Raw genomic sequence first — 144,179 nt, 5'->3', positions numbered from 1 at the left:
TTCATTCCAAACTAATTTTGGCAACTATGTTCAAAATTTTGTCCACGACAGATCTTTCATCTTATGCCCATTTCTTCTTTGTCTCTCTGTCTCTGTATCTGTCTCTCTCTCTCTGTGTGTGTGTGTGTCATAAATGAGTCTCAGAGTTAATATTTTAACCAATGGGTATGCAATGTGTATTAGCCAAATTAATGGGAGATGTTATTCTGTATATGTTTCTCATACTGATTAATGAATAAAGCACTGTTGGCCAATAGGAAAGGAGATAGGAGGGACTAAGAGACAAGGAGGAAAGAGGAAGTAGTAAGGAGGAGTCAGGATGGAGAGCCTGGAGAGAACAGAACTGCCATTCCTCCGCTCTCGGTAAGACCACGTGGAAATACATAGAAATGGGTTAATAATTAACACAGAGCTAGCCGATAAGAAACAAGTAACCGGGCCAACAGATTATATCAAATACAGAGTCTCAGTATGTAGGCATGGCAGCGGGACAAGACCAGGCGGCGGGTGGCAAAACCGTATGCATTACACCAAATAATGGCATACTTGTTGATTTCACCCATAGAACTTCTACCCTTCTGAAGAGTAGAAGTGAAGAAATTATTCATGAAGATAAGCAAAACGCAGGACCAATAAATTACTGTATTTCTCATGTTTTCTGAGATAGGATCTTTCTTTTTAGTCCATATTTGTTTGTCTGAAATGCACAGTACTCTTGCTTCAGCCTCTCAAGTGTTGCAGATGTAGGCAAGTCAGTTCTTCTGAAAGAAAGCCCTTTTCAAGGAATATCCTGGGCATAGGGATAGAGCAGCAGGAGGGTCAGGTATTCTCTAATACTGTAGATTTCTGAAACTTTTGGAGATCCAGTCTGTGTGGAGTCATGATGGAACACTTTTAGCTCCCTAAGTAAGAGAGTTATGAAGACAATTGCAGACATGGAGAGACTCCCAGATGGCTTTATTAAGAATTATTTTCTGGTTTTCATTTTTTTGATTTGTTTCTTTTCATCTCTGTATTTGTCTGCTTTCCAACCAACATGGCTATTTTGGTTGTCAAATTGACTACATCTGGAGTTAATGAAAACCCAAAAATTACTGGCCATATCTGCAAGGCAATTTTTGTTAATTAAGTCACTTGAAGTGGGAAGATCCAATTCTACTCTGGATCTTTAGAGGTAGGAAGGCACAACTCTTGTGAGGTGGGATGAGCAACCTGTAGTCTGGGTCACACATTCTTACAGAAGCCTATATAAAGGTCATAGAAGGAGGGAGCCTCTCTTTGCCTGCTACCTCTTGTCCTTGCTAGCACATGTATTCCTTTACTTGAAAATTGAACCTACTTCTATTAAAATTCCAGCATATACTGAAGATCAAGTAAGATATTCAACCTCTTAAATATGAAACAAGTTGGATTTGGCCTTCATAGGCAGCTATTATTGAATTAACTAGACCACAGCCTGAAAGTATGTCTAACAAATCCTCTTGCTATATAGAGAGATTCATTCTACAAGTTCTGTTAATGTAGACAATCCTGACTAATGCAATTTCTCATGTTTCTTTTAAAGAATAAAAGTCAAAGGACAACACCAAGCTCAGGATATGAAAGAGTCCAAGAGGATATTCCACCCACAGTAGATTGACCGTGTAAGCATTATCTGAGAAAGCCAAGATTCTGTGGGGACTCTCTTCTTCCCATGCTGCTTTAACCAGAATGATATCACAAATGTAAACATCTGTTTATCAAGATTTCAATGCAGAATAGAATTCTCACTTAGAGAACTGAGAAAGAGGAATCATGGAGGCCAGCAGGAGCTACAAAGAGAGATACTGCCCTAATAAATGGAAGGAGTGGAGAGGGGAGGGGGAGAGAAGAGGGGATAAGAAAGAAGGGGAAGGGAAGAAGGGTGAAAATTGGTGCCACAGAAAGGTTTGTTGTTTTTGTTTTGTTTTCATGTAGCTCGATATTTTTTAAATCCCTATCCCTATAAATTTTGGGAGATTGGGAAAGTAAATACAATTACACTTTGTTGTCTTCTTTGAGTATTAGGTAATATGAAGGGAGCATGCCACATAACCTATGCTTCTGTTCAACATGAACTTAATTCCATGATTACTCAATCAGCAAGTGTTTTGTTTGTGTGTGTGTTTGACCTGGGGAAGGTATGTAGTGTAATGCAAGGGTATGCTTAGAGAACTTAAATTGATTTGAGAAGAAAAGGGTGTGTATTAATAAACACTGTTAATAGTACTGACATCAAATTTCCCATCTTCATCAGTGTTCTCACCATGGCATTTCTTTTCATCATCTCTCTGCATACTAGCTCAGGGAAGAACCATCTTGTGAACTCCTGGTGAAACCTTAATGACTTCTTACAGTGTAAGCACATGGAGCTGCCTTCCCCCTACAAAAGAGCTCTCAAGTAAGGCACTGTGCTTTAAATAGTCTCACATCTCTCACAACACCTACAACAGCACCCTGACAGCTGCTGTCCAAAAAAGGATTTGATGACTAATTTTGTCTGGGCATGGAGTGCTGTAATGCCCATCTTTGTACAACTGAGATTTGAACTGAATTCTACTGACAGGTAAAGGAAGGTGTGGCCAATCTCAGGGTTAGGTATCTTAATCCCTTACAAAGGAGATCAACTCAGGTATAAGTGGCTCTGACACTTGAGGTTTAGTTAATTTTTTCTTTAAATGCTATGTAAAGATGTTGGTTCACCCATATGTGTGTGTTGTCTGAAACCAGAGAACCAAGCCATCTGTTGTGTTAATACCCTTTCTGACCACAAGGCTGCGATCGCTTTTATTGGTGAAAAGTGTGTTTGTTCACAGACTAGCTGGGCATGAACAAAAAATACTACATGTATAAGACTTTAAAAGTGGGGGGGGGGAGAGGGGGGAGGAGGAGAAGAAAAGAAAGCCTTGCTTCAAGCTGAATGCAGATTCAAACACTATGCTGACTCAAATCCTTTGAACGTTTTGTTTTATTTGTTCTTTCTGAAGACCTGAAACATAAAATAGACATAAAACATTCACTTCACAGAATCAGATCAAAGCCATCCTTCTCTAATTTGTTTACAAAAAAAAAATAATGCCAGGGGGTGAATGGGAGACTTCCTTGGAATCAGAATGACTGAAAACCTGTCTCATACTAAGATAATTATTGACTTTGGGAGCCATCTAACACATGAGGCATCCACACAAAGGGACAAATAAATTTGTACCCAGAGGAGTCCCAGTAAAGGTAAATGGAGTGGCCATGTGACAATCTTCCTTTCTCTCCCTTCTTGCTTTTAGGAGCTTTCTGTGAGTGGGATTCAGGCAGTGACATATTTTCTTTCCTTCTCTTGTAAAAGGCACTTTAAGGCACTCACCATTGAAGCTTGTGACTCCCTTGCTAGCAATACCTCTCCTAGGGACAAGGGCATTCCACTCTGTTCAGTTTAGGAAACAAAACTACAAACACAAATCTCAGCCAGCTTTCTGTCTCGTTCTTCTCCATTTTCCTTTGGATTCTATTTTTCTGATTTTCTTTTCTCATGCTCTACTGACTTCCTAGATTTAAACGTTGCTGCTTTTTATTTTGTTGCCTTCTCCAGTGTACACTGGAGGAATGATTGAGCACATTGTTCCAATCCTGAGTTTCTCAATCTTTAATTCCAGTGAGGTGCTGTATTGTAGGCAGACATTAGGAGCACAATAAAATCTTGCACAATATAATGCACCATTTGTCCACACACTTTTGTTTGTTTAATATTTTATCCTAGACACAGCTTCCCTCCTCTTCTCCTAGTCCCTTTCTCTCATTCGTCTATTCCCATTCCCAGTCTCCCATCCTCTCTCCCTCTCTCTCTGTTCAGGAAAGTGCCAATTTTCCATGGTTATCAACAACACATGGTGTATCAAGTTGCAGGAAGACTAAGCACCTAGTATGAGGAGTAGGATTCCAAAAGCCAGTAAAAGAGTCAGAGACAGCTTCTGTTCTCACGGTTGCATATATGCAGAGTGTCTAGGTCAGTTCCATACAGGCTCCTTGGTTATCGGTTCAGTCTCTTTGAGATCCTATGAATCCAGGTTAGATGATTCTGTGAATTTATTTTGTGGTGTCCTTGACCCCTCTGGCTACTACAATTCTTTCTTCTCCTATTTTGCAGAATTCTGTAAGGTATGGCTGCGGGTCTGCATCTGTTTCCATCCATTGGTTTTTTTTTTTTTTTTTTTTTTTTTGCCCAAGACATAAATGCAAGCAAGTGGCTTCACTTCTTTGCCTTCTTTCTTCATCTGGAAGAAACATGGTAGTAGGAAAAACATGTAAAAAAAAAAAAAGCGCTATGCAAGTAATTATATTTCTTGGGAACAGTCATGAAGACAGAGAACTTTGAGATGTTGCAATTAGGGACTTGGGGATCTAAAAAATACTTCCCTTTGGAAAGATAGAAACAGGGAAAAGCTCTAGCTATTACACTGAATAGCCATGCTAGCATACCTATACTAGTCAACATAATGAAAGTTTCCACTTCCATGATAATTTAAAATCTCATCATCTTAAGCTCTTTTCCCAAGTTACCTGTTGTCTACCCCTTCCTAGATCCAATTCCTCCTTCACTGCTACCATGAAAAGGAAACATTTGAATCTGGGTTGCCTTACATGCTGAGAATAATGCCATCAAAACTCATATAATTAAATCTAATGCCAACATAACAGATACTGGATTTGGATTTGGAAGTGGGGTCTTTAGAGGTGTATTAAATTAAAGTCCAATCCAAATACCTCTTGTTTTCATTAAAAATACTAAGAGAATAAAGAATGTAAACACAATAGGTCATGTGTGTGAAGTCACAGAAAGCAGTCATCTACAAGACAAGAAAGATGTGTTGGAAGAAACTGTCCCCCCCCCCAAAAAAAAAAAACAAGAAACTATCCTGATGACTCCTTGACCTTGGACTATATTCCCAGGAAAGATAAGAAAAAAATATTGTTTGAGGTTTCCAGTCTGTAGACAGCACTTTGGAATGCAGCCCTAACATGGGTGTGACTTGGCATGTTCAAGAATCCTTTTTGATTTGTGCTCACAAATGCAGTACTTTTTTTTATTAGCATGAGTGTTTTGCCTGCTTGTATGTAGGCAAATGCCTGGGACCCTTGAAGATTAGGCTGCACTGGATAACCTGAAAGTGGAGTTATAGATGATTATAAGCCACCATGTGGGTGCTGGGAAAACAACCTAGATCTTCTGAAATACCAGCAAATTCTCTTCACTGCTGAGCCATCTCTCCAGTTAGATATACCAAACCTTTAAATAGGCTCCATAATGAACCAAAATAGTGATATTGTCTTTATTGGAATAAGCAAGCAAACATGTTACTGGATCTAAACCAGCAGTTCTCAAACTGTAGGTTATGACCCCTTTGGCAAACCTCTATCTCCAAAAATTTTTACATTATGACACATAACAGTAGCAAAGTTGCAGTTATGAAGTAGCAACAAAAATATTTTTATGGCATGAGGAACTGTATTACAGGGTCCCAGCATTAGGAAGATTGAGAACCACCGTCTAAGCAGAAGTACTAAGCATTTAGTTTCTAAATAAGAAAGTAATAATTCCAATACCATAGGATTACTACAGGGCTAGGGCTCCTTTTTGAAATAGGTTCTCATATAGATTTAGCTGGCCTTGAACATTGTGTGTAGTCAAGCATGACTAGATGTTGTGGTCCCACCTCCTCCTCCAGGTAGACTGCTACAGATGGTTTCTGCCTGGTGATATTGGAGGTGGAACTCAGAGTTCCATGCTGGGCGAACACTCTAACAAGTTATTATCTCCAGCTCTATTGGGAAGGCTAAATTAGATAATACGCACATACAAGGCACAGCATTTTTCACACCCACTACACATTTAGTACATACTGTTGTGTTGCTTGAAATAGGGCAGACCCAGGTGATAGAGTGGATGTGTCTTGAATTGATGTTTAACAGATTGTTTTCTAAGAAACATTGTGAAAGAAAAAAAAGGTGGATGTATTAATATCCCCTTATTTAAATTTCAAGTTATCATAGAAAGAGCACTTCCTGAAGAAGGATTTTAGAGTGGCACTTCTGACATAAATCCATAGCATTTTCCTGGAATTTTTTTTTTCAGAAAAATGTAACCAATAAGCTTCTTGATTTAAATAAGTACTTCGGACTGTGCCGAGTAGGTTCTCATTAGGATCAAAATTTTCTGTTTTCTTTTCTTCCTTCCTTCCTTCCTTCCTTCCTTCCTTCCTTCCTTCCTTCCTTCCTTCCTTCCTTTTTTACATGTCGATCCCAGTTCCCCCTCCCTCCCTTCCCCTTTCACATATATCCTGACCACCCTCCCCTACCATCCCCCCCCCACTCCACATGTAAAGTGATGCCATCCAGGAGGGGTCATCTAAATCTGTCAAGTCTTTGAAGTAGGGACTAGGCCTTCTCTCTTGTCTCTAGGTTAAGGGAGTATCCCTCTATGGGGGATGTGCCCTCAAGGTCCTTTTGTGCATCCTGGTTCCACTATCTGAGGCCCCTTAGCCTGCTCAGGCCTTCTAGCTAAGACCCATGTTCAGGGGGGTCTGAGTCAGTCCCATGCTGGATTCCCAGCTATCAGTCTGGGGGCCTCTTTGTTCAGGTCACTTGTCTCTATGTGTTTCTGCAGCGTGGTCTTGTCCTCTCTCTCTGCATCTGTATTCTAGTTTGGCTCAGTGTTTAGTTGCAGGTGTTTGCTTCTGTTTGCAACAGGTACTAGATGAGGGCTCCATGATGGTGGATGAGTTAGTCGTTGATCTCCTTATCAGGGAAGGGCATTATGGTTGTTCAAATTGTTAGTTGGAGTCAGTCTTGTAGGTATCTGGACATTTCTTTAGGTTCAGTTTTCTCTTCAATCCTATAATGGCACCCTCTTTTGTGTTCTCTCTCTCTCTCTCTCTCTCTCTCTCTCTCTCTCTCTCTCTCTCTTATCTTCTATTCCTCCCCTGACTCAATCTTCCTAGTCCCATGTGGTTTCCCCTCCTCCCCTTGTCTCTCCTAGTTCCCTCTCCCTCATGTGCTCAGGAGATCTTTTCCCTTTCCTTTTCTGTGAAGGACCTTATATGAATCTCTTAGAATTCTCCTTGTATCCTAGTTTCTCTGGCAGTGTGAATTATAGGCTGGTGAGGATCAAAATTTTCTACAAGTGGCAATAGGCAGAAAAATATTGAAGTTTGCTAAAATGATGCTGCTACTTAAATGATTTAGCATCCTACGAAATTCCATGCAAATAGAACCAATTACACTGCTGAAAATAAGTTGCCATTGTCGGTATCTGGCTACCAAATACACTGAATAAAGTTATTGCGTTCACAGACTTGCAAATATTTTACGGTGATAGAAGTGCTTTTCGTCTGCTCCAGTTTCCTGTTTACTAAATGAGATGCTAGAAAGATGAGACATTGCCCTTTGCCAAAGTAAAGAACCCACATCTCTGCATTTGTAGTTCAGGACCCTTAATTTCTTGTCCATTACCAACCTCAATGGCAACACCCCATTTCAGAGGTCAAGGAGCACATTCACTGACTAAACTGAAAACAGCTTCACAACTAAGCATCCTAATTTTCACCAATACCTCTATGCCTGCTGTACTGTTCCTTCCTTAGGCTTCAATGCTTGCCTCCACTTGTGCTTTGTCTGGCTAAGGGGACTTACTCATTTTTCCAGACTGACCTCCAGCATCCCCTCCAGGCCAGGTCCCATTTTCCTAGGCTGAATATCTTCAGAAGTCCACCAGGCTGGCTACAGTTTTCAGGCTCAATTCGCAATTCAGGCAAGCTGTGTTAGGCACCCAAACCTGATGTGGAACTATGCCCAATTTGCTTCAGTCACATGTCCCAGCTGCAACATTTCATGCCTCATCCCATGAGGCCCCCACATTCTCTATCCTCCCCAGCCTGTGTCACTATTTAGTCTGTCCCCTGATCTTTAACCTCCATCACCATGTACAGTGACCCCACATGTATGTCATCCCCAAACTATATAGCCCGTTCAGATTCTATCTTCTTGCCTCTTCTTAAACATTTATTTTTATTTCATATTCGTTGCTGTTTTGCCTGCATATTTGTCTGTGTGAGGAGTCAGAACTTACAACTGCAGTTGCAGACAGGTGTGAGCTGCCATGTGGGTGCTAGGAAATGGATCCAAGTCCTCTGGAGTAACAGCCCATGTTCTTAACCACCAAGTCATCTCTCCAGTTCCTTCTCTTATCTCTTATCTTCCCTGATTCACTACCCAGTCGGCAGCTATCTGGCCTAATTTCCTCACAGATTTGTGTCCCTCATCAATAGAGTATATCTTCCAACCTATGTTCCCTAGGCTTAGGAAAAACAGAACTCTAACATGTCTCTGTTGTAACACAAAAATAAAAATCCAGAGACAGATATTGGGACTCAAGCTTCAAGCTGAAGATCAGAGAAGCAAAGCAACCAAGCCACTAGCTCTTACCTCTATCTCAGGCTGAAATGGCTGATCCTGTCTCCAGGAGCTCTTGCCAAGCCTCTCCTTAACTTCGCTGGAGAATCAATGCCTTCTTATCTTCAATGTGACTGGAGAATGAATGCCAGCTCTGAGACCCTGTTCTGTCTTATACCTCTCATGAGTTCTGGGATAAAGGTGTGAGCTTCTTTACTCTCTTAGACTGATTTAATCTCGTGTAGCCCTGGGTGGCCTTGAACTCAAAGAGATCCATTGGCCTTTGTCTCCTGAGTCCTGGGATTAAAGGTGTGTGCCACTGCTGCCTGGCTTCTATGGATAACTAGTATAGCTGCTTTGCTAATTTGATCTCCAGTTGCTTTAATAAATCATAAACAATATATCACCACACTCTGTAGATGCTGACTGAGAGGTATATATTTCCACTTAGTCACTCAAACACTGATCGAGGTGTGAATACTTTGAAGATGTAATCAAAATCCCAAATATGTCGCCTCTATGATATGGAATTTTTCCGGTTACTAGGCCTAACCTCATGAAGGGGGAGCCTAAGGATCTGAATTTCTAATGCAGAAGCAGACAAGTGGGAGAAATCAATTCCTGAAGGGAAGGAGAAAGAGGATATAAGGACCTATGGGTGCCTTGTTGCTCACTGACCCTGGCCAACAGCTAGCCAGAATGTGGGGATTTCCTTACTAGAAAAATGGGAACTCAATTCTTCTAGAAATACTGTGAGTTTTCAAGAAGATTCTAAGCCCCCAAAAGGGCCACCATCCTGCTTGACTGGATTTTAATTCTGTGGTCCAACCACACACAATAAATTAACACAGCAGAGTTGTTTATAAGCCACTAAATAAATTCATGGCCATTTATATTATAACATTGGAAAACTACACACTGTCAACGGCTTATGGCTTCATAGTCTATATCTTCCTGAGTTCCACAGCCTGAATTCCACCAAGATATGCTGCACTAGCTTGAATCATTTCCCAGCTCTTGTCACACCTTCCACAAGAACAGAGTCACTGTGCTGAATTACATCACCAGCCTGAATGCCCCCACATATACACAGCTTGTCCCATAATCCCACGTCAATCTCCTCCCTCTTGACCCTTACATGCCACTAAGTCTATCCACCACCACATAGCACAGCACCCTGAAGGACTGTCCATCCAGGAGCACACCAAAGCCACTTTTTTGCAGGGCCAGACAGAAGCATTGCATCCTTTCCAGAACTGCTAAGCTAGATTTACCAAATCTGCTATGTTGAGCCTTGGTCTACCACAGCAACTAGCTCACTTTCTGCCTACATCCTGAGTAGCTCCAAACTGGTTCCACAGCACCTTAGACTTAGAGACCACCTCATCTCAGGCAATATGCCCAGAAGGCACCCTTTTATAATATGCTGGTGATCCTTTGCTCTATGTGTAAAATCCATATATGAGTGAATAAATACCATGTCCCTCTTTTTGTGACTGGGTTCTGGGTTACCTCACTCAGGATGATTTCTTCACATTCCATTCATTTGCCTGAGAATTTCAAGATTCCATTGTTTTTGTTTTGTTTTTCCACACAGTAATATTCCATTGTATAAATGTGCCACATCTTCTTTATCCATTCTTCAGTTGAGGGGCAAGTAAGTGGTTTCCAGGTTCTTGCTATCACAAATAATGCAGCTATGAACATAATTGAATAAATGTCCTTGTTTCATGGATGTGGATCATTTGGGTATATGACTAAGAGCAGGATTCCTGGGTCTTCATTTTCCTGAGGAACTGCCATACTGATCTCCAAAATATCTGTACAAGTCTGAACTCCCACCAGCAGTGGAGGAGTGTTCCCCTTTCTTCACATCCTCTCCAGCATAAACTGTCTTTGGAGTTTCTAATTTTAGCCATTCTGATAGGAGTAAGATGATATCTCAGAGTTGTTTTCATTTGCATTTCCCTGATGACTAAGAATGTTGAATATTTTCTTAAGTGTCTTTCAGCCATTTTGGATTCCTCAGAATTCTCTCTTCAGTTCTGTACCCCCCTTTCTAATAAGGTTATTTGGTGTTTTGTTGACTAGTTTCTTGAGTTCTTTGTATACTTTGGAGATCAGCCCTCTGTCAGATGTGGGGCTGGTGAAGATCTTTTCTCACTCTGTGGGCTGCCATTTGTTCTTGTCTATTGTGTCCTTTGCCTTACAGAACATGCTCAGTTTGAGGAGGTAGCATTTATTAATTGCTGATCTCAGTGTCTGTGCTACTGGTGTTATCTTCAGGAAGCAGTCTCCTGTACCAATTTGTTCAAGGGTACCTCCCACTTTCTCTTCTAAGAGATTTATGTTTAGGTCTTTGATCCATTTGGACTTGAGTTTTATGCATGGTAATAGATGTGGGTCTATCTGCAATCTTCTACACACCATCATCCAGTTGTGCCAGCACCATTTGTTGAAAATGCTTTCCTCCTTTCATCGTATACTTTTAGCTGTTTTGTCAAAAATCAGAAGTTCATAGGTGTGGGGGCTAATATCAGAATTTTCTATTTGATTCTATTGGTCTACCTGTCTATTTTTGTGCCAATACCATGTTCTTTTCAGGACTTTAGCTCTCTAGTAGAGCTTGAAGTCAGAGATGGTGATGTCTCTTGTAGTTCCTTTATGCTACAGGGTTTTGTCTATCCTGGGTCTTTTGTTTTTCCGTATGAAATTGAGTAATAGCCTTTCAAGGTAAATGAAGAATTGTGCTGTGATTATGATGGAGATTGCATTTGGCAAGATTGCCAAATGTTTATCCTACCTATCCAAGAGATCATTTCATTTCTGGTATCTTCTTTAATTTCTTTCTTTAAAGTAAAGACACAAAGTTCTTGCTATATAGGTCTTTTACTTGTTTAGTAAATGCTACCCAAAATTACTTTATGTTGTTTGTGGCTAATGTAAAGGGTGATGTTTCTCTGATTTCTTTCTCAGCCCCTTGGTTGTCTTTATATAGTAGGGCTACTGAGTTTTTTTGTTTTGTTTTGTTTGAGTTTGTCTTGTAATCTGCTAATTTGCTGAAGGTGTTTGTCAGCTGTAGGAGTACCCTGGTAGAGTTTTTTGGGAGACTTATGTAAACTATCATATCATCTGCAAATAGAGACAGTTTGACTCTTTCCTTTCCAATTTGTATCCCCTTGATCTCCTTTTGTTGTCTTAGTGCTTTAACTAGAACTTCAAGTACAATATTGAAGTGATAGGGAGAGAGAGAGCGCACAGCCTTGGTTCCTGATTTTAGAGGAATCGCCTTAAGCTTCTCTCCATTCAGTTTGATGTTGGCTGCTAGTTTAATGTATATTTCTTTTATTATTTTTAGGTATGTTCCTGTTATCCCTGATCTCTCCAAGACCTTTATTATGAAAGGGTATTGAATTTTGTCAAAGGCTTTTTCAGCATCTAGTGAAATGATTATATGGTTTTTCTTTTTCATTTTTTCTTGTATATGGTGGATCACATTGATAGATTTTCCTATTTTGAACCATCTCTTCATCCCTGAGATGAAGCCTACTTGGTCATGGTGGATGATTTCTCTGTGTGTTATTGGATTTGATTTGCCAGTATTTTATTGAGGATTTTTGCATAATGTTCATGAGGGATATTGGTCTATAGTTCTCTTTCTTAGTTTTGCCTTTGTGTGGCTTGGGTACCAAGGTAATTGTGGCCTAGTAAAAGGAGTTTGGTAATGAATCTTCTGCTTCTATTGTGTGGAACAATTTGAGGAGTATTGGTATTAGTTCTTCTTTGAATTTCTGGTAGAATTCTGCACTGAAGCCATCTGGCCCTGGGCTTTTTTTAGTTGTGAGGCTTTTGATGACTGATTCTATTTCATTAGGGGTTTTAGGTCTATTTAAGCCCTTATCTGTTCTTGATTTAATTTTGGTAAGTGATAGCTATGCAGAAATTTGTCCATTTCCTTTGAATTTTCGAATTTGTTTAGTATATGTTTTCAAAGTATAACCTGAAAATTGTCTGGATTTCCTCAGTGTCCATTGTTATTCCCCCCTTTTCATTTCTGATTTTGTTGATTTGCTTGCTCTATGTCTGCATTTTGGTTAGTTTGGATAAAGTTTTGTCAATCTTATTGATTTTCTGGAAAAACAAACTCTTTGCTACTTTGATTCTTTGTATTGTTTTCCTAGTTTCTACTTTATTGATTTCAGCCCTTAAATTGATTGTTTCCTGGCTTCTACTCCTCCACAGTGAGTTTGGTTCTTTTTGTTCTAAGGCTTTCAGTTGTTCTGTTAATTCTCTAATGTAACTATTCTCTGTTTTCTTCATATGGGCCCTTAGTGCAATGAACTTTCCTTGTAGCACTGCTTTCAAAGTATCCCATAAGTTCAGGTATGTTGTGTCTTCATTCTTGTTGAAATCTAGGAAATCTTTAATTTCCTTCTTTATTTCTTCCTTAACCCAGGAATGGTGCAATTGTGCATTGTTCAGTTTCCATGAGTTTGTAGTGTTTCTGGGATTTGTGTTGTTGTTGAATTCCAACTTTAAAACATGGTGGTCTGATAAGATACAGGGGACTATTCCAATTTTTTTTTGTATCTGTTGAGGTTTGCCATGTTGCCTAGTATGTGGTCAATTTTAGAGAAGGTTCATGTGTAAGTGAGAAGAAAATATATTCTTTTGTGTTTGGGTGGAATGTTCTATAGATATCTGTTCAAACCAATTAGGACATAACTTCAGTTAGTTCTTTTATTCCTTTTTTAAGTTTCTGTGTGGTGGTCCTGTCTAGTTGTGAGAGTAGGGTGTTGAAGTCTCCCACTATAAGTGTGTCAAGTTTTATGTGAGCTTTGAGTTTTAGTAGCATTTCTTTTATGAATGTGAGTGCCTTTGTATTTGTGGCATAGATGTTTAGAATTTAAATTTTGTACTGACAGAGTTTTCCTGTGATGAATATGAAATGACCTTCTATATCACTTTTGGTTGATTTTGGTTTGAGTCTAACTTGTTAGATATTAGGATAGCTACAGGTGATTGTTTCGTGGGTCCATTTGACTGGAATACATATCCACAAATCCAGCCTTACAGAAAGTTCTGGAAGGAAAACTCCAACCCATTGAATATCTTGTTTCTCTGTCTATAGTGATTGAGAGTTCTGCTGGGTATAGTAGCCTGGGCTGGCATTCATGGACTCTTTGTACATGTAGAACGTCTATCCAGAACTTTCTGGCCTTGAGATTTTCCATGGAGAAGTTGGGTGTAATTTTGATAGGTCTGCCTTTATATTTTACCTGGCCTTTTTCCTTTGCTGCTCTTAGTATTCTTTCCTTATTCTGTATTTTAGGTGTTTTGATTATTATGTTTTGAGAGGCCTTTTTTCTTTGGTCCAGGCTATTTTGTGTTTAATATGCTTCTTGTACTTTCACAGGCATGTCCTTTTTTAGATTGGGAAATTTTCTTCAATGATTTTGTTGAATATGTGTTCTGCATCTTTGAGCTGGGCTTCTTCACCTTCTTCTATACCTATTATTCTTAGATTTTCCCTTTTCATGGTGTCCCATATTTCCTGGATGTTTTGTGTTAAGGATTTGTTGGATTTAAGCTTTTTCTTTGGTTGATGAATCTATTTCCTCTTTTTTATCTTCAGTGCCTGAGAGTCTCTCTTTTATCTCTATATTCTGCTTGTTATTCTTTCATCTATAGTTCCTGATCATTTGCCCAGTTTTCTATTTTCAGCATTCCCTCAGTTTGTGTTTTCTTTATTGTCTCTATTTCAGTTTTCAAGTCTTGAACTGTTTGAATTGTTTCCTTCATCTCTTTGATTGTTTTTCATTGACTTTCCTTAGTTTCTTTAAGAGATTTGTTCATTTCTTCCATTTTTTGCTTGGTCTTTTCCTCTATTTCTTCCAATTGTTTGTTTTTTCTTCCATTTCTTTAAGGGATTTTCTCATATCATCTTTGAGGGCCTCTATCATTTTTATGACGTTATTTTTCAAGTTGTTCTCTTCTTCTTTGCCTGCTTTGGTGTGTTCAGGTCTAGTTGGTGTAGAGTCCCTAGATTCTGGTGGTGTCATCCTTGTCTTTCTATTGTTAGGTGTTTTCTTGTATTGCTGTCTTCCCATCACTTCTTCCAGTGAGTTTGGGTGGAGTCTATTACTCTCTCTACTCTACTTTCTGGGTGGGTTTATGTGGGTCAGGTTTTCGATGTCTCTGTCAGAGGCCTGGCAATGGGGTCCAAAGGTCAGGTAGGTGGGACCTTAGGGTGGTCCCGAGTGGATAGGCTGGTCCAGTGTGCTCAGAGAAGACCCTGAAATTCCATGGAATTGGAGTGTTTGTTGGACCCACACTCTGGCCCCAATGCTTAACCAGAGTGGAGCAGTGGGCACAGTAGGACACGAGGTGGGTGGAGCCAGTCTGGTTTTTTTGTTTGTTTGTTTGTTTTTGTTTTTTTGTTTTTTTATGCAGCCTAATGATGGACCTCCAACAATAGTCATTAATCAAGAAAATGCTTCATTTCTCGTTGGGGATCCCTCTTCCTAGATGGTCCTTCTTGGTGGGGATCTCTCTTCCTGGATGGCCCTTGTTTGGGTCAAGATGACAAAAGAAAGGGAAAAGAAAAGAAAATATCTAACTACCACAGAGAAATTAAACATCCAAGTTATATAGCAGTGTCTCTGCTCTCTCCCAAGACGTATGTTTCAAACTTTTATTAGACCTTATAACCACAGAGGACTGTTTCCATCATAACTACAGAACTAGAATCAATGTTTTTTTTTGTTTATTTTTTAATAAGAGGTAGAGTCTTGCTGTATTTTCCAATTATCTTAAACTCCTAGGTTCAAGTGATCCTTTTCCTTTAGCCTTCCAAATAGCTAATGCTGTGCTTTCAATAATTTTAGAACTTACCCACTAATTGGCTGAGGCACATTTATCAAGTGCATTCCATTATAGGAAACACTGAAATATCTTCACATGACAAAAAAAAAAAAAACCCAAAAAAACAAAAAAACAAAAACAAAAACAAACAAACAAACAAAAACAAAAACAAAAACAAAACACCAGTGTAAGTTGTAAATCATTCATTGACCATTCCCTTAGTTTAGCCATACAAAGCAAGTAGTGGAGAGATGGTTTAGAGGTAAAGTGCTTTTACAAACATGAAGACCTGAGTTCAGATTTCTCACACCTAATGAGGGTGAGGGCAGAGTCTGCAATGCCTGCCAGTAGGCCCCACATCAGAAGGCAGAGAAAACTGGATCTGGTTGCCTTACTGGCTGACTAGTCTAACTAGTTAGTGCATTCTATGTTCAGTGACAAAACCTGCCTCAAAAAATAAAGTAATGGAGAAAGGCATTCAACATTGACCTTAGGCCAACACACATGTATGCTCATGAAAACATGCATCTAGATGAATAAATAATAAAAAAAAAATAACTGAGAGATTCAGTTCTCAATATTTTTTCCTGCATGTGAAAATGTTTCTTATGGGAGGGGGATGCTTTGTCTTGGTTGGATTTAGTTTGGTTGTTTGAAACAGGGTCTTATGCAGCTCAACCTTGCCTTGAACTTGCCATGCTGAGGAGAGATTTGAATTCCTGACACTCCTGCCTCCACTCTCCAGCACCGTGATTGCTGGAGAGTACCACTGTACTCTGACTTATGTTTCTTTTGATGATGAGATCAAAGCAAGTTTGATTTGTGGAAAGAATAGGAATCATTGTTGGCCTGTGGCTATGCATCATAGCTCTTCACTTCCTACTTTCTAGTCTACCAGAGATTACATTGTATTTTTCTTTGCTTATTCTTGCTTGTGTTCTGATACAAGGTCTCACCATACAGACCTGGCTGGACTGAAACTCACCATGTAGAACAGGTTAGCCTTGAACTCCCAGAGTTCCATGTGCCTCTGTCTCTCAAGTGATGAGATTAACTGTATACCAGGTTTTTTTTTTTAAGTATTGATAAGAGTTTATTTGCTATGAATATGCAACCTAAAATACCCATTTTTACCTTTGTCCTCTATGGAGGGAATTTCTAATAGGTAAAAATACAAAATGAATAGAGCTGGGCATAGTAGAATATGCCTGTAATCCCAACACTTGGAAGGAAAGAACATCAAAAGATGTTCAAGGACAGCTTGGACTGCAGAATGTGAGACTGGATAAATAAAGGAAGGAAGGAAAGAAGGAAGGAAGGAAAAAGGAAAGAAGGGAGGGAAGAAGGAAGGAAGGGAAGAGAGGGAGAAAGGAAGAAGAAAAAAGGAAGGGAGGGAGGGAAAAGAGGGAGAAAGGAAGGAAGGAAGACAGAAAGAAAGAGGGGGGAGGGAGGAAAACAATGTGATTTACACCAATACTGATACATAATGGGAACGCTTGGTCTCCTCTGCTGCCTGGCGCAGCAGACTGGATGGAAGGAGGCTGGGCAGGAAAGGAAGATTGAAACCTGTTTGTTGGGATTGTTTAGACCTGCATGACAAAACTGAATAGCAGAAAATTTGGAGCCAATTTGTTCTAAACCAGTTCTTGCCATCTACTGGCTGCATTTACCCTGGGCAATTCATCTTACCTCTCAGAATCATAGTATCAAAAAAGTAATAATAATAATAAAAATAATCTCCTCTATCAAGTGCTGTCTATAATACACGACATAACTCCAGATCACCACAGAGACTTGAAACTGTTGTCACCTTTCCCCTTCTCCTCCTTAGGCTTAGCAAAATGTAAGAGGTATTCTAGCATTCTTTCAGACATCAGGACAAAGCCTAAGACCAGGGAATACTAGAGAAAGAAAGTGGAGGGGTTCAAGCCTGAGCCAGGTTCCTGTACAGCTGGCTGCAGGTTCTGGGGGAACATGTGGAGTGAAATGCTCATGGGAGAGGAGAGAAGTCAGGAGTGTGGTCTGTAAGGAAGGTGCCAAACCCTGAGATCAAGTAGATACAAAAAGGTATTTACATATTACTGCTATATTGTGGACAGGCACACTAAGCTATACCTTTCCCCCAAGAAAGGGGATTTAATAGTAGGTACATGAATATTGGCAGAAAGCCTGTGTATGGGGCAGGGCTGGGGAGAAGAATAAGGCTCACAGAGTCCTGTGAGTGAGTATTGTCAAAGTCATTGAATAAGAATCAGAGATATCTTAGTCCTAAGACCAAGATTTAAGGCCACACTCCCTAAGTAGCCTGACAAGGGCATGATGGGAGTTTGGTGACAAAAACCCAGTTATAGAAACTGGATAGATACAAGAACAAGGTCAGGTCTGAGAGAGCAGCTGGCTCCTGGAGCTGAGTCATCGTGACTGATGCTGAGTCAGCCTAAGACAGGCTCTCTGATTGTTTCCAGGCCTGGAGCAGGGCTAAATGTACAAAAGGAATCCACAGGGACACATAGCACCATTATTTGACCTTGTGCAGAGAAGGACAAAGAAATTCTATGTAATCTCAGTCAGGAGCTTTCCAGTCAATGGCAGAAGACAAATTCTGAACATTGTTTCCAGGGTCTGATAACAGAGACCAACAATACTTCTTTGCTATTGTTTCTTACCAACATAGGGAACTTTCCCCAAAGTTTTCTATCATACCTTGGACCTAAATGAGTTAGAGTCTATGAGTGGGATAAATCAGCTGTACCAGGGGAACACAGGGCTCACTGAAATTAGATATGCAGAGTCCAGATTAGAGAAGCTCTTCTCCACAGACTTGTAGTATTTGGGACCTGCCATAACCAGCAAATGTTAGCTCCTCTTACTTGCCTTAGGAAATAGCTAGCTGTTAATAACCATGACTTTGAGGCAGAATTAGATAAAGAGGAGAGAGAGGAAGAGGAAGGGAGACAAGGAAGAGAAAAAGAACATACAACTCAAAATATGAGATTTTAACCTTTATTAAGTGTGAAAGTGTGTAGCATTAACTATGTTGTAGGACCTCTATACCCACAGGCAATATATTTGTGAATTCAACCACATGGCAGATAGAAAACAGAAACTGTGCCTGTAGTGAACATGTACACTTTTTTTCTGTTATTATTATCTCTGAGAAGCATTTTTCCCCCAGAAATTAAGAAGTAAAAACTCTTAGCTAATTGTTCTCTCAGCCCAATTTGTAAAGCAAAAGAAGAAAATTTAAGCAAAAGGCCCATAACCTCACCATAAGTACTGCATACTCTTCACCAAACCTGAAGGTGGTTTGAGTGGGGCTAATTTCTGTGGGCTGACATTTAAAAAAAGAGAAGAGGAAGAATAAAAGAAAGAAAAAAAAACTATTATACCCTTTTCTAGTTTCCCTAGGACACTAGCCTGATAGAATGAAATTAAGCACTCATTAAAATCAAGCCCTTTACAAAGTAAGAGAGATGTGGGGGATGAAATGAAAAATACAGTAATGACATCAATCATCCAGGACTGAATGAGGTTCACCTAAACCAGAAACAGAAGGTCATCAGCACATGATCAGCATAGAGTTCCCCTGGCTAAAACCAGAAGTGGCAAGAGGGAACAGCTAATTTCATTCTGGAATTAAAGACTCCGAAAGTAAGGATTGGACCAAAGTGCTCCATCATTCCTTTTTGAAACAAGGGACAAGGTATATACTGGAGACATCATGAAAATTAAAAAAGCAGCAACATTTAAATCTAGGAAGTCAGTAGAGCATGAGAAAAGAAAATTAGAGAAATAGAATCCAAAGGAAAATGGAGAAGAACAAGACAGAAAGCTGGCTGAGATTTGTGTTTGTAGTTTTGTTTCCTAAACTGAACACAGTGGAATGCCCTGGTCCCTAGGAGAGGGATTGCTAGCAAGGGAGTCACAAGCTTCAATGGTGAGTGCCTTAAAGTGCCTTTTACAAGAGAAGGAAAGAAAATATGTCACTGCCTGAATCCCACTCACAGAAAGCTCCTAAAAGCAAGAAGGGAGAGAAAGGAAGATTGTCACATGGCCACTCCATTTACCTTTACTGGGACTCCTCTGGGTACAAATTTATTTGTCCCTTTGTGTGGATGCCTCATGTGTTAGATGGCTCCCAAAGTCAATAATTATCTTAGTATGAGACAGGTTTTCAGTCATCCTGATTCCAAGGAAGTCTCCCATTCACCCCCTGGCATTATTATTTTTTTTTTGTAAACAAATTAGAGAAGGATGGCTTTGTTCTGATTCTGTGAAGTGAATGTTTTATGTCTATTTTATGTTTCAGGTCCTCAGAAAGAACAAATAAAACAAAACGTTCAAAGGATTTGAGCCAGCATAGTGTTTGAATCTGCATTCAGCTTGAAGCAAGGCTTTCTTTTCTCTCCCCCCCCCCCCCGCTTTTAAAGTCTTATACATGTAGTATTTTTTGTTCATGCCCAGCTAGTCTGTGAACAAACACACTTTTCACCAATAAAAGCGATCGCAGCCTTGTGGTCAGAAAGGGTATTAACACAACAGATGGCTTGGTTCTCTGGTTTCAGACAACACACACATATGGGTGAACCAACATCTTTACATAGCATTTAAAGAAAAAATTAACTAAACCTCAAGTGTCAGAGCCACTTATACCTGAGTTGATCTCCTTTGTAAGGGATTAAGATACCTAACCCTGAGATTGGCCACACCTTCCTTTACCTGTCAGTAGAATTCAGTTCAACTCTCAGTTGTACAAAGATGTGCATTACAGCACTCCATGCCTGGACAAAATTAGTCATCAAATCCTTTTTTGGACAGCAGCTGTCAGGGTGCTGTTGTAGGTGTTGTGAGAGATGTGAGACTATTTAAAGCACAGTGCCTTACTTGAGAGCTCTTTTGTAGGGGGAAGGCAGCTCCATGTGCTTACACTGTAAGAAGTCATTAAGGTTCCACCAGGAGTTCACTAGATGGTTCTTCGTATTCAGAGATGATGATGAAGAGAGAACGCTGATGAAGAAGATGGGAAATTTGATGTCACGTAATATTAATAATGTTTATTAATAGATTGACTGACCATGGAGCTAAGTTCAATGTTGAAAAGAAGCATAAGTCATGTGGCATGACCCATGCATATTACCTAATACTTAAAGAAGACAATAAAGTTTAATAATATTTACTTCCACAATCTCCTACAATTTATAGGGTTAGGAATTGAAAGAATTTTGAGCTACAGGAGAAAAAACAAAAGACAAACAAACAAACAGAAAAACAACAAACCTTTCTGTGGCACCAATTTTCACCCTTCTTCCCTTTCCCTTCTTTCTTATCCCCTCTTCTCTCCCCCTCCCCTCTCCACTCCTTCCATTTATTAGGGCAGTATCTCTCTTTGTAGCTCCTGCTGGCCTCCATGATTCCTCTTTCTCAGTTCTCTAAGTGAGAATTCTATTCTGCATTGAAATCTTGATAAACAGATGTTTATATTTGTGATATCATTCTGGTTAAAGCAGCATGGGAAGAAGAGAGTCCCCACAGAATCTTGGCTTTCTCAGACAATGCTTACACAGTCAATGTACTGTGGGTGGAATGTCCTCTTGGACTCTTTCATATCCTGCGCTTGGTGTTTTCATTTAACTTTCATTAGTCAGTATTTTCTAGATTGACAAAACTTATAGAGTGAATCTCTGTGTATATATAGAAAGGGGATTTATTAGAATTACTTTCTGGATGTGGTGTAATTAATCCAATGATGGCTGCCTATGAATACAAGATACAAGAAACAAATAGTTTTATGTCAACAACTCTGAATGTCTCCACTGGTATTCAGTATATTCTAGAATTCTGAAGAAGTAGGCTCTAATTATAGTAAAGGAATGGATGTGCTAGCAATGGCAAGAGCAAGCAGGCAAAGAGAGTCTCCCTTCTTCCATGACCATTATATAGGCTTCTGAAAGAATGTGGCCCAGATTGCAGGTTGTCTGTCCCACCTCACAAGACCTGGATTAAAGCTGTGTCCTCCCACCTCAAAAGATCCAGAGTAGAAGTGGATCTTCCCACTTCAAGTTATTTAATTAACAAAAGTCCCACACAGATGTGGCCTGCAATTTTTCATTTAGTTAATTCCAGATGTAGTCAATTTGACAACCAAAATAGCCCTGTTTGTTGCAACATAGATAATAAAAAAGAGAACAGTTTTAGTAAATCTATTTGGGAGTCTCTCCATGTCTATAACAATCCTCAAAATCTCTCACTTATGAAGATAATGGTGTTTCGTCACCACTCTGCAACTCTTTTACAGACTCAAATTCATAGTGTTACTGAAATCTAAAGTAATAGAGAAGAAATGACTCTCTCCTCTATGCCACTGTTCTAGACTATTCCCTGAAAAGAGCTTCCTTTGAGCAGGGGCTGGTAGCCTACATCTGTAATGCCAATACTTGAGAGACTGAAGCAAGAGTGTGCATTTCAGACAAACAGATCTGGGCTACAAAGGAAGACCATATCTCAGAAAACATGAGAAATGCAGTAATTTACTATTGTGGGTTTTGTTTATCTTGGTAAACAATTCCTTCACTTCTACTCTTCAGAAGGGTAGAAGTTCTATGGGTGAAAAGCAACAAGTATGCCCTTTTTCGGCTAATAAACATTGCATACCTATTGGTTAAAATATTAATGCTGAGATTCATTGACTTGAGAGAGAGAGAGAGAGAGAGAGAGAGAGAGAGAGAGAGAGAGAGAGAGAGAGAGAGATGAAATGGGCATAAGATGAAAGATCTGTCATGGACACCATTTTGAAAGTAGTTTCCAAAATTAGTTTGGAATGAAAGAATCTATTCCCCTAAAGACATGAGGCTTTGATAATCAAGACTTCTAAAAGGAAGCTTTTTGAACCCACCTCACAAGGACATGACTGTAAAATAAAGAAGAAGATCTGTTGCAAAAATGTTTCAGTTGCAAACTTTATCTTCAGAGGGTTCCTTTTAAAGGATGGCACTGGTTTATTTCACTCAACATCTGCCTCAGTCCTCTACACTCTTGTCTTCTCAAGGCAAAGTCAAAATTCCATTTATTGCAGTTGAATTAGGGAGTTCAGGCCCTAAAGTCAGCAAAAGGTGAACAACAGGAGAAGCAGCACAAGTTTCAAAGAGATGCTGGAGGCCGTGCAATATTTTGCTGCTTCACTCATAAAGAGTTTGGGGTGGGATGGGATAGAGAAGCCAGAGAATTCATTTGTGTTATTCCAAAATAAGTACTAAATAATCTAGATACATAAATAGAGCAAACCCCTGCATTTCAAAGTTAAAAGCAAATGCTGTATAAAAATTTATCACCCCAAAGACTTAACATGTCATTTTCAAGTGCTGGACTGGTCAAGATAGTTTCAAAGTGAGCCAGGATTTGCTTTTGGAAAATATAAAGATCCACAGGGCACTTGTAACTAATTGTGAGGATGAAAAGATCCTCACTGTGTTTGCAAACTGGCCACAGAGACAAGAATAAACTGATGAGAGCAAGCACAGCTAGTTCTTCTGTGATGGTATATAACACTCAGTGTGCCAAAAGCAAATGGGCATCAATACATGTCATTTTTTATACCTTGTTGGACACACAGCTAAGAAGTAAATGATGACATTAAATACAGCTATCTGTTATTGTTTCTATTGTAGACACATCCTACCTTCCAAGCTACATGGAGTATCTCTTTGGATACTAAGGTTAATTATTTCCTACTCTGTGATATTCCAAAGACAAAAACCATAAATCACCAAACCAAATAGGAGGACAGTTTTGTGCCTCCTTCAATAAGAGTCACAGGGAACAAAATCTCTGTATATTTTTGCTTTTTTTTTTTTTTTTTTTTTTTTTTTAATGTTCCTAGACTTTCCTTTTTAAATTCTCCTGTCAAAAAGACCAAGAACCTCAAAAAGATATTCTGGCTACTATTGCCAACACCTGAGGGTCCTATTAAAGAGTTGATATTTTTAAATTATTTATACTCCTTTCAAATAAATTTTTAATTAGTTTTTTTTTTTTTTTTAAATGTGTAAAGATGTTTTGCCTGCATGGACTGTATACTTCATGCATGCATTACCCAACAAGGCCAGTAGAGGGCAGTGGAATCTGACATACCTGAGTTATAGATGATTATGAGCTGTCTTTTTTTTTTGTTGTTGGGAATCAAGAACAGGTCCACTGGAAGAGCAGCCAGTGTTCCTTTTATGCTCATTTTAATGACAGTTTCACTCTACTACCAAGTTTTTATTGTTAAACCTTCTCCTGTGATGGGCATTTGTATGATCAATGTTTGTTTTACTTTTGAAGTTGAGTATTCTAATTCCCTTCTAACTGGAAAGACTTGTAGCCAGCTAGAACCAAGTAATGGTCCAGTACTGATAGATCTAATAAATGAAATGCAAGATTCCCCCCATAAGATTTGACTTTCTTTTAAACCCCATGTAATTTCAGCATAGGTATGGCCTAAATTCTGAATAGGATGCTATCATTATCAATACTAATTTCTCAACAACATTTTCATTTCACATGTATGGATGTTTTGTATGGGTAATCTAAGTCTGTGCACAAGCTGCATTCCTGCAGCTCCCATAGGCCACAAGGAGGAGCTGGATTCCTGCAACTGGACTCAAGTTGGGTTGTGAGGTGTTTGAGGTTGCTGGGAATTGAACCGTGGCTCTCCAGTAGAATGCCAAGTGATTGTAGCCTCTGGACCTTCTTTCCAGACCTAATATTAATTTTGTAATTAGGTAGTTTCCATTAAATGACCAGTGCATGGCATTTTTACAAGTTAGAGATAGTTTAAAGTTAGAGATAGTTTATTTGAAATTCAAAATATCTAAATAAAGGATTGCTGAATCTATCAACCTCACAAATTCTCTCTTGAACTTGCTGCTTTAATTGGTAAAGCTGTTGGTGTGTGTGTGCCTGCACAAACACATTCATATTTACAGACACACACACATCACTGTGACTAAATCGGCCATCTTGAAGAAGGAAGTTAATAAGACTCAGAATTGAAGGAAAGTGCTATATGACCTGTTCTAAAACCCAGATTACAGACACTTCTCTGCCTTCATACATAGGAGAATGAAAAACAGAAACCACGTGCCTAAGATGCTCAAGGATGACAGGCACGGGCATCCCTGCCTTAAGTCATTGCAGCAACTTCACTCCTGAATCTCTGACCTCAAGGGATCATAGCACTTTTCTGAGCTCTCCTGCAGGCTGCTCAGTAATTTATGTGGTACCTTGCTTTGTGTGAGAAGAAGCATTGTCAGTACCCTGTACTCATCAACTCTTATTTTCTCCTTGAGTGACAGGAAAGGAACATTTCTTTCAGAGTTCCTTTGAGACTCTCCTTAGGGGTTCCACTAAGCTGCCCTCTGTCCCCACAGCCACCACCACTCTGCAACAGGGGACTGAAAGTCCCTTGTTTACCAGGCACCAGAGAAATTCCTGCTGGGGTTGGAACAGTGCTCTGGTGTCCTCTTGAAAGTAGGGAAGAGAGCTGCCTCAGAAGTCCAGGATGTAAAGAGGGGCAGCTGAGGGCAGAGTCTCCAGGTGTGTCCCAGGCGCTGGGTCCGATCCTCATCCAGCTGCGTGCCCAAGTGGAAGCTGTAGGGGCGTGGTGTGAAGGCTTTGCCTGTCATCGCCCCGGGGCGGGCATACCTACCCGCTGCCCAATCCCCAGCCTTAGCCTAGCCTTATGAATAAACAATAAAGCCAAGCGCCCTCCCTCTGGCATCCCAGACAGCCAAGGGAGTGTGGGCGGCCTCTACATTGGTCGAGGTAGGGATGCCTAGCACAGGAGCTGCCACTGTCCTCCGTGTTCAGCTGTACTGAATGCTCGCAGGTGAGGACAAACCTGCTTCTGCAGACCTGGTGAGAGGTCGTGGTGCAGCGGGCTTCCAGAGCGGTACGGATCCGTTCTGTGAGTGGGGCAGCCGCGGGAGGCGGTGGAGTACCCTGCACCCTCACCGGAACGCGGTACCCAATCGCTGACTGAGCAGGGTCAGCTCTCTGAACACTGGGCGACTCTTGCAGGCCTGGAAAGATTTCAGTCACTACTTGCAGGTTAGTACCTGGGAGTGGCCTTTGTGCAGACAGAGAGTCCGGGCTGGCTGTTTTTGTGTGGGCTTTGCTCCACTTTTGGCCCCCCGCCCCTTGCATTTCAACCTTGTGGAAAAGAAGTTCCTCAAGACTGCCAGTCACTCCTTCCAAAGAATGGATCACAGTGTCCCTGTGACACTTCATGCAAAGCAAGGGAGGAAAGATGGGGGGGGTGCAGTGACCTCCAAAATGAGTCCTTATCCTTTACTGAAAACAAACATTTGAATGTTTAATGCGGGGATGTCTAGGAGCATTCTTGTTCTTCCTGGGTCCCCCCAAAACAGATGAAGGACAGTCCTTGGAAAGGTCACCTAATTAGAAAGAAGGCCTAAGGGTCAGGCTGGGGAAAAGCATTGATGCACTTGATAATCCAGCGTGGCTCATAGGCACTGTCCTGAGGTGCAGAGATATTGTCTGTGCATCCTGTTCAGGGACAGAGTCCAGCAAATGTAAATGATAATCGTGTAGAAGATAAAACTCTGGCTAACCAGGGGAGCAACCAAAATAGGACTGTGGGAATATGGAGCTGAGGCATCTTTTCTTTCCTTAGAAAGTAAATTTGGGTATCAAATTAAAATGCAGATCTCTTGTGAAAGATTGCAAAGAAGGCTGCTTCAAGTGCTTTCAATGTCTTCCCTTTGGAAGTTTTCCTTTGAAACTTAAGGAGAGTTAAGGAAAGTTCCACAAACCACCCACACAGTTCTGAAAGAGCTCTTCACCGAGGACCAATACTCGCGGTCAGAAATCGCATGCCTCCTCGTTCTTTTTGTGTGTTTCCTTGATCACCAGTGGTCTGTTGAGCTCCTGGGAGTCTCCCTCTGCTAATCATCTTCTGTTGCTGGCAGCTTCAGCACCAAAGCCAGCAAATCCTTACAGAATCATTCAGAAAGACTCAGAGTCTGAGGAGGGAGGCTCCACAGCGACAGAACACTGTTTCTATTGTTCAGAGTAGAGATTAAAGCCGGTCTGATTTGCTCTTATGGATAAAGTTGAATTTGTTACATCAACTGTAATAATGAGCCACATGTTTAGGACCAGCATAAATATTGATTGCAAATCCCCCAAGGCTCCCTATGTCTAAGGTAGCTACAGCAACAGAGCCAATTAGGGAAATGTTTTCATGTAAAGCTTATGACTATATATTGTGGATGTTTCTTTCTGGTCCTTCACACTATGATAATTTGTCCCTATAGAATATTTTATGCTAAATGTATGAACAGAATAAAATGAAGAATCTTGAGTTCATCTGCTATGATAAAATTCATTTGTTAATTCCAGACGTGCTTCACCATGTTGAGGAGCTTTAACTTTACCTTTCAAGTTGTATATGGCTTTTCTTTTTCTTCTTTCTCTTGCTTTTTCTCTTTGAGATAGAGTCTCACTATGTTGCTGCAGCAGGCCTAGGGCTAGGGCTAGGTGTAAAGATGAGGCTTTCCTGGAACTCAGACAGGTTTACCTGCCTCTGCCTCTGCCTCTCCAGTGCTCTGACTAAAGAGGTGGCCAGCATGCATGGTCCATTTCATTGCATTGTTGTTTATTGAATATTAATTATTCTAACATAGGTAAAGAATCCCTTCAATGGTAGTCTGGGTTTGTTCTCTAAGTTGAAAACTCATTTGTCAGTTAATAAATGTGTGGCCAGTCTTATTTTCCATTTTGTGAAAACTCTGTGAAACTTCTTTTGGCTTCCCTTTAAAGTCCAGCTCGTGCTTAGAGGTCTTGCCAAGTGAATGAGGTTCATGAACCACAAAGGACAGAAATAAAGTGTCAAATTGGGTCATTGAAAAGAAGTGTCTGATGTGGAAGCAACTGCTTGCTGAGGGAAACTGCTCAAGACAGGATTCTGCACTGAAGACCTGCAAAAGGATGTTAGGTGAAGAACAAACTGTCCACATTTGACTGGTGCTGTGAATACTTCAAACTCTCCCATCTCTGCAGTTTGAGGGACTTGTACATTGCAGTTGTATTAGCATGTCTTAATATTGCATGATATCTAAGTTTCTTCAAACTGCTTTCATGTCCACTGTTATTTTTTGGGTTTGTCTTCCTCCGTTGGAAGAAAATTGAATGCTTGTAATGATTCTGGTGGCGGTGATGACGATGGCTTAGTGTGTGTGTCTCCTCATCTCCATTCTTCCACTTGGTAACTTTGTTGTAGTGATTTGCCCAGTGTACAGCTGGAACTTGAACATTATGTTTTAATCTCCAAGGCCAGATTCTCTTTCCAAAGATAGGCTGGTATTCTGAGAGTGAGAAGCCTGGATATTTTGTCTGTTTGCATCATTAAACAGAGTGAAGCATAGAAAGGGATCAATATTCTGGACTCATTGGTGATCTGTGTGCGGGAGAGGGTGCTTTGTGTGTAGTTGATGTGCCACTCACCCTCTTCTCAGTAGCACTGGCCTGGGCTGCTGTACCTCATGGGGAACAGACTTATCTGTAGCTGTTTTGTTTCTCTCTTTTTTCCCCCGTGAAGGAACAGGCTGCTGAAAGGATCATTTGCCATCCTAACTCTTCCATTTGCAGGAAAGGATGGATCCAGCCCACATCTTAGGACCAATATAAGGGACCCATGAGAGTTGCCAATAACACACTGAATCTGTAATGTGGTGCCTTAATGGCAAGAGCCATAGCTAGATTAATAGGGCCAGAGTAGACAAATGAAATAGTATTGACAAGGAGAACCTTGATGTTTAGAACAGGACAAGATAATACAATGACAAAAGGATCAATGGGGATCAAGTAAAACACAGACTGAAGAGCATAGTAAGAGACCTACAAAGAAGGATTTTTTTCCTTCATCAAACCAAGGAATTACTAATTGGAATTCTAAATGGTGAGAAGGAAACTGACTTGATAATCTGAAGCTTGTTAGCTGTAATTGTCTCTGTCTGTCTGTCTGTCTATCTGTCGGTGTCTCTCTCTTTCTGTCTCTCTCTCTGTGCATATGTGTGTATTAGTGTGTGTATGTTTGGGTTCTGTGTGTGGGAGAGACAGACAGACACTATAAAAAGTTACAACATATTGTTAAGTAATAACCCAATTTATTGGTACTGTTAAAGTGTTAAATTGAATAATCAGCCCAAAGTTGCCAAGTGGTGAACTCAGCAAACTATTAGGTAAGGCTAGACTGAGTGCTGTCAACTCTTCTGGTGCAAAATAAACACTGAATTTTCACTTCCTTGTCCTTAAGTGATTATTTACATTTACTCCCTGCCACCGGCTATTTATTGTCTACCTCCTCCATCTAGTTGGCATTATTGGAAACTGTAGACAACAAAGGCCAGTGTAGAAAAGATGCAGTCTTGTTCTGAGTGAGAAGACTTACAGGGCTGACAATTAGTGGCAAAGAAGCTAAGGAAAACATAGGAAGACTATGGGCCAGGTGATTTTGGCAGCAGTTATCTGTCAGAAACATGGCTAAGGGGTACAGAAAAGAGCAAGTCTGAGGCTGGTATGGTGGAAGCAGAATCCCCAGGGAAGTCAGGAGGAAACCACTTAAGACGGAGCTGTGCCTGACTGACAATGAAGGTTTACTTGATCCTGTTCTGGGGCTTGGATAGGAGGTGTGCGTCTGTGTAGTTGTACATGTGGGGACATTACATTCTGGAAAGGCAGAGAAACCAAATGGCAAAAGCCAGAGCCTTGAAGTCTGAAAGACTCCTAAAGATCAAACAAAACTATTACTAAAACAAGTTAATTATTCTCTGCAAACATGTGGTTTTCTCATCTAAAAGATAATCAGGATCTTGATAACACCTGCCTCACTAGGAGGGATTAAGTAAGGGACATTTGCATCATGCACCTAACAAGAGTTGACACAAAGCATTACCCAAGCAGCAGCCACTCTTGATTGATCACTGTCATTTTATTCTCAAGAACAAGTGATCTGGGCGGTCTATGGCCAATTACATAGGAGAGAGTCTAGACAGAGTCCCAATTAGAATGTAATTAAAATAATGATCTAGCCAGGAAATGAAAATTTCAAGAGGGACTGGGGGATTAAAAAAAAATTGATGATGATACTGAAAGTTGGGGGAAAAAAAGTTGTGTTTGAGATAGACCTGAAATAGACCTGAATAGCTATTGAACTTTTTAAGACAGGAAAGACCCCATCAGGAACTTGAAGGCTATTTGTCAGTTTGAGTTGCAAATGGATTTTTGACAAGCAGTCACTTGGGATCTGTCCTTTCTTTAAAGTTCAAGCATCTGTTTGGACAGAAAGGAGAAAGCACAGACCTCCAAAAGGCTACTGCTTCCCCACCACCCCATCATCCCAGCAGACAAAGGAAATCGAGAGTAGGGATTTTTCCTCTCCATTCCGCCTCAGTTTTTTGCAATATTTCTGTAAATATCAGCCAGTTATCACAACTTAACTGTGGCTTCAGGACTCTTAGGACAGTGTGCATAGGCCTTTTATGATAGACATGAAATTCAATTTATCCTTTGAGTTGTTGTAGAAATATTTAACATGCCGGTTTCTCTGCCATGTCTTTGTTTTGGCAACACACCCCACAACAACACTCTTCATCTCAGCTGGAAAACACAGATCAAGCAAATGTGAACAAAACCTAATGTAAGTCTCAGGCTACAGTTTTTTTTTGTTTGCTTTTTAACATCACTTTTCATTGTCATTGAAGCTTGACTACACCCAGACTTCACAAAGAAGAGCCTGGACTGTGTCTGTTTAAGATGGTGAAAGATAATGCTTGACAGAACCGCTTATCTGCCCACCCACCAGTGGCAGAAATGCAGCAAATTGCTCAGAGAACAGCCAAGCCATTAGGCAAACATGATTACCAGTGACAGACAAGGTGATACTGATTAGCTCTCTGAGAAATGCTTTCTAAGCTAGGTAGAGCTAAGACCTAATACTTGTTAGGAACTTGGTTTGTTTGTCAGAACTAAAGGACACTGAGAGATACAGCAAGAACAGCACCCAAGGTGCAGGATGAACAGTAGAGACGCATTCCTTCCTTTGTTCCTTGTGTATTCTGATGACCAAGATAATTTAATTCGATACACAGATGCTCATAAGCAGTGAAATATTCCCTTTACTCTTCTCCCAGCAGAGTACCCTAAGGACACAAATGACTTTTCAGGCAATATTTGCTCCGCATTTCCTCTCTCCTGGGCACTTAGCCATAAAGAGGATAGAGTGCAGAGGAAAGAAAGAAGGGCCAGAGACCACAAAATATGCCTGCGTGGTTTACATGGGGTTAAGGATATTGTCATCAACCTGACTGTGGTCACTCCTTTTCTTCATATTTTCTAATGTCATGCAGTTCCGCTTGTCTGATGCTAACTCCTAGGCGAGGTAACAGGACCTGCACTAGTCCTGGAAGATGAAGGGATGGATTTGAAGTCATCTATTAATATGAGTGGCAGACTGCTTGCTGCTGCCATTCCCACAGGCCATCATTTCCCTTTCTCCTAAAGTTCAGATGTTGCATGCAATAGTGGAGAGAGGGAGCATATGGCCTCAACACACAGACACACAAAAGGCTTGTGGCTCAACCCCGACTTCTGCTGTAAGTGGATTTACAAAGCAGGTGGCCTGCACTTACACGGAAGGAACATCCTTTAGAGCAGGCAGATTGCCCTGCACATGGACATTTAAAACTCTAGATGTAGATGGAAATAAGACCCTGAAGGAGAATTCTGTCTTGGAAAGGTGGTTTTGGCTAGTTAAACATTTACATTTTTCTCCTTTACACTAAATCTAATTTGTCCATAAAATTCTCCTCTCAGCCCACGAGACCACAAACCATAAAATGTACAGTACGTGTTCACATGTGTGTTACCTCCCCCTGCTGGAGGAAACATGCTGAGACTGCAGAAACACTCTGAGTAACAGGACATGAACACACACTCATAGAGGAACAGGATTCTCAAAGTGTGTTTTGTTACTGCCCCGCTTTATAAAAGGGGGAGCTGAAGCTATTTATTCATCTTTTAACAAGAAAAATAGATTCAGAAGTCATTTCCTAATGCTAGTCCATGCCCCTCTAAACTCTTTTACAATTCTTGATATTTTGGGCTACTATGGATTTTATCAAGAACCATAGCATCATGCAGACTAAGCTTGAGGCCTTATTTTTTTTTTTTTTAAACTCAGGGCCTTTGCATGCTAAGGTGGCATTCTTTCACTGAGTTTGAGGCCCCACCCCAGGGCATGCCTTCCATCCTCTCCTATGTTTAGTAAGATTTCATCAAATGGAAGGAGATTGGAGAGATTCCTCAGTGGATCAGAGACAAATCAGAAACTTCTGTGGTTATTAGCCATGTTTTGGCTTCTTACTTTATTAATCTAGTTTCGTAGATCAATTTGTCTACACAGAAACCCGAAGGTGTGGACTCACTGCCCATAGTCACTTTTGATTCCCTGTTTTCATTTGTTCTTCTTTCAAGGAATCAGGGAAAACCTTCCATAGGCACATGCCACCTGTCTATGGAATAAGATATTCTGGTACATCAAACCTAGAGTGACATCTCAAATGTTGACAAGCATGGGCATGTGTTATTTTACACATATTTTTGTTTATTGATGGGAATCATGATTTTGGAAATTTACAGTATTTAAAATCAAAGGGCCACACCAAGCACAATGGAGAAAGTGTGCTGTATATCTTTGAATTAGGAAGAAAATGAGCTGGGATTTTGTGTGTGTGTGTGTGTGTGTGTGTGTGTGTGTGTGTGTGTGTATGTGTGTGTGTGTATTTGTTTGTTTTTAACTCTTTAATACTTACTGGATTTCTTTTATTCCCATGAAAATGTTCAGGTTCTAATTTTCTTATAATAATATTTTTTATTTAAATTTGAAACAAGCTTGTTTTACATGTCAATCCCAGTTCCCTCTCCATCTCCTCTTCCCCTGTCCACCCCAACCCCATCCCATCCCCTTTCAGCTCCCCAGGGAGAGTAAGGCCTTCCATGATGCATCATCAATGTCTGGATCAGTCTTATGCTGCTTTCCCAGCTATCAGTCTGGGGTGCATGAACTCCCCCTTGTTAAGGTCAGCTGATTCTGTGGGTTTCTCCAGCCTTGTCTTGACCCATCTGCTCACCTCTGCTATTGGATTTCAGGAGGTCAGCTCAATGTTTAGCTGTAGGTGTCTGCTTCTGCTTCCATCAGCTACTGGATGAAGGCTCTCGGGTGGCATATAAGGTAGTCATCAAGCTAGTTATTAAGGAAGGACCTTTAAGGTAGCCTCTCCATTATTGCTTAGATTCTTACTTGGAGTCATCATTGTAGATATGTGAACATTTCCCTAGTGCCAGATTTCTCTTTAAACCTATAATGGCTCCCTCTATTATGGCATCTTTTTTTTTCTCTCTCTCCTCTGTTCTTCCCCTGACTCAATCTTCCTGCTCCCTCATGTCCTCCTCTCCCCTCCTCTTCTCCCCTTCTCTTTCTCCTAATTCCTCTCCCCTCCCCCAATGTTCCCAATTTGCTCAGGAGAACTTTTCCCTTTCCCCTTCTCCAGAGGACCATGTTTGTCTCTCTTAGTGTCCTCCTTGTTTCCTAGCTTGTCTGGTGGTGTGGATTGCAGGCTGGTGATCCTTTGCTCTATGTCTAAAATCCATACATGAATGGGTACATACCATATTTGTCTTTTCGTGACTGGGTTACCTCACTCAGGACGGTTTCTTCCAGTTCCATCCATTTGCTGGTGAATTTCAAGATTCCATTGCTTTTTCTGCTGAGTTGTACTCCATTGTGTAAATGTACCACATTTTTTCCATCTATTTTTCAGTTGAGGGGCATGTAGGTTGCTTCCAGATTCTAGCTATTACAAATAATACTATGAGCATAGTTGAACAGATGTCCTTAATATTAGGGGTTTTAATTCTATTCCATTGGGCTACTTTTGTGCCAATACCAAGCTGTCTTCAGGACTATGGCCATATAGTATAGTTTGAAGTCAGGGATGGTGATGGCCCAGGAAGTTCCTTTATTGTACAGTGCTGTTTTGGCTATCCTGGATCTTTTGTTTTTCCATATAGTATTGAGGATTGTTCTTTCAAGGTCTGAGATTTTGATGGAGATTGCATTGAATCTACAGATTGCTTTCGGTAAGATTGCCATTTTTACAATGTTGATGCTACCTAGCAAAGAGAATGGGAGATTTTTCTGTTTTCTGGTATCTTCTTTAATTTCTTTCTTTAAAGACTCACAGTTCTTATTATATAAGTTTTTTCCTTGTTTGGTTAGCTGTTTCTATTTTGTGCCCTTGCAAATAATTTGAACATTTTAAAGATATATTTTGGCTGAAAATCTTCCACTTGCATTTTTAACTCATGAAATAACTTATTTTAAATATGTTTTCATATTTATTAAGTTTAAAACATACTTTCTACTTTGATCATTGCAGCAAGATACCGTAACTGGAGTGGGGTTTTTATACAACTCTAGTTATGTATAAGAACAGCAAACCCCCTCAAATTCATCTCTTCTAATTCTGGACCTTTGAAGTCCGAGCTAAACACAATAGCAGATGTGGTATTTGGTTGGGGTCTGGTTCTTAGGACACACGTATTTATGTGCCCTTACATAATAGACAAGAGGGGAAGGATATGTTTGAGGGCTCTTTCACAGGGACCCTGGTCTCATTCATCAGTGATCTATGTTCATCACAGAATTTTCTAAAAGCTTCTTCTCTCAACACCATCTTTATGATTAGATCTCCTATAATTTTAGGGACACAAATACACAGATTACAGAAAACCAAAAGTTTCTGAAATGTATTTGTAACATTTACTTTCCATCTCCTAGACATATTGCTATTTCTACAGTCATTTTGTGTACTGCTTTTAGGGAGCTGTAAGTTAAATCAGCTGCAGAATGGATTCAAAAGGGAAAAGTTATCTGGGTTATCTATGTCTCAAGGGGACAAAGAAATAGAACAACCATCTCCTACCTCCCTTCTCAAGGAGATCATTGTTCTTCTGGTTTAAGTTAAAGGAGGTTGTTTATAAAATATATCCACATGACAGTGTACTATGCTTTACTTTTCTACAGGACTCAATTACAGGAACTGTCAACTCCTTGTATTTCTCTTCCACTATGAACAGACCAACTCTGCTGCACAGCTCTATGACTTTCTGTAGCATTCTCTTCCTCATCTTAGCCACACAATGTCTAGCTTTCCCAAAAGTGGAAAAGAGGGAGATAGCACCTGCTTATGCGGATACACAGCAGTCCCAGAAGATTAGCACAGGTGACACAGAAAACACCTTCTTTGCTCCAAAGCACATGTCCCAGCCGATGTCCTCTGACGCTCCTATGGTACTGTCTGCAGGATCATCAGTGATGCAATTAAATAAAGTATTCTCTGTCAATAAAGAACACCATCATTCAGGAGCTGGGTTTCTGAATCCTAACTTCCCTGATGTTCACTCTTCCAGTGAGCCATTGGTCTCAGCCAGTGAAGAAGGGCATGGTCCCAGTCAGCTTGAAAGGATGTCTCCTGAACACAGACTTTCCAAGGCCATGGCAATCACTGCTGCCTCATCATCTACTTCTCTTAATCCTCACCAGGAGGGACCACATAGCAGTTCTAGCATCCAGCCCATTATAGAAGGAATCACAGATGTAACAGGTGACTTCCTGAAGTATGTGGATAATCAGTTGTTTGCTACTGAAAGTCAGGAAGCAGTTAGCTTGGGAAATATGCCTTCGTCCTATATAAATACTAAAGAAATGCTACCTGACAATCCAAGAACTGAGAAAGAGGAAACATATGCATCCAAGGGGATGACTGCCATTCCTGGTGTTGATTCCACAACAGACACAGAGCCTGATGGGAAGACTCCCACAGAGAGCCCACATGGCATATCCCAGACCACTGCCGCCACACACACCCTTGAAGATATCTTGAATATTGAGCCAACAGCTGACAGTCTTCTGGGGAACCTCAAGGTCACAGTGAGTGTCAGCACAGCTGTTCCAATTTCTTCTGTCTCAAATGATGAGTGGGGTGACACCAAATTTGAAAGTGTAAGTCAGACAAGGACCACAGATTCGGCAGACAAGGCAGAGACTCAAGTGAGTACGGAGCCCCCACATAAAACACATGAGAGCTTTGAAGGTACTGAGGATACCCTTACTTCTACAGACATTAACAAGGTGGCTTCAGGGCTGCCTGAAGGAGAAACACCCTTGGGGACAGCCCTGATAATTGCACTGAAGGAAGTGAGATCACCAGCTTTTACCCACCAAGTTCCCTTTACTTCCACGAGTCTGACAGAAGACCCTGAAGTTTCCACTATGAACCTGTTCCGAAGTGCTGGAGGCTTCACCACATCCTCTTTGGAGGATAGGAGCATGCTTTTCTCAAAAACCATGGTTTCTACCTCTCAATATGAGTCCGACACACATCCAGCAGTAGGAAATAAGTTAAAAGGTAAGAGGGAAAAGTAAAGAATTAATACAGCCACAAAACACCCCCAAACATTGTTTGATTTGGAAACTTTCAAATTGGATTCATATTTTTAGTTTTGAAATTTTTTGAGATAGGATCTTAAAAGAATTCTGTAAGTTCACTATTTTCCTAATTTTGTCCCTGACTGCCAGGACTGTAGATGTGTGTTATCATGCCTGGCTGGTTTTATTTGTTTGTCTGTTTACTTTGGTTTTAGCCTTAAATTTACCATGTAAGTCAGTTGACCTCAAACATAAGACTGTTCTAGTGCCTCCTCCATGAGTAGTGAGATTATAGATGTGTGCTGCTAATATAGGCTTTGGTTTTACTTTTTCATGGTGACTTAGAAACGGTTAATCAAAATACTCAAGTACATCATAGATATTCAATAAAAGAAATCATACCCTCCATATGTCAAGTTCTTTAACTAAGGGCAGTTCCCTGCACACCCTACCCCTCCTTGAGATACTAGACAATGTTTGGAGATGTTTCGAGTTGTTTTGGCTGAGGGTTACTTCTGACATCTCCTGATTAGGGGGCAGGGATGCTTTAGAACATTCTCCATCTGCAGGAGTCGTTCTAGAAACAGATGTCAGTTGTCTCAGCCAACAGCATTGCAACCAGTGTAGAAATACATATAAAATATGAAGGAAGCAGGTATATGTTTTAGTTTTGCAATAATGTGTGAGCTATTTATAGCTCATTTCAAAATATATGTACATCTCTGATATTTCTCACTAAAAATAATTAGGTGAAATTTAACTAGTAGTATTAACTACCTGGGTTCTCTTACCTTATCTACTCAAAAACAAATTGTTCAGAAATAACATGGAGGGAAAATATCAATCATCTACTGGCTTCATTCTGAATTTTCTACTTTTTCTTAGTTTCTACATCTTTGAATATTAGAAGATGAAACTCTAATATTGGTTACGATGGATTATGTTTTATTATGTGTTTGGTCACATAATAGCTTCTGGAAGGAAAAACTTTGTGTAAGTGCATATATTCATTTGAAATTGTTTTAGAATATGTAATATTTTTACCTGGGCCAAGTAACCTATTAATGAAAAAACAAAACAAAAAACAAATAACAACAACAACAAAAAACCCAGATTTGTATTTTGGCTCATAAAGTTTTCTTGAGATATAATTAAAATAGTAAAAGTGATCATTTGATAAATAAAAAAAGTAAGACTGAATAGTTTACATGCCTATTTGAGTTTTTAGGTTTTTGCTTGTTTGCTTGTTTGTTTTGAGACAGTATTTCAAGTTGCTCAGATTCACACTTGCTAAATAACCAAAGCTGGTCTTTAATGCTCGATCTCTTACCTTAGCCTACATTACATGAACACGTCTATATTGTTGAATTTTGGAGTTCTACAGCCATAAGCTAAAAAGTAAAATGGATTTGATAATATTCAGGCTATTTTGGTGATCCAATATGATCTCAGTAATAATGGCCTCACTTGCCTACTGTTTTGTGAACAGGCTCTATGGTTAAAAGCCCATACTGCTCCTGCAGAGGACCTGAGCTTAGCTCCCAGCGTCCACATCATGTGACTCACCTGGAACTCCAGGTCCAGGGAATCCTGCATCCTCTTCTGGCCTCCATGGGCAGCTACACTAATGTGCACAGACACATGCACAAACACATACATAAAAGTAAAACAATTGAGAAAAAGATGTCTACTGAAAAACTACTTTGTGCAAGGTACTTTGCTTCATGTTTGGAATATAAAGACTGCCTGTTTCAAAAAATAAATAAATAAAAGGAAGGAAGGAAGAAAAACAGTAGGTAAATATTGTTTTTGATTTAATAGTGAAGGAAACTGAAGGTTAAAATTGTTCAGCAATTGGCTTAGGATCACAAAGCTAGAGAGTAGTTGAATCAAAATTCAGACCCAAGTAAGTTGACTCTTGACTGCACTCTTGGATATTGTAAGATAGGTTTCCATGGGTGGTATTACTATCCTTCTCATTTAACACATGTGACAGGGTAAACTAGGAGTGAACACCACATCATGCCTGCCCTTCCTGTCCATCACAGAAACTAGGTAAGCACTGGTTGGTGTAATTATTATTTTTTTTATTTTAAACTGCCAATTTTCTTTCCTCTTTTTATATATGCAGATGTGAACAGTAATATGGAAAAATACTTCTGAGGGATTTTATTGTGAATTAGTTCTGTTTCTTAACAGGCTGATTCAACCAACATTCAAGCATGTCTGAGAAGCTCAGCTACCAATCTTCCTATTTTGCTTCAGTTGTATTCTAGGTTTTTGTTTATTTAGTTGGTTTTACATTTCCTTCTTTACTTATGCCTTATATTGTCCCACAACACCCCCAAGCAGTTTCAGTAACATTTGTTTACTGGCCTTTGATTCCCAAGTTGTCTTTGTTTTGGTCTCTGAAACAGCTATCTACACTTTTCAATTAATTGACCTCATAGTGACTTTAATGTTTTCGAATTTGGCCTATTTAAAAATGTTTCCCTCCTTTTCAGACATCACTCAAGAATTGGCAATGGCCACAGGAGAACCAGACCCGACATTACCCTTGCTGACACAAGACCGTATTGAGGGTCCCAGAGGCAGTGGGGAGCCTGAAGAAGGCATGCCATCCCCATCTCCCATGTCTGCTGATGTGGATGCCACTGAGCCGTCCAGACAATGGGAGTCTCTGGCCACTCCAGCCTCCACCACTGTTGTCCCTTTGCCTCTCGGAGTTACCTCTTCTATGGGAGGTCAGTAGGAATGTGTGGGGCCAGTGTTTGAAGGAGTGTGGATCTTTACTGTGGGTTACTGGATGAGTGAGGCATCTAGCCTTTCACTGTCCTTAGAAAGATGGCCAGCTCTCTTTGCTTGTAGAAACGTGTTAAGATCTCCAAGGATGAGATGACTCTTCTGGTCCCCAAGTCCAAGCATGCTGATGTGGGGAAATGTAAAAATAGCAAGGATCTGTTTTGGAGCCACCTTTGGCCCTTTCTAAGACTGTGGCCTTAGGAGAGCTAATGAACTTCTATAAGTCTCTATTCATTTCCAGTAATGTCTACTTAGGTTATTGTAAAGAATATGTGAAAAGGGCTTTCTATAACATAGACCCTCAGGTGTCCTGCTCTCTCAAGGGCAATGAAACTTTAACATCTGGCTGATCATCAGAATCATATATATATTTGTGTGTATTGAGAGAGAGAATGTGTATATACTTAAGAAAATGCATATATAGTTCTTCATTTCTCTGTTTCATCATTGTCCAAGTAAAGATAAGATATTTAGTGAGATGTTTTAAAAACTGTAATAAATACTTTCTAATCCTACCTCCTAACCCTTCTTCCAAAACAAAGCAGCACAAAACTCAACTCTAGAGTCTTGACAATAACCTTCATTACCCTAGCACCAGGTTTTGCCGTAAGCCCATAGTGGCTCTCTCTATTAAGATATCTCTTTCATTGCTCTTCCACTGCATCCCTCCCTGTCTCAGCCATCTCATTACCTCCTGTTCTCATCCCTAACCCCTAAATGTCTCTCTTCTGACTGGGAACCAGAATTATTAATTTTGTTTTCATAATCTTCACTCCACACCACCTCCAGGTTTTGTGTATCTATAATTAGTACTACAAGTACACATTTTCTTTTTTGTTGTTGTTGTTTTTAACTTTATAAGAAAAATTATAACACAAAAAGTAAAAGACTCAGAGACTGATATTAGGGTTAATGCTGAGGGTCAGATAAGCAAAGCTGCCAAGCCACTAGCCTACCTCTACCTGAGGCTGAAAGGGCTGATCCTGTCTCGACAAGCTCTCCACCAAGCCTCAGACTACTGCCTCTCCTCATGTGGCTGGAGAATGAATGCCTTCCTATCCTAAATGTGGCTGGAGAATGAATACTTCCAGCTCTGAGACCCTGTTCATGTCTTAAATACCTCTCATGAGTTCTGGGATTCAAGGCGTGAACTCTGTTACTCTTTTAGACTGATTCAATATCATGTAGCCATTGGTGGCCTTGAACTCAATGAGATCCATTGGCCTCTGTCTTCTGAGTCCTGGGATTAAAGGTGTGTGCCACCACTGTTTAGTTTCTATGGTTAACTAGTGCAGCTGCTTTGCTGTTTTGATCTCCAATGGCTTTAATAAATCATAAACAATATATCCCCACAAAAATACTTTACTAAAGGTATTTTTTTTGAACTTTGCATTTTAACTTACTGTTCTGATTGCCAGACACCCTGTAGTTTGTTGTTGTTCTGACCATCATATCATACTCAGTTATGGAACACATCTCATTATTCTCTTGGTCTTTATCTGTGCTCCTGCTGTTTGCTTTTGGGCTGTTCCCAGGTATAGCTGTTGTGACTACAGCTGTTATGATCACTCTTCTGCATGTTCTGCATTGGACCTGTGAAGGACTATCTCATACATAGTGGAGCTGCTGGCCATAGGATATATGGGTATTTGACAATATGGGCCAATGTCTCCTTTTCATAGTGGTTGCTGTACAAATTTATATCCCCATAAGAAATATAAAAGGACTCTGTGACTCAGAATCATGGGAATTTTATATGTATGTATGAATGTATGTATGTATATGTATATTTCCTCTGGCTCATGGGTAGGAAGTTGGGAATGTGTCAATTCTGTCTGGGTAGATTCTGTTGATTCAAGCAATGATTGTTGTAGTTTCTATAGATGTGGGACACTTGGGGATTCATGTGGATGCTTTGAAATAGAGTCTTCTTTAGTCACAGTTCTAGGTTCAGACACTTCCACATGATTTTATGAAGCATAATTGTTCTTTCCAAAGTAATTCTTGGCATTTAGTACATCTTTTTGTCACATTTTCTGCCTTTGGTACCCTATACAAAATTCTGTGCCATCCATTATACTGTCAATAGAATATGTGGGAGATTAAATATTAAAAGCCAAATTATGGTTTGAGACTGTGTCTCTTTCCATGTGATGAAGTGTTTTCTGTGTGTAGCTGCATTGATGTGAGAAGGGGAGCTGAACTAAGTCCTGAATTTACTGTGTTTAAGACTCTGATTCCTTGTCGTTCAAAGCATATGTTAACATATTCTATAATGATTATCTTGTGTGTCAGATCTTGACTCTTGTGCTTTGCAGACCTGATGGATACAATCACTGGGCCAAATGAGGACTTCATACCCATTTTGAGCTCTCCAATGACACCCCCTGCAATGACTATGGAAGCTCCTACCATTTCTCCAGTATTTCCATCTGAGGGAAGAACTATTCTGTCTACCAACCACCCAAATACAGCTGCATCCTATGGCCTGGAACAACTTGAATCTGAAGGTACCCTTGTCTCTGACTACATATTTGAAAAACAAATAAGTATGTGTAAGTTTATGTCGCTTGGGTTAACTGTCCTGTCACCAAAGGCATTTTTAATAAAACCCTCTGCCTGTGGTTTCTCCCTGTGGTTCCAATTGCATTTACATGGGCAGGATGTGGCATTAACATATAAAATGAGTGTCTTAGTTGGTTCCATTATGCAAACTGGAAGAGAATAGTAAGTTTAAATGGAGGAACTGTGGTTTTTTCCCCATCTGATTATGTTTATAGGTTTCCTGCCTTTTCCTAACATCACTCTATCAGCACTGGGATGTTCTGTTAGCAACATCTTAGAGTTACTGTCTAGAGATAAAGTTTCTTTATTAATTAATGCTGAGAAATTCATGACAATTTGTACTGTTTAAGACATTGGCTTGTGCCATGAAAAATGTAATGGAGGCATAGCTTCACATCAACAGTGAGAATTGAGATAGGTTGCATGGTCGCATGACTGAGTGAGTACCCTGAAAAGTAACAGAGTATCAGGTTGGGGATGCAAATGTTTGGAGTTACAGGGATGCTAACTCAGAATATTGGGACACCCTTTCTAGGCCTTCAGCCATATCCTAGGTGAACAAGAACAGAAGTACTGGGATTTTATGTTTCCTCAGCTGCAAAGAAGAGGTTCAGCTGGGTGTGCAAGAGATGCTCCCTCCTATAGAGATGCATTTCACCTTCTTTTTAAAATCGTGAAGCTATGTGTGTGTCTGTATGTGTGAATCCCATGTGTGCGTTGGTGGCCTTAGAGGCCAGAGGCATCAGATCTGTTGGGATTAGAACCACAGGAACTTTCCATGGGTGTTGAGAATTGAACATGGATCCTCTGCAGAAACAATACACAACCTTAACCACTGAGTCATCTCTCCAGGCCAAGTCTCATAGCTTTCCAGGTGACCCTTGCAGTCTGCTCACTGAGAAACATGGAATTTTAAGAGTAGCTTGGAGAATTTCACAGAGGAGGTCCAGTCCCAGAGGCTAACATCCCTCTCAAATCACATGAAGACAGATACCTCATGGCTTTGGGCTCAGTGCCTCATGTTTTCAGTTCCCTTGAATACCATCTATAAAAAGGAAACAAAACCAGATTTCCTTAAATTAACTTGAGATATAGCTGGCAAGGCTCATTAAATCAAAGAAAAAATATATTTGTGAATAGTCTATCCTTGTAAAACTGTAGTAATTTTCTATATTTAGTAGGTGATGGCAGTTGTGTTGGAATATGTGAGAATTTTTCTGACATGCCTAAAGATATCCTGGGATTTGAGATCTTTTCTTGTACACAATTCTGTTTCAGCTTTCTTTTCGAGAATATGTTTTGTCAGGTTTTGACCCTTAATTATGATTCTTGCCAAGGATTCTGAAAGACATTTCTGGTTAAACAATATTATTTCTGTTACATTGTTGGGCTTAAGCTAAGATCTAGAGTTAGATAAGCACATAATTTTTCCTAAAGGCCAAGGTTCATACTATATGCTAAATCATTGTGTAATACAACATAAGAATTTTAAGCTGGTGTTTATTTCTCGGAAAGCTGAAAAGGCCTTCCAAGACTCCTGGATTAATAGGCCCTCCAATTTTAGCATGTGTTTTCTGCCTTTACTAGGAATGTTTTGACATATTCACTAGGGAAGCATTTTAATTTCACCATAGAATTAAAACCAGAAGAGAATTTACTCTTAACAAAATAATGTATTAGTTATGTCACATTTTCTTTAACTGCCTTTCAAGGTGGCTTTGTTTTTGAGACTGGGTATTAGAATTATTCACTGATTTGGACTTAGATATAGAATGAGTTTGAGGCCAATCTAGGACACATCAGACTCTGTCAAAACCAGAAAGAAAATGTATAATTTTTTGTTTTATTTTTAATGTCTTCCTTTCTATAAAAAGACAGAGTCATTCCTCCAGATAATTGAGGGCATTTTGCCTCCATGGGATATGTAAAAAAAGAATGCCCATATTGGATAACAGACACCCAAAGAGACAGAGCTTAGGAACTGTGCAAATTCAGAATCCACTGATCTATTTATCATGTGAGATAACGAAAAGCTCCAAACAGACTAAAGATGCCATTTTTTTATTGCATCATCATTTATATTTCTCACATATGGTGACTAAGAATGTGTGCTAGTTTCTTGAAGCGTCCATAAAATTTCCACAAGCTCACAATTGCTTTAAATAATAGCACCCTATTCATGTGCCATTCTGGAGCCCCAAACACCAAGCAGTGGTGTAAATGAGCCACAGTCCCACCAAAGCCTGTAGGCCAAGAACTGCCTTATCCCCCATCAGTTTCTGTTAGTCCAAGAACTCACCCCGACCCCCAGTTCATGGCAGCATAACTCCCGTGGCCTCATATGACTGTCTTTTCATGACTCTGCCCCAGTTTCCTTCTTTTACTGGGTCACAAATCAGTGGATCAGAAGCTACCCTAATAATTTAATCGTAATTTGGTGGTATCTGGCCAGACTCTGCTTATGAATAAATAAAGCCATGTTCACAATTACCACTTATTAAACTGAGGGCACAATTCCACACGTAACAGGGGTCTTCTCCCAGATGGCTTGGCAGCTGGCTCTGAGAGCACATAAGCATCTCTGATCATCTGCCCAAGTGACATGAATTGGTGGAGTAGGAAAAGTGTAGGTGAGTTTTGCTTTCTTGTTCCCTGAGGAAAGCCTCCTTTTGTAACTGTAAGCCACCTTCTGCTTATTTAGTAAGTCTTCTACTACATCAACAAAATGCAGTTTTATTTCCAAAGGGATAATAGTTTATTTTTCACCTTAACAGATATATTTACTTTCATGTACATTTTTTTTTAAAAAAAAGAAAGAGTATTTTCAGTATGAATTTTTTAAAAAAGCACTCCATTTAGTAAAGATATAACTCTACTAGTATGTCAGCATTTCTTAAATGCAAGCTTGTCAAATGTTAATTCATAAAGATATGATAATGGGAAGTTAATATATGCACCTAGTTGTTTGTACATATGTTAATTTTTAGATGTTAATGTTTGTGTGCACTAAAGTACTAATTTAAATTTTCAATGCTGATATTAAATGGAATAAGATTCAATAATATTTTAAGGCTTCTACTTTCTGTATGTTAAAAACGAATATCTATTTGCTTTATGTAATTTAAAATCATTTTGTGTTTTGTTTATTTCCAAGGAGATAGAAGTTAATCTATGTTGCAAAATTACAACACTGATTCTTCAGGAAGTAAGACATTGCTTGAAAATCCAGCATTTAGAAACACCGATAGGGTGCTTGCCTAGCACATGTAAGTCCCTGAGTTCAATCCCTAGTACTGCGAAAAGGAAAAGAACAGAATTCAGTATTTAGAAGAATTTTCAGCGGCTTTTGTTTCTGTCAGATACAAAGTTTATGTGAGAGCTATGAAATTAAACACTGAGATATCTCAGGTCTTGTGATTATCCTCCTTCTGTTCTCTCATCTCCTTTGTTAAATGTCTGGATATGAGAGACCAGTGCATCAGTCAGAGACAGGAAGATGTGGAGATCAGGCTCTCCTTGGATGCTGCAAGAGATGAAGAAATGCCGGGATGCTTTATCTGGAGAACCTGAGTTCAATGTTAGGGTTGGTCCTGTTTAATGAATGTATAAGCCCAAGTTGCGACCATGTTTTATCCCAGACAATTCCCATTTTTTTAAATGTGATAAATGAACAATAATCTTACAATAAATACAGTGATAATGAAACAGTAGTTGACTTGCTGCTGGGGGATTACTTTTTGTATATTTTCTTTAATAATTATAAATTGATTCATATACAGTATATAATCATGATAAAATATACATTTCTCTCTAGAGATGACATAAGGATTTCAGGAGAAAGTAATGTTTTTTGTTTTGCTTTCCTTTTTGAGGCAGGATTTCATTTTGTGTCCCTGTCTAGCCTGAAACTGTCTTTATAGAGCAGGCTGGCTCTGAACTCACAGCGATCTATCAGCTTCTGACTCACAAAAGCTGGAACAGAAAGTTGTGTTTGGAAAGGATGACTTTATTCAGGCAACTGAGATGATCCTTTTGGCAATGTGATGGGCTTCTTGCAGTTTGACTAAAGTCAAAAGGCTTTGTCTTTTCTTGTTGGTTAATTAGAATGCAATTTGGAAGTTCCCTAAGAGGCAGTATAAACAGTTTTTCAGATACTTTCCTTGGAAGCTCACTGAGGACAGTGAATGGCTCCTTTAACTTAAAATAATATCTAATTTGGATGGGTGTTTTGCCTACATGTATGTATGGGTACCACATGGATGCCTGGTGCCCACAGAGGCCAGAAGAGAGGTGAATACCCTAAAACTGAGATATACATGGTTGTAAGCTGCCATGTGGATTTTGGGAACTGACCCACGTCCTCTGCAAAAGGAGCCAGTGCTCTTAGCCTATAAGCCTATTCTCCAGACCTCTGTGCATCGTTTGTAAGGGTCTTCTGTAGCAGATTTTGAAAAGCAGATTGCTGGCCATTTCAGTTATCGATTGCCTCTTAAGGTAGGTCATTTTGTTGTCTTGCCCTGAAGTCATTATGCTTTCTTAGGCATCTGTGACAGGCCTCTCCAAAGCATCTGTCAGCAGTCTAGGGTAGCACAACCAATCCCTTACCACTCAGAATGGCTGTCACATGCTTGCTAGTAATATTAATTTGGTCAGTGGTATTTTAAAAGTATGTTAAATTAAAATTAGGATGCACTGCTATGAAGTTATATCCACAAATTCTGCCACTGAAGAAAGACAGTTGACCTTTGCTCTGCCTTTGTTGTATGTTTTCTTACCATAGGGAATAATTCATTAGTATATCTACACAGTTCAGCAACATTGTTACTGCAGAGTTAATGTCCTCCATTGGTGTGTGTGTGTGTGTGTGTGTGTGTAACTTTTTGTACATTTGTGCATGTGCACTTTTCTTGCCTAATCCAATACTGGTTGTCATGCTCATCTTTAGTTATCTAAAAACCAACCTCTGTGAGGACTCATAATAAAGAAAAAGTTTTGTTTTGGTTACATTTTGCAGTCTAACAGTGTTATTTAATCATTTGGTTATGAATGCATTTGGAAAGTATTTGGCAATCAGAGAGTACCAAGAAGAATTATTCATTGAGCTTGACCTAACAGAGCACAAATTTAATAGAAAATATACAATAGATGTGTAAATAACAAAATGCAAGTTGAAAACTCCAGGTTAGAGAATTATGGAATGGACATATGTGCTCATATGTCTGTGTATTTAGATTTGCATACATATATACATACATACATACATACATAAAATTTCTTCATGATGATGTTGATATTTATAGGAAACTAGATGTGACAAATCCTCAAATATGGAAAAATGTTAAAGAGAAGTGAACAAATACCACATATATGACACTAATGATAAATTACCTTATGGATATTGTACCAAGCAAAATTTTTTAATTCAAATAGTGGTGAGATGAATTATTCTTTAAGATCAATTTTTAAGCTGGGAGTGGTGGCACATACCTTCCTTCTTAGCACTTTAAAGGCAGAGGGAGGCAAGTAAGTGGATCTCTATGGGTTTGAGGCTAGCCTGGTCCTCATGGTGTGTTTTAGGCCAGCCAGAGATATGAAGTGAGACTCTGTCTTTTTTTGTTCTTTTTTTTTTAGGTAGCTTTGAATAACAGATGTGGCAGGAGAGGCAGCTATATTCTGAGTCTCAGGCCAACAAATCCTTCATTAGAAACTGTACCATGTTTCTCTTGAGAGGGATATTCAGGTGCCAAGCAGAAGGAATTGTTCTAGATGACTGATTCGGCTCATGCAACATAGTGCATAGTCTCTTTTGGGAGAGGCTAAAGGAGAGGTTTCTAAGTGTAGTGATTTTCTGCAGCTGAGGTAAACATGTAGCCTGGAAACATATAATCTTAAAGAGATTTCAAGGTATTTAACATGTTATTAGCATGTATGGGATTCATTACAATATTTGCATACAGATAACAAAAGTATTTTAGATATCTGCAGAAAAGACATTTTTCATTTCTTTCTAAAAATGTTTTAAACTTGCATTACTATGTGTGTCTGTGGATACATGGAGGTTGGAGGACAAATTGTAGGAGTCATTTCTCTCCTTCCACCATTTATCATGCTTGGCAATAAGTGCCATTACCCACAGAGCCATCTGTGGTATAAGGATGGACATACATATGTATTGCTTTACAGATGTAAACATTAAAATTTCATTGTGCTGAGTACACATTATTGCAAGCATGAGAAACCAGGTGGAGCCAGGACTTGAACTGAACTAAATCTGTCTCTTTCTCCCCTCTTAATTTTAATTTTATTGCTCTATTTTTGGAATAATGTAGTTCTAGTGGTTATTACCCTACAATACAACAACCTTACTATTCTATAGGTGAGAATATTGTTAAAATGTGTAGAAACGGTCAGGCTTTGTCTTGGTTAGCTCTGACTGTTGATACAGCCTAGAGTCATCTGGGAGAAACTGCCTAGACCAGATTGATCGATCTGTGGATGCATCTGTGGAAAACTGTCTTGATTGTTAATTGATGTAAGAGGACCCAGGCACCTGTGAGCAGCATCTTTTTTTCAGGGAAGTGTCCCTGGGCAACATAACAAAGCTAATTTAGCACAGTCCTACCAGAGAGTTGTCAAGCATTCCTTCATAGTTTCTGCTTCTCTTCACTGACTGTGAGTACCCTGGTTAGGGTAGTGCTGTGTGGGACAGCAAACAGGCCTGCCTTCATGTTCCTGCCTTGAGTTCCAACCCTGACTTCCCTCAGTTACAGAATATAATCTGCAGTTTAAAAGCAAACAAATCAAAACATACTCTTTCATTTCCTGAGTAGGAATATACTCAAGCAGCATCAGGGTAAAGAAAAGAGCCAGCCAAAGTACTAGGGAGAGTGAAGCCTTCCATGAGGGATCATCAAAATCTGGCAAGTCATTTGGGGTAGGGTCTGGGCACTCCCCATGTACCTAGGCTAAGGGAGTATCCCACCATGGAGAATGGGCCCCCAAATCTGTTCCTGTACTAGGGATACACCCTAATTCCACTGCCAGAGGTCCCATAGATTGCCCAGGCCTCCTAGCTGACATCCCATTCAGGGGGCCTGGTTTGGTCCTATGTTGGTTCCCCAGCTGTCAGATTGGGGTTCATGAGTTCCCACTTGCTCAGGTCAGCTGTTTCTGTGTGTTTTCCCAGAGTGGTCTTGACGCTCTTGTTATGACTCTTCCCTCTCTGCAACTGGATTTCAGGAGTTTGGCTCAGTATTTAGCTGCGGGTGTCTGCTTCTGCTTCCATCAGCTACTGGATGGAGGCTCTAGGATAGCATATAAGGTGGTCATCAATCTCATTATTGAGGAAAGGCATTTAAGGTAGCCTCTTCACTATTGCTTAGATTCTTAGTTGGTGTCATCCGTGTAGATCTCTGGACATTTCCCTAGTACCAGATTTCTCCTTAAACCTATAATGGCTCCTTCTATTATGGTATCTCTTTTCTTGTCCTCCTCTATTCTTTCCCTGACTCAATCTTCCTGCTCCCTCAAGCCTACTTCTCCCCTCCTCTTCTCCTCTTCTCTTTCTCCTAACTCCCCCTCCCCATGCTCCCAATTTGCTCAGGGGTTCTTGTCCCTGTTCCTTTCACTGGGGGACCATGTATGTCTCTCTTACAGTGCTCCTTGTTTCCTAGCTTCTATTGTTCTATTGGATGGCTCACAAAATATATATATATATATATATATATATATATATATATATATATATATATATAATCTCCAATGGCCAATGCAGACTTATTGCTTCTCCACAGTGCATCTGGAGAAAAAGAATAGTCTTCTATTCCTGGTTCCAAAGAGGCATGTACAAGAGACAGATTGTTTAACAAGAAGAAGTTACAGTCTAGGACTTAAGGCTATTGCTGTAAGGGATCCATACATTTAGACACTGTAATGTGACCAGGATTTATAGCAGATACTGGGAAACAGAGCATTATATTTATTCAAAGCTGAAAGGGGGCTAGGTTTTAATCAGCAACAGCAGATGGAGTTGGGTGGGTTGGTCTCTTCAGTCTGTTAACCAGAGAAGCACACAGATGTGATAAAGAGCAAAACCATTAGATTTAAAGAAATGAAAATTAAATGAAGTATAATAAATATTAAAACATAATCAACTACTGTTTGAAGCAGACTAATTGTCTTGCCTCAGACTTGTTCTCAGCAATGTTACTTCTAGATAGTGTTAAGGACTACTTTTCAGTAAATTTTAAGTTATATTTGTTGTTACACATTTGGTAGGAAGTTTGAAACTTAGTACTTTAAATGAAATTATGCAGACAAATATGGAATGCTTCAATAATTATGTTTATTTGGCATTCAGAAGATCAAATTGAAGTGAGCCGAAGGTTTTGAAAAAGGCAATGTTTAATAAATAATATCCCTTGTGTTTAATATTTTTAAAATAGCTTTTAGTGTGTGTGTGTGTGTTGTGCATGTGAAGGTCAGAAGATGACTTTGGGAATCCATTCTCTCCTATCATGTGGGGCCCAGGATTAGAACTCACACCATCAAGCTTGATTGTCAGCAGGTGCCTTTATTCATGAAGTCACCTCACCATCCCATGCATAGTTACCTAATTTTAAAAGATGCTGCAGATAGCAAATGTTCTTATAACTATTTGAAACTTGAGAATTGGAAAGTGGAATTTGACTAGCAAAAGAACCTCTTACTCAATTCATTGGGTGTACCTCAAAGGAATATAATATAAATTATTCTTAAAGGTATTGTATTTGGACTTCAGCATTTGACAGAATACTTGATAGACTTTCACATAGCAAGATGACTAAGTCTTGGGTAAGTGGGTTTGTAAGTAGACATAAAAATCTTTAAGAAACATACTCTAGCTTGGTTTTGAGGAAAAAAATTGGATTCTTTCTGGATAAAAAAATATCCCAATAGAAACTCATGTTTCTTATACATTAGAATTAAACCAACCAACTACTTGTAACAAAAGCCAGTGAGATAACAAGGACACAATTCACCATCATTGAGGAAATCAGAAAAGACAACCCATGTGCAGAGAAATGAAGAATGAAGTCACAAACACAAATAAGTAACAGGAGATTCTAACAATGACCAAGCAGATGGCACAGGAGAGTGTGAGGAGGGGAAAGGGAGATTCTTAAAATCCTAATTATAAGGGACAAATTCAGGAATAAAAACGACTGATCACTTTAAAGAAACAGCAGGCCGGAGAATAGCTGTCACAGCAGAATACTGGAAATGTAAGCTTCAAGACAGAATGTCATTGTCAAAGTGCTGAGAGAAGTGGATAGCCGAGAATTATGTTCCCATGCTTTTGAGGATAAAGTAATAAAAACAGACTTTATAAAATGAACTACTACCAGAGGGAGAAATACAATCCTGGCAGGAAGGGCTGAGGTTCAGATAAAACTATGGGGCAAATAAATCAATGAACATGTATAGAAAATATAACCATCTATACTTTATGATATAGGAGGAGAGAACAGAGCCAAAATAGTGGACATCAAGAGACATAAATCAGGAAGGTATCATAAGGGTGAATGTGTTCTAAAGCCCTTTAAACTGTGTATTTATTTTTGTTTGTTTATGTGTATACGTGTGCAATAACAAAGATTTATATAAGTGTATGTATGTGTGTGTTGTCTATAAACATGTGCATGTAAGCATAGCTCACTTGACTACAGAGGCTAGACTCCTTTGAGTTAGTTACCTGATGTGGGTGGTAGGAACGAAATTTGGACCTCTGTAAGAACACTGAGATCTCTTAACCTCTCCGCCATCGCTTCAGCTCTTATGCGAGAATATTAACTGCATTCTAATTCTTAGTGCAATGGTGAGTTCTCTGGGGTTATTATATTAGGAAGTTTGGTAATATATGTATGGATATAGGTATATGGATGATAGTCATATTGAAATTTTATATTAAGCTTCATAATATAATATTCACAAATATGTTGTATATCTTATGTATGATAATAACATAAAGGTGGGAGTATTAGAAATGTTAGGATATTCATCAAATTCTCAATGAACTAGTGCCTTCAGTTGCTGGATTTGGTGGTAATTGAGAATGTCTGTTTCTTCTTCTCTTGGATCGCCATCTGCTGGAGAACTACTTCATATCTTTAGACAAGTTTAAGTTTTTCTGGTCTGGCTTTTAAGTTTCACATGCAATTTCACGCTCAACTTAAGAATGAACTGGTTATAAAAATGGGACTATTCCTAGGACTTTAGTTATTCTCATGTGGGGAAACCATTTTAGAGAATCGCTTTTAATTACAACAACTTTATTCAATTTAAGAGTATATGTGGGTGCGTGTGCATGCATGCCTGCACCTGAGTGTGAGTATGTGCATGCCGTGGTGTGTGTTGGAGGTGGCAGTCAGAGAACAACTTATGGGAGCCTGTTCTCTCCCTTCCTGCCTGGGTTTTAGGGATTTATCTCAGGTCATCAGGTGTGTGTGGTAAGTGTTTTTACCCACTGAGTCATCTTTGCTGGCCCCTTAATTTTGGATTAAAAAAAATATCTACTGAAATAGGGTTCCCAGATACTGAAAAACACTTCTTTATTCAAAAGATGTTCCCATTATTCAGAGGGACATGAGAGAGACTAACACAACTCAGCTCAAGGAAGTTCCCTTCTTCATAGTAGCCATCTGCCTTCCCATGTGTGTTGTTACCTTAGATCCTGTTTGCAACTTAGAAAGGGAAGGGAAAGTCACTGACAAGAGATCTCTGCTTCATAAGACTAATGAGCAAATAGGCCAAAGGTGAGGATTCATATGAAAAGTGGCTGCTCTAAGAAGGCAGACGGAATAGGAGAGGAGCTGTCCAGAGTCAGGCAGACATGACATGCTCAGGACACAAGTGTCTGTTCTGGAAACTTTCTTCATGCTGGGATGACATATCTGCAAAGGTTCTTCATTCCTGTGATGCATTAATGACAGCCCAGGGATGCTTGTTATGTGGTAGTCTTTTGGATATGAGGAAACAAAATAGAAGTGTCCACACTGGAAATTCTGGGTCAGCCTTTGCTGGGATCTGCCTCTGAGAAGGTTGGTGAAATTTGTTCCTATCTGGTCCTGAGCAAAATTAAAGTTTGGTTTTGTTTACCACAGACCGGTGATGTGTATGTAATTAATAAGAAAAGCAAGCTCTAACCTAGAGGGCAGCAGTTCTGGGTTTCAGCAAACTCATTTTAGGCTCTGCTGTGATATTAATTGAGCATCCAAAGTGGTTATTAAGGGAGCAGCCTGTAAGTAAATCAGCCTGTAAATTTCTTCCCTGTCCAGCCAGCAATGTGAATTAATGGGATAAGGTTTAAATCCTTAGAAGAACAAAGAACTGGTGTGGGCTGTGTAGCAGCTGCTAAGACATTGTATTAGAAAGAGGCCAGACAGAGGAAATTGGCTTAGAGAGGGTGCTGCCTAGACGCTTATTTCTCCCCGTCTCTCTGGTCATGTGTAACAAGAAGTTTCATTTTTTCAAATCTGAACATATCACTTAATGGCACCAAGCATTGTTCAGCCAACTGGCATTGTTACCTAACACTGCTACACTAGTTTTAGCGTTCTTTTCCATCCTTCCTTCCTTACCCCTTTACTTCCTCCTCCCTCCCTCCCTCTCTTCCTCCCTTTCTTCCTCTTCTCCCTTCTTCCCTTTCTCCCTCTCTTCTCACTCCCTTTCTTCCTTAAGAGACAGGGTTTCATATAACCAATGGTAACTTCTAATTCCCTGTGTAGTTAAGGATGACCTTGAACTTCTGAAACTCCTGCCTTCATCTATCCAGAGTTGACATTACAAGCATGTGCTGCCACACTAGGTTTATGTGATGCTGGAAATGAAGCTAGGACTTCATGCATGGCATACAACACCACTCCATGGACTGAGATACTTCCAGACCTGAGAGTTTTCACTTTTAGCTATTATAGTTCATTTAAGTCATAGCAAACTAAAAGAAGAAAGGACAGAGTCCCTGTTGCTGTCTGTCACAAATTTCCATATTTTGACCTTTCCTGAAATTGCAGCTTTTGCATGTGGATGCCATTGGCATGGCCATCATAGGATGTATCTCAAATCACATTCTTAAGTTTGAATATTGTCTTTGCATTCCCATTGATGGTGTGGGAATCTCTCTACCTCTTGTGTCTCAGATAATAATAATCACCAAGACTCTACCTCCAAATGCAGTTCTTAAAAGATCTGCATCATATCTACTTTCAGACACCGTTGCTCATTCCCTAAGTTCCAAGAAGACCCTCCTTATGGGTTTTCTTCTCTGTGTGTTCAGTTGAGGTCATCCTCTGCCTTATAGCCTGAGTCACTTTGAAAAGCTATAAGTCTGATTAGCTCCTATCTTTTCTGATATCCTTAGTGTCCTCTCACCCCATACCCAGTCCTCACTGACCTCTTTGCTAGTTTCTGAACACCACCTATGCACATCTTCACTGAGGCTCTTGGTATTAACTAGTTCCTCTTCTGGGCTTGCTCTTCCAGTAAGTAATGATCTCAGTTACACAAGAGAGTTTCTTATCTTGGTACTCAATTCTTGTTATGAGAAAAGCTTCCCTCCATTTCACCATTTGCAAAAACAGCATCTAGCATTTTCTACCTTCTTGACAGTGTTCATCAGAGTGTAGTCCCTATGCCTGCTGCTGTATCCATGTTTGCTCTATGTCTTCTTGAGGGGGAGAACAGTTTCTTGGCACGAGAACCTGTATCTCTGGTGCACAAGAACAGCTTGCATCAGGTCTTCCATAAGAATCTGTTAAAATCTGATAACAGTTACATGTACTTAATCCTAAAAATTTAAGGCTCATATAAGAACAAAGGAGAAAAAATATCTTTCATGGTTCCCGGACTTCAGTTCATCACCTTGCACACACTAGGCATGTGGTCTTCCACTGCGCTGCATACTAGCTTTACAAGCTAGAAAACCATTAAATGCCAAAAGACAAGGGGTATTGTACATAGTTGTCTGAAAGTTAGAAAAGTTACAACAAAGAATTATGGGTGGCCTTAATTGTATGTTCTCTTGTCTTCTCTATTGTTGAGTTTATATCTCAGGAGAGACACAAGAAAAGCCTTAGGTTGTTTTGTCATCAGTCATTGACTTTTTTGGCTTATCCACACTGAGTAGGGGATATGGATATTCCTGAAAAACTAAAATCAGTGAAACCAATTACATTAGGACTCTTAGGTCCCTTACCACTCCAACTGAAGCAACGAGGAGGCTCAGTTGTAAAAATTAACTCTTAACAATGCTAGTGATGTTTTCCAATAGATGATAGATGTCCTTGATGAATATCACATTTCACAATTTCATTTAGCACTGGGATTTAAAATATTGGTGCAATGATTTCAAGATTTTTCATTTACTCTTCCAAAGGGAGAGTGCAATCTAAGTTCATATGCCTCTCATGTGACACTGCTAAAATCTATTCACTGTTGTAGAAGATGGAAAGAGAAGCATATCAAAATAATAAATTCTCTTCTTCAATATTATGCAAAAAGATAGAAGCAGATTATTTTATGTCTTTGATAGGTCGGGGTAATTTCTAACAGATAAACATTTTATAACCTCTAGAAAAGAGAAATGTTTCCTAGGCTTGGAAATATAAATCAGTTCATAGAAGTTCATTGTTCCTGTCTTAGTTTGCCTTCTGTTACTGACCAAAGGCAACTTGAAGACACTGAGTCCATTTCATGTTTTGCCTTGAAGGAAATTAAAGCAGGAATTTAAGGCAGAAACCTGGAGACAGGACCCCGAAGCAGAGGGTGAGGAGGACTGCTATTCACTGGCTTGCTCCTCATAGTGTGCTCAGCCTGCTTTTCATATAGCTCAGGATCACATGCCCAAGGACAGCACAGGACACAGTGGGTTGGTCCCTCCCACACTAATCATGAATCAAGAAATTGTCCCACAGGCCTGTCTAGGGGTTAGTCTTATCTCAACTGAAGTTCATTCTTCCCTAATGATTCTAGTTTCTGTCACATGACAAAAAAACTAGCAGCCACGATTCCTAGTAAATATGGTGGTTATCTTAAGTTATAGTGGTGCTGAAAGTTTAAAACAAGGTATGTATAAGGTCCCCAATGTTGACCTTAACAATGGGTTTTAAAAGGCAAACATGATTATTTTGTAGGGTTTGTGTCACTTCAAAAGACTAATGTGTTTGAGTATATGCTTAATCCATATTTTCAAGTTTTCCTCTGATTTATGTTTGTCCAGAGGTAGAAGATGAGGAGGATGAGGAGGATGAAGAAGATGAAGATGAAGAGGAGGAGGAAGATGAGGAAGACAAAGAAGCAGATACCTTGTATAAGGACTTTGACGGTGATACTGAGCTGCCAGGGTTTACTCTCCCTGGAATCACATCCCAGGAACCTGATATAGAGCCAGGAAGCATGGCCCTACTGGAGGTAGCAACTTACCAGGTGCCAGAAACCATGGAGTGGGAACAGCAGAATCAAGGTCTAGGTAAGAGTCCTTTGACTACCCCGCTCCTTTCCTAAGGTTTTATTTCTTTCACTGACATCTGTCAGAGAGAAACTAATCTCCTATGGTTATGGGTGTTTATTTGTGGAGAAATTATCAATGATTTCCTCCAGAAATTTTGATCTGTGTTTTTACATAACTGACTCCAATTCCGCAACTGCCCCTTACCAGTCTGGTTACTTGATGTTTTGGAAAGATCTCCATTTTTCCTCCCTAGCAGGAAGACTTCCAAATGGGAAGGAGAGATACATAGCAAGGGTTCTAAACATGCAGCTCACATGGATTGGAGGCAGGGAGTAAATGGATTTTTGTCACCTTCTGACCTGTCAGAATTTGTTCCCTAGAAGTTTTTGCCCTGGGTGAGCCATTTGGGAAGCTTTGGGCTTTTCATTGTAAACACAATCTCACTCAGCAGTCACATGTTCAGTCATGTGCCTCTTTTCTGTGAGTGGTCCATGTTGTTATTCATGACTCTGAGGTTGTGAGCTGGATCCTATCTCCACACCCTCTTTCCTGCCCTAGGGAAGCTTCCAAACCATCCCTTTCTTCTAATTGCAGGAAGATGCTATTGAGCCCAAGTAAGAGACTCACTCTTTTAATATGTGGTGAGTAATCTTTTCACCAAAGAAATCCTGTGTCTAAAATACCCTCAGTCTTTAACATCTGGGGCTAATATATAATATAAGAGTCATCTAGCTACCTCTGGAGGTATTTCTTTCAAAACTTGACTGTTGGTTTGGGATATTGCTCTCAATGTAGTTCTGGCCTTATCACTTTGTAGGCTGGCATAACAATTGTAGGGAATGTATAAATGAGATTTGTTATGTAGTATGCACATAATTAGGAGAAGTCAAAATGGAGAATGGCTCTCCAGTGTATAAACAGTGTAATTTTGCACATAGTGCTTACTGAATTATTTCCTGAACAAATACATCAGGTATTGGGCATTAATTACTTAAGATACATAATATAAGAACCAGGTGTGATAGCACATAGCTTTAATTCCAGTACTCAAAAAGTAGAGACAGGTGAATTCCCATCTATACTGTGAAGTTCAGGACAACTAGGGCTATATATTAATGGGTCCTCTCTCTCTCTCCCATATACATATAATATATAATATGTTAATACAAATTATTAGTAAATCATATTAATATATTAAGGGTGTGTTCTATAGGATGTTAAAAGCTTATAAAGATGGTAAAATATATCAAAATATAAAATAAACACAAAATGAACATTGATTTGCAAATAAATATTATTTTGAAATGTTTCTGACAAATGGGTTTATAATGTATGAAATAGAACACAAAGATATAAAGATAATTTGTTATCGAACATGTTAAAAACAAATACAACAATCTCTGCATGAAATGATACTTCATGTCAAGGCATTGTCATATGACAGTATCACATACAGTTAAATAGTTGTAATGGCTTGAATATGAATTGTGTCACACTGGCACACACTGGCACACACTGGCAGTGAGTGAACCCTCATGTCTAGGTGGTGGTGTGCTTTGTAGGTCATATGTGGTCGTAAGTCTCTCCCCTTACTCTGCTTCCTGTTTGACTTAATATGAATTCCTCCACCATGCTTTTCTGCCATGATGCTTAGATCCCCTGCCTCCCTTAATTTGTTTCTGTCACATATTCTGTCGTGGCAGTGAGATAAGTATCAAACACAAGTCTTTGTAGTGTGATAAGGATGAGTATTTAAGACTTCGCTGCTTTGCTGAGAGATGAGAGAAAGATTACCTTCCTATAGAAAGAAGCAGGCTCTTCAGGAATGGTGGTGTGTGAATTCCAGAACTCAGAAGGTGGAGGCAGGGAAGTTGCAAGTTTGAGGCAAGACTGGACTATATAGCCAGTTTGAGACCAGTCGACTCCACGGCTTATATCCCAAATCATAGCCCGTGGAAAAGAAATTAACAGACAAGCAGCACTAGGTAAGCATCTACCCATGGGTTGTAGTCAAGGAAATGAACTCTCCTCACTTAGGAAGTGAGTTTGCCCTGTAAGAGTTAGTACAAGCATCTGGAAGGACGGTGTATGTCCCTACATACAAATTTATTATGGAAAGGGGTCAAGCTTTTAAGAGATTATTTTATTGATTTACATATTACATATGTAAATTGTAATGTACAATTCAATGAAGTGGGGGTTTTAGTTTCTGGTTTAAAGTTTTTTGTTTTTGTTTTTTTACAAGGTCTCTGTAGGTAGCCCAGGCCACAGACTCATAGTTCTTCTGCCTCAGCTTCCCCAGTGCTGGGATAGCAGGTTTGTGTCACTGTTCCCAGATAGTTCAATGGGTTTGCAAGTTGTCACCCATGCTCCTCCTCCACAGTCAACATGCAGATAATTTCCATCATCCGACCAAGGCTCTTTGCCCCAAGGAACAACTGATCTACTTTTAAACTTACTCATTTACTTTCAATATATTATTTTTATTTGTGCTATTGTGTGTGTGCAGGCATGCCTGTGTGTGAGTATGCCATGTATGTACAGGTGCCCACCACAAAAGCTAGAAATCATTGAATCTCCTGGAGATGGGGCTACAGGTAGTTAGTTATAAGACATCTGATGTAGACTCTGTAAACTGAACTCTGGTCTTCTGAAAGATCAAGAAAATATTTTTAATGTTGAGCTATGTCTTTAGCTCCTTTAAACTTATTTAATGACTACGCTATAGCTATGGGACAGTGTTCCATGACAGTTAAGTACTATTTTATTTTAATTCTGGTTTCTTTCCCTTGGTGCAGTGACCTTGAGATCCAACTATGTAATATTCATCAGTATTTTTCCTTGTTATGGTGGCAGTAGTATTCTGTTGTGTGGTTGTGCCACATTTATTTAATAAGTCACCATTCATAAGCAAATGAGTTGATCCTAATTTTGTTTAATAACAATTGAAATAATAAGTTATATAAAGCATAAGGCTTATGACAAAAATCTCTTCTGTCCTTTATCCTTGTTCCATTGTCCAAGTACAACTTTAACATTTTATAAATTAGGGCCCCCAGACTGATAGCTGGTAATCCAGAATGGGACTGACTCAGACCTCCTGAACATGGGTCTCAGCTAGAAGGCCTGAACAGTCTAAGGAGGGGACCTCAGACAGTGGTACCAGGATGTATCCCTGATGCACAAAAGGACTTTGGGGACACATCCCCCATGGAGGGATACTCTCTTAACCTAGAGACAGGAGAGAAGGCCTAATCCCTACTTCGAATGACTTGACAAATTTAGATGACCCCTCCTGGAAGGCATTGCCCAACATGTGGAGTAGGGGGATGAGAGAAGATGGGGGTTGGGGGACATGAGAGAGTGGTAGAGAGGGAAAGAGGGAGGAAGGGAGAAGGAACAGGGATTGATAAGTAAAATAAAAATAAAATAAAATAAAATAAAATAAAAAATCAATTAAAAAAGATTTCATAAATTAGTAGTGCCCACTTAGTTCAGTTAGCTTAAAAAATTTATATTATATATATATATATATATATATGTATGTATGTGTGTGTGTGTGTGTGTGTGTGTGTGTAAGTGTGTGTGTGTGTAAGTGTGAACCACCACAGCCCACATGTAAAGGTCAGGGAACAACTTGTGGGAGTTGGTTCTTTCTTTTCACCATGTGGGTTTTGGGGATCAAACATAGGTCACTGGGCTTGAAAACAAGTGACTTTGTGTACTAAGCTACTCTGACAGCCTGATTTGTTAGCTTTTATTTGATTTCCTTTGTCCTGAGCATTTCCTTAAAGATTTATTTTATTTTTAATCATGGTTATGGGTGTGTATCTGGGGTAGGGGTATATGCACATGAGTACAGATACCCATGGAAGCCAGAAGAGATTATTGAATTCCCTGGAGCTGGAGTTACAGGCAGTTATAAGCTGTCCAGAGTGGGTACAGGCAACCAAAAAAGTCCTCTGGAAGAGCAGCAAATGTTCTTAACCACTGAACCATCTCTCTTGTCCTTTGATTTTTTTTTAAGTTGGTGTTTTTTCTTATTATAGTAGCTTACTATATTTCTAGATATCTCTTATGTTTTATCATCATTGTTTTTCCAGTAAGTTCACTTCATCAAACTGCTGTTAGCATTTCAGAGTTTGTGAAAGCTCAAATGAGGAATGACTCCTTAAAGCTGGTTTTCCTCCCACTGAGGAAAGATTGTGATTGAATACTGTCTGAGAGTAAAATTCTACTAGCCCAACTTTTTGCTGAATTGTCTCTTTACAACTTTAAATTAATGGTGGGGGATTATTAATTGATCCTATGTCCTAAATACCTTCAGGTTATATTCTTTCTTCTGGTACTTTTTGTAATTGGTAGAATAATGACTTCCCAAAGAAGTGTGTGACAAATCTCCAAAGGTTTCAGATATTTTACTTTATGTGGAAAAGGAAAGTATCTTGAGATTGGAGTAGGGATATTAATCTGGAGAGGAGTGGTCCAAGTGTAGTCATATGTGTAACATATTGGGGGCTTAACTCAGTTGGTAGAGTGCTTGCTATCATGGAGGAAAAGTCCAAGGTTTGATCTTATCACTGCATAAACTGGGCATAATGATACACGCCTGCAATCCCAACATTTTGAAAGAAGAAGCAGGAGGACCAGTAGCTCAAAGACATCATAGGCTATATACAGAGTTTGAGGCCAGTCTGAGTTACATGTGACCCTGTCCAAACAACAACTACAATATAGGAAAACTCCCATTCTTCCACAGATTATCAATCAGAGGAAAGAAACTCAGAGTTTAAGAGTCAAAGAAGGAGAGGTGATTATGAAGGCAAATGTTGGAATAATGTGACTTCAAGGGAAGGAATGCCTGAAACCCCTAGAACAATGAGTGGCTTTCAATCTTCTTAATGTTGCAAGCCTTAACACAGTTCCTCATGTTATGGGACTCCCAACCATAAAATTATTTCATTGCTACTTCATAACTGCAATTTTGCTACTCTTATGCATTATACTGTAAATAGCTGATATGAAGGATGTCTGATATATGAGCCCTATAAAAAGGTAATTTGACCCCCATGGGGGTCATGACCCACAGGTTCAGAACAACTGCCCTAGAAAATGAAAAGACAATAAGATATATTCAGCTCTAGTACATGGAAGGAATGTATCTCTGCCAACATTAATTTGAGCTCAGTCAGGTCCATCCTGGACTTTTGACCTCTAAAATTATGAGAGAATAAATTTGTGATGTTTTAAGCCCCTGATTCTGTGTAAACTTGTTACAAAAGCATGAAGAAACAAACACACATTCCAGTAACAATTTAATGAGCTCCATATTTGAAAGTAAACATGTATGTCACCAGTAGGCAGCATGTAGACATTTTAATCTTAAGTTTACCTTTTCTCAATATAAGTCGGCAAAAGTAGAAATATACCAAACTCTTACAAAGTAATCCCATTTATTAAAAGGGTAATAAGTGGGTACCTGGGTACCTGATTCATGCCTGCTTCCAAGTGGGTTATTTCACTTATAGACTATGATATATACTTTTATAGTAGAAATAATACTCCAAAGCAAAGGCTAAAACTGATATAATTATATCAGTTTTTTAAATGAACAGATTGAGGTAGGTAGTTGGAACAGGCTAAAAATGTAATAAGAAATCTTTACATAGATTATAATCAATTTCCCATGAAGTAGCAAGAACATAAAATAAAGATGAATTCCTAGCACAAAGCAGTAGATTCACAGACCCTAGTTTTCTGAAATTCTGCCTTCTGCATGGCCACAGGCCTGTTGCTTTTTGTGCAGAGAGCTCTGCCTCCATCAGTATTCATCTTTCCAGGAAGTGGCTGAGATGTCCACCTGGGCAGGGAAAATACTATTCATGCATTGGATGGAGTGGGTATCAGTCACTACCCATGGGTGATTTCCAGTGTGTTCTCTGTCTTAGTTTTCTGTACATTTTTTTTCTAAATCTGTGCCTCTTCTATCCTCTAAAGAATTCAGCAACTACTCTTGTTAAGCTAATATCTTTATTTTAAATATTCATTGAGTTCATAAATTCCAGGTGAAAGCTTAAACGTGGTATTTATTCATGTGTTTCTTTATGAAGATTCTTGTTTTTGGCCATTTTAACATTTGATCAATGTTCTAGAAGTATAAGGTTTGGAAAAGCCATTAGTTAGCTCAGTGATGAATTAAAACAGTCTTCATTTTATTTTTCCAGAAAGCCTGCATTTCACATTGTGGTGGGCACTTGGTTGAGAAAATAAAATATTTTTGAAGTTCCTTTAGAAATTATTATAAATATTCAGTGAATGGTCTAAGGATGAATGCTGGCAACTGATACATGGACAACATTATGTGTCTACTTTATATGGGACATTCATTGAGCCCCTACTGAATATGTGTTCTGTATTTTGTAGGTAGAGAAAAACTGACATGTTATCATGCCATATATTATCCTGGAGCACAGAGCAGTCTCAGAAATGTAAGAGCAGTGGCCAATTAATTCTACAGCAAAGGACGGAATAACCAACATTGTTATGCATTGCTTCTAATGGGCAGCCATCTGTGAGGTGTGGTTTTCTAAGGGTGCATTGCTATCCACTAGTTAATTGTATCCCTTCTAGGAGGGCCTTCTTTAGATTTGAATAATGTGCCCTTAGAAGGCCCTAGAAAAATGGGGAATTGCTATCTGGGTAAAACAACTCAATAAGAATTTCTCATGCATTATACTCCACAAGGAATCACTTATCACCTGCCTTAGCTGGTAGTTTGCAAGTTAAAAGGGGAAGGAACAGAGACCAATGAGTTTGGGGATGATAACAAAGTAGAATACATTGCAGTAGTATGGTGCATAGGCCTTAGGGAAACAGACAGTTTGACTGTGAGGAAGATTCAGCCTTAAAACATGAGAGTGTAGTGTGTACTCACTTAAACCCCACCTTCAAGAGGGAACTCTCTTCTCATCCCACTTTATCAGTTCATTTAGAATAGCACACAGCTAAGATGGAATACTTAACAGACACTATGGCAGCAAGGAAAAGTTGCTTTCTAAGAGATAGTGGAAAGTGTGCTCATTACAGCAAATGGAGGATGCATCTTCATGAAGGACAAGGTAAGCTATGGCTTAAAACATTGTTCACAATGCAAATCAGCAAAATCAGAAAAGAAAAGGCAAACATAACAATGGACACTGAGGAAATTCAGAGGCTCTTCAGGTCATACTTTGAAAAGCTGTACTCCACAAAATTCGAAAGGTATCACTTACCAAAATGAAATCAAGAACAGATAAGCAACACAAATAGACCTATAACCCTTAATGAAATAGAAGCAGTCATCAAAAGCTTCCCAATCAAAAAAAAAAAAAAAAAACCCAGGGCCAGGTGGCTTCAGTGCAGAATTCTACCAGAAATTCAAAGAAAAGCTAATACCAATACTCCTCACATTGTTCCACACATTAGAAGCAGAAGGTTCATCACCAAACTCCTTTGATGAGGCCACAATTACCTTGGTACCCAACACACACAAAGACACAACTAAGAAAGAGAACTACAGACCAATATCCTTCATGTACATTGATGCTAAAATACTGGCAAATCGAATCCAAGAACACATCAGAGAAAACATTCACCATGACCAATGGCTTTATCCTAGGAATGCAGGGATGGTTCAACAGATGAAAATCTATCAGTGTAATCCACCATATAAGCAAACTGAAAAAGAAAAACCATATGATCATCTCACTAAATGCTGAAAAAGGCTTCGACAAAATCCGTCACCCCTTCAAAGGTCTTGGATAGACCAGGATCACAGGAACATACCTAAACATAATAAAAGCAATATACAGAAAACCAACAGCCAACATCAAACTGAATGGAGAGAAGCTTAAGGCGATTCCTCTAAAATCAGGAATAAGACAAGGCTGCCCTCTCTATATATATCTCTTCAATATTGTCCTCGAAGTTCTAGCTATAGCAATAAGAACACAAAAGATCAAGGGGATACAAATTGGAAAGGAAGAAGTTAAACTGTCACTATTTGCAGATGATAAGATAGTTTACATAAGTGACCCAAAATACTCTACCAGGGAACTTCTACAGCTGATAAAAATCTTCAGCAAAATGTAAGGATACAAGATTAACTCAAAAAACTCAGTAGCCCTACTATGTATACTGATAAAGGGACTGAGGAAAAAAATCAGAGAAGAATCACCCTTTACAACAGCCACAAACAACATAAAATATCTTGGGGTAATGCTAACCAAACAAGTGAAAGACTATATAGAAAGAGCTTTGTGTCTTTAACGAAAGAAATTAAAGAATATACCAGAAAATGGAAAGATTTCCCATGCTCTTGGATAGGTAGGATAAACATAGTAAAATGGCAATCTTGCCAAAAGCAATCTATAGATTCAATGCAATCCCCATCAAAATCCCTGCACAATTCTTCACTGACCTTGAAAGGATAACAATCAACTTTATATGGGAAAACAAAAGACCCAGGATAGCCAAAACAACCCTGTACAATAAAGGAATATCAGGAGGTATCACCATCCATGACTTCAAGCTCTAATATAAAACTATAGTCCTGAAAACAGCTTGATATTGGCAAAAATAGACAGGTAGACCAATGAAATCTAATAAAAAATCCTAATATTAACCCACACACCTATGAACACCTGATTTTTGACAAAAGAGCTAAATTTATACAATGGAAGGAGGAAAGCATCGTCAACAAATGGTGCTTGCATAACTGGATGATGGTGTGTAGAAGACTGCAGATATATCCATGTCTATTTCCATGCACAAAACTTAACTTCAAATGGATCAAAGACCTCAACATACATCAGGCCACACTGAACCTCTTAGAAGAGAAAGTGGAAGGTATCCTGGAACAAATTGGTACAGGAGACTGCTTCCTGAACATAACACCAGTAGCACAGACTCTGAGATCAACAATTAATAAATGAGAACTCCTGAAACTGAGAAGCTTCTGTAAGGCAAAGGACACAGTCAACAAGACAAAATGGCAACCCACAGAGTGGGAAAATATCTTTACCAACCTCACATCTGACAGAGGGCTGATCTCCAAAATATACAAAGAACTTAAGAAGCTATTCACCAAAACACCAAATAATCCAATTAAAAAATTGGGTACAGAACTGAAGAAATAATTCTCAATAGATGAGTCCAAAATGGCTGAAATGCACTTAAGAAAGTGCTCAACATCCTTAGCCATCAGGTAAATGCAAATCAAGGCAACTCTGAGATACATACCATCTTCTGTCAGAATGACTAAAATCAGAAACATTAATGGCAGTTTATACTGGAGAGCATGTGGAAGGAGGGGAACACTCCTCCACTGCTTCTGGGAGTGCAACTTTGTACAGCCATATTGGAGATCAGTATGGCAGTTCCTTAGAAAAATGGAAATCAGTCTACCACAGAATCAAGCAATTCCACTCATAGGAATATACCCAAAAGATACACATCCATGAAGCAAAGTATCTATTCAACTATGTTCATAGTAGCTTTATTTGTAATAGTAAGAACCTGGAAAAAAACCTAGATGCCCACAACTAAAGAATGCATAAAGAAGATGTGGTTCATTTACACAACGGAGTATTACTCAGTGTCAAAAACCCCCAAAACAAACAAACAAACAACAAAAAGGAAAACAATGGAGTCTTGAAATTCACAGGCAACTGGATGGAACTTGAAGAAGCCATCCTGAATGAAGTTACCCAGTCACAAAAAGAGAAACATGGTATGTACTCACTCATATATGGATTTTAGACATAGAGCAAAGTATCACCTGCCTAAAATTCACACCGCCAGAGAAGCTTGGATACAAGGAGGACCCTAAGAGAATCATACAAGGTCCCTCACAGAAGGGGAAAGGAACAAGATATCCTGAGCATATGGAGGGGTCAGTGAGTAGAGAGGGAGCTAGGAGAAAGAGAGGGGGAGAAGAGGAGGGGAGAGAACACGAGGGACTAGGAAGATTGAGTCTGGGGATGAATAGATGAGAGCAAGAAAAGAGATACTGTAATAGAGAGAGCCATTATAGGTTTGAAGAGAAAACTGTCATTAGAGAAATGTCCAGAGACCTACAAGGATGACCACAACTAATAATCTTAGCAATAGTGGAGTTTCTACCTTAAATGCCCTTCCCTGATAATGAGATTGATAACTACCTTATATGCCATCCTAGAGCCCTCATTGTGTAGCTGATAGAAACAGAAGCAGACACCCACAGCTAAACAATGAGCTGAACTTCTGGAATCCCATTGCAGAGAGAGAGGAGTGATGGGCAAAGGGGTCAAGACCAGGCTACAGAAACACACAGAGACAGCTGACTTGAACAAGGAGGAGCTCATGGGCCCCCAGACTGATAGCTGGCAAACTAGCATATGACCAACCCAGACTGCCTGAAGGTGGGTCTCAGCTAGAAGGCCTGGGAAGTCTAAGGGACCTCTGACAGTGGAATCAGGATGTATCCATGGTGCATAAAAGGACTTTGGGAGCATATTGCCCATGGAGGGATACTCCCTTAACCTAGAGACAGTAGGGAGTGCCTAGGCCCTCCCCCAACTGACTCGACAGATTTTGATGTCCCTCCTGGAAGGCTTCATCTTACCTGTGAAGTGGGTGGGGAATGGGATCAGAGGAGGGTTGAGGGGAGCATGGGAGGATGGGAGGGAGAGGGAACTGGTATCGATATGTAATAAGAAAATAATAATGATAAAATTAAAAAAAATGTTCACAAGGCAACTAGGACCTTTGCAATTAAATATGTGTAATGAATGAGAAGAAAGAAAGAAACCTTAGTACAGCATGAGAAGCACAAAGAGAGACAACAGATTAGCCAAATCTCCCAGATCAAAGTCCTGAGTCCTGGCTGCATACTATGCGTTCACTTAGAGAGCTATGAAAGATAGCTGTATGCTCTGCCTTCAGAATAGCTGTCCTAGATGAAACCTTATCATGGGGAGGTAGCTGCTGTATATATGAAGGAGTAAAAAGGAGCATCTTAAAGTGCTTATCTCCACTATGAATTGACTCTTCCAGTGCAAAAATCTCTTATTGTTTCTGGTGGTATTTTATGTATTAATACTTTTGGTTTAATTTTTTTCTCCTAATTGGATCTTGTGATGCTCACTGGTCTCAAAGTCTCAAACTTGTTGTGTAGCCAAGGATAATAGACTTCTGGTCCCCCACTTCTACCTCTCGAGTGCTAGAGTTATAAATTGCACCACCAAGCCCAGATATGGGCAGAGACAGATATCAAACCTAGCTCTGTGTGGTACGCAAGCAGTCTCCCAAGTAAGCTATATGCTCAGTTTCCTCCTAAATGACAATCGGTGTTCCTTAAAAAGAAATCTTACAGTATTTACAGGTCACATAGAGATCAGACTTAAATTCAATGTTTAAACTTTAATTTCCTAAGAAACTTCATGGTTACATTAAAAGTCAAAAATGTAAGCAAGAGAGGTGTGGATGTAGACACCTGTATCTGTGTTTAGTCAGTCATCTTTCAGATGCTTGAGTTCTTAATGTCCAGAAGATGGTACCCAAGTAGGTTTCTGGACCATAATTTAAAGCTACTGTTTCTTTAGAGAATTGAATTGCTTTCCCCAGACAGGCAAAACATACAACTTGGATGCAGACCTCTTTTTTTTTTTTTTTTTTTTGGTATTAGGTCAGACACACTGGTGCCTGCATTTAGAGACAAAGATCCTTTCATTTCCTTGCTTTCAGAGCATGAACACATAAGGCATACTGCCTTTGAATCCAAGGTACTATTTCTTCATAGATCTTTCCATTTAAGTGTGGTTTACTTGAAGATTAGTTGGAGATTTCTGTCTACCTATATCCAAATATTCAGCAAGTACAGTTTTAAACACTCAAATTGTGTGAATTTTCTATATATTTATTTTTATCTCACTCTTTTGGTACTATTTTTGTGAGGCATTCTCAATCCAATATTTAGCATGAGGTGGGCTATAAATAGGGAAATACAGCAACATGCTGGACTTCCTGCAGCTTGTCCCCTTTGTGCCCCAGATGCCCAGAAGGCTGCAAACCCAGAAAGTCATTAGCACCAGCTGTCAGGTGGAGTCCTTGGGAGTCTGAAGAAAATGAGGTGCTGCCTGATTGGAACTGGTTGTTTACGGATTTCCATTTGCTTCATGCTTCAGGAGATTTCTGATGAACAGCTCTGGTTGCTGCTATTTATAAGTTACTGCTTTTTTTGCCTCTGGAGTATGGGAAGGCATCTGGGGAGAGGAAATAATCAATAACATATGCTGGTCTTAGGGGTTCACAGTTGTAATCCCAGCATCAAGCAGGAGGATTCTGAAATAAGTTTGAAGCAAATCTGGGCTGTAGTGAGTTCTAGCTGGTGGCAGTTACAGAGTGAGACCCAGTGTCACCCTTTATCTCCCAGCTGAATTGATATCAAGCATAGTTTTGTGGGGTTTTCCATGCTCTCTCTCTCTCTCTCTCTCTCTCTCTCTCTCTCTCTCTCTCTCTGTGTGTGTGTGTGTGTGTGTGTGTGTGTGTGTGTGTGTGTGTGTGTCTGTGTCCCTTAAGCATACATATACAAGTATGTGGAGAATTCTCTTACCCAGGATTTCAGGCTGAGAGAACTGATCAGATTCATTCATTTAAGAGGAATAGAGAGGACTGTCATTAGCAGACAGCATTCATCTTGTCCACCACAGCTACAGAACACCATAAATACCCTTCTCCTTCTAAGTATTTTTTCTTCTAAACTTTTAGTTTTATTGTTTTGTATATAGGTGTTTTGTGTGCATTCCTGATGCATACCACATGAATGTAGATCCTGGAGTTCAGAAGACATTGGGTCCCCTGAAGCTAGAAGTATGGATGGTTGTGAGGAACCATGTGTGTGCTGGGAATCAAACCTGGGTCTTCTGAATGAAAAAGGATGAGTACCATAATTTAACCACTGTGCAGAAGGGAGACATTTTCCATTCTTTTCCAGTCCCACTGACCCAATTTCTCTCCACCCACTAGGTCCCTGAATCTACTTAATGAAATAACCACTCTGAGGCTTAATATCAGTTACAATTGTTTGCCCAGTGGCTTAGGCTTTTTGTTGACTAGCTCTCTCCTAAATATTAACCCATCTCTGTTATTATGTATATAACTACATGATTGTAGCTTATCCATGATGTTCTTGTATCTTGCTTCCCCATCGCTACATGGCATCTCCTCTGATACCACCTTCTTTCCTTTCTTATCATTGTTTGGGATTCCCATCTAGGTATATTCTGTCTGGCTATTGGCTGAAGCAGCTTTTTTCATCAATCAATAAGAGGAACATATGTATGTAGCCTACAGAAGGACATCCCATACCACTGCACTATCTCTCCAGCCCCTACTTCTAAGTCTTAATTTTAAGAAATCAGTATAATGTCAACAATGTTAAATCCAAAACTTTTTTTGAAAAAGACAAACTTTCACATATTGTGTGCTGGCTTTACACTAGCTATATGACCTATGATGTCCTTGGATTTCTGATCCTATCTTAACATCTTGAGTGCTGAGATTACAGGCAGTCAACATGGCAGTGCACGGGATCAAACCATGGCTTCACACATGTTAGGCAATGTATATAGCATGAACATAGCTCTACCTCCAGCCTAAATTTCAAATGTTAATGAGTGGAATCCATACTGCTGCATTGAGTGTTGCTTGAGAGGGCATGACAGCTAAGGCTACATGTGCACACACTTACTGTGTACCTGAGTGCTTCATCCATTCTCCCAAGTATTCCCTTACAAGAAACAAAACAGTTGGGTTCACAGACTTCACTTTGCATTGAACGCTATGTGACCTTCTAAAAGAACTGTTAAGCTGCCTCGGGATGCCAAAGCTGTGTTTGGAAATCAAAGGGCTGATTATACAAAGTCTGAATATAACCTAGCAAAAGCCAAAGGAAGTTTAAATGTTCAAATAAGATCAAGTAACTTGAGGTTCAAGGACCAGAGCATCTCTTTCTGCACTCCTGATGTGGTCAAGATGTCCATATCATAACCTCCTGCCATGCTACCCTCAGTTGATCCACAGTGGCCTCCACCATGGTCCAGCCATGCTCAGAATCACTGAGGCATGCACAGAACATTCCTAAGGAGGCCATTTTTCTCCCACATCCTTCCTCCTGGGAATGGTCGACTTCCCTTTCATCTGTCAGCACTCAGATCTGGCTGAAGGCTTTCTGGGAACCCAACTCACCTGAACTCCTTTATGAAGTGCATAGACCCTAGTACCAGCACTTACTATTGATTGTTTGAAGGTGGGAGAGGGCTGCTTGTGAGCCAGCTGCCACTCTGGGTCTGACACATTTCAGCCCAGTTGGGAAAAGGACAGTTCTGATAGCTAAATTCATGGTGGAAGTTTAAATGCCATTACTTTGATTCCTAGAACAATGGTAACTCTGTGTCCCAAGGGACTCTGTGTCATGTTCATAACTGACATCAATTTACATATCACACTGTAGTAGAAACTCACCTCATATGGACTGTCTAGTTTTCTATATAGTACTTACCCTAAGGGGTTTAAACAACTTCCAAACCTTTAACAATAACAGATTCCCACCAAGGAATAAGCCTTGAGGACCACTCCCCAGGCCTCCCCCATTGCCTTGTTGCCTGGTTTTACTTTGTGGTGGACTCTGAGAAGTGTAGGAACTAGAACACTTTGTAAAGGCTCCTGACCTCTCAACTCATATTAATTACACAGTCTCAGCTCTCTGTACACAAGATACTGTCCACACAACCTGCTCTTGTGTGAAGCACCTCAGCAGTAGGGAGTGGTGGGATTCTGACTAGTTAAGTTGTGTTGTGTGTAGTGTAGATGTCCCTATATGTGATGCACATACATGTTTGTAGCATTATGTGCAGTACAGTTGTTGGATGTCTTCTTTAATTGCACTCTGCCTTATTTTTTGAGGCAGCACCTCTCACTAAACCTGGAGTTCCTTAATTAGATTGTGCTGGCTTATCCATGTGCTCCAGGTATCCTCTGGCTCTGCCCCTGCCACACAGAACTTACAGACATGTGACACCATGCCCAGTGTTAATGTGGGTGTGGGGATCAAACCCGGGTACTTTTCTTGTGCTCCAGGCACTTAACTGACTGATCCACGTCCCCAGTTCCTCCCTCCACAACTTCTTTTCACTTTGGTTTGTTTTCTTCTCATCTTTGTTTTAACTATTTGTCATTATATGTTTCTTCAACATTTTTTCCATCATTCTACCCACGTACTTTTCTTTTAATGTAGAAAATTTTGAGGCTAGGTTTTCTAGAATATAATCTAATGTTTAAGGGTTATGTATGTATGTATGTATGTATGTATGTATGTATGTATGCATGGTGTCATTCAGCCTAGTCTGGCATCACATTTGTTATGAAATGAGGAGGACCTTGAATTTCTGATACATCTGCAGGTGCTGGAGTTACAGGCATGTGCCTCCAGGCAGGACTTTAAGTGTGGCTACACATCAAATCCAGGGCTTTGTAGATGCCAGGGAAGAATTTGTTCTTGAGTTTTTGATCTCCAAACTGAGCTGTAACTCAACCCTTAGATTTTTTTTTTAAGAGTTAGCTCTGTGCTTTGGACTACACTCTGATGTAGAATGGGGTTCAGACCTTGGAAAGAATGAAACAGTTTCCTTTACTAGTACAGACTATGACTCACATGAAAATCAGACTTAACCATTCTCACAATGATAATCAATTACAGACTTCCAAATACTCTGTGTGCACTAGAACATGATTTCAATCCCAGTACTAGGGAAACTGAAGAAAGCAGATCTGTGAGTTCAAGGCAAGACTGGGCCACATATTGGCTTCTTGGTCAATGCTACATAGTGAGACTCTGTTTAAAAATAAAAAGGAAAGAGAAAAAAATTCAACTATTTCTTAAGATTGTCTTATAGAGACAGGCTTTTGAAGGCTCCCACCAAGAATGACAACAGCTTGGCCTTGCCTATGTGGTTGAGCTCTGTATACTCTGTTTTCTCTAGGCCAGCCAAGCATGGGCATTGGCAACTTCCTTCTTAACCCAACCTGAATTCTGCCACAAGGTCTGGAGACTGCTGATGCCATGATGTCTTGAGCCAGTAAGAAAGACAACACAACATTCAAGCTTGGCACTGTCTCTGGGTCCCCTGAAGGGGTATAAGGGTCTTGCCCATACCCCAAGTAAAGGAGTCTGTTCACCTGGTCCAGAGTCTGCTCCATTGGTTCCATGCCTTTTTGTTCCCGCCCATAAGAGGCTACCCTCTTGAACTTTGCAACACAGTAGGAGGTTCTAGACATTGGTTCTTGTGTCAAAGATTGCCTAACATAGATTTAGACTCATTTGATCTTGAAAAATCTTTCTGGAAACCCAAACCCAAATATCTTAGTGTCAAATCTTCATCTTGATGTAATTTCTTTCGTACTGAATTAGAGACTGGATTACATCTCATTTCCTTCAATAAAAATGTGGTTCTGAGGAAATCCACTCATTGATTTTCTTTTGGAGAGAGGCAAAGGGAGCCTTGGAATTAAGCCAGAAACCAAAGCCCTCATCAGCCACAGTTAATAAAAACATTAATATGGCACATTAAACCCCAGGAAAATACTGTGAACTAATTTCCTTGTAATCAGACTGCACTTACAGGCATTAGTTGGGGAATTATTAACATGTGAAAACATCTAAGTGGGCTCTTTTGGCAATTAAACAAGAAGAAATATAGAGAAAACTAGAAAAAAGTTCACAAAGGAAGAAGAAAAGTCTAAATTGCTCAAAAAAAAAAAAAAAAAAAAAAAAAAGACAGTTCAGCCAAGATAATATTGAAGGGCTTCCAGCTGTGTCCAAACAAAATCAATCAAGTGGTTGTCCTTATCTCTTAATTTGAAGTTATGCTAATCAAGGTCATTACCTTAATGAGCTGCAAGATCTTTGTATTCAGAATCTGCAACAGTCCCAAAATGTAACTGAATTTACTTAATAATGTTTAGAAAAAGAATTCATTTACCTCTGTGTCTATCTCTGTGCCCCGCCCCCGTGTGTATGTGTGTGTGTGTGTGTGTGTCTGTGTGTCCTTGTGCATGTTCCTGCGCATGCATGAAATAAGCATGTGTGAAGCGACCAGGGGTTTATATTGAGTATCTTTCTCAGTCACTCTCCGCTTTAGGTTTCTTGCTGAACCTAGAGCTCACCTATGTGGATAGAAAACCCAAGGGTTTTTGGCACCTCTACCTCCCAAATGCCGGGTTTATAGGAATATACTGCCTCTGCACCTTCTGCTGTGGAAGCTTGCCCAGAATTCTCTTCACCCACTATCCTTTTACCCCAGCCCTGCATTTCAGTTTTACAATAGAAATCAGGACAATTAAGTAATTGACCTGGTATCTTCAATTAGTGCCAGAGAAAGGATGTACTGCTAAGCCTCCTGATCCCCTGAGGTTGAAGGCAGACAGCGGAGCTGATCCTTTCCTTTAGGTATTTGGAAATTGATAGCAAAAATTGTTGACTTTTCCATCTCAGATCCATTCTGCTTCTCATTTGCATAGAAAGCTTTCTTCATAGAACAAGTGTAAGATCCAGTTCTGTGGTTATCAAAAAGCTCCAATTTAGTTCACATGATTTACTTATGGACATAGGGATTATTAAGAGCCACAGAAGGAACTGGGTCTTATAAGGATGTAGGAAGACATGTTCATCAATGTGGAGATTTTATCTTAACATCTTCCATATCTGAGTTCCTTTGTAGGGTTGAAGGTCATTTTCAATTAAAATGACTTGAATTTTCCAAGTTGCCCTAGAGTAAAGGTAGTAATAGTTTGGAACAGGGTGGATTTTTATGATTATTGGCAGTAAGTGTCCATACTAACTACAGGGATGTCCCACTATAGAAGGTTTGATGTGCAGGTACCCGAAATCTTGTGTACTCTACTACATGAATCACTTTCTCACAAGACTTATAGGGCATTGCACCTCCATACAGGATGAAAGCTTGGGATTGCTGTGGTTACAGGACTGTTTGAGGGCCCATCAATCATTCATATTGCTAAAAGACATATTTTAAAAGAAGATAGCATCATGAATGTTATATGTCGAAAGTTTTCTCTAACTCTTTAATTCATGAAGGAAACGGGCTCAATATAGACATCAAAGAACCATGGATGTATCTGGAGTGAGGAGCTAGTAATGTAAATGAAGGGTATAAGGTTAACTCTTTTCAAAGGACAAGGGTCATTCTCACCACTAAATTTTCAATTAGAGAACGATTTGCATTGCCATCCACCATTTACAATTGTGCAATAATTCATAAATAATGAAATATTCTAAATCCTCATGGAACTAGGTAATGCACAAAGGCACAGCACTCCAGTGAAAGACAGTCAACAGTCACATTTCCTTATTCCAAAATACTCAAAATATTCAAATCTCTCTCTCTCTCTCTCTCTCTCTCTCTCTCTCTCTCTCTCTCTCAGACAGGGTCTCAAATAGTTTAAGCTGTCCTCAAATTCTCTATGTAGCCAAGAATGACTGAATCTCTGATGGTCCTACCTCTATTTCTCAATGGTGGGATTATAGGCATACATTATCATGCCCAGTTAATTTTTCTTGTATGTTGAGGTAAAGTCTTCATTTGTCAGCATTTACATTGCTAGAGAACAGCTTGCTGGATGTGTGGGGATGTGTCTGTGAGGAGAGGTTGGCTGCTGTAACATTAGCTCCAAAGTCTCCATGGCTCATAAATGTATATCTTACCTTCTTCATCATCCACTGCCCCTCACTAACCATCTGATTTCAGCAACTTTCCTGGATCTTCCCCATTGAGCCAGGAGGTGGGAAAAAGAGAGATCCTGAAAGGTATCCTGGAAAGCCTGTGTTAGAGGGAGGCAGTTACTTAATTGTACTGAAGTGCAGAGGCAGAGGCTGTGGAGGTAGTAAGCGTGGGAATTGAGGAAAAAGTGGCTTGGGAAGCATGCAGTATTTTCTGGGTTCTGACCTCCTCATACTTCCTCAAAGAAGATATTCTATGAAACTGGGAAAACATAGGAGTGATGAACAGAAGTGGCTTCTGTCCAGGAAAAGCTACTCACCTGTTCTTGCTGGACAGCCCTGGGATGAACTTGTCACTTTTAAAAATTATTATTAAGTTTTCACGTATTTATTTTGTGTATGTATGTGCCTAATTGGTGAATGCCAGGCAAAGCTACTGCCACAAACAAACAGGTGAAGGTGGATTGTTTCCTGATACTCACGGTTGTCCCCTGGAGGCCTACAGATCCCTGGATACACATATGCACATGCTCACCCCCACTTCACACTTACTACACATGCATAAATAAACAAAAATTGTAGGTGAGTTGCATCAATGGGTTAGTTATGTCTAGAGAATGTGAAAAACCAATGAAACCACTCTATGACAATCAGATGGCTTCAGGAGATTTGAATTAATGGATATCTGCCAGTACTATTTAAACATTCTGTGCCACACATCCTTTATGCCACTTGCAATCTAGGTGAACACATAAGGCCGCTGTGATTCTCTGCTAAGGAAGGTGTTTGCTGCGTTTTTGCTCAGCACACCATTCCACTGCTGCTGTGTGGCTAGGGAACTGCAGGGGGCACTGTCTTCTTTCCTCTTCCTTTCCAGTCCTATTCTTAGGCATTCTCTGACAAGAGGGAAATATATAGAACTGGGCACGTTTCAGAATAGAGTTGACACTTGCTGGGAAAGGAGACAGTCCCTCTCACCTGTGGCCCAGGACACTGCTCTGGAAACATGCATTTCAGACTAGCATGAAGCATCCCCACAATCCTCATAATCCCTTCATGGGGAAAGCCAGGTCCTTTGTGCTTGTAAAAAGGCAATTGTACTTGGGATGCTGATACCTTTTAAATATTGTACTTGCTGGTTTATGAAGAGACTGAAAGGTATGGTAGACCTAGTGCAATTGGAGATGAGATTATACTTCCTGTAACTTACTGATCCCTGTACTTTCCTTGCCTTTGTAACAACCTTAAGGTTGGGTTATATGGAGTAATTAGTAGATCAATTTTACTGCCAAGGAAGATGGGACTCGGGTTCCTTCCTAACTTTTTCATGTGCGTAATTGGCTAGTAGAGACCCTGGCTATGGGCCATCCATATTGTTTCCTCCATTGTTTTTTCCTATAAGGTTTTACTATGTAGCCTTGGCTGTCCTGGAACTTGCTATGTATTCCAGGCTGACCCTGAACCCATATCCTCTAAGTGCTGGGATTTAAAGGTGTGTGTGTGTGTGTGTGTGTGTGTGTGTGTGTGTGTGTGTGTGTGTGTGTAAGCCAATTAATTACATTTATATGTGTGTATGCGTGAGTTCACATGGTATGAGTCATCTCTATGCTTTTTGTCCACATAAGATGATCAGGTGCTGAGATGTGGCACCCACCTTAGTGGTAGAGAGATTGCATGGCATGTCCAAGTCACCAGCTCACACTCCAGAGTGCTGGGATTAAAGGAAGTCAGCACCACTCCCAGCCTGTCCCCCTTTTTCTTCTTCCCAGTCTAAGCAGGAGTTCATTTGGGGGTTGGAGGATAATTTTCAGAGCCAGTTCCCTCTTTCTACCATGTATGTCTCAGGGACCGAATTCAGGTTACCAGCCTTGTTCTTCAAATGCTGAGCCATCACACTTACTTGTTTCCCTCATACTCAGTCTCTCTCTCTCTCTCTCTCTCTCTCTCTCTCTCTCTCTCTCTCTCTCTCTCTCTCTCTCTCTCTCTCTCCCTTCTGTCTTCCATTCCTTGGTCTCCCCTCACCGCCACACATACAGTCTACTGTGTAGCCCTAGATCACACTAGTCTCAAACTCACAGAGTTCTGCTCACCTGTATCTCAAGAGTGCTGGGATTAAAGGGATTCAGCACCACTCCCAGCCTGTGCTCCCTTTTTCTTCTCCCCAATCTAAGCAGACAATCCCATTGCACTAGTAGCAGCCACACCATGAAACTTGCATAAGCATAAGTCTATCTAAATGTATGTCACAACCTTGGGACTAATTCTTTCCAAGAGAAAGCAACAGTAGCTTTGTTTTTTAAGATAATAACTGCTTTAGAATTCAAAGGCACTACACATGAATTATAGACCACAGATGGGGCTTATGCCTGACTCTAATCACAACCAATACTGTCCCTAGGGTCTTTTGCACCTTTATTGTTGTTGTGCTGGGGACCTGAGCTGGTGACTTGCACATGTAATGCAATCTCTCTACCACTAAGGTGGGTGCCACATCTCAGCACCTGAGCATCTTATGTGGACAAAAAGCATAGAGATGACTCATATTATTCTAGGTTTCAGGCTTTTTTTTTTTTTTTATTTAGGTTGGAGTTGGAAATCCTCATGGAATAAATTCCCAAAGAAGTGGAAATTTCACAAAGCTGAATATAAACATAAACGTTCTATTCAGACAAGGAACTGAATTAATGATGTTTTCTCTAGTGAGTCATCTGTGATTATCACCTCCTATCCTCATCCAGCCAGGCTCCCAGGAGGAGTTCTGTAGACAGGAATTGGTATGCAGGGTCTTGAGACTAATTCTCTGTGGACATGTCAATGAAATCAACACAGAATCATTCTCTCTTTAAAGTAGAGGTAACTTTAAGGTAATGAAATCCCCTGGGGTCTTGTTGGAGGCATCATCTGCAATAAGCATTAGGAAAGCTGACACTTCCTCAAATTTAACAGTAGGTGGTGCTGTAGTCAACTAAAACCCCTGGAAATCTGATCTAAAGGATTCTATTAGAAGGAAAATAGCTTAAAATCTGCCCAGGCATTGCAATTTCTTCCTCACTCCAAACTCAGATCGTTTACCTGACATAGGTTTTTCTAAAATTACATAAATTTATTATTTTTCATTTTTGTATAAGTCTGCGTGGGTGTGTGTGGTTCCATGGTGTGTTTGTGGAGGCCACAGGACAAATTAAGGGAGTTGCTCATCGCCTTCCACCATTTAGGATCTTGGGATCAAACTCAGGTCATCAGAATTAGCAGTGAGTACATGTACTCACTGAGCAGGATCAGGGTCAACACTCAACTAAAATAGAGTTAGAGAAGGTGCCTATGTCTGATGTTAAGGCATAACTGGGGAACTGGCATCTGGGTTCCTTCACTCTGTTTAAGACCCTCACAGGCTTGTGAATGGAGCAGTTGGTTCCCTTTGCCATCTGCACTATTTAAATTGCATAAAGAACAGCTGCCTCCTCCTGATGTTACTTTGATCATTTAAACTGTCTAAAATTGATTATGATCTGCATTACTGTCATCCTTGAGTGAATGCAAGCTGCTTACTCTTTGACGTTTGTACTGAACACTGAGAAGTTCTCAGTAGTTTTAGCATGTGGTATATGGAAGGGACGTTCAGTGTTGAAGCAGCCTGTCTTTCCCTAGGATTTTCATTCATTTTCACACTGAGGTGTGTGGATTAATAAGAAAAGGGAGATGAAGTCAGTCAAAAACATAGCGGAGAGTCAATCTGGCCAGCAGGAAGGGACAGGCCATTGCATTCAGTGTTGAGCATTTTACGCAGATAATAACAAAATAAAGGTTGGCAGAAACATGAAGTTCCTCTCTTCCATATTTACCTGTAACTCCAGTGGCTTGTTACTTATGTTTTAATAATCCAAATTCAATTGATCAAGAGTTCCAAAGACTGTCTTTGGAACAAGTAAAATTAAATCTGGATGTCTCCTTTGAAGGAGATGAAAAACCTGCATTGTAAGGGAATCTATTCTCATGAATCAATGGCAGTGCTTCTCGTCTTTTGTTAGGACCTTGCAGAAGCAAGTGCCTTATTATTGATGTGACTATATTTTATTTTGTTTTCCCAAACATAATGTAGGACTGTTGTTATCTTTTTTGATGCATTAAAAATATTCACTTATTCATTGTATAAAAAGTATGGCTTCAAGGCTATTATGATCTTTCCAACCACTTCCTTTAGATGAGTATATGTGTACACATAGAGATTACAAAATAAATATTCAGAATACTGAAAGGCTTCCTACACAGTTTCTCTTAATTTATGTACACCTCTGCATCTGTTTCATTCATGGTTTGTGTGCATGTGCAAGTGTGTGCATGCGTGCCCGAGTGTGTGTGTGTGTGTGTGTGTGTGTGTGTGTGTGTGTGTGTGTGTGTGTGTGTGTGGCTGAAACTGATCTTGAACTTAACAATATAGCCCAGGCTGGCCTCAGACTCTAGATCCTGCACTACAGTGTATCTGGCCCATCTTCTCTTTTGACTTTATGTTGTTGCCTCTGGTCTGACCCTTCCTCATGTGACCTAAGGGCTATCAACTTTGTGTTCCTCAAACTGAAGGAAGTACAGAGCCTAAGAGCCCCCCTTCCTGTCTGTTCTCCACATGGTTTTCAGAGATGTATTTTTGAAACACAGTCTCATCTCATCTGTTAAACAGCAACAGCTCTACTGAAGCCTGTGTTCTGGTGGCAACTCTTATAAGATGGTATGGTCCGTTTTGTATGAAAACCTTGTGCTGGCTGCCCCAATTATTTCTAGGACAAAATAACTTTCCCTTGCATGGCTTTGGAGCTCTGCACTTTGGAGTTTCAAATTCATCCTCCTGTTAGACCTACCTTTTGCTGCCTCATCTGCTATCTGTGTGCTCTGTGCCTGGCATTCGGAATCTTCTCAACTGCACCATGCAGTGTTTTCCCATGCTCCTACGGCTGTGCATAGTCAAGGTTCTTCTGCTGGAATTCTCTCTCCCAGTCCTTCCTCCTCTGTCTGTGGGATGTCCACTTGTTCTACAACAAATGCAGAGGTCACCTGGGGGAACCTTTAAGAGGTAACTGTCCCCTAAATTATCACCCACAGCCCTGTGCTCACTGGATTAAACTTGTTATTGTCTGGTTTCTTTTCTAAATTATTTTATAATTTCCTTTTAATTTATTTTGTGTTTTATGTATATGAGTGTTTGGCCTGGATGTATGTCTGTGCACTACTTGTCTGGCTGGTGCTGAATAGGGCATTAAGTTCCCTGGAATTGGAGTGACAGACCTTTGTGAACTGCCATGTGGGTACTGGGAATCAAACCTGGAACCTCTGAAAGAGCAGCTAGTACTCCTTTCTAATGGCTGCACCATCTCTTTAGGCCAAAGAAAGAGCTATGAGCTTCTTAAGGCAGAGATGTCATAAGTCATGCTTGTTGGTTTTTTGTTTGTTTGTTTTGTTTTTTTTTTTTCATCTCTGTATTTTCTATAGCCTATTACAATATCAGGTGCATTGTAATAAATGGGTGCTGTGAGTATGACACTAACAGATGCATATATGCTAGATACATGCATGGATGGAGATAATTATCACAGTTTTCACACCTCAGTGGAAATGTCAGAAACTATAGGAAAGAAGTGGGTTACAATTGGCAAATTGGCATACATTTTTTTTTACCTTGATATATTTATGGAGCTACTGAACTAATGATAGCCAGGGGAATCTTTGGATTAGATCCTTTCTTTTGCTTTCTTCTTCTTTTCTTCCTTCCTTCCTTCCTTCCTATTTATTCATTTATTTGTTTATTTATTTATTTATTTATTTACTTTTGAGCCTGTCTTGGAACACACTCTGTAGACCAGGCTGGCCTTGAACTCACAGAGATCCACCTGCCTCTGTCTCTGAGTACTGGGATTAAAGGCACACACCTGCTGGTGGACTAAATCCTTCTTTATGAAGAAAGGATCAACAACTTTATTTTGGCTATGTAACTCTAAATTAAAAATCACCAAACTTTATTGGTGACTAAGAAACAAGCCTCAATTGCTTTCTGAATCCAATTCTGGGTCCCTTAGTAACAAATCACTATACACTTTTCCAAATAAAATATCTGTTAGTCAGACTTCACTGAGGTCTTTTACAGTGTCTTAGTTTCAGCTGAGGAAGGCAAATATGATGCTATCTATTCATAACATGCATGTTAATACTGCATCCTAAGAAGCAAAGAACATATTTCAAGATGACAACATGCCTTGTGTGGAGACAGTTACTGTTGCCAGTGAGTTGCATACGAAATTGAGTGTAGAGTTTACAGTAGAAACATTACTACAGCCTTTAACACAAAGGCATTAGCAACTGAGCTCTTCTGTTGGGATGGTGATTAAGGAAATTCCATCCCATCATGGCCACATGTGTAAAGTTGATGTTTTTAATCAATTTTCAGATAGCCATTTTGAGGGACATATAAATTTAAAAGAACTAAAGTATTTTTTAATATTTTGAGATTATTATCTAATTGCAATGTTTCTACTTTCCCTTTCCCCCTCCAAACCCTTCATATACCTTTCTCCACTCTCCTTCAAGTTCATGGCCTTTTATCTAGTAATTGTTATTGTATGCATATACACATGTTTATATACATATATATTCCTAAATATAAATTGTTCAGTCTATATCATGTTACTTTTATGTATGTTTTCAGGGCTGATCATTTAGCACTAAACAACCAATTGTTCTTTTCCTTGGAGAAGACCACCTCTCCCATTTCCAACTTTCCTCAGTTGCCTGTAGTTCTTTGTGTAGGGCTGAGGCCTCATGTGATTTTTTTCTCTCCACTTCAATTCCCATTTCATGCCACTACCATACCCTTATTGCTCTTGTACCATAATACTGATCTTGATGTTGTTCAAAGTCATCATAGCTGGGTAGGACTGTTGATTGCATCCATCTTTGGAAACATGCATATGATCTTCTGGTACATTGAAAGCTAGTTCTCAGGGATATAACATTCAGCTCATTTCCAGCTCAGGAGTGTCTAGGCCTTGCTTCTTCGTGGTGTCTTCAACAATAGAATTTACTTTCAACCTCTTGAGGGCAACGAAGGTCAACAATAATAGGCTGTGTTTTGAGAGTATTTTGAACATACCTGACTTATATTTAAAACAGGGTTTCTCATGTCTGATATTGGAGTTTGGGTTATATCCTCTTTGGCTCTTTGAGGGAGCACTGTCTGCCCAGGTTAGAAAAGTTCATTCAAACTATGTGTCTATTTACACATGGAGTGGCAAGCATTATACTCTCCCTCTTTTACTACTTGCTGCCCAGGGCTCCCAGGGCTCCAGCTTCACCCTGTTGTCTTTTGACACAGCTGTGAAGTTCTGTTTTGCCATTCTTCATGGATGTGGTTTGGCTTTCCTGACTAGATTGAAGAGTCCGGAAGTAAAGAACCTGCTTTGTGGAGTCCAAAGCATGGCCTGTGCTAACACAGAGCATCACTAAAGTTTTGTTGAAGGAATGAGTGAAGTTCTCAGGATGAAGAGCCTGCAGAGACAGTCAAGCCTCTGCATTGCATTATGTTTACTTGTTGTAGCATAATGTTGATGGCTGAAGCTCGAAAACCTTAATCTTGTCAGGGAAAGCTCAGAGGCCGAGAAGAGACTCCATCGTGTCTCGGTTCAGAAGTGTCTGCATTTATTTGTGGTAGTGATTTCCTTTAATTATTATTTTTTCACTTTTTTATTTATTTTATATAACCAAGTCCATTTAAATGAAAACAAATATTTATAGACTATATTTGGGAATTTGGGCATTGTTCTTTCCAAACTACTTCCTGCTGGTAAGGGGAGCTGTCATGGGGGATTCGAAGATTCAGAAATCCTGGCTGTAGTCTGTAAGGCTGCTTTGTCCAGCTGTTTTGAATGTAGGATCACCTGGTACTCTGTTTCAGGTGGTCTGGCTTGATCAAACCACATTAGTCTGGAAGGAATCCACATCTTTTCATTTTCTGTGGAAAAAAAAATGGAAATCCTTTTCCCCAGTAACTTGTCATTGAACTTAAATTTTGGAGTCAAAGCATTTTCTTTTAAATTTAATTTATTATTTTACATATCGATCCCAGTTCCCTCTCCAACCCTCCCTCCCTCCCGGTTAGCTCCTCCTTGTTCAGGTAAGCTGTCTCTATGTGTTTCTGCCACCTGGTCTTGTCCTTTCCATCTGCATCCGAGTTCTACTTCGACTCAGTGTTTATGTATGAGTGTTTGCTCCTGTTTCCAACAGGCATTAGTTGAGGGCTCCATGGATAAGTTAGTTGTTGGTCTCACTCTCCGGGAAGGGCATTTATGGTAGCCTTTCCACGGAAGCTCAAATTGTTATTTGGCAGCAGTCTTGTAGTTCTCTAGACCTTTCTTTGTGTTCAATTTTATCTTCAAACCAATATTGGCTCCCTCTTTTATGTTCTCTCTCTCTGTGTCTCTCTTTCTCTCTTTCTTTTAATTATTTTAATGTTTTTCTGTTTAGTGTATGCATGTATATATGTATTATGCATGTACTAATGAATCCCACTGCATATGAGTGGAAGTCAGAGGAGTTTGTTCTTTCTTTCTACCATGTGGGTACAGGGATCCAGCTCCAGTTCCAGGCTTGGCAGCAAGCATGTTTATTCACTGAGCTATCGTGTTGATCAGCTTTTGATTTGAATACAAACGACTTTACATTTAGTTATTTTTAAAATTATGCATACATCTTATAGTATATATGACTTTAATAGCAATGATAAATTTTACAATCAGTAACTTACATAGAGTGCATGATTTGGAATTAGGATGCAATAAGTTGCTTTTAATTTTTCTTATGGATGAGTAAGAAGACTGATGTTCTTCTAAGATTCCAATATGGTTTAAAAACACCTGCTGAACTTGTTGAAACCTCCCATGTACCTCTGCCTTTGTTATTGTAGACAAGAGTCTCACATAATCCATGCTAGCTTTGAACTCATTATGTAGACAAGGCTGGCCTTGAACTACTGATAGTCTTGCTTAACTTCTCAAGAGCTGGGTTGTAGGTATGTGCTGCCATGCCTAGCTAAAAATCTTTTCCTTCTTATATTGCATTTTTAGAAATTGAGGGGAAAACTCACAATAAATTTACATAAAATCATCCATTAACATTTTTAAAGTGTGGAATTCCATGGCATTTAATATGCATGGCTTTTGCTACCATTATTTCTATCTGGTTCCAAGGTATTTTTATCACTCCAAGAAGAAACCCACATTCGTTAGGCAAGTACTTTTACTTACCATTCTTTTCTCCTCTGCTATGAACACTCTCCACTAAGTAGATTTCTCTCTTCCTGACTCTATTTCCTCCTTAAGGCAACTATTTAGAACAGAATTGATTTTCTCAGCTGGCATGCAGAGGCAGGGCCACACATGTGGTAACATGCTTGTATGTTGGGAGCTGCTATCACCAGGACAGAACACCTGCTTCACAGCACCATCCTCTGAACACAACAGCTGCCATCATCAGGATTAGGCTGTGCCTGCAAGCAGGGAATTTGAACACTGGAGCCCCATGATTGTCGTCATTCTCCAGAGAAGGAAGGGGAGGGCTGGGTCATTAGCCCCTCACCTAAATATCCAGCCACTCTTCCCACAGAGTTATATGAAATTCTGCCTTGATTGAAGTTGGTCTCAGAGAGAGAATTCTCTACACACCTCTGGGGGTTGTGGGAATCTGTAGAGTTCCCCACACATATATAAATATACATGACCATTTTACATGAAGTAAACAGGCAGAGAGACCACAAGCACAGCAACATGTTCTGAAGATGAAATAATGTGAAGAGCAAGACACAGCTTATCAGGGTCCACCACTTCAGGAGCTCAGCTTGGAAGGTTCTGTCACATTCCCAGGCTTGACTAGAGCAGACCTGCCTTCAAACTTACATAGTTGTTGGGGGAATTTTGAACTCTTGCTACATGAGAGAGGTCTGTAGGCCCTATTGGGTAGAGGCTATCCTCAATTCCTTGTCACATAGGTTGGCTAATAACAGAAGTTGCTTAATCAAAGCCTACTTATGAGGTGTAATGTAATGATGTATTGTAGACTGAAACATCATATCATACCCGCTTAAAAAGATAAGACAAAGTTTAAACAAAAGAGCACATCAGGCAAGGGAAGAGGCTGCTTCTAAAGGACAGTGTGGGTCTACAATCGGAGTGAGGGCAGCTCAGGGGAGAGGACAGTTAAAGAAATTCTCCATAACATTTTGACTTTTTTGAGGGAAATTGAAAGAGAAACACTGATTTGTGGGGATGATAGTAAATGATGAGACAGGGTATACATGGCTGCACAGCCTGCATTGTGAGTGGAGGGTTCTTCTGGAGGTTGGAGGTGCAGGGGTATACAGAGGCTAAGGCATACAATGAGGCAGTGTGTGCAGGTAGACCCAGTGCTGCTCAACAACGCTGCTGGCTAGGAGTCCTTCCTCAGGGTCCAGTGACTCGCTCAGAAGAAATTCTGAAAACAGCAAGAGGCTGCACTAAAGCCACAGCAAATAGTACTCTGGATAATCACAGGTGTTTTGAGCATTTCCCCCTTTTTATGAAATTCAAAATTGCCCTGCCTTACTTGATCAACTGGGTTTTTTTTTTCCTGAATTATCCTTAAAACTTACAAAAACATAATTGATACCCTGTACAGCACACTACCATATAAGACAGTAGGCACTAAAAAATAGTTTGGTAAATTCTTGAGTTTTTATTAATTCTCAAAAAAATGTATTCCAAAGATTGTCTTACATACTCTTATGGGAATTGATAGGTAGGAGCTTTCCACAAAAGATTTTTTTTCTATTGTCAATATAATTGGCATAAGTAGCAGTCATAAACTTGTTTACTGAAATAGAACACTTTCATTTTATAGAAAGAGCTGTGTTTATTTGAAGAGGATTCTTAGTTCTTGGTCCTTGATAAGTCTGTCTTCTTCAACCAAGAATTATTCTGTGTCCAATCTTACAGTGGTTGAGAATGTAAAGGACAGTTCTGGTGGCACTTATGTGTGTTTTAGCACATTAGAGACACATTCACAACTCACCAGTGCCTGCTCCCACCCTGTAGGTCTTTCCATTTAGAATCTTACTAAATGTTCATGTTTACGATGCTATGCTAACCTCATCAGTGAGGACTTGGTAACTATTAAACAAACACTTCAGGAAAAGCAAATGAATGCATACACATTAAGACAATTTATTTGCATGATAGTCAATTTTTTTAATTATTTAAGGCAAAATTTTAATACCAATATTTGAGATATTTGATCCCCCCTGTTGCTTATGTTACTAAGTAGGGCAAGTCCTGGTGTGCTTTTGTCAGGCTGGGGGCTACTTCCTGTATACTTGCTTCAACTATTATATCTGCTTGCTGCCTAAGCAGCTATTTAAAGTACTAAAAAAAAATATCCATCAACTGAAAATCAGATCGATTGCACCTTGTAGAAGGTTTCTGCTGGTCACTTTTGGTGTGTGCACAGCTGCTTGCCTCTGTCAGCTGGTGTGATTGAAAGTTAACTGTGCAGCTTGGCATATGCATTGATTTTACCTCCTTATTGACCAGAGCAGACACGAGTGGAGAAGTGGTGATGGATGGCAGGACCACAGTGTTCTTGGCCAAGGCTATGGGGCTGTGTCCTTCTCCAACTCATTAAATCAAAACAGAATGCTAAAAATGATAAGTGTGGCCTGGCAAGCCTTCCTTGGGATGGAGATAATCAATTTTTCTGCTTATTTAAAAAGAAATGTGACCTGCCTAATATTCCTTAATAAAATGTTACTTTAAGGGAGATGCAAATTATCTCTCCTATCTCCATCTTTAAAACTCAGCTGCCCTGGAACCCACTGTGCCAATGTTGAATTTTGTTAAGCCTCCACCCCTCCCCAGAAAGTACATTGACATCCCAAATCTTAGTTATTTTGGTTGTTTGGACTTATTTGAAGTGCAGTCTTTGTAGATTTTTTATTCTTCTAAGACAAATCATGGAAAAAGTCTTCATCAACTGTGGCTGGTGTCTGTATAGGAGGGACATTTAGACAAAGTAAAGAGGTCATGTAAAGACTGTGGTTGCCTAGAGCTTTGTTACCACAAATCAGTCTTTGCCTGGGTCTTCCAGAGCCTAGAAGATGTCATGACAATCCCTAATTGGAGGCATTGGCATTGGATGGAGAGTGGCCCAAACAACAACTGAGCTTGGATTTGGATTTTCATGGATTTGCAAGAATAAATTTCCATAGTTTTGACCATCCAGCCTGCAGTGCTTTGTGTTGGTAGCCTGGGGGAGCAGTGCACCCACTTTGAGTTTCTGCTCTCACCCTGCTTTCTTTTCTCCTAGACAAGCTGCAAGTTAGCTAGATAGTACAGTCCCACTAAAGCTGCTCTTTGAGGTCTTCAGGATCTCTAAGGCAAGTCTGAGGTTGTAGACTCCAGGTCTTTATTGCTGAGTTCAAGTTTGTCCTAGCAGAATAAAGTCAAGTGGATTATTTAAATATTCTGTCCTTAGTTTGTATTCATTACTAACATATTTCCATCTTTAGGGGCTGCTGTAAGTATTAGAACACAGTGAGGCTAAGACACTTGTTATGGAACCTGGTACATTGTTGCATCAGCTCGTTTTCATTATGCTATTGTCACATGTTGTCCCTTCATTGTTTCTTTTTTTCCCTTGGCTGGCGTCCTGGACTATGATGGCCACTTTGTTCCCTATATTCTGTTGCAATCTGGTTATCCACCTTGCTGTTCTTTAGTAATGACCTCTTCAAATGCTTTGCAGCTAGTGGGTGGAGCCCAAGTGTAGAATCTAATAGTTCTTAGCTTTTATTAAGTAATTTTGAATGAATAATCTTTATGAGCCTAGGTTGTTTTGTTACATTTGTTAAAATAGGGACAACCTGACCTTGAAGGAGTAAATAGAATAAATTAAACAAAGGGACTTCCTAAGCTTGGGTTTGAATCAAGGTATCTGGGTCATGATCTGTTCCCAGCAAAGGCTGCCATTTAGTCTGTGCAGTTGGTGTCTTTCACAGTGACACAGGGAGTCAGCTACCAAAAGGTCATTGTGATTCAGGAGCACAGCCACCCATAGCAGCTTCGGGGGCTAGGCCGGTGCCTAAGGAGCTGGATGAAGCTTTACCAGATTAAGCTTTGGTCATGGTTGATGCATACATCTCTCCAGCCTCTGTCAACCTCATTGCTTTAGCTTCTGCTATAGCTCTCAGGTACATCCACCCTTGAAGACAACGATTGACCAGACTCTGCCTTTGGAAGGGAGAGCAGGGTAACTAGAGTAGGAATGATACCAAGCAACTGTGTAACACTTGGCTTCAGGAATGATTGGCTCTGGGATGAAGATTTAACTCAGTGGGAGAATGTTTGCCTAGGATGTTCTAGGTCTTGGGTTTGATTCCCAGCATTACCAAATAAACAGGAGCAATTAAGAAAAGCAAAAATAATTTGTTCTAATTCAGCCACTCAGGTGGACTAAGAGTGGAAAATTCAGAAGTTCTATACAAGGGTTCATTTTGACAAAAAGAAAGTGGGCTAGAGCTGTGGGATTTGGAATCTAGTGAGTAGGGTACCAGGTCCACACTTGGAAGGAGGATCTTGAATAAATCAGATAGGATTTCAGGACCTTGTCTTTGATCTGAGCCTTGGAAAATGTCTAGCCTAGTCAATGGAGGAGAATTCTTTGGATTGAGCCAGTGCAAGGATTAGGTGCAAGATTTGCAAATGACAGCTAAACACACTACAGTCAAGCAATGGCAGAAAGACTATCATAGCCTGGGAATACAACTAGAAATCAGAGATGGGACTTCTGAACATTACCAAATGGTGCCAGAGAAGGGGAGCTTCAATGGGCGACATTGGTGCAGGTGGCTTTTGTCAATATTATACTAGGTTCTGGGTTGGTCAAGGCTTCACCAATAGTCTCAGCTGGAGAGATCTTGGAGAAGGGATCAAAGCTCATGGATACCTAGTTCATTGTTGCTCACAAATATTATAAACACTTGGGCAGTTAGGGAACCTGGGAGTTCTGACAACATCTTCCCTTGACATAGTCACTGAGCAGTCTCCAAGGAGACCCCATACCACTGTAGAGACCCAAGAGATCTCTTTCTCTGGCCTCGCTTGTTTGTGAAAGAGTGGCCTTTTTCGGCCATAGATGTTTATAAATGGTATTCTGACTTGGAAGCCCTCCTTGTCATTTTCTGGGTGTATATCCCTTAGCAAAGATTCAAGGGACAGAGTTTCATAGGGACAAACTCCAAAATCACTATCACAGGAACCTAGTTATTCATTATCAGCGATTAATGAAATTAAGATTCCAGTGATCAAACCAGTTTCTGAAGCTCACCAGTTATGCATAAGAACTAAAAGTAGAATAAAAGTCTTTCTGTATCTACCCAGTTTTAGTCAGTTTCTCAGTTACAATCGGGACCAGATTATGTTCCACAAGCTTTATGGAGTTAGAATAAAGACATAAATTAGTGTTAAGGGGATTCTAAGCTGAGAACAAGCTAGTCCCCGTTTGTGACAGGGTTATGAGGCAGCAGCAATACTGAGTCACTGGTACAGCTTTTACTGCCCTGTTTATTCCGAGGATGAGTTAGTGCCTTTTTCATGTGGGCAGACAAATGAAAAACTGAGTACACTACAGCTCAGTTAGAGTGGTTAGAAAGATTAAATCGTGATCATGTTAGATTCAAAAATACACCCAATATTGATTAAAATAGTCTGAGTTCCAGCACATTCCATGTGAAGGTGGTGAGATTATATCACCTTTTCCCAGGGTGTATGACTTTATGTTTTAGTGTCTGAATCTCACTTGGTTTCCTGTAGACTCACAGAGTGGCCTAAAACATAAACATCCTATGGAGAGATCTTGTTACTTACTTCCCAATGACCTTAAAGCTGGAGTTGCAGTCATGGGAGTGTTGATCAGACAAACCAGGGAACTTAGGGCTTTGTATGCTATGCATATCAAAGACTGCTACCTTGGGAATAATAAGCCAAAGTATAAATCTTTCCTATACATTAATAATCTCTAGTTCTTGTCAAAGTCCATACATAGACTCTGGCTGATCATTAATTCTCCATAAATGCCTTGTGCAGAGAGACTGACTGATGGAGTGAGAATTGGTATTTATTGCTATGTTTGACATAATTAACATTAAGCTTTAGTTGAGCTCTATTTCCAATAGTATGCACAGGCTGCTGCTACAAAAGAGACATTTTGACTCTCTCCATTCCCTAGACCATGGGGATGGTCTAGGGAATATAAGCGACAATTGTACATTTACATTTATGTAACGTAAAAGGCTGGTGACTCCAAAACCAGAGCTCACTCTATGAGGAGATGTAGTGTCCTCACCAGGGTTCCTTTCTACAAACTGTATCTCTGCCTTGGGTTGGACAATGTATTTGTCAAAATGGCGCAGTGCCCAGCAGGTCCATTGAGAGAATGACCTCCTGGATTTATATATACCCTGGGATGCACCGGACATCAGAACAGTCCTTTAATATTTTATGCAGCCTTCTTCTGTGCCTGAGCTGCTCAGCCTTGACTTATGCTAGCACGTTTGTTTCTCCTCTGATTATCACTTACATCACTCTGCCCGTTTCTTTGTGTCTATGCTGACGTAAAACTGTGCACTTCCTGCCCTTTGTTCAGGACATCACTGGGACTTTGAAACGGTTCCCTTGTCTCTCAGAATGCCTTTCATGTGTTCTTAGGGGCTGTCCTAAGACTTTTCCTTGGTTCTTTTTGCTTCCTGTGGCCTGTGGATTGAATTCTTGTTTGCCTTCTGCTTTAATAGCAAGCCAGGGAAAGCAATGGTGGAAAGGGATGAACTTTCTTAACTTTCCATTCCACTATCCTTTGATGAAAGAAAACAGTGAACTAGCTTTGAGAAGGTGATTCACCTATGGCACACTGGGGCTCCACTCATTTGAGTTCGGAATATGCTGTAGTTGTTTTAGTTGGTATCTTTGACCATTTGTACTAAAATGTACCTTAACTCCCTAGCACTGTTTCCCCCGTGGTTGCTTTGAAAGTAAAAGTGGTTGTGTAGGTGCAGTGAGTAACTGGGTCTTTGGATGTGTGCTGCAGGCTATTAGAACTGTCTTGTATATATGTGTGCATATTTGTGTGGTATATACATCTGTCCTTTGCCTTATTTATTTAAGGCAGAATTTCTCACTATGTCTGAACCTAGGTTGATGGACAGCAAACCCTAGTGATACTTCTGTTTCTGCCCCTTTACCAGCCAGGCTGGAATTATAACAGTGTACTGCCGCTGGTCCTCATGTTTGCAAAACAAATGTTTTTACCTACTGAGCCATCTCTGCAGCCCATGACTGTCAATTGTTATTGACTCCAGAGGCCACTTGGGCTCTGAGAAACCTAGCACCCTGTTAAATGTGATAATCTGTGTGATTCAGTCTTGTTTCATGGGCCAGTATTCCAGTCACAGCATCCAGGCTATCAAATTTCCTTTGTTCATATGACCCCTTAATTCATTCTCTCTCTCTCTCTCTCTCCAACCCTTCCCTTCCCCCTCTCTAGTAAAATGTGCTTGTACTAGAGCCATAAAATCTAGGTATGGTTACACTCAAAACTGATTAATTACATTAAATGTGTATGTATATTGCTTAACAAATTGTCTGCAACTAATGTGTCCAGGAAACAGTGAGGTTGGTCAAAGAGTTAACATGGAGTGATACCTGTTAAAGTTGAATAGCATCAGCCTTCTTACTCTAATGATGAAGTAACATTCAAAACTACTTGGCTTGCACTGTATTGAATCAATTGTATATTGATTTGGGACCCCGAAGTAGGGCCCGGATAATTAGAAGGTTCTGATTATCTGATAATTAGAAGGTTCTGGTCATTCAAGATCTAGGTTACTTCTTGTGTTTGTTTTACTAGGATACTTTTGGTACCTGCTATATAGTTCATGAAAAAATGTAAAGTGTGAAAGAGACATGCCTACGTCCATAATGAATGGGCCCTGCAATTACATTTCATTGGCACTATCTTAGTCACAGGGCCACATATACGTGCAAATGACAAGTACATTAGCACAGCTGGACAAGACCTATGGTCTGTTACTATAGGGCAAGCAGACAATAGGCCAGACTGAACAACATTTTTCTTGAAATCCAGCCTAGAGCATACTGCATGGATGAGGAAGGTCTGTGGCAGTAGAAGGAGTGACTCAGGAGTGTGGATTCTGACTCTAAGTCAACCATAGATTTACATTATGATATCATACAAAGTACAGGACCCTGTACATCTCAGCTTATTTTTTGTGGGACATGTGGGATGCTAGCTACTGTCCATGTTCTGAGAGCTCTCCCTCACCAATCATCTCAGGTTGTCTTCATTAGTACTTATTCCTGGTACTTCTGAACATACCTAAAAGGCCTGTATGTGCTGTGAGCCGTTATTTCACTTCATCAAACATTCAGCCTTACAAAGAAACAGTTATAACAGTATACATATAGCAAAAGGCCAAATAGTATAAATAGTATTTATGGGTTGGCTGTTGGTTGGTTGACAGATGCAAATCAATTGGAGTTCATTGGACAAAGCAGGTACAAAAGTACTGCAGAATGTCTTTCTTTGGGGATAGAGCAGCGCTGAGAGAATAACACCCAAGGTCTTTTCTGTTCTCACACTTTACAATTCCATGATTCAGCAGCTCTTCCCTTGGGAGGAATCCCATCTTAGTTGCCTTCTGCATGTTTTTCTATCACCAAGTTAAATTTGGGGTAAAAGTTTCCATCTCCTCTAGTGACTCCTGCAAGGTCAACCTACTGTGCCTTCAAGTTTAAGAGAAAATATCCTCACCTCTATGAATAGAGCTATATTTTAAAATCTTCTAACCTTTCAAGCAAGGGTCTGAGTATTTAACAGGGTATTAAAATGCAGGGCCATGCAATTTGCTGAGAATTGGAATCTTATTTTCTACATTAAATCCTAAAACAAATCCCTTAGAGATTCACTTGAAAAACACTCTGCTAAGCATTTATTCTAAAAAAAAATCTGAGCTTCTGTTTTGAAGTCAGCTCCCAGAAAGATTTTTACTGGTGGGTAGTAAGTGACTAAGCACTAGAAAATGTGTGCCTGTGTTTCCCCAAAGCCTGCCATCCAGGCATTTGATTAAAACACATATTGAGATTTTTAAAAATTATACCGAGTTTCCTGGTGCTACTGACATGTGGGCCAAGCTCTGTGTGCCGATAATTATGTAGCACAGATGCATACAGTCAAGAAGCCACATCAATGTAACCTTGCAAGTAGCTAGCTTTTCACTGCCTCTTTCAGTACAGCTTCAAGGCCAGGCTGGGTTGCTGGGAAATGACTGTGGTCTCTGCAAGAGCAGAAAGCATTAGCTGCTGAGCCAACTCTCTAGCCTCCTCAAACCAAATTTTAAGAAGAGTAACAAAACAAAATCAAGATGAGGCAAATTCCATTGCAAAGCTGGACCACATCAGCATCTTAACTTGTCTCTCACTGATTATGCAGCTTAGCAGCCTGTCCCTTGTGTCCTGGCTTATGTTTAAGGTTCATTACAGGTTTATACATCTGTACTGGTCCACAGCTCTTTCTTCCTTGTTGCTTCCCTGGGAAAATGCACTCTCTCCTGCTTCTTCACTACTGGTTATGACCAGAACAGTAAGAAAAGAGGAAGGAAGCTAAGAGTTTCAGTAAAGACATGGTCCTCCTAAGACTAGCTAAGACTGAGCTGACCTAGAGCAATGAAACCTAAAGTTCTGTTACAGCCACCACAGACCCCAAAGAATGGTCTGTTCACCAGTCCTCCATTCCTAGGACTCTGTGCATACAGGGATGCATAGGCTGTGGCACTAACAGTGTTTGCCTGGCTAGCTGAGAGGTTAGTGCACAGATGAAACCACCAGGAAAGTGCTGCACTTGAAGCCAGTAGTGAGGAGATGGGCAGGTCATGAAGCTGACCTGGGAACTGAAGAGAAGTTACGGGGAGATTCAGGTTTGACGCCACTGCTGTGCTTCTCACTATGTGAGAACCTAGATGGAGAAAAGTCCATCCACAAAGATACTTCTGGATAGATCGTTCAAACCATAAGCCACAGGAGCATCAAATCACAGGAAATAAAATAGTATCTGAGGGCTACACCCAGTGGTTGAGACTCAGTACAGGAAGCGAAGTGTGTGCTTCGTTTCTGAGCTGTAGGGGATGCCTGAATCTTAGAAGGGAGGCAGATGCAGCACCACTGAGTCACTAGGCCATTGCTTTGATGTCCTGGGGACAATGTGAGGTCTTTGCCTGAGTTTTTGGCAATGATAAAAGTGTCCCTTAACTAATTCTTCTATTTATTTTCTCACTTTTGTCATTCCTGGGCACGTAACTACTTTTGATTTATCAATGGCCTGGATTCCCCTTGAATGCATGGACTATATCCATCTCTCTGCCCATTTTCCAGCAAGTGCCTGACCACCAAAAGCTTCATTGATTGTTAAATTGACTCCCATCACCACAGATAGCTTTATAGGCTGATCAAGTTCAAACATCTGATTCTCCTAGGTCTTTCGTCTCCATGCTTTCACTTTATAATCTAAAATGTACATCCTTTTGTATAGTATGAGGACATAGATAAGGCAGGCTTTTTGTAAAACAATGTGAAATGCAGTATCTATGACTATGGCATTATTCATAATTCAGAATCTAGTATTCCTTACAGCAGTGAAGGTTGTCTATTCTCTATGGCTATTTTTCTTTGATTTTGGTTGTTACATTTTTGTTTGTTTTTTGTTTTTAATCTCTTAACACTGACATTTTCTGCTCTTTGGATCAAGAAGTCTAGTGGGTTGATATTCTTATTTATAAAATCAATGGTTAAATTAATTTTAAAATTAATTTATAAAGTCAAAGACTTAATTGAAGATGCATTCCAGTGACTTCAGTCTTCTTGCTTGACATTCTCATTGCTTTCACGGTTTTTCCTGCTCCCTTTTCTCTCTTACATGTCATGTGCCACACAAGCTTCACCTCTTGTACGACCCTCACATTCTGTGTGTACACACTCTTCTTTCTTTCTCCTCTTCCCATTCCCAGTATTTTCTTCGTGCTGTTCTTTGAGTTGTTGTTCCCTTCAAAAAATTTGCTTTGCTCTGCTCTTAGAAAAACCATCAAGTTCTCCCCAGAAGCAGACAGGCATAAAGTACTGAGTTTCAAGGTGAACCCTGAGTCACAGGAAGGATTGAAAATCGCCATAGTGGTGGACATATCAGGAATGTCCAACATCACCACAGCAAATCTGGTTTCCTTTCAGTCACATTCATTCCTGGAAACTTTGGAAAACCATGTCATTCATCGGAGAAGACGGCCATTTAGTGTTGCTCCTTCTGTGACTGAGTCCACCTCTCCTTGGTACAGCTTCATGTTTTCAGAAAGGAATAAGTATAAGTTAGCAAAGCTCACATAGATGTCTAGCAGGTGACAATATCAAAGATGTGATGATAGTTTTAGAGATGGAATGTTTGAGTTATTTTGTTTTAACTCTCCAGAGAACCTAATGTCACTTACACGTCTCTTGGGATGGGCCCTCTGTGGCAGCTAAAACTGACAGCTTGACTGGCTTTCTCCTCATCACACTCAGGGCTGCAGCAGTTTTCCTGTTCTGCAAAGGGACTGTCGCTTTCCTTTGCTGATGTTTCTGCCATCTCCCCCATGCCCTGCTTTCCACACTTATCTCCCTTTTCACTTTATTTTTTGTTTTATTTTGAGATAGGGGCCCACAATGTAGCCTAAGCTAGCCTTGAACTTGCTATGTAGCTCAGGCTAGCCTCACACTCATGGTGTTCTTCCATTCCCACCTTCGGTAGTGCTGGGATTACAAACGTGTGCCACCATGCTCAGCCTCTTAGTCTCTGCTCTCTTGACATCCTATGTTCTTCCATGTCACCTAGCTTTTCTGTGTGGTTGCTTAAGTTGGTGATTTACCTGGTTTTTGACTTGGAGACTTGACTCCCTGAAGTCTTTTCCCCCAACTTCCCCAAGGTCCAAATAACTGCATCTTGTGCCAGCTTAGTTCTTTTGCCCCAGAGTCCATCTTAAGAGCTGAGCTAAGTTAGATTGTGCATTAATCTTAGAAGGCAAATGGCTCATGGGGGAAGTCTGTATAGTTGTGGTCAAGAGCATGGGCTACGAGTAAGCCCTTCTCTGGACTTATATCCCAGCTCTGCCCAAGGCAAGGTGTGTGATCTTGGGCAAATTGGTTGACCACTCTTGTCTAAGTGCTCACATTATCAGACAAATATAATGGCTGGGCCTACCTTATATCACATAAAGGATAATTAAGTCCATCAAGATAAAGACCTTAGACCAGTGTGTTTGCTACAAAGTGCTATGTGTTGCACCAGGTTTTAGCTATGTAAACACATCAGAATCACCACTTTTTTATGTTGTTATTTGAGAGAGAATGATGGAGGGGTGAGGAGTTCCATCCAGCCTTGTGATCTGAGCTTCCTGTGTTGCTAGAGACCAGCTCCAAGCAGTCAGTGAGGCTGCCACAGGGAACTGGGCCAAAATAATTTTAGACTTTATCTGAATTCTACTTAATCCAAAAAGTTAGCTTATTTTTATGGTCCTATAGATGACTTGTCAGGGTTACTTGGTTTTTATATAGATTTTAGCATTTATTGAAATAACATTATAATAAAATAATTTGTTAACATTTGAAGGCAATAAAGACTTTTATCATGTAGAAAAAATTTGTCTATATAATTTTCATATTTAAGAAAGAATAGACTAAATGCCAGCTCATAAACTGTGCTGGGAAGATTATAAAAAACAACTTCTTGGGGCATTTGTTACAGCTATGAGTGTTGAAGCACTGAGTTGCTGAGTGGGGCCTGGGCATCTGTATTTTTGCCAAGTTGGTCAGGTAGTGCTGTCAAGGTTGTTCTCCACATTCTTTCTGGTCTTCACCTTCATAAATGAGATAATGGTAGTAGTCCACTTCTCACTGTACAAGAGAATGATGAGAATTAATGAGGCAATTTCCATAAGTGATCCTGGAGGAAAAGTACAGTATCAATGAAATTGTCAAGGGCAGAATTGAAGTGGAATAAGTCAGAGTCAGCGCATGGATTGCTCCCCGGGCAGAGAGGTATTAGAGTGGAACAGCTAAGGGGAATCTATGGCTGCAACCAGACTTTCCTGGAACTTGCTATGTACCTGATGGTGACTTTGATTCCACTGATACTCTTGCCTCTATTTTTTTACAATTTAATCTGTTCTACCATGTTTCTTTTTCACTTAGATAAACTTAGACTAATTTACAATGTAGAATGAGTTGTTTTCTAAAAGCTGACTTGAAAGGGAAAGGGCATAAACAGTTAGCAACGATGGTAGGTACCAAGATGATCCACGGCCATTGTAGCTTACAGTGTACCATATGGATCCTATTGGTCCTTATGCTACTTTTTATTTTATGGCATGCCTGGAATTAATAGCATTAAGAGGGTTGAAAAGAGAAATGCTTCCTGTTATGCACAACCTTGGGTCAGCATCCCTCCCATCATTTATTTGTCACAGTTCCCGTCCTCTCCATCATCTCTGTAATGCTGTCATATCTCACCATGCAATATACTAATTTCTCCACCATGCCTTAGAAGTCTGGATGTGTTTGCTGATCCTTGGTCCATGGCATTGAGGCTGAGAGGCTCTTGGGAATGAGTGGGATGTCAGCTACGTTTTGAATTCTACTTCATCAGTTTTGTTTGAGTACAGAATACCAGGCATTAAATTTAGGTAAACTGTTGTAAGTGCAATGTGTCCACATATCTTCAGAATAAACAAATCTGAAGAGACTCCAGCATTTAAGCCATTTATTTATTTATTTATTTATTTATTTGTTCATTTTAGTTAAAAGAGAATTGGGTCTTACATGGTTCTCTGAGGAGAAATGAGATGTGTTTACTTGTGGAAAAGATTATTGTGAGGCAACACCTGGAAAAGACAAGAGAAGCAACTAGTTCAGGAAAGCACCCTCCACGCACTGCATGGGAGGTCTTACTCCTGGGACAATTGCAACCCAGGTCACAGCCTGGGGAGCCTCTTTCCCACAAAGACAAAGCTGCTGCTACACTGCAGAAGAGGAATTCTGACAGCCAAAACAAAGCAGAGGTAGTGGGCATATAAAGTGTTTAGACAATGTCATACAGGAAAAAGGCAGGCGTGGCTGGTGGGAGGAGGGAGGTGTGGTCACCTGTCTTCACAAAGGCTATGTATCTGGTACTGTGGCTTTGTAAGTTGTGTTCCTCAAACAGTTTGAGTTGGTAGATTTAAACAAAAGAAAATTGTCAATTTTTAGGAAAGTTTAAAAGTTAAGTAAGTTACAGGAACCTGCTTTCCTCTTTCTTATAGAACTGACCTCTGTAAATGAAATGATAAGGTCATTTATGAGGCACCACACTGTTCTGATCTAGGAATGAGACCCTTGCTTGCTGTCAGGTGTTCCCAGGTTCTTGGCAGGTTATTGAGGAGTCAAAGAGACACAGATTGCAAACTAGCAAGAGTATCTCATCCAAACCACAGTGACAGCACAGAACAGAAAGAAGCACACTGCCACGAAGGACATCAGGCCACAGGAGTCAGTGTGCTGCACAGCCCTAGGTGACGCCTGGGACTTCCTTTTTGGATGGCTGCCTGTGTTGATTGACAGTTTTAAAGTTGTATAGCCTTTTCTCTACTGTGCATGTCCCTTCCCATAATGCATCTGATTTTAAACATATGTCTGTTCAATTATGCATAGGCATACGATGGTTAATAGAAGATTCCTGCTGGGCAGTGGTGGTACAAGCCTTTAATCCTAGCACTGGGGAGGTAGAGGCAGGCGGATCTCTGTGAGGAGACCAGTCTGGTCTACAGAGTTAGTTCCAGGACAGGTTCCAAAGCAATACAGAAAAACCCTGTCTCAGAAAAAAAGGGGGGGGGATTCCCCCACTAAAGGTTCACTTGGAAAGCAAGCACAATCTTCTTATTTTATATGTACCCAAAACCAGTTCGGACTGGAGCAGCCCCCTTAACCTTTTATGCAGACAGAGCTGGATTGTAATTAAATAGGAATTTGATGTCCCCTAGGGAGAGGAGAAACTTATTCTATTGTTCAGGGAGGGGTGGACATGCAATTTGATGCAGTTGGGTATCCTCAGTTGTTAACAGGTTGCTAGGTTCATTGTTCAGAAAGAGCTCTCTCTCTCCCCTCTCTCTGTCCCTCTATCTCCCTCTTCTTCTCCCTCTTTCCCTCTCTCTCCCTCCCCCTCCCTCTTCTCCTTCTCTCTCTCCCTCTCCCTCCCCACTCCTCTGTCTCTCTTCCTTCTCCATCTCTCTTCCTCTCTCCCCTCTACCCCCTCTCTCTCTGTGTGTCTAGTTCATGCAGGCAAAGGTCTCAGTCTGTCAAATGTATTATTAGAAGAGAGGGATGTATATATCCCAAACCAAGTGGAATCTTAAATGGCTAAACTATCCCTCACACTTTCCACTCTCAAGAGAACTAATATGGTAAATATCAAGGTTATAAACATTACAGCCCTGTCATCATGGTACACTTGTTTTAACATCTTTATCTTCAGTGTCTTAAGAAAACCATAAAGTATATCTGGAGGCAATTTTGGCTTGAACAGTTGTATTTGAGTTTCTTGACTCACAGAAAGAAAGGCAAACTATTTTTCAGGGGAAAGGGAATCTCTCTTTTCTTATAATTGCTCTCCTGTAAGTCTATCTAACCTCCCTTAAAGGAAAGGCAAAAAGGAAAAGGACCAAGGAGTATCAGACTCAATTATAGAACCAACTAAGGATTTTGCAGGGAGCTATGATATTCATTTGGAACCAGAAGGTCATTATGCTGGTGATCTATCCCATGGTAAACTGTGACCTCATTAAGAGAGGTTGAGGTAAGGGAAATGCTTAAAGACTAAAAAGATGATTATTCCATCAGGTACTTTTGAAGCAGTACTCTGTGGTCTTGGTGACTAATAACACCAGTGACCTTGGTCCAAACTTAAATAGGCAGTTTCTGGGCTGATGGTCTTGGAGATGTTCTTTCTGTATGAGGTTGCGGCTGCCTCCAAAGAAGCCTGTGGCTCTGGTAAAGCCATTTGCATAGTCACTGTCAGGCAATATTTATTGGCAGAACACCAAATTGATAACTCCATTTTGGTTCTGACAAGGTTTATCTCTTTTTCCCAGTGGAAAGGGACTCAGATAGTATTTCAGTTCAGAGACTGGACAAGGTTGGCTAGGAGTTCTTGAGCCCTTGTTGCTTATGAGAAGGCTCTTCTGTCCACAGGAATGGGCTTGCACTGGAACCTGCCATTCACCTGGGATAAGGCTCTGTTCCCAGAAGAACTGAAATTACATGGGCTCCCATGAGACAAGTGAAATCACGTTGGTGGGATTTTAAACAGAAAGGCATTTTGCCTTGGGAAACGATGGCTTGGAGGGAAGTGAGAATGCATCAAGCAAGTGTGGCAAAAATCAATGTCAGGGAAGACTGGTCAGGATGCATTTGTTCAATGTCTTTTCAGGATCATTTTCTTTCTGTGAATAGCTGTCTTACATTTCAGTGCACCAGTTTACCATGGTTTGCATCAAAAATTTGGGAGCAAGCGTGATTGTGCAGGCCTTTTATCTCAGTACTTGGAAGGCAGAGAGAGTGGATCTCTATGAGTTTGAGAGGTTGGCCTAGTCTATACAGTGAGATCTAGGACAGTCAGAGCTACATAGAAAGACTTTGTCTAGATGATAATGATGATGATGATGAAGAAGAAGATGAATGATGATGATAAGGAGCACCTTCTTGAGTGTCAGATGTCCCCAGTGGTGGAAGTTCTTGCTGAAGTCTGCTCCAAAGCCTCAGTATCAAAAATAAAACCTTACACAAACCTTAGAAAACTTTCCCTGTAACACTGTCCACAGGGAAAGTGGTTGCTAGTTGCTTAGTTTCTTAATGTTCATTTGTAGCTTGCCACAGTATTAATGGCCTTTAGACTCCTACATTATGAAGAAAATAAGTGTATTATTAATAATGTAGATAGTTATATTGCCAATTAAATGAAAGGTTTCTAGCTTCTCCATCTGAAAAGAATTCAGGATTTGTTTGATATTGGGTAAAACATCTATTTTGGTGGCTAGGTGACTTTGGGACCATTCACAGCTGGACAACTCATAAGTGCATGTGGAAATGAATCTTGGGGACAATAAGATTTTATTTCTAGTGGCTAATTGATACTCAGAGATTTGGGATTTAATTATGCCTGCTTAAAAAAAAGAGGAGTGAGAATTCAATTTCTTTTAAGCCTAACTGCAGTGTTCATTTCAACTCATAGCTGTATGAATCTTTGTAGTTATTTTCTAGTATACTACCTGGTCTTCATTACATTCTCAGGAAATATTGTCTACATTGTAGAACTTTTCTAATTGAATTGCTGGATAAATACCCTCAATGAAAGCAGGGTGGTGAGGAGAAATTTGTATGCTGATGTGCATGTAGCAGCCTTATTCACAGTTCCTAAAATGTGGAATCAATCTGTTTTCATCATCAGGAATAGATAAGAAAAATGTGGAGTATCATTCAGTCTTTAAGGGAGGAGACTATGAAACATTATATCAGGTATGATCTTGAGGACAATATGGTAGATGAGACATGGCACTCAAAAGAGCAAAGGTTGTATAATTCTAGTTATGTGAATGTTTAGAGTGGTCAGAGTCATAGAGGAAGAGTGTAGAATAGTGGTCATTGGGAAGAAGTCAATGAGGAATCAGTATTCTGGAGGACAATGGATGATGAATGATGACAGCTTGAGCATATTTAATGCCATACAGCTATATACTTGAAAGTGACTATGATGCTATTACACATATTACTTGTAATAATGTGCACATATCATATGTATCTCATATAAAAGAGATCTAAAAAATAGAAAAGAAGAATCAGGCTTATAGCATTGCTTCTAACTCAGCTGCTTTTTGTTCAAAATCGACTCCTGATGATAATAGTCTAGTCATTGCAGACAAACAGCTTAAACACTAGATCATTTCAGTAAGGAGACCCCCACCCTGGACAGGCTGCACTGGCCCTATCTGATCATGTGTGGGTAGAATATGAGTTCTCTTCTTTCCTTCTTAGTGGCACAGCCTTGGCTTCCAGAATGATACAGATCATTCATTGCCCCTTCTTTTGTCATTTAGCACTTACTTTTTTTTCCACTCAGGACAATAATTTCTAGGTTCATGCATGTAAAAAAATAGTTCATTTTTATGGCTGGATAATATGTCACCATGGTGTTTTGTCTGTTAGCTGTTAGACATTTGAGTTATTTATTCATCTGGATATTTGAATGTTTCTGATGTTAATATTCATGACCAAGCATTTGTTTAAGTACCTGTGTTCTCAGTACCTTAGGTATGTATCTAAGAGTGAATTGTAAGTTACCTGGTAGTTTTATGCCTGGTTTTGGGGGAGCTGTCAGGTTGTTTTCTATAGCAGTTTTAATTTCTCTCTATCTTCACTAATACTTGTCATTTCCTATTCTTTTTTAAACAAGCCTCCTGGTTTAAACTGGTTGTGAATAGTATCTCACTTTGCTTTGACTTGCATTTCTTTAATGACTAATGACAATGAGCATATTTTTATATGTTTGTTGGCTGTTTGTATGAATGCTACTAGTTAGAGGGATGGACTTAGAAAATGTATGTTATGTACTATATAAGTCTATTCATGTGCCATGTTCTGAACATGTACTCATTATGGGTAGTGGCTGCATGGCATTGTAAATGTGTTGAATGTTGTTGAACTGTCACTTTACAACCCCCATCTTTGCTAAAGAACATTGTCACAGCTATAAATATGTACCTAGATTGAAATGAATCCTGAATCTCCAGGTTCTGCAAAGGGTGGGCTGAGTGACTGTGAATTCTCACCTTCTGCTAGAAGGCAGGGACATCCTGGACAAAGCAGTGTTATCAAAGCATATTGATCTTGGCAATGTGCATAGCTGATCTTGACAAGTAATGTCTTGTTGCCAGTAGAGGCCATGTGAAGCCAAAGCAGTATAGCTACCAAGTGATGTATGGTGGATCATGGGTGTGGAAACAATGCACCAAACGCAGAAACTGGGGTGAAAGGAGCAGTTTAAAACCAACACATGATTAGGAAACATGGCCTTGGGCTGCTGTGGGACAGGGAGCAAAGCTTGAGTTCCTGAGCAATGAGTGTTCTGTGAACACTGACCCCTCTCTCAGGGAAAGTCCAGGGACATACCCTACCCCTTACACAAACCTGAGAAACATTGAAGGGACACTGCTCTTCCTGACTTTCTGACTGGCAACAAGGAAGAAAAGACTTGAAATTCCAGGCTTGACTTCATGACCCAGGAAGGTGAGGGTCCAGGTTCTGGTGTGCACAGCACAGGCAAATAGGAAACTACAAGTTTGTTTTCACACTTCTGCAATTCAAGATCCCTGGTGAAAACCAGCCTCCATTAAAGAAATAAGTTCACAGGGGAAAAAAAAAGCAAAAGCCAGCTCATGAAGGAAATAAATGATCCAGCAGGAGAGGAAATAAGGGAATGTGGGAAATATCCAGCAGTGGGTACGAACACCTATCCTCCAAATAGCTAAGAAACAAGAGGAGGAGAGCAACACCCTTACCCCAGCACCCACAGTGATGGGGCGACTGCTCCCATCAGCCCAGGAACTGCTCACTGAAGAAACTGAAAAGGAAAAAGGCAGAGTCTAGGGGCCTGACCTGCTCTTCTGTGTTGGAGACCAAAACCCTTAGGCTTTCCCTTGGGGATCAAGAGCCCAGAGAACTTCAGGTAACTCATTTAAGTGGCAATCAAGTTCCACCTCTGAGTATATTTACTGTGAAACTTGAATGATCCTTTGCTTTAACATAGAAAAGACTACACAAGCTTAATGTCTACAACTTGATGAGTTTGGGGATAAGGGCACATCCCTGACACCAAGATCAGAAAAAACCCAAAATTTCCTCCTGTCCCCTTCATCATTATCATTAACATCATTTTCTATTAAGAACACATAATGTGAGAGGTGCTTTCTTAATGAATAGACTTAAATTTTCTTAACACAGACACAAACACAATATGCAATCATGTATGTGGACATGTCAGATTAGAATGATCATTTCACAGTGCACACATATGTTAAACACTATTGCATACTTAGAAAAAGGCTTATTCCTGTAGGAAAATTTAAGAATATGGTATAATAATGCTTCAGCTATTGTACTGTATGGAAGATCTCCAGACTTATTTATCTTACAGAACTGCAGATTTCCGCCATTGAACCACGGATGCACAGATGTTCTTAGGCAAATATTTGCCTAATTTCTCTTGAGAGTGTAGTTGACACCGCTTAGCACTGTGAAGAGGGAAGCCTTGTGAACTGCTAAGTGTGACTTTAGGAAAACAAACCCTGAAGCAGCTCTAAAATCACTTTGGTGCTCATTCAGCACTCTGCTGCTAATTGATTTTACCTGTTGGCTGTGTCAAAGCAGTGGGAAGTGGGAACTTCTGGTGATTAAGTGAGATTATCTCCAAAACTCTAGATGAGAGCCAGCTGCAAATGAGGTCTCCAGGAGATGTCCCGCTCACCTCAGCCTTGGGTCCAAACCATAGCTTTTGTCAATGAAGCCCAGAATTCATATGAAGGAGAGGGGTATCATGCAGCCCTCTCTTAAAGCTAATGTGCTCTACCAAGTTACATAGCAATTGAGTGTGAGGAAGGCTGTGTGCAGGGCTAATGGGATTCTTAACAAGGGATGATGAGTTTCACATTAATGGTTCTGTTAAGCAGCTCACCTAGACTTTTATTCCAGTGGAATTTTGGAAACAGCAAACTTTCTATTAAGAACAAAGTGGGTTCTCGCATCCCACTTCCTGGGTGTATATCTAAATAAAATAAAGTGAGCATATCAAAGAATACCCACCTCTTATGTTTGCTGCTCCACTATTTGCACCAGACAAGATATGGGGTCACTGGGGTATCCATCGATGTCATTGGACAAAGGTCATGAATAGGTGCATGGCATAGTGTTACTCAGCCATGAAAAGAAGAAATTCTGCAATCTCTGGCAATTTGAAAGGATCTGGATGTTTGATAAAATAAGCCAGGCCCAGAAAGGCAAGTGTTGTGAGAGCTCATTGATATGTGGACTCTAGAAATAATCTATCTCAGAGGTGCAGAGACTGGAAAGTATAGGAGGAGGGGATACAAGAGAGATAAGAGAACAGAAAATAAATTGTAGTTACCTAGGAAGAATGAGGTCTAGTGTTCTCAGCACAGTAGGACAAAAGTATAATACATTAAAACACATACACACATATGTATATATACATATATATATAACAACAATGACAATTGCTACAATTTTATTATACATTTTGCAACTGTTTATGTTATTGAGGTTTCTTAATCTATTACTCTTTTGGGGGACCCACCACCCAGCTCCTAAGTAAATATAAATGGAGGCTTATTACTTATGCATGTCCCTCATTAATTTTGTCTTGTTTCTAGCCAACTTTTCTTTCTTTTTTATTTTTATTTTACATATCGATCTTAGTTCCCTCTCTCCCTCCCTCTCTTTCACCCTCCCATGACCCCAACTACCCTTCCCTCCCATCCCCCCGACTCCACATGTAGGGTGATGCCATCCAGGAGGGTTCATCTAAATCTGTCAAGTCATTTGGAGTAGGAACTAGGCCCTCTCTTCTGCCTCTAAGTTAAGGGAGTATCCCTCCACGGGGAATGTGCTAGCCAACTTTTCTTAACTTAAACCATCCTATCTACCTTTTGCCTCTGGGCTTTTTCCTTTTCTTCTGTGTATCTTACTTTCACTCCTACTCAGTGACTGCCTGTGTGACTGCATGGCTGGCGCCAACTGTCCTCTTCTCCTTGTTTTCCTGCTCCGCTATCCTCTTAGAGATTTCCTCACATTTATTCTCCGTGCCAGCACACCCTGCCTGTCCTTTCTCCTGTCTTGCTATTGGCCATTCCTCTCTTTATTAGCCCAATCAGGTGTTTTAGGCAAGAAAAGTAACACAGCCTCACAGAGTTAAACAAATATAACATAAAAGAATGCAACCTATCTTTGAATCATTATATAAATGTTCCATAGCAGAAGCAAATGTAACTTATCCTAAAATAATATTCTACAGCAGGTTTAGAAGACTTCTAAAATTTCCAACATAGAACCACAAATTTTTCTTTTTCTTTTTTCTTTCTCCTTTTTTCTGTCTAAATAAAAAGAAATGTTTTAACTTTAACATAGTAAAATTACATATAACAAAATAGTTATTAAGCAAGAAATATTAAGAAAGAAAATATTCTATCATCTATCCTATCTTTGTAATTCTAAAGTCTTATATATAACTTATCTTTAATCCTAACTAAGGAAAACTATAAGATAACTGTCTTCAATGCCATCAAAGATAGTATATAAACTCTAGAATTAGCATAGACAACTTACTGCCTGGTCAGTTACCCGAAGTCCTTCTGAAATGTTCTATCTTCGGCCCATAGGCCATAGTGTGTCTGGCAGACTCCTCAGCAAAGCAGAAAATTTCAAACTGTCCCCCTGTATTGGTTGTTTGTTAGTCACTTTTCTCTGTGTCCTGCAAAAATGCCTGACAGACTCTTCCATGAGGCAGAACCCAGTAGCACTGTCCATCTTGTTTCAGCAGTCACTTTCCTGTGAGTCCTGAATGTCCAGTTTATAAAGCATACAGTTAAACAGTCCAGACAAGAGCAGTATCTTGTCCAAATGGCTAGTCTTGCCATATTGGAAGCAAACTCCATAACAAATTTCTTGAATGTCCTTCTTCCTTTCTGACAAAGGTGCTGTTTCCAGGAACAGTAATGTCTCACTGTCAAGAAAAAACCCTAAACCATTTAAAATGTCATATTCTGTAGGTCTTTGAAAGATTTGAAAAATGCCTATCCATTTGAAATATATCTCTACATATCTATAAAAACCTAACAAACCTAACTATAAGTGTTTACTATTATAGTTAACTATTTATAATTTGTACTTAAATATACATTACATTCATTACATTTTAAAATGAGCTATACAAACAAGAGGATATATATATATATATATATATATATATATATATATATATATATCACAAACTTGACCTTAAATTTGTGTCAATAAATGGTAATCCATACCAATGAAAAGTTTTCATTTCTTTTTTTTTATTAATTTATTTTATTTTATATAACAAAGTCCAATTAAATGAAAACAAACATTTATACACAATACTTGGGAATTTGGGCATTGTTCTTTCCAAACTACTTCCTTCTGGTAAGGGGTGCTGTCATGGGGGATTTGAAGATTCAGAAATCCTGGCTGTAGTCTGTAAGGCTACTTTCTCCAGCTGTTTTGAATGTAGGAACACCTGGTACTCTGTTTCAGGCGGTCTGGCATGATCAAACCACATTAGTCTGGAAGGAATCCACATCTTTTCATTTTCTGTAGAAACAAAAATAGAAATCCTTTTCCCCAGTAACTTGTCCTTCAACTTAAATTTTGGAGTCAAAGCATTTTTTTTAATTTAATTTATTATTTTACATGTTGATCCCACTTCCCTCACCTTCCCTCCCTCCTTCCTTCCATCACTTCCTCCCTCCTTCCCTCCCTTTACCCTCTCTGCCCTCTCACATGCACTCTAACCACCCTCCCATCCCATCCCCCCACCACAATTCCATATGTAGGGGAATGCCATCCAGTTGGGGTCATGTAGATCTGACAGGTCATGTGAAGTAGGGACTAGAGCTTCTCTCCTGTCTCTAGATTAAGGCAGTTATCCCTCCATGGGGGATATGTTAGCAAAGTCCTTCTGTGCACCAGGGATACATCCTGGCTCCACTGTCTGAGGTCTCTTAGACTGCTCAGTCCTTTTGGCTGAGACCCATATTCAGGGGGGCCTGAGTCAGTCCCATGCTGGCTTCCCAGCTATCAGTCTAGTGGCCATTAGCTCCTCCTTGTTCAGGTAAGCTGTCTCTATGTGTTTCTTGTCCTCTCCATCTGCATCTGGGTTCTAGTTCAACTCAGTGTTTATGTATGGGTGTTTGATCCTGTTTTCAACAGGCATTAGTTGAGGACTCCATGGAGAAGTTAGTTGTTGATCTCACTATCCGGGAAGGGCATTTATGATAGCCTTTCCACGGAAGCTCAAATTGTTATTTGGGAACAGTCTTGTAGTTCTCTAGACCTTTCTTTGTGTTCAATTTTATCTTCAAACCAATATTGGCTCCCTCTTTTATGTTCTCTCTGTGTGTCTCTGTCTCTCTCTCCCTTTCCTATCTTCTATTCCTAACCAGACTCAATCTTTTGGTCTCACATGTTTTCCTTTCCTCCCCCTCATTTTCTCCTACTTCTCTCTCCATTCGCTGCCCCCCCCACTTCACCTGAGCTCTGGGGGACTTGTCCCTTCCCAGTTCTGTGAGAGACTTTATATGAATCTCTTAGAATACACCTTGTATCCTAGTTTCTCTGGTGATGTGAATTATAGACTGGAGATCCTTTGCTGTAGGTCTAAAATCCATATATGAGTGAGTACATACTGTGTTCCTCTTTTGCTGACTGGGTTACCTCATTCAGGATGGTTTCTTCAAGTGCCATCCACTTGCCTGAAAATTTCAAGATACCATTATTTTTTTCTGCAGAATAGTATTCCATTGTGTAGATGTGTTACATCTTCATTAACCATTCTTCAATTGAGGGGCATGTAGGTTGCTTCCAGGTTCTTGCTATTACAAATAGTGCTGCTATGAACATAGTTGAACAGATGTCTTTGTTGCATGGATGTGAATCCTTTGGGTATATGCCTAAGAGGGGGATTGCCGGGTCCTGTGGTAAACTAATTCCCATTTTCCCGAGGAACCGCCATTACTGATCTCCAAAAATGGCTGTATGAGTTTGCATTCCCACCAGCAGTGGAGGAGTGTTCCACTTTCTCCACGTCCTCTCCAACATAAGACATCACTGGTGTTTCTAATTTTAGCCATTCTGGCAGGGGTAAGATGGTATCTCAAAGTTGTTTTGATTTGCATTTCCCTGATAGCTAAGGATGTGGAGCATTTTCTTAAGTGTCTTTCAGCCTTTTTGATTTCCTCTATTGAGAATTCTTTCTTCAGTTCTGTACCCCATTTTTAATAGGTTATTTGGTGTTTTGTTGACTAGTTTCTTGAGTTCTTTGTATATTTTGGAGATCAGCCCTTGGTCAGATATAGAATTGATGGAAATCTTTTCCCAGTCTTTGGGCTGGCATTTGGTCTTGTCCACTGTGTCCTTTGCCTTACAGAAGCTTCTAAGTTTGAAGAGGTCCCATTTATTAATTGTTGCTCTCAGTGTCTGTGCCCCTGGAGTTATGTTCAAGAAGCAGTCTCCTATACCAATTTGTTCAAGGGTACCTCCTACTTTCTCTTCTAAGAGGTTCAATGTGGCTGGATTGATGTTGAGGTCTTTGATCCATTTGGACTTGAGTTTTGTGCAGGGCGACAGACATTGGTCTATCTGCAGTCTTCTACACACCCTCATTCAATTGTGCCAGCACCATTTGTTGAAGATGCTGTCCTCGCCCCATTGTATAATTTTAACTGTTTTGTCTAAAATCAGGTGTTCATAGGTGCGTGGATTAATATCAGGATTTTCAATTCAATTCCATTGGTCTACCTGTCTATTTTTGTGCCAATGCCAGGCTGTTTTCAGAACTATAGCTCTGTAGTAGAGCTTAAAGTCAGGAATGGTGATGCCTCCTGAAGTTCTTTTATTGTATAGGGTTGTTTTGGCTATCCTGGGTCTTTTGTTTTTCTATATAAAGTTGATTATTATCCTTTCAAAGTCGGTGAAGAATTGTGGTGGGATTTTAATGGGGATTTCATTGAATCTGTAGACTGCTTTTTGTAAGATTGCCATTTTTACTATGTTTATCCTACCTATCCAAGAGCATGGGAGAGCTTTCCATTTTCTGGTATCTTCTTTAATTTCTTTCTTTAGAGTCACAAAGTTCTTATTATATAGGTCTTTTACTTGTTTGGTAAGCATTACACCAAGATACTTTATGTTGCTTGTGGCTATTGTAAAGGGTGATGTTTCTCTGATTTCTTTCTCTGTCTCTTTGTCGTCTGAAAAATGTAGGGCTACTGATTTTTTTTTTTGAGTTTATCTTGTATCCTGCTAGTTTGCTGAAGGTGTTTATCAGCTGTAGAAGTTCCCTGGTAGAGGTTATTGGGTCGCTTATGTAAACTATCATATCATCTGCAAATAGAGACAGTTTGACTTCTTCCTTTCCAATTTGAATCCCCTTGATCTCCTTTTGTTGTCTTATAGCATTAGCTAGAATTTCTAGTACGATATTGAAGAGATATGGGGAGAGAGAGGGCAGCCTTGTCTTGTTCCTGATTTTAGTGGAATTGGCTTAATTTTCTCTCCATTCAGTTTGATGTTGGCAGTTGGTTTGCTGTATATTGCTCTTATTATGTTTAGGTATGTTCCTGTTATCCCTGACCTCTCCAAGATCTTTATCATGAAAGGGTGTTGAATTTTGTTGAAGGCTTTTTCCACATCTAGGGAGATAATCATATGGTTTTTCTTTTTCTCTTTGTTTATATGGTGGATCACGTTGATAGATTTTCATTTGTTAAACCATCCCTGCATTCCAGGTATGAAGCCTACTTCGTCTTGGTGGATGCTTTCTCTGATTTATTCTTGAATTCGGTTTGCCAGTATTTTATTGCGTATTTTTGCATCAATGTTCATCAGGGATATTGGTCTGTAGTTTTCTTTCTTAGTTGTGTCTTTGTGAGGTTTGGGTACCAAAGTTATTGTGGCCTCATAAAAAGAGTTTGGCAATGAACCTTCTGTTTCTATCTTGTGGAACAGTTTGAGGAGTAGTGGTATTAGTTCTTCCTTGAATGTCTGGTAGAATTCTGCACTGAATCCATCTGGCCCTGAACTTTTTGGTTGGAAGGCTTTCGATGACTGCTTCTATTTCATTGTGGGTTATAGGTCTATTTAAGTTGTTTGTCTGTTCTTGATTTAATTTTGTTAAGTGATAGTTATCCAGAAATTTGTCCATTTTCTTTGAATTTTCAATTTTTGTGGAATACAGATTTTCAAAATATGACCTGAAAATTGTCTGGATTTCCTCTGTGTCTGTTGTTATGTTCCCCGTTTCGTTTCTGATTTTGTTAATTTGCATGTTCTGTCTCTGCTTTTTTGTTAATTTTGATAAAGGTTTGTCTATCTTGTTGATTTTCTCAAAAAAACCAACTCTTCGTTGCATTGATTTTTTTTGTATTGTTTTCCTGGTTTCTATTTTGTTGACTTCAGCCCTCAAGTTGATTATTTCCTGGTGTCTACTCCTGCAGGGTGAATTCGCTTCTCTCTGTTCTAAGGTTTTCAGTTGGGCTGTTAATTCTCTTATGTGACTATCCTCTGTTTTCTTCGTATGGGCACTTAGTGCAATGAACTTCCCTCGTAGTACTGCTTTCAAAGTGTCCCATAAGTTCAGGTATGTTGTATCCTCTTTCTTTTTGAATATTAGAAAGTCCTTATTTTCTTTCTTTATTTCTTCTTTGACCCAGGAGTGGTGCAACTGCACATTGTTCAGTTTCCATGAGTTTGCAGGTTTTCTGCTATTTGTGTTGTTGTTGAATTCCAATTTTAAAGCATGGTGGTCCGATAAGATACAAGGGGCTATTCCTATTCTCTTGTATCTGTTGAGGTTTACTATGTCACCTAGTATGTGGTCGATTTTAGAGAAGGTTCCATGTTGAGCAGAGAAGAAGGTATATTCTTTTGTCTTTGGATGGAATGTTCTATAGATGTCTGTTAACCCCAGTTGAGACATAACTTCTGTTAATTCTTTTGTTTCTTTGTTGAGTTTCTGATTTGTGGTCCTGTCTAGTGTTGAGAGTGATATATTGAAGTCTCCCACTATAAATGTGTCAGGTTTTATATGAGCTTTGAGTTTTAGAAGTGTTTCTTTTATGAATGTGGGTGACTTTGTATTAGGGGCATAGATGTTCAGAACTGAGACTTTGTGTTGATGGATTTCTCCTGAGATGAATATGAAATGACGTCTTCATCTCTTTTGACGAATTTTGGTTTGAAGTCTAACTTGTTAGATATTAGGATAGCTACGCCTGCTTGCTTCTTATTTCCACTTGATTGGAAAATCTTTTCCCAACCCTTTACCCTGAGGTAATATCTATCTTTGAAGCTTAGATGTGTTTCTTGTATGTAGCAGAAGGATGGATTCTGTCTTTGTATCCATTCTGTTAGCCTATGTCTTTTTATAGGTGAGTTAAGGCCATTAATGTTGAGGGTGCATAAGGACCATTGATTGTTTATGCTTGTTTGATTTAGTTTTGTTGTTGGCAGTGGTATTGTGAATATATTAGTTCTGCTTCACCCTTGGTTTCTGGTGTAGTTAGATTATCTGTTGCCTACATTTTTGTGGGCGTAGTTACCTTCCTTGGGTTGGAATTTTCTTTCTAATACTTTCTGTAGGGCTGGATTTGTAGATACATATTGGGAAAATCTGGTTTTGTCATTAAATATCTTGTTCTCTCCATCTATAGTGATTGAGAGTTTTGCTGGATATAGTAGCCTAGGCTGGCATCCATGTTCTAATACTTTTAGAACATCTATCCAGGACCTTCTGGCCTTGAGGGTTTCCATGGAGAAGTCAGGTGTAATTAGATAGGTCTGCCTTTATATGTTACCTGTCCTTTTTCCTTCGCTGCTCTTAATATTCTTTCTTTATTCTTTATGCTAGGTGTTTTGATTATTATATGTCGAGGGGTCTTTTTTCTTTGGTCCAGCCTATTTGGGGTTTGATATGCTTCTTGTACTTTCATGGGCATGTCCTTCTTCTGATTGGGAAAGTTTTCCTCAATGATTTTGTTTAATATGTTTTCAGCACCTTTGAGTTGGGCTTCCTCACCTTCCTCTACGCCTATTATTCTTAGGTTTGGCCTTTTCATGGTGTCCCACATTTTCTGGATGTTTTGTGTTAAGGATTTGTTGGATTTATGATTTTCTTTGGACGATGAATCTATTTCTTCTAGTTTATCTTCTGCGCCTGAGATTCTCTCTTCCATCTCTTGAATTCTGTTGGTTATACTTGTGTCCGTAGTTGCTGATTTTTTGCCCAGCTTTTCAATTTCCAGCATTCCTTCAGTTTGTGTTGCCTTTATTTTCTCTATTTCAGTTTTCAAGTCTTGAACTTTTTCCTTCACCTGCTTAATTGTTTTTTCTTGGCTTTCTGTAATTTCCTTAAGGTATTTGTTCATTTCTTCCACTTTTTTTGTTTGTTTTTCCTCCATTTCTTTAAGGGATTTTCTCACATCTTCTTTGATGGCCTCTATCATTTTTAAGATGGTAATTTTTAAGTCGTACCCTTCTGCTTCCTCTGCTTTGTTGTTGTGTTCCATTCTAGTTGGTGTAGATTCCCTAGATTCTGGTGGTGTCATGCTTGTCTTTCTGTTGTTAGGTGTTCTCTTGTATTGCCTTCTTCCCATAGCTTATTCCAGTAGGTGTTGGCGGGGTCTCCCCTTCTCTCTATGGTACTTCCCCGATGGGCTTATGTGGGTCTGAGATTCAATATCTGTAGCTCTGTGTGGTCCAAGCTCTCTAGGAGTTTTCTCCGCAGACAGGGATCCAGGGAGGATCCAGAAGAAGATGCCAGCAGGTACTCACATTGGTCCTCTGGCCAATAGCTCTGCCCAATAGCTCTGGCCAATACCTGGCGGAAAAGGGCAAGGGCTGAGCTGGAACTTGAGAAGGTTTTGCAGGATAGTTGGATCTCTCTGGAAACTGGTGCTCTGCAGCTGAGACCTCTTTGTTTGGCAGAGGCCAGGATTTGGGGGTCAAAGATCTTGCCCTCAGGAACTCAGAGTGGACCTGCAGAGATAGTTGGATCTCTGGATGGGGCCCAGGACTCCAGCAGAGGACTGGAGGCAGGGTCAGAGACCAAGCCGGTGGAAATTACTTACGGGTGGTCCTGCGTGGATAATCAGGTCTCCTTTGTTCAGAGTTGCTCCGAGAAGTCTCTGAAGTAGGGTGGACTGTTGGCTCCACCCTCTGTCCCAGTGCTCAACCAGAGTGGCAGGCCAAAGTTTTCATTTCTATATCATATTCAACTTTTACCTTTAAAAAGAGATTGGTTGTGATCATTAACCATGTATAACCAACTCCATTTGAAAGAAAATAAACTTTTACAGACAATATATGGGAATTTAGCCATCGTTTTCTCCAAACTGCATCCTGCTGGTCGGGGATGCTATAATATCATGGGTATCCTAAGAAGACCCAGAAATCCTGGCTGTAATGTTCTGCAAGGCTATCTTGTTTTGAATGTTGGATCACTTGGAACACTGCTTCAGGGGGGTCTTCCTTTATCAAAACATATTAGTCTGAAAGGAATCCACAGCTTTTCATTTTATGTGAAAATAAAAATAAAATCTCTTTTCCAAAGTAACATATCTTTTGATTTAAATTTTGAAGTCAAAGCATTTTTAAAAATATATAATTTGGATTAATTCAGCAACATTGATAATCAAATGTCTTTATCATTTCTTCCTTTTTTTCTTCAGAAGGAGATTGACTATAATCATTAACCTTTGTAACCATTCCCATTTAAATGAAAACAAACATTTATAAACAATATTTGGAAATTTGGGCATCATTCTTTCCAAACTGCTTCCTGTTGTTAGGGGGCGCTGTCTTGGGAATCCTACGAAGACCCAGCAATTCTGGCTGTAGTGCTCTGTAAGGTTGCCTTGTCCCAGCTGTTTTGAATCCTGGATCACCTGGGACACTGCTTCTGGGGGTCTTGCTTCATCAAACCATGTTAGTCTAGAAGCTTTTTAATTTCTGTGGAAACATAAATAAAATCTTTTTTCCAAAGTAACATATCCTTATATTTAAATTTTGAAGTCAAGGTATTTTTAAAATATATAAATTGGATTAATCCAGCAGCATTTCTTTTAGCAGTTGTTACTATTTCCTCAGCAGTCAAACAATTGAAAGACAACACAATAGCATACTGTATATCTCTCTCTCGATATATATATCTATATATCTATATCTATATGTATATCTATATGTATATCTATATATCTATATATCTATATATCTATCTGTATATCTATATATATATGTATATCGATATATAGATATATATGTTGGGGAGGGCATCTGGAAGCCCAGGAAGCTTTTTTTTTTTTTTTGAAGAGGAATTTAAAGCCAGGCTGAACCTAAATAACTACTACTACAACAACACAATCTATTCCAGGCATGTCTTTCTGGAACCCATTTTCCAGCTCATGCTGCAACCTTAGAAGTTCTGCTTGATGCACAGATTTTAAACCATGTAATGACAATAAAATCAAGTCCAGAAAAAACTTAGCCTATGTTCCTAAGAGTCTGGGCTCAGAATGTTCTGATGTGACATCTTCTGCTTGTGATAAAGAGTCTAATGTTCAGGAACAAAGAATGAATCATGATCTCTAAATCAGAATGCTCTGTGAGCTCATGGGTGGTACCCAAGGCTGATTCTCAGAAGGATGCTATGTGCTGCAAGGAAAAGCTTATTTGTGGGGATTCAGAATTTTCCTTTGAAGAACTAAGAGTCCAGAAATATAATCAACAGAGGAAGCATGGACAGTGGGTTAGTGAAGACAGACACTATATGAAAAGGAAAGAAGCAAATGCTTTTGAAGAGCAACTCTTAAAACAGAAAATGGATGAACTTCACAAGAAATTGTATCAGGTGGTGGAGTTGTCTCACGAGGAGGACCTGTCACCATCCCAGGCAGGCCTGACGTTAACCCAGTATGCACAGAACCAGACACATGATGCCTGCAGGAACTGAGGTTTCCATCTTCCCCCCCATCATTCAGCAGACTTCAGAGAACTCAGGAGAGAAGCCACAGGAGCCACCTTCTATTCCTCTTGTGGTAAATGCTGTTGCTGGTGCTTTGATGATCCCAGCTGCCAGCTACTTGTATACACCATTAAAATGTTAGCAGGGCCTCTTAAAAGACCCTTGTAGTTTTCTTCTGCTTATGCTGAGTCAGAAGGACTCCATTAAAAGGGCTGCATGAGTCTCTGCTTGTCTCTAGCAAAACAGAGCCCACCTAAGAAAAAATGCTACTACCAAGAAGCCGTTCTTGACTTTGTTCTTTTGTTTTTAAAAATCCCCTTTTAAGTTTTTTGTCAAGTTTTAAGTGGAAATTTGTACCCCACCTTGGGCATCATTTTGTTATGAGCACTTTCCCACCAGCCTGGTCCCACAGCTGAGTCAGCCCCAAATAACACATAGTGACATTATATAAGTTTTGAAACATTGGCCATTGGATATGGTTTTTTATTGGCTATCTCTGACTTAACTAGTAACACATTTTTCTATCAATCTAATTATTTCCATGTGGTCTTGGCTCACATGGAATGCTGGGCCTGCATCTCCTTTGCCTGCTACATCTCTGCAGAGGAGAGAACCACACATTTTTAAGGAGGGAGAAATGCTAATCACCCTGGATTTGATCACACATTGCCTGCTAATACCAAATTCCTACATCCTGACCCACAGATGCATATAATCATTGCATGTTGATTAAAATAAAGAAATAAAGAAAATGAAGACTAAGGTGTTTTCTGTTCTTAACTATTGAGATATCAGGTGTTTAAAATGTGAGGAGAAACCTTGAGGGAGGGGGGGTAGAGGTTCTGACCCCTGAATGTGGACCCAGTGCAGCTGAATGAGAGATCTGGGGCCTTAGTGCTCAGCTATGTTTTCAGGATGCCATAGTCAAAAAAGCATCAATCCTTCATCCCTCTCAGTTGTGGAGAGTGATGCTTACCATTGTTTCCTCCTCTGTGAATAGTGGGAAGTAATGTCATATGGTGCCCAAATGAAGGACAGCTCCTTCATTTGGGCACCATATATTTCCATGTTCTTGCGGTTTATGACCACCTTTTCATCACAGAAGTTGTGACAGTATCATATAAAATTTTTCGGTCTCAGCATGGTTATCATTAAATGACCCAGGCAGATACTAAGTTGATTTCAAGCCAGTCTCTTGAAATCTTATCAGGCCTAACTGCTCAGTAAATAAAGGCATTTTTAATGTTACTTGAAAGTAGAGATTAGGTTATCTGGCCTCTCTGTGCCCTTCTCTGTAAATATCAGTTCAGGGCCTTCAGAATTAATTGCTTCTTAAACACATAGTTACTGCTCACTTAGCCCTGTGCCAAGAAGTAGGTCATTCTGCTCACTGGAATCTTGCTGTTCTGTAATTATATGAAGATTGAATGATTATAGAAGGGGCTTATGTGACTTTAAGACAGGTAAACTTAGGCTCCCTAGAAACTAATCCATAGATACAAAAACTCAATGTTTAGCTTTTCTTAAAAAACAAACACATTTAATACTTAAAATGCAGTAAGTTTCATTGTTCGTAAGTGTATGCAAGTTGGAAAACAGCTTTGTTTCTCAGGTCAGAAGTGAAAACTTTCTGCACCCAATAGGCCTTTCCACCAACACAACAATCCAGATCAGACCAAATCAAACTGAATTAGAGAAAGCCCATGCTTAATGGATACAACACTCCTATATGGCCTTCCAGTTCCTTGAAGGAAGTCTGGAAAAACCAAGAGTTTGTTTTCTGGGGAACATTTTATATACCCTTTGGGAGTGATCTTGAGTATCTCTGGGGGTGGCTCATCTTTGGTAGGACTTCTGAGGTGTAACAGGATTTGGGAAGAGATGGGGGAGGGGGCTTGGGATGGTACTTCCACCAGAACATCCAAGACTCTTTGGATGTATGGATGCCAGGTCCTGGAGTGAAGCTTCCACAAGAACAAGAACGGTGCCTATGACTAAGCAACACAAGTAAAGAAGGAGCTGGTTTTCATTTTGTTTTGGACAGAGTAGAAACACTCTGAAATTTAAGTGCACACACTTTAATAAAACAATAGCCTGTGGACAGCCTTCATTTTTTGTTTGTTTGTTTGTCGAGATAGGGTTTCTCTATATGGTTGGAGTTTGTCCTGGGACTAACTCTGTAAACCAGGCTGAACTCAAATTCACAGAGATCTGCCTGTTTTTGCCTCCTGAGTGTTGCGATCAAAGATAAGTGCCTCCATTACCTAGCTTCATTTTTTATTTTGGTGAAATACAAACTTTTCTTTCTCTTGATTTAGGTAAAAAACTTAAGTCTTGAGATAATTGGAAAAATCACTGATAAATATTTCATTAAATAGGATGTATTTATGACCCTTTCACAATGGAATGTGACCTAAATGGACCCTGCTATGAGTATATTTTGCACAATGCTGTGTAAAATCAGAATGTTTTACAAATCCAGACTTACTGAAATTTTTCAGTGAGAATACCATGAGATGAGAGGAGATGGCTCTCCCTTGAACTTGGCCAGTTTGCCCCCACTCATTTCCCTTTTCCTTGTGCTCACATTAATTCCTTTGTTTTACTGAATAAAGTGAGTAAAATTTATGGCGAAGGGCCAGCCTACCTTGATGGTATACACAAAGGAGCTGGAGAATATACAAGGTACGATAAAACAATTAATTCCAGAGTCATACAGGAGAGCTAGGAACCCACCACAGTCAACATCCACCACCCCAGTTCCATTCCTTAGGGGGGTAAGCAGCAAAGACAGATACAAGCACTTTGCTGTGGCTGCTCTAACCCACAAGTCCCTCCTTACAGTGGCCTCTTGAACAAGCCGTAGAACCATCACCAGACAACACAAGGTCAACTAGCTCTTGGCCTTCTACCATCACTCTGAGCTAAAATAAACCTCTTTTCTTGTCAGCTACCCAGCCTCTGGAATTTTTGTTATAGTAACAGAAAATGGATATATATATATATATATATATATATATATATATATATATATAGTCATTAATATTGCAATTTTTTCATATTCCCATTGATCATTTGGAGAAATGTCTATTCGGGTCTTTTGCCCTTTTCAACTTTGTTGTTGTTGTTGTTTTGAGATAGGGTCCCACTATGTAATACCAAGTAGCCTGGAATTTGCTAAATAGACAGGGCTGGCCTTGAATTGATCCACCTGTCTCTGTCTTCTGAGTGCTGGGATTACTTTAAATTAGGGTATTCACCTTCTTGCTGTTGAGCCATTTTAGTCTCATATAGTTTGGATATTTGCTCCTTAGCAGATAAGTGGTTTTTAAGTATTTTATTTTGTTTCATGTAGATTTTAGGTTGTGTCTTTGATTTTTGTGGAGAATATTATCAGAGTTTTGATGAAGAGATCAGTGAGCAAACAAATTGTTTGGGGGGGGGGGTCTATGGACACTTCAACAATATTAAAATTCTTCCCATTCATGAAGACAGGGCAGTTTTGCAGTTTTCTGTGTCTTTGACTGCCTTTATCCTTAGGACTTTTATTTCTTTGGCAAAATTCATTCCTAATTATTTGACTTTTTTGGTTTATTTCTACTGTAATTTTTTTTTTCAGATAGTTTGCCGGTATAGAGCAATACTATACATTTTCACTTGTTGATTTTGTATTCAGTAACATTACTCAATACAATTATAAGTTCGTTCAGATTTTAAGTGTGTGTGTATTTATGTATGTATACATGCAAGTGTGTGTATGCATGTGTTAGTTTGTCTTTGTGTGTCTGTGTGCATGTGTGTGTCTCTGTGTGCATTTGTGGCCATACACTGTCACTCTGTATGTGGATATGAATGGCACATATTTAGGGTTGTCTCTTTTTTTCTTTTTGTTTTCTTTTTAATTTTATAAAAAATCTTATTTTACATACCAACCCCAGTTCCCTCTCCCTCCTATCCTCCTGCTCCCCCCCCCACGTTCCCCTCACCCCATCCTCAATCCACTCCTCCGAGAGTGTGAGACCGTGCATGGGGAATCAACAAAGTCTGTCATATCACTTGAATCAGGACCAAAGCCCTTCTTCCTGTATCTAGGCTGAGTAAAGTATTTATCCATATGAAATTGGCTCCAAAAAGCCAGTTCATGCCCTAGGGATAAATACTGGTTGCCCTGATAGTGGCCCAACAAACTGCCACCTAACTGGACTAGAGAGTTCAGAGGCTAAAGGCTAGGCTCACAACCGAAAATATAGGGTTGTCTCTTTAAAAGATTATGGATTTTAATTTATATTTTGCCATTTTATTAATTTCCAAGTAGATGGTCCTTTCTCCCTGTTATCTAACTCCACTGGCTAGGACTTCAGCTACTGTATAGAACAGAAGTGGCAACATTAGGCATTCTTGTGTCTCTGACCTTCAAACAAAAACCCTTCAGCTTTTTATCAAGGAGTATGTCAGCTGGCACTTCTATAGGGCCTTTATTCAGGCCTACTTTTTGTCTGGATACTTCTATCCCTACTTGAAGGAGAGCAGTGGTCTTATTACAGTGCTGTGCTTTTCCAATTCCATTAAACAAAATTTTGAGACACAAACCATGTTGTATGGGCCAAGCTGAAAGACCTCTGCTTCTGTGACTCCTCACAGTCAGTAATTTACTGCCAACTTCAAGTTGTAAATGTTTGCAGAGTTTTGGGGGGGGTTTAAAAAATCTGTTTCCCCCGTAATTAAAAAGTAATGCAAAATTATATGTAATGTAGCAAGTGCCAAGAGGGACAAAGAATAGGAGAAATATTGTCCTTAATTCTTGTTACTTAATTTGGCTACTATTTTGCTGTGCCTTGCTCTAGAGGCACATAGTATTTTTACTGTGGTGCTGGGAGAGAACTCCTCCTGTGCTCTGCTCACAGGCATACAGGGTGTGGATCTACAAACTTTTGAGTGAATATATATATATATATATATATATATATATATATATATATATAATTTTATCTTGAGCTTCTCAGGTGAGGCACAAGCTGAAAATGAGTCACAGTGGAATGCCTACAGGTGCCTTAAATCCAGCCTTAATCTCTGTCTCCTGCCCTACTGCTCTGAGCAATCCTTGTCCTTCTGTCTGAGACTAACCACACTGGTACCACCTGTCATGTCTTGTTCTTTATATAATACCCAGCCTGTTTTCTGATTCTGGACTATGTTCCTCACTTTCTCTTACCCCAAACTACTTCTTGTTATCTACCTTAGAGACTTGACAGAGGTCCCATTAGCATTCACTGGACATGATGCTTGATCAAACACAATATACATAGCTTTTTTTTTTTTCTTTTTTTGGAATGAATGAATGGATTTTGAATATTCTCTTGCTTGCATTGAAATCTGTTCTGGATTTGAGATATAATAACACAAACCCATGTTTCACTTGTCTTTCTTCTTTTTACTTGGATTCTGTGTCTGATGTTATACTGTAATCTTGCATATGACATATCTAATCTTCATATTGGTCTCCCAAAGCACTTGTTGTCTTCTCTTCCTTACGTATGAGGAACTAAGGGTTTTTGGGTACATTAGTTCCTCTTGAGTCAGTGGCTGACCTCCCTTCTTGGTGGGCTCACTCCTAGAAGCACCCATTTCTGGTCTCATTCTGAACTTCCTAGATGTGTTTGTTCTCACCTTCCTGTAACTGTGATCCTATCCCAATCACTTACCTCATCTCTGTCTCAATCCAGGTGGTACAGAGCAATGAGGGAGGAGAAATCCTGAGAGGTTTGATAATGTCTTTTCATGAGAGGTTGAAGCCAGTTAAAGGAGGTGGAAAAACCAAAGGAATCTCCACATTTGGGATAGGTAGCAGAGACACCTCACTCCTAGAAATCAGGCTGGTATTCCTGTGAGCAGTCACTGGCTGACTCCGAACTCCATTTTCCCCACATTTTCTATGAACACAAACATAATCTCATTTTTTTTTGAGACAAAGTCTCATGCTGTAGCTCAGGTTAACCCCAAATTTCAGCAATTCTCATGATTCAGCCTCCTGAATGCTGAGATTATGGGCAGGAGCAACCACAGCTGACTTGTGAGCATAGGGTTATCTGGCTCTCGTGGTTGCCAGCTCATGGGTTACATGCTACAATGTATGTGCTTTGTAAGAAGTAGTCATAGCTGTGGCAGTACTGTTGGCATGATCAAATACTTTACTGTGGGAGTCAGATTGTAAATAGAGGTGCTGACTTCTTGAGTAGAGTATTCTTATTGCAGGGGCCCTAAATTATGGCTCATGGCCAACGCTGGTTGGCCTCCTGTTTTTATATAACTTGTGAGCAAACAATATTTTTTATACTTTAATTTTATTTTAAAAGAAAATTACTATGACTTATAAATATTGCATAAAATTCCAATCTCAGTGTCTATAAATATGGTTCATTAGAACATAGCTGAGCACATTTGCTTGTCAACCATCCTTGGTTGCTTTTGCATTGCAGCAACAGAACTGGGTAGCTATGAAAGGCTGTAGCCATGTTGAGTTCATATGTTTACTTTGAGAGTATAAGAAAAAGAAGAAGCTTAGTGTCCTCCCTTTCTACTTATTGAAGCTTCCAAAGAAGCTTCTTTTTTTGTCTTTAATTTGTGTGCTGATTTTTTTTGCTTGATAATAAAGATGAAGATACAGTGTCTCTCCCCACTAATATTTTTATGTGTAAGTAACATGCTAATTGAAGCACTAATATAACATTAAAAGTCAGCGAAGGGGGAAATGCCCATCTCCAATTTCAAGTCACCTCTCATACTTTGAATAATAGTTTTCTCTTCCTTTTAAAACTCCAAATGGTTGTCATCAGAACTTACAGAAAATGACCTAGTTGGTCGTCATTAAGCCCTTAACTCATGATGCTTCTATTATTAATGGTAGTCATTGTAGAGTAGTGAGTTCTCAGCCCCATCCTTTCTTCTTGAAATATAGTTACAGTGCTTCTCTTTGGAGCCAGATCTGGGCTGCCTTGCTGGACCCTTGTCCTCTCCTTCCGTGTTCTCCACTATCTGATGTACTTCAAGTGAAAGACTCTCACTGATCCTAAGAACTGAGAAAAACTATCACAAGAAACAAATGAGCACAGCACCTTGAGAGTGGCCCCCTGCCCCTTTTCTCTCTTGTCTCTCCTAGTGCCTTGAATAGTATATAGACCTCAGCTAGCATACTAAAATATTCTCTATTCATGTAAAAATGACATGGCGAGTGCTTTTGCTCTCTGTTTCATTGCTAAATAAGGGGCGTGGTGGTACATACCTTTAATCCCAGCACTCTGAAGCAAAAATTGACAAATCTCTGAGTTCAAGGCCAGCCTGTTCTACAAAGGGAGTTCCAGTACAGCCAGACCTATGTAGAAAGACCCAGTCTCAGAAAAAAAAAATAATTGCTATAATTTTGTTAATTTTGTTGAGAATTTTAGTATATTCTATGCAAAAAATGTTCAGTGTATTAAATTAACACGTTAATGCAACACTGTGAAATATAAGTAAGAAATTGCTATTTATATCTGATTCTCTTATTTTTCCTAGTGAGAAGTTGGATGGAAAAGCTGAAAGACAAGGTAAGGAGAATCTATTCTTCCATTTGACCTCTACAGAGGGGCAAATAAAAGATCTGTGAGGCAGTGGAGCTCCCACAGGTGACCATTCAGGAATTCACATGTTCACATGCATATGCACATGTGCATGTAATAAGTGGCCATAACTTTGAAGGATAGCAGTGAGGGCATAAGAGAGTGGGGGGTGGGGGAGGGAAGGGATGAGTGTTGTAATTAAATCACAATAATAATAATAACGGAGCTTCAGTTTGCTGTTCTGGACCTCCAGGAGGAGAGGTATTGCCTTCACTGGGAACACAGGAGACAGACTCCTTATTCTCTGGAGCCTCAGCAGCTCTCTTTCCCACCTCCATGCGTGTGTGTGTGTGTGTGTATGTGTGTGTGTGTGGTATATGTCCATATATACAAGTAGGTGTGGGTGCTTATGCACGTATGGAGGTCAATAGATTGAGTCAGGTGTCCTCTTCTATTACCCTCTACCTTGTTTTTTTGAGCAGTGTCTCTTACTGAGCCCAGAGCTGGTGGCTTTGGGGTATAATGGCAGCCAGCAAGCCCCAAAAATTCTCCCATCTCCACTCCTTAGAGCACCAGGGTTACAGGCATTTGAGAGACCTGACATCCAAATGCAGTTCTGGGTTCTGGGATCTGAACTCAGATCCTGCAGTTGCACAGCAAGCACACCCAAAACATTTTTTTTTTTTAGGTTTGTTCATTTTGTTTGATGTCTGTGAGTATTTTGCTTGAATGTATGTGAAATGAAGTTACATTCATGTGGGTACTGGGAATAGAACCTGAGTCCTCTACCAGAGCAGTCAGTGCTCTCAATCACAAAGCCATCCTCTAGCCCCAAAGAACAAGCCCCCTTAACCACTGAGCCATCCCCTTTTGTCACAAATTTAAAAACTTTTACCACGAGCAGTCCACCCAGATGAATAATATCCTTGATCTACCTTGTAGAGTTTCTTTTAGGGGATATTGGCAATGCTGATCAGCTCTGTCTATGAAACAGGAAACTGCCCTAGGTGTGTAGCTTATTACAGTGTGGCATGCCATGAGGCACTAGCAAGCCACCCTGTCTAGATGGCCAGCTGTAGAAAAGTATTTCCTTCCCCTGTACACATTTCAAACACTGATTGACAATATTAATTCCTTGCCAGGTGCATATTTTTTTTCATTTTCTTTTTCTTCTCAATCAACTCCAAGTTTTCACATTGGGTAACTTTGTAATTTAAACTGGAACTACTCCTCAAAATATTGATGGAATCCTGAATTCCTTAGTGTAGCCTATGTCAGATTCCATTAGCACACCTCAGCTCAGGTTTAATTGGGATTTCAGCTGCTTGAGAATCTTTTTAATGGCCAGATATTTAGTTGCCTTTAGTTCCCCAACCTCAAAAAAAATCTCTGCTTATATATATATATTTATTATTATTATTATTATTATTATTATTATTATTATTATTATTATTATTATTTGAGCCAGATTTCCTATACCAGAATTACTAGTTTTTAATTTTGCTACAACTTAATGTTAAAGAATAGGACATCCAATTGCAATTGAAATTATGTGATTAGAATATTTCTCACTACCCTTTTGCCTCTCGGTAAACATTTGCAACTATGTAGCTTTTTAGAATTAGGTTATTTTGTTTCCATACATGTTAAAAGTGGTAAAGGAAACTTTCAGACTGTTGAGGTCAATGGCTGCATATTGGGTATTTGCTATAGATCTAGTTATGTCAAAGGGTAGGTTCAGATGGATAGAGGAAGATTTAGGAGACTGTCCTGAAAACGATTTCTAAAATATATGACAAAAATGATTAAAAATGGGCTTAAAATTTGGCATAAGGCTACATTGAGGTTAGATGTTGCAAACTTTATGATCTGCATGTAAAGACTAATTCTTACTAGTTACCCTTTTCAGAAGTAATCTGGGAGTATAGCTGTTACCTCTGCTAAAAGGCACTGAATGCCTCAGACTGAAAACTAAACATACATTCAGCTGAACTCTTAAACAAAACCAAAACACTCCTTGAATCTGGTTTTATGAATTGTTCCAATATCGGGGTCTCTGTAAGCTACCAAAGCTTTAGAACATAAGGTGTTTTCAGAAGTTCTGGTTTGTTTCTTTTGTTAGCATTTCAGATTTTTGATGTTAACATTAAGGTTAATCATGAGGTAGGAAGCTCCTACCCATAAAGGCTGCAGTCAAAGGCTCATGGGTAGTGACACAGAAACAGGCTAAACTGCTTCATTTTGACGTTAAACTATTTTTTCACATTCATTCCAAGGGTAATTCCTGATTCTGGATGGCATGTCCAACTTAGCTATCTCCATATGAATCTGTACATGCCATGGTGTCATGGTCAGGGTTACTATTGCTGTGGTGTCTTGTGGCTCACATTTTCACATCACAGTTCATCATCAGAGGTGATCAAGACAGAAATTCAAGCAGGGAAGGAACCTGGTGGCAGGAGCCAATGCAGAGGCCATGGAGGGTGCTGCTAACTGGCTTGCTCAGTCTGATTCCTTATAGAACCCAGGGCCTGCAGTCCATGGATGGCCACACTCACAATGAGCTGGTCTCTCTCACATCGATCACCAATTTTAAAAATGCTCTACAAGTAAATCTTATGGAGGCATTTTCTCAATTGAGGTCACCTCCTCTTAGATGACTATACCCTTTTTTTTCCAAGTTGATATAAAACCAGCCATGGATTTATCAACTGATCCCTCAATAATACTCAGCTTCCTGGAAGGCAAGGAAGGAGAAGTAATTTAATTCTGCTCCCCCACATGAGATTAGAAATTGTTCAGTCAGCTGGACAGTGGTGGTGCACACCTTTAATCCCAGAACTAGGGAGGCAGAGGCAGATAGATCTATGAGTTTCAGGCAAGCCTGGTCTACATAGTCAGTTTCAGGATGGCCAGGTCTAAACAAAGAAATTGTTTTACTACTAAACAAGGAAAATAGATATTGACAATTAGTTCCCATACCTTAAATGTAACCATTCCTGGTTAAATGTACACATTGATGGTATATGTTAGACCAAGCTTATCTTGGTTATCTATTGCTATGTCTTTTCAAAACCAAAATTGCTTCTCAGAAATGAAAATGTATAATAAAGACAGTGTTGGTAATAACTCACCGAAGCTATTCTGGCTCTTCTAGCTTTAAGGAAGTGTCCAGAAAACAGTGACCTAGGTTTCATAGCAAAGATTTTTCAAGGTGCCATCTTGTCCAGCATCTTCAGAAGTTCTGAGAGCTTGTCAGAAATGCAGATTCTCAGAGCTCACTCTAGACCTGAGTTAGAAACTTTGAGGATGTGGTCCAATAGTCCATCTGATACATGTTCCTGTTGGAGAGATACTGCTACATGAAGAGTACAAACCCTAATCTCAGAGCAGCAGATTTGAGGTAGTGCAATGCATGCATTTATTTTTATGTTTTTAGAGTCTTATGTAGCCTACACTGACCTCTAACTTCCTATGTAGTTGAGGATGGCTTTGAATTTCTGATCTTCCTGCCTCCACCTCTCAAATGCTGTGATTACAGGTGTTTACCACTATGCTTGCTTTAACGAGGTGCTTGGGATTAAACCCAAAATGTTGCACATGCTAGGCAAGTACTCTACCAACTGAACTACATCATCAGTGCCTTTCATGAACTTTCTTATCGCTTTCTTGAAAATAAATGTTTCTGAACAAATGTATTTTGTTAAGAAATTTTCAAAGGTGGTGGTGCACACCTTTAATCCTAGCACTCGGGAAGCAGAGGCAGATGGATCTCTGTGAGTTCAAGGCCAGCCTGCTCTACAAGAGCAAGTTCCAGGAGAGCCTCCAAAGCTATAGAGAAACCCTGTCTCAAAACCCCCTACCCCCCCAAAAAAAAGAAAGAAATGAAAGAAAATTTCAAAGGCAAGCACATAAATGCAAGTATGTCTAATGGGTTTGTGTTTACAATATATTTTAAATGCTTAACCTTCAGGGGGAATAATAATTCATAGGCAAGATATAAAAGTAAGAATAGCACCAAGAATTCTTCTATCAGCTTTAACCTGGATGTACCAACTGCTAACATTTTACTGCCTTGGATTTTTTATTTGTGAACACATTCCATTCCTTATTTTTATCTGAACCCTCTGATGATAAATTCCATAGACTATGGCCTATTTATTCCTAATGCTTCAGTTCTTAACTTCTAAGAATAAGAACATTCTGCTACCAAATCTTACTGCAGTTTTTAGCTTGAGCCTATTTAACATAGCTAAAGTACATTTATATTCTCTGATATCTGCAGTGAAACTTTTCAACAGACCAAAAATGACATTCATAAAAATATTATTTCTCCTCCAGTATACGTTTCCATCAGCAATTATATAACATATCCGTTCATCATACTGTGGTGATATCTTGCTTGTACAAATACAGCTTGTTTGAAGTCAGAAGACGGAGCTTGCCACTAGCTAATCATAGAGTTCTGGATATCTGTACAGACAGACAGAAAGGCAGATAGCTGGGTGGTGGAGAGAGGATATAGGCATGAAAAAACAGGAACTCACTCTTTTCCACTGGGAAGCTAATGAGGTAAAGGAGACTTTGGCTTGCTTCTTCTCTCTGATCTCTCAGTATTTTCCTCTACATCTGACTCCAGGTTTTTATTATTTAGACCAATTAAGAATTACATTTATACCATACTTCTTTCATTTCCTTTCATCATTTTACAGCTCTCTTTTGTTTTTTAACAATATACATTTTTTGAAGAATATAGTTTTATATGAAATAGAATATCCATCATTTTGGTTTTGCTAGCTGTTTTGTCATTAGACTCACTTTATATAGTCTAGGTTGGGAAAACTGCATCCTCTGGATGCCATTTCTGGATGCATATGCACAGCCAATGATTTTGAATAAAGAAAAGCTACTGGGCAGAATTGATAACTTAAAAAAAAGTAAGTGCATGCCATCTTATTTTAGTTCTGAAAAAATTAAGTGATAATCAGCTTTGAGGAAAACCTTATTTTGTATTAGTCATCTTTGAAAAACAAGTAGTTACACTGTACTAGAAGGTGGGCTGAATATTTCAGCCCTATCCTATAATTTATTTGCTATTTGAGGGCAGAGCAAAGGTGAAAGATGTAACTGAATATGTTGTGTATGCATGTGTGTGTGTGTGTGTGTGTCTGTGTGTCTGTGTCTGTGTGCATGTAATTTCAAATGCTGACATTGTTGGTATGGAGTTAAACTATAGATCTGCAGGAGGCTCAGGCAGTGGTTGTCATTTGATATTCCAATGAACAGAATATTGTCCTCTAAATGTACAACTTGAAAAGATTCATTAATTTGATCATTCTTCACCTTAAATATGTATTACATTTCAATGCACTGAAAATATTGATTTTTTAAATTCTGTATTTTTGTTGATGTATTGTCCAATATTTCTCTATATGGAAGTTTATAAAGTGTTTATAGGACTCAAGTGAATCTACAAGAATTTTAGAAAAACTTTGAATTTTTTACAGTGTATGAATTTGTTGAAGAATGACTAGAATATGTTTCTCTGTTGAAAACACTGCATTGATTTAAAAGAATTCTATTGTTATTAAATTAATGAAAACATTTCAATATTTTGCCCCAATTTAAAACTCTGGGATACAAGACCAGTGAGGGAGCTGCTTAGCAGTGAGGGTGTGTGGCTGGCTGTGTGAGGGTGTGTGGCTGGCTGTGTGAGGGTGTGTGAGGGTGTGAGTGTGTGTGAGTGTGTGTGAGGGTGTGTGCCTGTGTGAGTGTGTGAGGGTGTGTGAGGGTGTGTGAGTGTGTGAGGGTGTGTGAGGGTGTGTGGCTGTGTGAGGGTGTGTGCCTGTGTGAGGGTTTGTGAGGGTGTGTGGCTGTGTGAAGGTGTGTGGCTGTGTGCGGGTGTGAGTGTGTGAGGGTGTGTGCCTGTGTGAGGATGCCTCTGATCCTCCACATGCAGATTTAGAGAAAGAAGTACAGCATGCAGATGTCAGTGCTTTCTGATACCTCCCTCTCTCTTTTCTGTTTTCTTTGTGTGTGTGGGGGTGTATGTGTGTGTGTGTGCGTGCGTGCATGTGTCTTTCGTCTGATCATTTGTCCATCCATTTGTCTGTCTGTATGTCTCATTTTGGCCCACTCTGAAAGGCACAATAAATAATTTTTCTAGATTAGAGATTAAATCATTAGGAGTTAGGGAGATGGCTCAGTGGTTTAAGAACCTTTGTTGCTCTTACTGAGGACTGGATTCTGTTCTGTAGCCCATGTAGTGGCTCAACCATCTGTAAATCTAGTGCTAGGTGCAATGAATGTCTTCTGCACTTACTGAGCAACACACATATACTCAAGCACACATACACACATCACATACACACATACACATACACACACATACATACATCACACGCAGACATAAATTAAATAAACGAATCTTCTAAAAAGGAGAAATAGTTATGAAGCCTCATCCTGTCTCAGAAAAACATGTATCTACTTATTCTAGATTTTAAAAACAGAAGTTATAACTGTAATGTATTTTGTCTAGTTGTGGTGTAGCCTTTTACTCACCTGTGAAAAGCTTCTAGGTTAGCAGTGCACAGGGGTTTTACTGCAAAGATCTACACCAGGAAAAGGACTTTGGGTTTTGCTGCAGGAGTGGGTGGGTCCTGAGCTATTCATTGGAGCACTGGGATGTGCTAGGATCACAGTGTTCTCTCTGGACTCAGGTGTCCATGGTCACCTTGGTCATGCTGGGAACACCTGAGGCTCCTTAGGAAGTAGCCACGTTGCCAGCAGTGATCTTTGTGGCTTGCTTGCCTGGGACTGAGGACACTATTTCGGTCTTGTTCAGTGGGCTCATTGCTTCCCTCAGAGGCCCATTTCACGTGCACATGTCCCCTTGTCCTTGTCTTCCACAATTAACCCACCCCTTAATTTCTGTGCCTGTCTCTTTCCTTGTCTGTGGTCCTCTCGCCTTCTACTCATAATGCACTCTTATCTCTCCTTTTCTTGTTGTAATATAGCTGAGAAGAGTGTGAGCCAGAGGACAGAAGGGAGGGCAAGGGAGTAGAAGCCCTCCTTTACCCTCCAAGGAACACAGTATTCCAGAGGACACTTCAGCTCCTTGGCATGCGACTCAGGCTGTTTCCAATTTATTGCATTTTAATAGCCCTGGCATTCTCAAAAGCCCACTCCATCCATCTTTAGCACAAATTATATTCCTGTCATCAAAAATTGATGTTGACAAATGTGCATAATCAAGTGGCTGGAGGGGCCACTAGGTCTGGCTCATTTATTTCCGAACTTCTAAGGGATTTGAAATTAAAAAAAAAAAAAGTTGTTATTTTTTATTTTTCTCTGTTGCTTTCTCCCCCTCCCCAACCCCAAAGCAGAACCTTTGTTATAGATTTCCTTTTAAATTATAACATAGCAAACAGAAGGTAGAAGGACACAAAACATCTACAAACCTGCTGCTATGTACCAGGGATAAGGAACCCGGAATCCAGGGGTCTATGTAGCATCCTAATTCCTGTCTCTCACCTCTGTTCAGGCTGGTTACATGTCTGGAATGCTGGTGCCTGTTGGGGTAGGGATAGCTGGAGCCTTGTTCATCTTGGGAGCACTCTACAGCATTAAGGTTATGAATCGTCGAAGAAGAAATGGCTTCAAAAGACATAAAAGGAAGGTATGCAAGAAACAAGAGCAAACCTAACCAGTTGCAGAGAATTCTTCACTGCTTGCCTAATTTGTCTGATATGAGTACAGTGGATTTAATGGTGCAAGAAAGACTTCTTCTCAGCCTGTTTTATATTAGCTGCTCCCCTGTTCTTTAGAGTAGGTGTTCTTGGTTTTGCACATCAAGTGTTTAATGCTTTCCTGTTTTTTTTCCCCCAGCAGAGAGAATTCAACAGCATGCAAGATAGAGTGATGCTGTTAGCCGACAGCTCTGAAGACGAATTTTGAAATGAACTTGGGTTTAATGCAATGAGATTATTGCTTTATTTTTTATTTGGGAGCAAAAACAAGGAAGAAAATAAATAAAAAACAAAAAAAAAAAAACAACAATATCTCGCCACCTTGCTGCTACTTGGCCATTGGTCCAGCCCTTTTCTCTGCTGGAGAGTAGATTTTTCTTGTGCTGAGCAGAAAAACCACCTGTACAATCAACTCAGCATGGAGTGTTTAGTTATTCTGTAGTGTGTTTGTTATCACTGAGGGCTGTGATTTAGAAACACAAAGTACAGTTCAGTCTTTGTAGCTGGGTTAGGAAGAGTAAATATCTTGCATTTTTTCCATCACATTTTACTTGGTTTGGGTTACTGGACTGAGGTGAATGCTGTTACCATGAGAGCATCCTTGATTTTGATAAGCAATGACTAAGGAAAAATAGTAACTTATCATAACCCTCCTATAATTTTTGGCATGTGGGCATCAGAGTACACTGTGTCTGCATCAAGGACTAGTTACCACTTGGAATGAAATGTTTTCCTGAAATATCAAAGCCAATTAGGGTTATGTGAAAGTGTGTATATATCTTGCATTAAACATTCCAGAATCTTAGTTTTTACTTTTTCTCTCTATCTTAGTCTCACTCTTAATAAGAAAAATTGCACTAGAAATTGTGCATTAAATGAGCCCTTGACCTTAATTTAAGCTTGCTTTCTTAAACAGTATTAGTCCAATGGGTATGATGAAAAATTCATATTTGCTTATCATTTCAAAATATTCTTTTAGTATATTACTGAATTAGCTGAGAAGATAAAAGAATGACATCAAGATGCGTGTGTGTAGGCTCTCAGGGTGCTTGCCCCTGCCATTTGGTTTTATGTTTATGTGGCCATTACTGTGGATAAGTCAGCCCATCACTTCCAATGTCTATGATCTTGCTGTGGAAGGAGTCTTTTTGGCTTTATTAGAACAGGCAGGCATTCTTTGGCAGATGGTGGCCCAGTGGCCAGAGTCTTCATGTATAAACGAGTTCTGGCCATCCCTTGTGTGGGATGATGGGCTGTTAGAGCCTTTCTCATTTTCCTTGGAATGCAATTCTTTCTTCTGTACCAAATAACACATTCAAACAGCCTTGTTTGAATCTGGTTATTTGGAGTTGTAGTTCATTGTATTTAGCAGTATGGCTTGGATCAGTTCCAAGGATAGACAAAGCTTACCAATAATGCTGTTACCATGGAGAATTTTTTCACAGACATTAGAAACTATTCTAGTCTGACAGAATCTGTTTATTTACTACTCATAGCTTCTGGGTAAGGAAGAACATATATTATTCTTCCTTTTTACTGATGATGGAATGTAAGTAGAGGAGAGAAAGAATTAATCATCAGTTACATCTATAGACTCGGCATGAGGACAACCTCAGACACAAACTATGTACTTCAAGTCTGCGCCTTTCCCTCCATGCTTTGAAAGGTATTAGGACATTGGAAGGTCCTTCTTTAAAACCTATTTGGTCAAGGAACATTTATCAACTTCTTTGTTAAATGAATGGAGTTTTCACACAAGTTCTTCCCTCCCACATGAAATTAAGTATTATCTCTAGGGAACTAATAGGGAAAATTTCATGGAATGCATTTTTGAATGATGGCTAGCTCACACACATACAAAAATGTTTTAATGAAGTAATTTTTAACTCTTTTGGTCAAGAAAGCAACTGTGTAAAGCTGATGGACAGAAATGAAAAGATACATGGAGACAAATAAATGCTAGCAGTTTCTAAATTTGGTTGGACTCAGATTTTTTAAAAGTAGAATTTAAGTCATGACTATCATTGACACATCACAGTCCCATTAGGAAAGTGCCTTGATTCTGAGTAAGTGATGATTTCTAAGAGCAGTTTGTTGCCATGTTCCTTGGACTTTAAGCAACTGAGCATGAAGACACATTGCTACCTGAATTCTTGACAAGATGCACATAGTAAACTAACAATAGGTTTTCTTAATTCAAGGCATGTACGTGATACTGATGGTCAGCCATGCCTAGCTAGGGCTACTCAATCTGTAGCTTTAGCTCAGGGCTAATAGTGCCTCTTCAAACTGTTGTATAAAAAGATCAGAAGTAGCAGTCACAAATTCACAGTAAAGATGACATGTGTCCTTTAACAGCTATCTCTATATCCCCTTCAACACATGTGACCATGTACAGAAAAGGGATTTACTTAAATCACAGCAGATTTCTGAACAAACCTAGTTAACAGTCTATATAAAGAAATGTGGTATACACTAGACTATTAGTCAGTGCTTAAAATAGAGGAAGAAATCCTGTTGCTGTGTTGTGGATGTTGGAGGACTGTCTGCTAAATTAAATAAACCAGACACATAAGAAGTGCTGCAAGATTCTAAAGGACATGAATCATCTAAAGTGGTCAAATTCAGAAACCTGGGTAGAATGATGGTTGCCAGGGATGGGAAAAAGAAGATGAGGGAGGTATGAGGAAAGTGTTGGTCAGTGGTATGAAGATCCAATTATAAAGATGAATAGGTTCTAGGCACCCATTGTGCAGCATAGCACTTACGGTTAATAATGCTGTACTGTACAGTGTAGCACCTACAATCAACATTGCTGTATTTTTAACATGAAATTTTGTTAAGAAAGTAGGTCTCGTGTTAAATGTTTTTACCATAAGAATAAAAGATGAAGGAGAGCAGGACAATGGGAAGGGACATTTTCCCCAGTCATCCTACCCAACAAATCACACCTGCCATAGTAAAGAAAAGAAAAGCCAAGATAAATGAAAGAAGAACTAGGAAAAAAGAAGAAAAAGAAGAAAAAAAAAGAGGGGGTGCTTTTGGTTCCCTTTTCTATAATCAGAAGATAATATTTTTATTTTGAACTTCTTTGATTTTTCTCTCTTCTGTGAGCTGCTTCTTTTACTAGCTGCTGGCTGAATTTAAATGCAATATTTAGAGTTAACTAGTATTCCAGAGTAACATATTCCCTTAGCAATGCCTTATCCTTGACTGCAATTCATATGTTATGTTAGTGGTACTTTTCCAGAAACTTAGGTAAAAGTACCTATATCTCTTACACAGGTCAAAATGTTGTGAGGAAAATTTTAAAGCACGGTTTGGGAATATATTTAAACATATTAGTTATAACATATTGGTTATATATTACTCAATTCTAAAGCAGTCCATCATTTCATTGATTTCTTGTTTTGTTTTATTTTATTTTTTGTGGTACTGGGGAAGAAACTCATGACTTCATGCATACTAAGCATTGCCCTCATTTTAAAACACACACACACTTGATTTCCACCTTTCTCATCAAATTATACTAGGAGGAATGAATATGGCCAGGAAGGAATTGAAGTCCAGGATGAATGGGGAGATGAAGGTGCTTGGATTCTTAAACTGAGCTTAAGCTCCAATAATTGTCTTCCTTAATTACACAGACTTGAAATCATTGACAATAAGCTTTTAGGATGGGAAGTAAATTGAAAAAATAATTATATTAACCTAATACAATTAGTTTAATATTTGGACATGTTTGCATATTACATAATAGGTCTCATATTTGGACATGTAGCACAACATAGTACACACGACTCTTTTGGGGAGAGGAGCTACTAAACCAATAAGCTGGAAGGTACTAAGGAGAGACATTTCATTATGTTATTCTGTTAATTACAAATCTCGGCAGTCAACATGGCTTGAAACATCAACTTGTTTAATTTTACTCATATGGAAGCAGGGATATGCATGTCATATGAGTAATTTTTGTTATGCAAATGTCCAGTAAGAGAAACAGAAAGGGAGGGAGAGAAGGAGGGAAAAGAAAGAAGAGAGGAGGAAACAGCAGCACACGTACAAAGACAATTGTCTACTTTCTTGCTGTAGTTTACTCAAAAGCTCAGGATGATATTAAGATGAACTATGAGATCTTTCCCTGAGTAAAGCAAACATCTTACTGACCTTCCTCAAAAAGCAGCAGGTGTATTAACACAGGAGAAAGCCTCAAATACAATACACTATAGAGAAGCAGGTGCTTATATACTTAGCAAGGTAGAATGTAAGTTCTCACCTGAGACTATAGTCTACAGCTAAGATGTTGATATTGCTAAAAGATATAATGTTTTATGGGATGGGAGTTGAAAACCTGAGAGGGAATAGAAAAGAAAATCTAATTTATATTATCTCCATGAGAAAATTCACTTTTCTCTTCCTTCACAATTTTCACAGGTGTATAAATACAGTAGTAAAGTGGCAAGTTAAGCTGATGAACTGTATTAAGTTGTTACCATAATCAGGAGAGGTCATACATGAGTATCAAAGTAAGAGAGTTGTTATCAGGTCAAGAAACTGAGTGTTTTTATGCACTCTGGAGCCCAACATTTTTTTCTCAAGTAAAATAAGGAACAAAAAAACATTGGAAATGTTTCTTTAATTTTATCGAGTGAGGCAAGACAGAAATAGGTCCCTAGAAGGTGGTAAGAACAGTCTTCCAAGAAAGAATTGTGATACAAAAGCACCACTTCTCATTTCCTTATTTAAGAGATAAAGACAAGGGGGTGAATACAAAAAGACTTTATAATTTAACTGATTAGATATCATTTCAAATGTCCCCAAAGCAATAAGAGACCTAGGATTTATTCCCCACAATAAATGAACAACTAGCTTAGCATTCTGTATCAAGAGAAATGAAGGTAACTAGAAATTTTCTCTTTAGTGAGAGTACTGGGTAGCATCATTTCTTTCTGAATCAGCATCCCTTGGATACCACGTGGAAGCAAGAGTAGGAAGGTGTAGTAGTACACCACTAGAAAGAGTTTATAGATTAATGGGGGATGGGTGCTAAAATAACAATTTCTCAGATCCTTGGATCCAGAAAATGAGTATTCAGTCATGCCGAGGAAGATCAAGGAGTTTTTCTAGAGTGAGTAACATCAAACCTGAGACCAGAGGATAAATAAAGGTTAGTGAAGTATCAAAGGAATAAAGGAGTGTGCTTTAGCTAAGAGGACCAGAGTAGGTGAACGAACATGGGAAATTCACCACTCAGAGAATGTTTAGAGTAGAAGGGAATACACATGGTTTCAAAAATAAGGCCGAGCCTAAATGATCTCCCAGGCCATGCCAAGGAACCAAAAGTTTACTTTGAGGATATTGAGAAATTATGGCAGGATATTAACCTAAAAAGTAATGTGGTCAGATTTGGGATCATGGAAAGGTTAGAAATCTGAATTTAAGGGTACCAGTCAAGGTCAAGTTTGGTGATTGGAGATGCAATGCAGGTGAGAGACAACTATAGTTGTGACGAAAATAAAGAAGTGAATCTGGAGAGGAAGGTGGCTTCTACAGGTGTTCAGGAGCAGCCATACATGGTAAGACTTAGGGATTGGTTAGATGTGAAAATGAATGTAGCAACAGTAGGAAAGTATGATCTTTGAGGCCATTCAATTCTCATCAAATTCAGTGTCCTACTTTTTGTAGAAAATTCCAGCTTACCCAAATATGAAAAAATGGCCAGTACTTCTGACAAAAATGTAGAAATCCAGCTTCAAGTTGATAAAAAGGTGTGTGTATATGCATGTTCTTTCTCTGTGACATTCAACATTAGGTGCCAACAAATCACTGTAAATTGGTAAAGCTTCTTTTAAACCTTGGAGAAAATTCTAGTCCCTTCAATGACTTTGGTTTAGCCTGAGGTCTGAGTTACTACCTAAATTTTGATTTGTTTTCCTGATTTGCAAAGTCTAATATGAAAGTCTCTTGCCCTCTGACAAGAAAATCGAAGTTTAGTATTGGGTTTTTCAGGGAAACAAAGTTCCAAGCTTCTCTGCTCTAAAGCTAGACTCGATGAAGACCATGTTAGTGGCTGCTTGTGCAGCCTATGGAGTACCATGAGGCATATTTTCATGTCTCAGTACCGAGTGTCTTCTGGGGACTTTAGACAGTTGTCACAGACAGTTTCCAAGCATTTTCTTTTCCTCTGAGTATGGGACATGAAGCAAGTTTTTTCATGGTTCCCAAGGTGGGTTCTGGAGGATGCAGAATCAGGGAAGCATAGAAAAGCATAAGAAAAAAAAATCTGTATCAACCACCCTGTCCTACTTCCAGAGTTAAGCACTGTTGATAGCTTGGCCTGTTTTTTACTAATCTTTCATTCCCATGTATCTATGGTATGGCAAATACAGTTTTAATTTGACACAATAGTGGAATTACCATTTACATACTATTTTGTTACCTCTCTGTGGCTGCAATTTCCCATGATTGTGTAAAAGGAAAAGAGCTTGAAAAAAAAAAATCCTGTGGTTGTATTTAACATTTCATCATGAACAAGATTTATTTAGCATCTAGAAGTCCACTATGTACCAGTGTACATAGTTGGAAGTTAGACTCCAGAACCAGAACATCCATTGGCAAATGTGATATTCACATGCCCTAGGGGATAAGAGGGCATGCTCCCCTTCTTTCCCTGGTCCTCAAAGCAAAGGCTGTAAGCTTTTATAATTAGGCAGCAAGACATAATTACCACAAGGGTAGATAGTGTGTGACATTTCAGGAAATACTGAAGGAAAATAAACTCACTGAAGTGACAGAAATTGATTAAAGGCTTGTTTAGCTCAACTCTCCAATCTAATTGGTATTTTTTGTGTTATTTATAGCAGAACATGCATATTTTCTACATTTTATTCCACTTGACTAACATTAAGCAAGAAAACATTCCTGTCATGCCCATTGCCTTTTTTCTTTTCTTTTTTAATAGTTTAATCTCATTTTACAGTCCAACCACAGCTCTCCCTCCCACCCCTCCGTGCTTCCTCCCAGCCCCCTTCACCTCTTTCCAGCACCCCCTAGTCCACCCCCAGTCCACTCCTCCTCACATGTAAGGGCTCCCATGAGAAGTCAATCTAGTCTGGCTCATTAGGTTCAGTCAGGGCCCTGCCCCTCTCCCATGCATTAAGACTGAGCATGACATCCCACCATAGGAATGGGCTCCAACAAGCTAGCTCATGTACCAGGTTTGTATTGTCATCTTACTGCCAGGGGCCCCTCTGATAGTTTAAGCTTCACAACTGTCTCCCACATATGGAGGGTATAGTTCAGTACCCTGGAGTCTTCACAGTTATAGGTATAGAGTCCATGAATTTCCACAAGCTTGATTCAGCTGTCTATGTAGATTTCTCCATCATGATCCTTGCTCATATGTTCTCTTCTCCCTCTCTTCGCCTGGATTCCTGGAGCTTGACCTGGTTCTTGGTTGTGGATCTCTGTGTCTGGTTCCATCAATTACTGGATGAGGGCTCTATTATGATAGTTGGTGTATTTATCAATCAGATTCCACTGGTAGGCCAGTTCAGGCACCCTTTCTACTATTGCAAGGAGTCTTAGTTGGGGTCCTCCTTGTGGATTCTTGGGAGTTACACTAGCACCAGATTTCTCCCTAAGCCCCTAGTGGCCCTCTCTATTAAGATACCCTTTTCATTGCTCTTCCACTGCATCCCTCTCCGCTTCAGCCATCTCATTCTTTCCTGTTCTCACCCCTATTTTCTTACCCTTACCACCCCCTGCCACAAGTTTGCCCTGTAGATATAATCTATTTTCTCTTCCCAGGGTGATCCAAGCATCCCTCTTAGGGTCCTCCTTGTTACCGAGTTTCTCTGGAGCTGTGGGCCTTAGTCTGTTTTGTTTTTTATTTTTCTTGTTTGTTTGTTTTGCTTTACATCTAATATTCACCTATGAGTGAATATATACCTTGTTTATTTTTTGAGTATGTGTTATCTCACTCAGGTTGTTTTTGTTTGTTTGTTTGTTTTGTTTTGTTTTCTAGTTCCATCCATTTGCTTGAAAATTTCATGAGGTTAACATTTTTTACCACTGAGCAGTACTCCATTATGTAAATGTATCATATTTTCCTTTCCTTATCCATTCTTCAGTTGAGGGACATTTTTCATGTCTTTGATTAAAATGAGGAGCTGTGGCTTTCATGCCCCTTATGGGTTTGGTGCATGAAATCTTTTAATGAAACCTTTCTCAGCCCTACAAGCCCTAAAGAATCCTCAAATGTCAGTAAGAGTTTTCCCCCTTGAGACAAGTGTCTCACTGTGGTGATATCTTACTTTGTGGTTCAGTCTGATTTGAAATCCTCACCAATTCTCCTGACTTAGTATCCTAATTACAGGCTGTACCACCTGAGATCACAGAAATTCACCATAAGGCCCAGGTATAAGATGACTAAATAAATATTTTAATAACATTTTGTCATTTTCTTTTATCTAAAAGATTTACTTATTTTTATTTTATGTGTTTGAATGTTTTTCCTACATGTCTCTATGTGCACTGTATGCCTAAGTGTTGGGTTTCCTGAAATAATGCTGGCAAATGGTGCTAGGAACCAAATCCAGGTCCACTGCAAGAACAGCAAGTGCTCTGAATTGTCAAGGCATCTCTCTAGTACACATTTCATTATTTTAATGCTACATATTTTCATAAAAACTATGTTTTTGTGACAGTTGGTGGAACTCTATGTTATTAATTTGACCAAGATGTTTTAAGCATCTCCACTATATTATTCTCCTCTGGGTTTCTTGCAAAAGGTGGCAGGAATGATTAAAACACAACAAACTGCCATTACTTTTATCCTGAAAGTATAGGATTTTGGTATAAAAATAAATTCCTATGCAAAAAGTCAAATTGAATTAAAATAGAATGAGGTAAGCATTCAGCAAACTGCTTGGTTGAATCTTTTTATGGGATGACTCTCCTCTTGAGAACACATTTCACTTCATCTTGTTTAAGGTCTGGATTCAGTTAAAGGCAGCTGCTAATAGAAAAATTAGTCTTATTTCTAAGTGATGAGGGCCTTTGAGTTACTTTGAAGACCATCAAATAACTTAATTTTATGCTGCATAATTCACATACAAATTTCAAAAATCTGAATGAAATTCAATGCTTTACACTTACAATAATAAAATGAATGTCTATTAAGCTCCTTCTGTGGGTCATGTACTATATTCTTAACATGTCCTTAACAGGGGCAAGCTCACTTAGTGGAATTCCAAAACCTACTATGGTAGATGCTCTAGGCCATCATTGACTCTACCGATGGCACATTTCACTGATGGTATGGTGGTAATAATGACCCAGCAAGAGAAACATCCAAGAAGGCTTAATTTGATTTAGTTCCATGCTCTTGGAACTAAATTAGTATTCAGTCATGGTTTGGGTGTGGCTTTTAATATTTAATTTTTGTTACATCAGCCTAGTGAACACTGGCTTTGGCAGGTAGTCCATTCCCAATTGTTTCAAGAAGAGGAATCACAAAAAAATCCTGCCATTACTGAATGAACCTTCTGCTGAAATAGATTGTGTGTAATAGACATGAGCTATTTAGGGTCTACTTTGAGGTTAGCTTTTTCATTTGTTGGAGAAGTGGTTTGAAGTGACTTAGTCCTTCATTAGATTTGTCACTGTGATATAAAACAAATTTACAGTTTATAAATACTGTGGGTTCTGGGGTTCTGGAGTAAACAAAATCAGTGGTATGATATTTGTGCTATTAGAGGACCTGGCCTCTTATAATGGCCTCATTTTCAAAGTTGAGAATATCCTTTGTTTATATATCATTGACTACTACTAGATCAACAAGGCTGCCATATATATTTCACCACACTAAACAAATTCTGTGGGTTACCATGAAAGTTATTTTGACACTCTTACACATATGGCCTGACAATGCAGGGATCTAGCCTGGCAACATAAACCATGCAAGACTTTGTCTCAGGCTCTGCTTTCAGAGGAACTGAGGCTATGATATGCAGTGTTGTAATTTCAGAACAAGATCACTGATTAGTGGTAATAACAAGTCTCCTGTTAGAGGTACATGGAGTGGGCATACCTAGACAGCAATAATTTGGTTACTAAGACTCTTACCTGTGTTAGGTTGGGATGACATTCAGACAGAAGGCAAACATTAATTGTGTGCAAGCTGTGGTCTATTAAGAAAAGACATGGAAATTTTAGAAGAGTTGATTGGTGTGTTCAGACTGCTGGAAACTCTGAAAACAGAAAATGACAGTGTTGGGTCAGTCAGTTGTCTACATTGTAATGTTTTTAAAAGCTAATGCCTATGAAGATGTGTTTCAGAAGGCTCTCTTTGGCAGAGAGCCATGAGATTCTTATATTCAAGGTCACCAGGCAAGCAAGCAAACTAGAGCAGCCCAGACTACAGTCAGAGGTGGAGAACTCCAGAACAAGGCGGTCAAGAAGAAAGATGAAGAATGCTATTGTGGCCTTGGGCTGCAAAAGCAGCAAGTGGTACTTGAATTAATTCTGCTTAGAGATTATAGTTGACTCCCACCCTGACACAGATTCTGGGAGAGATCAAACTGAAAAAATGATACAAGAGAGCTCAAAACTGAATTGAATTTTATTGTTTTATGCCAAATCTGTGCAAGTGTCCTTCATCCCTGCACAGGCGCGGCTTGGCAGACTCCTGCCTTGTGCTGTGACTTGCTCCATTCCCAGATGCCTGAGCATTCCAGGAATTCTTGATAATCTTCCTTCTCCTGCCCATATATATTCTGGCCCCAGGACATCACAACTGTGTCATTCATGCCTTTGTTTTGGGTTCTGATCTGGAGGAGACATAAACTAATATAAGACTGAAGGGAAGGAGGAAATGTGGAGAAAGCAGAAGGAGAGGGTCAAATCTAGGCAATAAACTGTGATGTGCTATTAAACTGCAGGGATATTTTGGGACATCAGAGCCCAATTTGGTGCTATGATATTTCTAATAACGAAGATGACACATTTAGGCCACATGTTCCTTGTTAGAGACTCTTTCGCCAAAGGAAAGAGCAATTTTAGAGCTGGAAAAATTCTTGGATCTCATTCACAGCCTACCTTTTATTTTTAAAGAAAAGGAAGCTTGGTGTAAATCTATTCTATTTTAACCATTTGATAAAAAGAGTTTACTGTGTGTCAAATCATCCAGGACCAACCTGAGTAATAGTGACCACTCTCTTTGGAGTAAAATTACATACTTAAGAGTTGTGAAGAAAAGCAAATTAGATTAAAATATGGTTAAATGAAATGAAGTTTGACCTGTATTCAACAGTAGAGGGTGTAGAATGTTTCAAACTTTTTCAGTATTGAGAACTAAACTCAGGGCTCAAAAAAAGATTTATTTATCTTATGTGTATGCATATGTGCCTGCAAGTATTTCAGTGTGCCAAGTGTATATATTTCCTTCAGAGGTTACAAGAATGTCAGAGCCCTCCAACCTGGAGTTGTAGATAGTTCTCAACAATCAGGTGGGTATTGGAGATCAAACCCCAGTACAGTAATCCAAATCACTGAACAATCTCTTTTGGAATTTTAAAATCAGGGCTTTACACATACAAGACATTTGCATTACCACAGGACTACAGTCTCAACACAGAGATGGAGATATTTTAGGTTAGAAAAACACAAAGATTTCTGGCAAGTCTTGTTAAAGTTTTGCTGACAAAAGACAAGAATTAGTATATCCTACTGTGCCAGCTGGACATTCGTATGTCTGTTTGGTAGTTTAAGAAGAAGATTAGAGAATGTAAGTTAATCCTCCTATCTACTTTCTTACTTTTCCTCCAATCTCCAGGAGCTTCCAAGCAATCTTGCCAGTGCTCTGGAAGTCCATTGAACTGGTGATAGATCACAGGCCATTCCTCTGGTCCCTATATTCACAGCTTTCCACAAAAGAACCACTCAAGTTGCCTCAAATGTAATTAATATGCCTCATGTCCACCTTTTGCTTCCAACCTCTCTCTGGTAAGATTTTTTTTTTCTACCAAAATGCTAATTTGACTTGACAACAGCTTTACTTAAAAAAAAAAAAGACTACTTTTAACTAAAGTCAAATCAAAATTTTTAGAAGCTGTATTAATTCTTTTTATCTCTGCTGTGGCAAAAGACCTTAAAATAACTCAAGGAAGGGAGGGTTAATTTTGGCTCTCCATCAATCACAGTGAGAAGGCATGGCCACAGAGCATGAGGCAACTGGTTACATGTTGTCCACAGTCTGATAGCAAAGAGACCTGAATGCCAATGCTAAGATAGTTCTGTCCTTTTTATTGGTACAGAGCCCAAACACTGGTACTACTCAAATCAGGGTCGGCCTTCCCACCTCAAATTAACGCTGCCTAGAAACTCCCTTACAGACATGCCTGTAAGATCATTACCTAGGTAGTTTTAGATTCCATTGGGTCCACAGCAGGCAAGGTCACTGTGTAAGTCAGGGCCAATAAAAGCATTATTTGTCAATCCCTGACAATTTAAAATATCATATTCTTAGTATTGTTATAAAGGATTCATTCATTCAACATACATATTTTAAGTGTCTAGAGATGTGATGTTCAGTACAGTAGGAAGTGGCCACCACACATTGCTATCTAAATTTAAGTGAATTAAAATTATACTAAAAAATTAAATTTAGTATCTTAGTCACACTAGCCTCATTTCAACTGCTCAAATAGGCACCACATATGGCCAGCAACTGCCATGTTGGATGAAGTGAACACAGAACACTTCCATCATCAGCAAAACTTCTACCAGACAGTTGTGACCATTATACTATAGCATTTAAGTTCTAGGGATACATCATGTGAATAGATAAGGTACCTACTTTGTGAAATTATAGTTTGAAGGTTAAAGAACACACACATACACACATACATATTAAGGCAAATGTATGTGTGTGTGTGTGTGTGTGTGTGTGTGTGTGTGTGTATAACAAGTAGTATAATAAAACGAACACGTACTATGCAAAAGAACATTGGGAAGCACCAATGTACACAGCTGAAATAATGTGAACACTCCAAAGGGAAGATTACTGAGGGCAAAGAAAACAGTAGGTGCAAGAGCTCTTACAATGCTTCTCAACCAGGAAACAGGACAGAGAATCTAAAGGCTGTGGGCAACTGCAGGAGAAAATCAGCCAATGAAGGACGCCATTGTATGTGGAAGAACATGAAACAGCAAATGCATAGCACTGGTTCTTTAGCTTAGCATGCATCAGAATCACCCAGAAAGTTGATAAAATACACACAGCCAAGCC

At 39.6% G+C, this 144,179-nt stretch overlaps 1 protein-coding gene across 1 annotated transcript; it reads left to right on the top strand.

Annotated features, from left to right (window-relative positions):
* The first annotated feature begins 34,493 nt into the window (after window positions 1-34,493).
* Armh4 (armadillo like helical domain containing 4) lies at window positions 34,494-131,154 on the top strand. The gene is made up of 7 exons (XM_051176770.1): window positions 34,494-35,849; window positions 38,374-38,613; window positions 40,990-41,181; window positions 55,491-55,739; window positions 123,097-123,128; window positions 130,684-130,818; window positions 131,028-131,154. The coding sequence occupies exons 1-7, from the start codon at window positions 34,511-34,513 to the stop codon at window positions 131,094-131,096; spliced, it is 2,256 nt and encodes a 751-aa protein (XP_051032727.1). The 5' UTR covers window positions 34,494-34,510; the 3' UTR covers window positions 131,097-131,154.
* Window positions 131,155-144,179: the final 13,025 nt, after the last annotated feature.

Source organism: Phodopus roborovskii, unplaced genomic scaffold, assembly GCF_943737965.1.
Source record: "Phodopus roborovskii unplaced genomic scaffold, PHOROB, whole genome shotgun sequence".
In the NCBI taxonomy this organism is placed as follows: Eukaryota; Metazoa; Chordata; class Mammalia; order Rodentia; family Cricetidae; genus Phodopus; species Phodopus roborovskii.
This window is presented reverse-complemented; position numbering and strand designations above follow the sequence as displayed.

Bases quoted from the DNA above. Each gene is read 5' to 3' on its own strand.
- Armh4 (XM_051176770.1), top strand. From the start codon at position 34,511: ATGAACAGACCAACTCTGCTGCACAGCTCTATGACTTTCTGTAGCATT. The intron at 55,740-123,096 runs GTAAGAGTCCTT...TATTTTTCCTAG, and splicing joins ACAGCAGAATCAAGGTCTAG to TGAGAAGTTGGATGGAAAAG. The intron at 130,819-131,027 runs GTATGCAAGAAA...TTTTTCCCCCAG, and splicing joins TCAAAAGACATAAAAGGAAG to CAGAGAGAATTCAACAGCAT.